Genomic DNA, 121,693 nt, shown 5'->3' with positions numbered 1-121,693 from the left:
CAGAGGTGTGTGTGTGTCTGTTTGTGCGTAGCACGCGTGTGTGAGAGCGTGTGTGTGTGCTGACGGGTGATGTAATGTATACGCGCCCTCGTCCAGATTGTCCAAACCTGATTTATTTTTTTATATATATATAAATATATATATAGTAGATATAAGAGAACGGTCCAATAGAGATATGTGATTTGCTAGGTCTGCCGCTTCATGTCCATCTACCGCCATTAACGTGTTTTACTTCCCCCCCGTTATGTTATCATGAAGTCACTGTGAGTTTGGACGATACTTTCTAATCTCTACCGCTGATTATCGTCACTTCTTAGCATCTTTTTTTTAAGGGTTATATCAGTGAAGCAACAGTTGGTCATCTTGAAAGCACACATTTATGAAAGCATGCTTGCATCCAACCAATCAACATAGAGAAGAAGAAAAAACACAAGTGGCTTGATCCTCATATCTAAAGAAATGATTATTATATCAATATAAATATATATATATATATATAAGGAAGTCCTTTAATCGTTTTTTTGCTCATTGACAGCAATCGGCGACATGAATGCAGCCAAAGAGATCACACGGTTTCTCTTAATAGCACTAAATATACACAAGAACCAGGTTAACGTCAGTGTGCGAGAACTGATGAAACTCACGCGTGAGCACAAGCCACAGGAGAGAGAGACACGTGCGCCGTTATCAGGATACAAACATATATTTACAGTATACACACACTTAGTTTCCATGGTGACAGCAGCTGATCTCAATGGCGGGCAGCTGCTCACCAACATTTTGTTAACTGGCGTTATACGGTCTGATTGCATGCTTGCGTGCATGCACACACACACACACACACACACACACACATTCTTGTATAGCATTCATAGTGAGGACATTCACAAGACACAATGCATTCATTAACCTTAAAGAGTAACTAAACCCCTAAACCAGGTGAAAACTAGCGTAAATATGGGTGTCTAGTCATGTTATTTGTTAATCCAGGTGCAAATCGTCACAGTTTAGTGTAAAGTATTTAACATTTTACATCGTCGTGATAAAGCCCATACGTGGAGGATAACAAGTCGTAGACAGTGAATGAATGTTATGATAAAAAATTATTATTTTTTTTTTTTAAATCAGCTCATCTTCTGCCTCTCTCTGATCAAAAAACAGCAACTGCGTTCAAATTGCGCCTTACATCACTGGTTCACCCTCCTCAGACTCCTCCCCCTCTTTTTAACCCTTCTGGCATGCGTATTTCGCATTAGCATAACTCCTAGACGGATGGATCCCGGACAGCAGAGAAATAGAGTTTTGCGCCCATATACTTGTCATTACGGTAGCCCTCGGGACTTCCGCGGAACGACTGTCCAATCGCAGACAAGATTCACTAGCGCGTCGCACGTTCGTGACGTCATCTTATTCCTAAACGTTTGAATAACTGCCAGATATCGAAAAAATGAAAGGGAAACGGGTCAAAAAAAAGAACTCACTCATTAAACACTTTTTTGACAACACTACAGCCATAAAATCAAAAATAAAATCCAGGCAGCCTCATTATCTGGGTTTAAACGCAGCAGCTGTCGCTCTGTTTTTCCGCCACGCGAAGCACACGCCAGATTTCACTCACTCGCTACTAGGCCACGCCCCCTCGATGCTCCCGCACTCAGGTCTCAGCCCACTTCTTTGGCATTTTCCTACAGTTAACTGCACAAGAGGGGCAAGGGGGTTTAGTTACACTTTAACCATCACCGACTAAATGTCAAAAAAAAATCTAAAAGTCTTAACCCTGAACAAAAAACCCTTTAAAGTTGTGAGGACCAGCCAAAATGTCCGCTCATGGACAAAAAAAAAAAAAAAAGTCCTCACAAACACAGGAGTATAACATGTTTGCAGAGCCTCTGTACACACTGTGCACATCCATGACTACTGTGCGACGTCTTATGTCTTATGTTGCCGTGTTCCATAAAGCGTTTTAATTCCAACGAATATAAATAAACTTTAGCTTTTAGTTTGTTTTTGTCTGTATTGACGCATACATCACACGTAAATGTCCCTAAACGAGCGGCAAACGTTGGTTTTCACATTGGTATTAGAAGAGACGATAGTGTTTTATTTCCTTAAGAAGAAGAAGAAGAGCAGTTTCCTGTAACGAGAGCATAGCGCAGGAAAAGCTCACTGCCAGCGAGACGCCTTCACAAACACACACCTGAGCCATTTCCTGACAAAACAGTGACGGATGCTGTTCAAGTCGAGTCGTTGCACTATTATAAACGTGGAGTGTTGACATGTTATTTCTGTTTTTTTGCTGTGGTTGAGACACAATCACCGGCCCTGATTTCATCCACTGTTTTAATCAGACTTCCGACCCAATTCATAACGCTTTCCCACAGCACGAGGAGCTGAGCTGTGAAGGGAATAACAATGAGAGAATGTGAGTGTGTGTGTGTGTGTGTGAGTGTCGCTGCTGTAAAGCCAGGGCATTAGAGAAGCACGGTTGCCACTTAATGGGAAAGAATAAGGTGTTTCTGATACAAATCTGTGGATGTCAGGGTAATCCTGCCTTTTCTTTTGCTTCTTCTTCTCTTTTCACAGCAAGAGCAACGTTTTAATACAACACGAGCTTTAAATCGTACAGTAAAAGAAACTCGGAGTACGTTTGCGCACGTTTATTATACAGATTTTTTTTTTATTTGCAGATGAAACGAAAGAGAATGAGAAGAGCGTTTAATTTATTCTATTTATTTAGCGGAAACTAAACTAAACACTTTCTTATCATTATGTAAAGGTGGTTGGTTTCTCTTGGTCATAAGAAAAAAAAATGATATGTAGCATCATGGTGCCAATACACATTTTCTTTTGTTGACGTTAAACTGCATTTTTAGACATTAACCTCTATAAAGACGTATTGCAAACAATTGTTGAATATTCCTACAAAAATACATATTTTGGAGGTTGGAGTGGCATGAGCTCGATTCCACAATGAAGACGTGGAAGACTTGCAAGACTGGTCCATTGTATTTAATTAATTAATTTATTTATTCAGTCATTAATGAATTTATAAAGAGGAAATGCCACTTTTGTTACAAGTCCGTTATATTCTGCTGCATCTGAAACATTTGAGGTTATTTCAGAAGGTTTTTATGGAGATATGAGACACACACAAAAAACATCCAGACGCATAATCTCATAATCTAGGATTTCTACATCACGGTAGTAAAAGGGACCATTTTTCAGCGAAGTTTAGCTCTCAAAAATGAAGACAATCAATGGCTCACAAACTCAGATTTCCTGTGTGCGTCCATGTGTATACGCTAAAGTATTGAAATCCTGTCACTAGTATTGATACTCCTGCACGCTTCTCCACAAGGTAGCGTGAAGAAACATCGGCCGTGATGTTTGAATTCGATACCTGGACTGAAAAACTGTGACAAGATGCCACCATTATTACAACAACAACAACAACAAAAAAGCTATTATTTTTCACAAGTTATCTCAATATTCTCATTTTTTTTAAGTAGGGCACTTTACACCATTCTACTCTTTCCAAGGGAATCACTCAAATCCACGGAGCGTATTAGCATAAAAGAGGTTTTAATTTCACTCGGATTCCATGAGGTAACATTTAAAAACGAAAGCGTCGCACGTGATGAAGTGGCTTTTTATTTCTGACTCGTTTGTTGATACAGATTAAGACGAAGAGCACATATTTTACAACATTTCCAGACTCCCGCCTGTAAAGTAACGTCATTTAGCTGAAGTCTAAAACAAGGTTTGGTTGTTGCGTTAGCTGCTTAATATGGAAGCACGTTTCTGCTGCATGGTGGAAAAAAAACTGCCAGAAAAAGTCTGAATTATGAGATTAAAAGTCATAATTTTGAGATTTGAAGTCATAGTTATGAGATTAAAAGTCATAATTTTGAGATTTGAATTGAAATTATGAGATTAAAAATCATAATTTTGAGAATTAAATTCGTTATTTTGAGATTTAAAGTCATAACTTTGAGATGTAAAGTCGTAATTCTGTGATTAAAAGTTTTAAAATTTTGAGATTTTAAATTGAAATAAAGTTATAATTATGAGAAATGAAGTTGTAATTTTGAGATTTTAAATCATAATTATGAGATTAAAAATCCTAATTTTGAGATTTTAAACCAAAATTATGAGATACTAACTCATAATTATGAGATAGAAATTCCTAATTATGAGAAATGAAGTTGTAATTTTGAGATTAAAAGTCGTAATTTTGAGATTTAAGTCAAAATTATGAGATTTGAAGTCATAATTATGAGATAAACAGTCATAATTATGAGAAATTAAGTCGTAATTTTGAGATTTAAAGTGATAATTTTGAGATTCTAAATCGTAATTATGAGATTAAGTTGTAATTTTAAACTTTAGACTTTTTAAATTTTTTAATTTTTTTTAAATTTTAGACTTTTTATCTCATAATTTCGACTTTTTATCTCATAATTTTGACTTTCGTAAGTCATAAATTCTACTTTTTATCTCATAATTTGAATCACATAATTGCGACTTTAAATCTCAACATTACGACTTTGTTTCTCATAATTACGACTTAGTATCTGCCAGTCCCCCCCCCCCCCCCCCCCCCCAAGTGGTAGAAACAGGCTTCCATAGCTTTAACTGTTAAGAGTCTCAAGTCTTTTTTTTCTTTTTTTGTTCTTTTTGTTTGTTTTTGTTGGAACCCTTTCAGGGACATGTGGTAGTTTTATTTCCAAAAACCCAGTGAGAACCACAGCTTTAGCTCGTAGCCTAAATCCACACAATCTTACACTGTATTACAGGGTTGGGGTCGATTCAAGACGCCTTGATTATGTACAAAAAAAAAACATAAAAACAATATAAAAGGAAACAGTATTAGAGCATGAGACAAATTTAAAAAAAAAACATAGACTCTATTTTTTCTACATTTTGAGCTCTCTGAAGAATTGACCCCAACCTTGCCTAAGCCATCAGTCTTTGTAAAGTACACTGTTTCCAGGGAACTGAAAAAAAAAAGAAGAAAAAAAAGAGAACTGAATGAAATGAAATTAGCCAGCTCTTATAATAAAATGTTGTTTGTAGGTCCTAAGCTGTCTGTTTTGTAAAAACAAGCAAACGGAGAGAGAAAAAAAAAAAAGAACCGAAACAAAACTAATAATTTTTACTTGTTGACTTTCTAATGCTGTCGTTTCTGTATCAACGTTCTATTGTTCTGTGCATGTCGTAACTTTGGCGTCGTGACTGGTTGTGATTCACACAGAGCCAGAGCCTTGTCATGTTTAAAACAAACAAAACAAAAAAAACAAAAAGTGTCTCATTGTCCTAAGATATTTCTATTTCTTAAGAAAAGCAACAATTCCCTTTGACTGAAGATGAAATAAATCAGATCACTTTACATTTTGACCAGGAATTGTTTTGACTCTCATTTCACGGAGAACGTGTTTTTTTTTTTAAAGGTTTTGTGCAGAAGTCAGTACGACTAAATTCCTCACTAAAATAGATTTACAGGTCAGTGTTTATTGTCCTCTTTCATTTTATTATAAATTCAAGGTATTAAAGTAGACTGGAGCGTGTATTTTTAAAGGTTTTGAGGAATAAAGTGCTGAAATTAGGACATTTGACCAATTTTATATGAAATTACAGATTACAAGTGGTCAATAGGACTAAAGGGCAATAGATTTACAGGTCAGTGTTTATTTGTGCACTTTATTTTTATCATAAATTTGAGGTATTAAAGTAGACTGGAGCGTGTATTTTTTTAAAGGTTTGGAGGAATAAAGTGCAGAAATGAGGACGTTTGACCAATTTTCATATGAAGTGACAGATTACACGTGGTCAATACGACTAAAAGGTTTTACTAAAATAGATTTACAGATCCGTGCTTGTTTGTTGACTTTAATTTTATGATAAATTCAAGGTGTTAAAGTAGACTGGAGCCTTTATTTATGAAGGTTTTGAGGAATAAAGTGCAGAAATGAGGACGTTTGACCAATTTTATATGAAATTACAGATTAGAAGTTCAATATAAATTCAAGGTGTTAATTTCTTTAAGGTTTTGTGGAATAAAGTGCGGAAATTACGACATCTGACCAATTTCTACATGAAGTGACGACAAAAAGGCTTCACTAAAATAGATTTACAGGTCAGTGTTTATTCATAAACGTTCCTTTTATTATAAGTTTGAGGTGTTAAAGTAGACTGGAGCGTGTATTTTTAAATATTTTGAGGAATAAAGTGCGGAACGCAAGACCTTTGAGAAATTTTTATATGAAATTACAGATTACACATGGTCAGTACGACTAAATTCCTCACTAAAATAGATTTACAGGTCAGTGTTTATTTGTCCTCTTTCATTTTATTAGAAATTTCAGATGTTAAAGTAGAAAGGAGTGTGTATTTCTAAAGGTTTTGAGGAATAAAGTACAGAAATGAGGACGTTTGAGCAATATTTACATGAAATTACAGATTACACGTGGTCAGTAAAACTAAAAGGCTTTACTAAAATGATTTATAGGTCAGTGTTTATTTGTCCACTTTCATTTTATTATAAATACCAGGTATTTAACGACTGGGGCATGTAGTTTTAAAGGTTTTGTGGAATAAAGTGCAGAAATGAGGACGTTTTACCAATTTTTACATGAAGTGACGACAAAAGGGCTTCACTAAAATATATTTACAGGCCATTTGTCAACTTTCATTTTATTATAAATTTGAGGTATTCAAGTAGACAGCTGGGTGTATTTAGAAATTAGGATGTTTGACCAGGTTTTTAGTAAAAAAAATAAATTATTTTACAAATCAGTCTTTGTTATAACACAGCGTTTAGTCGTCCTAACAGGAAGGCTCCCTGCTCCAACACACCTGATTCAAATGGTCAGCTCATCAGTAAGCACTGCAGACGCCTGGTAACAACCTATTTATTTGAATCAGGTGAGTTAGAGCAGGGAAATATCCCCACGAGCAGGATTTAAGCAACACACACAGCAGGAGGGAGGGAGGTGGTCAGATGAAGAGGAAGAGATGGGCTGTTGGGCAGATACAGGCCTACACACACACACACACACACACTCTTGTACTTGCTGCATACTGAGGACCAGCATTTCCACTTTATAAATCAACACAATTACAAATATCTACTTCATGAACGACATCTACAAAAAACTACTGGTTGCAGTACCATAAAATGTCTACAGGTGGAGCCCCAGAGCAGAAAGGGCTGGAAACGTCATACTATACTATGTCGACCAAATTTTTTAAAAACATTTGACCTTGGTCCAAAATTTGTCGTCCAAAATTTGACAAAACCATCATACTATACTGTCGTTCAAAATTTGAAAAAAAAAATTTGACCCAAAATTTTTGGTCCAAAATTTGACAAAACCGTCATACTATACTATGTCGACCGAAATTTAAAAAAAAAAATTTGACCAAAATTTATGTCGTTCAAAATTAAAAAAATAAAAATTGACAAAACCATCATACTATACTATGTCGTCCAAAATTAGATTTTTTTTTTTTGACATATTGAGTATAGCATGTTATAGCAACCTAAGGAAGTGATTTCAATGAAAACAAAGTGAGGACCGGCCAAAATGTCCTCACTTCGTAAAAATGACCTCACTTGTTGGTTAAAAACCCTCATTGGTCCTCAGTATGCAGCAAGTACAAGAACACACACACACACACACACATACACACACACACACACACACGCCTGCATCCAGGATTCCCCACCACCTGCTATTGGAGGAGGCTAATCACTGCAGGAAGGAGGAATAAAGCAGCAAAAAAAAGAGAAGCCAATGTTGCCATCTAGTGGTTGTTCAGCACTAGATGTGTCACACAGACTGTAGTAACTCCAAAATGGGAACAAACACACTAATCTTGTAAATGTGAGCCGTCACAAACTAACCTACATACTCTGTACTCCACCGCAGAGGACACACACACACACACACTCACACACACACACACACACTCAGAACAGGTAATGTGGGTCAAGTAAAAACAGAGCAGCTTACAGTATAATGTGTCCAAAGTTTAACAGACACCACAGGCTAGGAATAAAATGTCTCTTTCAACAACAGATGCATGGACCAACACCATGAAGTCACAACAATGACTTTACAGCCCAACAATTACACACGGTCGTTGTCATTCGCCTTTTCAGGATTGCTTTGCTCCCCGTTGAGCTGCACACACACACACACAGATAAGCTTTACGTTAGTGTTATTCCATTTGTAAACATAGACTATTCCTACAAAATCCAGATCTATCCACTATCAAGGCTGCAGCCCATTTCACTGTGGCATGAAAACACATAAATATAAATATATGTACACTACCGTGTGTTGGTGTTTGGGCTCACCTATACACATTTTTGTTGTGTGTTTTCCATGAAAAGTCACACTTTTATTCATCAAAAGAATTGCAAAACGAATAGAAAATATAGTCAAGACATTGACAAGATTAGAAATAATGATTTTTAGAACCAGAAAAACTGTTTTCAGTTGTGCTAACATCATTGCACAAGGGTTTTCAAGGGTTTTCTAATCATCCAATAGCCTTGTAACGCAATTAACACAATGTACCATTAGAACAGTGGAAATGGGCCTCTATACACCTATGTACATATTCCATTAAAAACCAGACATTTGCAGCTAGAATAGTCGTTTACCACATTAACAAAGTATAGAGTGTATTTCTGATTAATTTAACATAATATTCATTGAAATAAAAGCACCTTTCCTTCACAAATAAGGACATTTCTAAGTGAGCCCAAACTTTTGAACGCTAGTGTACTGTATATGCATTGAAATCTACAGTATCTGTAGGGAGAGAATCTCTGAAATGCTGTTAAAATGAAAAATTCACCAGTCTGGCTAATTTATCTCCACTGGACGTAAACAATGGCGGCTGTGTTCACCTCAAAAACACACACACACACACAACAAAAACGTGACACGCAGCAACAAGCAGCAGCCGTCTTTGGACTTAATGTAGAGGTTTACGGTCCATATGCATAATCTCCTGATAATCTCATTTCATACAGCAGCAGTGAAGTGGTACGGGAGCAAACTGTGACCACTTCTGTCCAGCGTGTCTTTTTGGAAAGTTAACGGGGTCGATCACAACCTCACTTTGGTGATTCTATTAAAGATTTGTTCGATTAAGCTGGACACTGTTCCTCACTGTCCTTATTATTTCACGTCATGGATAAAATGAATTATGAAAAATCTGATTGCTTTGAGACCTCCATAATAACTTATATGAAGCCTGATTTAGCTATTTTACATATAAATGTAGCAGACAATTGTGCCGTCAGTTGGGAGGTCTGTGGATACAGCGGTTGTCTTTCCTGGCAGCTGAGGCAGCAGCTTGTGTATAACAGATGTGTGATGGGGGGGGGAAATAAGTACTGCATCTGAATGCAAAAACATCACTTTGAATTATCATCAAGACCAGAGAACTTTATGGTCGTACATTTTCTGCGGCGGGATTGTCAATTAAAAAAAAAAAGTTATCCAGCTCTATCCAGCCATAATAAATCATCTGTGTTCTCCAACCATGTCGCTATCTGCCGTCTTTAAAAAAAAAAAAAATGTTGTTCTCTTCTGCTTCGGGACATTTTGTCCCCAAAAAACTAAGATCCATTGTTCTTCATCCTCCAAAAGCATCACTATCAGTTTGATTTGTATCGTCTCTGTACAAACGCACTCATCTTCTATCGCTTTATCCTCCACATGAAGGTAACGGACACTGAGTCTAAAACTAAAACTAGCAGTGAGAAAATAATTTAGTTAATGGAAACAAAAGAAAAACTTACAATGAACAAAGCAAAATGAACAAAAATTGAAGTGCACATATTTATTCTGCATTAGCATGCTACTGCTTTGAGGCTAACTTGGCGAACCCGTTGCCAAAGGTAAGCTAGCGAGGCTACGATTAGCAGTAGCGTAGGGCTAACATAATACAAACACTGTGCAATCTCTTTAGGCACAACGCACACGTTTTCATTTTCGGTTAGCATTAGCATAGCTAGCTGTTTTGTGACCGTCAGCCACATACTTCCTAAGGGCACTGCACTAGTAGCCGAAAACTAAATAAAAACTAAACTGAAACTACTAAATCATTTGTTGAATTAAAGGTGCATTATGTAATAAATCATAAAATCTTCCTAATATGTCACAGAGACTCAGGAATAATGTTCATATAACAAACTGAACTCACCAACAACAACAGTACAGACAAAATATTTGCATTAAAAAATATATTTTGCAGACTGCAAATCATGTTTATGTTTTGAAATCATGTTTTTAGCATGTGGCGCCAACTACCGCCGTCTACCAATCATTGCAGTCAGTAAAGTCTCAGCTGCCGAGCAACCACGGGTTGCCAGTTACGTTAGAAAACGAAACCTAAAAGACCTCGGTATTTTGAATTTGAATGTAGCAACCGTTTTTGTCCACATTCTTACATACGGCACCTTTGACTAAAACTAAACTGCAATAAAAAAGAAAATCGAAAAACTAAATAAAAATAAAAAGTAAATACAATTTCAACACTATATTATAACCTTGGTTGAACTATAGAGTAGAATTCCGTGAGCTTCAACACTCTCTGACTCGCTGTAACTCCACCCCGGGCACGTTATTTCAACGCATTCATTCACAGATTACAACAAACGTGGTTGTATTTTAGGAGCTCAAAGTATTTCCTCTAATCCAGGAGGAGAGTGAGAGTTTAAATAAACCCGAGGATTGGAGGCCCGAGCGTCAAAGAAGGAGGGAAAAACACCAGCTTGGCTGTCTGCAGAACCACCATCATCAGCAGCACGACTATATCAAAGATGATTTTTCTAATGGACCTCCAGATGATGCTGCTGGACGTGATTTACTTCGTCCTGCGTAACTCTTTGCGGGTCATCCTGCGCCCGCGCACCAAGCAAATCCAGGGCGAGCTGGTGCTGATCACCGGCGCGGGAGGAGGCCTGGGTCGCCTGTTCGCGCGGGAATTCAGCAAACACGGCGCAGACGTGGTGCTGTGGGACGTCGACAGCGCCTGCAACGAGCAGACGGCCAAGCTGGTGCGCGAGACGGGGGGCGAGGCGTACGCGTACACGGTGGACGTGACCGAGCGCGAGGACGTGTATCGCAGCGCAGAGCTCGTGAGGAAGGACCTGGGCCGCGACGTCACGATGCTGGTGAACAACGCCGGCGTGGTGGCCGGGGAGCGCATGTTAGAGTGTGCGGATGAGCTGATAGAGAGGACCATGAAGGTCAACAGTCACGCGCACTTCTGGGTGAGAGGTCGCAAATCTGTGTATTAGAATGACGTATGATGATGATTTTTTAGAAATCAGTGCAACTAATAACCGATGATTAATGCCGATTTTTTTGATATGATGGACCAGTAATACAAAAATAATGGGTAACACTTTATAATAAAAACACACTATTAGCATTAGTTAAAGGTGCCATATGTAAGAATGTGGCCAAAAACGGTTACTACACTCAAATTCAAAATTCCGAGGTCTTTTAGGTTTTCGTTTTCTGATGTAACTGGCAACCCGTGGTTGCTCGGCAGCTGGGACTCTACTGACTGCAATGACTGGTAGACGGCGGTAGGTGGCGCCGCATGCCAAAATATGATTTCAAAACATAAACATGATTTGCAGTCTGCAAAAGATTTTTATTTAATGCAAATATTTTGGCTGTTCAGTTTGTTATATGAACATTATTCCAGAGTCTCTGTGACATATTAGGACCAGTTGCTTTAGATTTATTACATAATGCACCTTTAAGCATTAATAAATATTGAATTCATCATTTATAACACATGAATACTAGTAGTAGTATGTAGTTTATCAACAGTTTAAAAGGATAGAAGTGTCCAAATAGCTGCTGCAGTCGCTCAGTACATGCCAACACTTCAGCACATGAGTAAAACATGTATAACTGTGCTTATAAACTACATACTAATGAGTATCCACGCGTTATAAATGATGAGTTCAATATTTATTAATGCTAATAGTGTGTACTTGTTATAAAGTGTTACCGAAATCGGTGCAGCCAATGCCGATAATTGATGCAGAAATACTTTTTTGTTCCGCCATCTGATAAACTAATATTTAAATGATAACAAGCGACACAGATATGCTGCTTAACGTCAGTAAGCAGTTAATGATCAACACTAACGGTCTGTCTCTCAACAAACGAAGGCTTGAAAAATGATCTCAATGCAATGCACAGCAAATATTATGGAATTCTTTCAGTTTTTGCCCCCGTTATAAGATCAAACAGTCAAAAAGTGTTCTGTTCAGTCCTGATACTCCCTGAGATCAAATCTCAACAAATGAACCCTACTGTAATCTGAATCAGTGAATCAGTTCAGTGAATAACGATAAAAAAATATCAGCTGCAGATTATTGTAACTCGTCAGTGTGACACATGACAAACACGAAAATGTACCGCGTTAATAACTTTATCCCCTTCACACTATGCTCTATAGGACTCCGATGTAAATCCTCTTAATGTGTAGCTGCTCGTGCAACGTAATCTTCCCTCACACGTTGAGCAATATTTAAGTCACGGCAGGTCATGTGAACACTTTACAGAATGTGTGTGTGTGTGTGTGTGTGTGTACCTCAGACAGTGAAGGCCTTCCTTCCCCAGATGAAGGCCCAGAATCACGGTCACATCGTGACCATCGCCAGCGTCCTCGGTCTCTTCAGCACAGCTGGTGTCGAGGTGAACCAAGACATGATAACGATTATTAAAGTTTATTATCAGATATCTATCATGCATGATGAAAAAAAAATCTAAAAAATCTAATATTTTGTTGGATTGGGTCAGGATTACTGCGCCAGTAAGTTTGCAGCAGTGGGATTTCACGAGTCTTTAGCCCACGAGCTGCTCACTGAGGACGTTAAAGGAGTGAAGACCACTCTGGTTTGTCCCTACATCGTGGACACGGGCATGTTCGAAGGCTGCAAGATACGGTCCGTCACAGATATAATTCAAGTCATTTGTAAATGAGCTATGGCCTCGCATTACATCCAACTAAATAAGGTCTTTTGTCGGCACCGTTAGGGAGGAAGTGGAGCTGATCTTCGCTCCCCTTCAGCCCCAGTACTGTGTGGAGCAGGCCATGAACGCCATCCTCATAGACCAGCCGCTGGTGTGCATCCCTCGTCTCACCTACCTCCCTTTCCTCGCCAGAGCGTGAGTATAAAAGCCTCACCTTTGTATGAACAAACACCCCCCCCCTCCCCAACACCCCCAACACCCCCCTACTTTTCAAGTAAAAGTGTGACTCACTTCCTTCCTCTTGCTCTCTTTCAGGCTGTTGCCATGGGAATCCAACGTGGTTATGTATCGTTTCATGGGCTCCGACAAGTGCATGTACCCCTTCATCGATCACAAGAGACAAGTGTCTAATGGATGCATTAAGGTCGAATAGTCAAATTTATCACAACTTTGGGATTACAAGCTCAATATTAACTTTAAATATCGTTTATTTGAACCAGGATAAGTGAGAATCGTGTGACTTTTGTATTTTATTTCCTGTTCTAATCGACGACTCTGCCAAGTGTTCAAGAGTACACAATAAAATAAAGTGTCAAGTCAACTGTGCAACAACAAGCCAGATTAAATCCTGGGCGGATCAAAATGGGAATGATGAGATTATTCTGGAATATCTGTGGCTAAACGATGTATAAACAAAATACAGCGCCGCGTTACGTTGACATACGATAAAGTGATTAAAGGTGTTATCACTGAGGAAAAATATTATCAATGACGAATGATGATGATTACTCTCCTGTTATACTCAAAATAAACGTTTTCGATATCAACTTTCAATTTTGACTGCTGATTTCAGCCGTGTATGAAAACCGAAAACAATAATTGTCAAAAGAATCAGAAGCCACACAGAATCCAAACGTAACGAGTAACAACGACTTCCCCCCCAACAGCGATGTTTCAAATAAACAAACCTATTTTAAATAATCAAATGATTTAAATGAGAAAAAACAGATGTTATTTATCATCCTATACATTTTCACACACGTGCATATCATTCATTACATCCCTCTGATTTAATAGCTCATCCTGTGAGTTTGACAAAACTTCACATCCAAAACATTCAGCTAATCTCCTCTCATTTTCCACCGCTGACAGACAAAGAAAAGGAAAAGACAGGGATTTTGTTTTGTGCACAGAAGCACTGAAGTTTAATTACCATGGAGAGTGGAGAGAGAGAGAGAAGGGAGGATGGCATAAGGGATGAAACAGGAGAAAGTGGAAGGGGGGGGGAAAACTGATGCCACACACACACACACACATCAGAGACAACGTCACATTACATCACACGCTAGTCACATTGAGTCACAAATTCTTCTTCAGTCCAGTCCTACATGGTAATGTCATGAACACACACTTGTGGTTGCTGATGTAAAGCACTCTAGGAAAATCAACAGAGGTTCGTGCGACGCTGCACCCTAGACAAAGAAAAAGGTCCAAACCTCTCGTTCGATCACCACTTAAAACATAAAACACTTAAAAACAAACAAAAAAAAAAAGAGTTAGCAGGTCTCACAAAGAGGAATCAAATTCTAGTCAAAACAAGAGTTCACAGGTCATCCGCCAACAAAGTTCAACTCCCAGCTCCTTGACTAGGATGCAGCTAATTCTTCTACCAAGCAAACGAAAGAATGCGTCCGATTAAACGACGGCGAAGGAAACTAGTTTTCCCTCGATGATAGCGAACAGTGACGAAAACACCAGAGCTTCCTGTAAGCCTTCTAAAAACGGACAAAGAACACAGTGTCTTGAGTTTTCTCTAGTGCTTTTTTACAGGCAACCAAACCTGATCAAACGGTGCCGTCCAGGGTCTGTGCCAATGTGCTTGAGTTAGCCTGTTTCAGGTGCATGTCACCTTCAATGTCCTGCTTGCCACACCTGTGGAGAACAAGTCAAGAGAACCCGATTATTGTTTATCGGCCATAAATGCTCCTGTGTGTCGAGTAGTCGTCAGAAAAAAGGGATGATTGCAAACACATCTATTCACAAAAAGCGTCAAATTCAATTTCTTTGTCTCGGAGCTAGAGCCTTTCCCTAACACGTAATACCAGGTCCTTTTTGTGTATTGTGTCTTGTATATTGTGTAATTAGCATGTCTAGACTGAACCGTCACTTTCCTACAACATCCGCAGGGAGTCAGCTCCCCGATACCTACAGTAGACAAAGAGGTGTGAAAACACTGCCTGGAAAGGCAGACTCCTTGTCTATTGGAGGAATGCGAAAGGGGAGTTGCTCAGGTATAAATGTGGAGGGCCCACTATCTTTCTCCAGCTGGGATCACTCGTGTGAAGATTGACCCTTTCCTTGCAAAGAAAGTAAAACCTTGTCGGCCGGCAGAAGTTTCTCTATTTCATTCTTCACCAGCAGCAGAGAATTTCAAACAGTAGCTGTGGATGTGTCATATCATCAGGGATGTAATTTATGAGTCAATGAGTGGTAATTCTACATATGCTGAAAATGTGTATTTATTCTTATTAGCTGCAAAGGTCGAAGCAGATTTTTCAACCGGATGTGGTGTCTTTAGGATGTGGGAATATGATTTATTTATTTATTTTTACTTTTTTGCGACTGCTTCATGATGTTTAGAGCTGAAACGATGAATCGATTATTAATCATCAACTATTTTGATAATGGATTAATCCGTTTGAAGCTTTTCTTTCATGATTGAACAAAGAAATCATTGAAACTGAATGATTTTGGTTTGTGGACGAAACAAGACATTCGAGAAAATCGTCATTTCCTCGTTTGACAAACACTGATCAACGTTTTATGACATTTTATGGTTATAGCAATACTATGGTGGGACTGTGGCGACTCATTTTCCTAAGTTTTCAAAGTTTGCAGCTAATCATCATTCAATAGCTTGCGATCACCAGTTGCTAAAGCATGAACTGCATCTGTTAATTCATCGCAGACCCCAATCTCATTTCTAGCATGATGAAAATATCATTAGAGTGGAAAAGTCAAGCCGCACCGGCCGAGCAGAGGCCTGACGACGGTGGGTTAACCCAGAGCAGGAATTACAAGAGTGGATCATCAGAGAGAGGAGAAAAAAGAGAAATACTATGAAAATAAAAGAGAACTCCAACAGCACCATCCTTTAGAGGTGAAACCAAAATAAATCAAGCCCAAGTCACTTATCACAACTGTTTTGGTTATACAGTGTGTGTGTGTATGTGTGTGTGACCTCCTTTTACCATTGTACTCGCATGACAGCAAGGCAAGTAGAGCAGGACGTACGATGATCCTATGACTCTGAACACTATTGTTTTGTACTAATGCTTTACTCACACGCACACACCACACACACACACTGTCACAGTCAGACTGGCTATTGAAATTCTGCCTCATTGGTAAACTGTGAAAACATCCTTAAGGGCTTTTACTGTTCCAGTAATGTAGTCCGGCAGGATTTGGTCCAAACTGATAAGACACTGCCTATGTCCTCGGCTGACAAACGTGTGTGTGTGACACAGCTTACCCAGAGACTGGTCCATTTCCTGCCCTTTCATTTAACTGCTGGTCCAACTCTGAGAGCATCTTCAGTATATTTAGTGCAGCCTGCAGAGGTGAAGAAACAGTTCAGTTACTTTAGTGAGCAGGTTTATCATCTCATCTGGAATTGATGCAAAGGGAGCACTCAGTGGTAGTAGCAGTAATAGTTATAGTAGTAGTAGTAGTAGTGGTAGTAGTAGTAATAGTAATAGTAATAGTAGTAGTAGTAGTAATAGTAGTAGTGATAGCAGTAATAATAGTTGTAGTAATAGTAGTAGTAGTAGTCGTAGTAGTCATAATAGTAGTAGTAGTAGTTATAGTAGTAGTCGTAGTATTAGCAGGAGTAGTAATAATACTAGTAGTAATAGTAGTAGTACTAGTAATAGTAGTATTAATGGTAGTAGTAATAGTAGTAGTAGTACTAGTAATATTAGTAGTAGTCGTCATAGAATTAGTAGTAGTATCAATAATAGTAGTGGTCGTAGTACTAGTAGTAGTAGTAGTAATGGTAATAGTTGTAGTAGCAGTAGCAGCAGTTATAGCAGAAGTAAAAGTACTACTAGTAGTAGTAGTAATAGTAGTAGCAGTAGCAGTAGTAGTAGTAGTAGTAGTAGTAGTAGTAGTAGTAGATGTCCTACTTTTGGAAACACAGATCCCTCTGATGTGACTCACATTAGTCAAAACATTGTGAGTAGTATAGAACAGAATTATAGAATCAGAAACAGAACTATGTTGGAAGAAAAATCTAACTAATCTGCCTGTGGACAAAACAGAAAGGACCTTGATAACAAAGTTTTTTTTTTGTTTTTTTTTACAATATTCCTCGATCATTTGTGAGATACACAAAACACTAGCACACCTCCAATAAGAGATGTTTTAGGGTTCAAATGTTTCTTATGACTTTTTTTTTTTTTTTTTTATAAACAATTGAAAGAATAGATTGTATTAAAGTATTAAAGCATAAAGACTAACCATATCATGACAGGATTCTACATCTTTCCCAATTCCATGACTGATGAGTGGCGGCTGGGCGGAGCAGTTAATCAGTGACACAAACTCGTTCTTATTGTTTTTGGGGAAATCTTTGTACTCCACCTGAAAGCAAAACAAAGACATTTGAGTGGAAATGGAACACACGCATAACAAATTACACCCACACGCACACACAGCTGCTTACCTGCAGGCTCTGCACCGATGCGAGATAGGCGAGCTGTTCTGAAGGCCTGGTGAGGGGTCCGTGGGGCAGTTGGTTTATATTGTTCTTGTTTTTTAGGATAGTGTCCGCGGTCAGGGACGCCCCTGCATAAAGCAGCTCGTTGGCGATCATGGCAGTGATTGTGGTTTTGCCCGGGTTGGGGATGTTTCGACTGAAATCCTTGGCCTGGGACAATTGGCAGGCCCCGACTGCTTGAGCCACCTCTGGCATCATGGGAAGGATCCCTGCAGGGAGCTGCTGATGGCTTAGGTAAGGCAGTCGGTAGTCGTCCTCTTTAGAACCTTAAAGGGAAAAGCACGTACGTAAAAATTAATTAGTGCTGGGCACTAGGTTAACGCACGTTAACACATGGCGCGTGTCCACGCGGAAAAAGACGCGTGTGACGTCGTGTTTACGTGTCGTGACACCGGAGTCCAGGCACCGCTTACCAGTTAGCTCCGTTAGCTGCATTAGCTTGATTAGCTCCGTTAGCGCGCGTAGAGTCAAACTGGAGCGGTCTGTTTATTAAACGAAAAGAGCAGCGGTACAAATAACCAGCGTACCTGTGTGCTGCGTATGTGTGCCTCTGTTTTTAAAGTTTAGCGTTACTTTAGAGCAGGGGTGTCAAACTCAAATACAGAGTGGGCCAAAATTTAAAACTGAACAAAGCCGCGGGCCAAGGTGGAACAAATTAACCTTTTAATAGGGACCCAAACAAGTTTTGCATTGAATATTGAACAAGCAAGGCTTATATAACTTTATAGTGACATGCAAAATCGAGTTTCAAATAATAATAATAATAATATTTAAAAAATATCAATGGCATATCAAATAAAATTTAAATAAAAACTGAATGCACCTTAAATACAGGATAAGCGGTAGATAATGGATGGATAAAAATTGAATGCCTCTTTTCTATTTGCAGCCTTCTGAGGTAAATATCAAAATAAACATATTACACAGGCTAATAATACATTTGAAAGTAAAATAACAATAATGAATGAATCAAACATTCAAGCCTTGAAGTAGCAAGAGAAAGTGCATGAATAAAACGTTAATTATTGCTCAGTTTGCTACACTGATTTGCTTTAACACTGAATATGGAACAAGCAACGCTTATATAACTTAAAAGTGCAAAATCAACTTTCAAAAAACAAACGAAAAAACATCAATGGCATGTTAAATAAAATTTAAATAAAAAATTGAATGCATCTTTTCTATTTGCAGCCTTCTGGGGTAAATATCAACATTAACTTTTTCCACAAGCTAATAAATTTGAAAATAAAATAACAATGAATACAAAACAACAGCAGAGCATTATGGGATTTGTAGTATTAGCGGTGAATGCGGTGTTACAGCGGCGGTGCCGCTGTATAATACCGGCGGGCCAGTTCTAATGTTAATTTGATATTGCCTCAAGGGCCAAATGAAATTACACGGCGGGCCAAATTTGGCCCGCGGGCCAGAGTTTGACACCCATGCTTTAGAGACTCGAGAGTCAAGTAAACATGACGTCACGCACGTCTTTTTCCGGTCAGTCATCATGGAAACGCGCCATGCGTTAACGTTGATGCCGTTAACCGACGCTATCGTGTTAACACTCCCAGCACTGAAATTAATAATATACAAAGAAGCAATAAATAAATAAACAAAGGCTAGAGGGAATACATCTCTTGATTATTATGTTAGTGTGACTGACAGGAATCAAACAGTCAGTAAGATCAGCTTTTAGAAATAGGATCAATAATACCCATAGTTGTATAGCATATAGTAGCAGAATAATGGTTGCTATTCCTCATTGTAACTCATTGGGTTCTTCCATTCTTCTCTTAAATATAATCATATCTTATTTTTATTTAACCAATCTATTAAAAAAAAAGAAAATCCTCACCCAATGCCACCTCCTCTACAGAGCCAGGCTCAAAGAAGGTCACTTTGCGCCCATCGCCAGGTTTTTTCACTGGGGTCTAAATATGACAAAAACAAGTTACCATCAGTATAGTAACGTGTATCACACTCTACCATTTTACCATTCAAGCCTTGCTCGTCACACATGTCTAGCTAGTACCTTTTCATCGTTTTTGAGTGCCGGTTTCGGGGGCTGGGGCTGAGGCACTTTATATCCTAAGAGGTCCAGCATCTTCTCTGCTGCGTTCCTCTTGGCCACCTTCTTGCTGGGTCCCAGTCCCTCTGCAGACTGGCCGCACACGCTCACCTGTAACACAACACACACCGCCACTTATGCAGATCAAATAACTGGACAGGAGGGAAATAAACAGAGACGTCATTTGCATAAGTCATGCTAACGAGATGACTCACTCACCTGCATGACAAACTCCCTGCGCCGTGGTAGACCTCGCTCTGTGACCATGCTGTAGTCTGGCTCCTTCTCCTTCTTGGCCTGCTGGATCTGAGCCAGGCGGCTGATGGGATTCATGCCCTGACCGTACTCTGGGCTGGTCTGTAGCTGCGGCGAGGAGACGAGGTCGTCACAAACCCGTGCACACGTGTGTGTACTGAAAGAACCTCACTCTCCGAAAAACTTACCTTGATAATGGATTTGGTTTTCTTTTTGATGCGTGGCAGCATCTTTTCCACGCTGGGTATGGGGGGCAGCCTCTTCAACTCTCTCAGCACAGCTGCTGCCGCCAGCTTCTTGGCGATCTTTTTACTTTTCCCCTCGCCCTCGCCAGTGAACTCCCCGACAAAAACACGCACCAGGAAACTCTTCATGTGTGGAGGGCCGTCTTCCTTTAAAACCTGTGAGAGAGTTTTCAAATTACTCTCAAAGTTGGGTGTAGAATAAAATATTGTTCAATACATGAAGTGGATAGGAGTCATGCTTATTATCTCGACAAAGACTATACTCATATCCGTACATGTGTACAAGTATTTGGCCAGTTAAGAATGTTTATTCTCTGGGAAGAATGATATTAAATGAGGATCCAACACTGACGACCTTGTCTTAACTTTAATTTCAGCAGCTTTGTTAATCATTAAGAACGGTTTGGGAGATATACTTCCGTTCAAAGGTTTGGGGTCACCTATACAATTTTCTTGTGTTTTCCATTAAAAGTCACACTTTTATTCATCAAAAGAGTTGCAAAATGAAGAGAAAAGATAGTCAAGACATTATTCCAAACAATAATTGTGCCCTTTCGTCAAAGAACCAGAAAAACTGTTTTCAGCTGTGCTAACATCATTGCACAAGGGTTTTCTAATCATCCAATAGTCTTCTAACGCCATTAGCAAACACAAAGTACCATTAGAACACTGGAAATGGGCCTCTATACACCTATGTACATATTCCATTAAAAACCAGAAGTTTGCAGCTAGAATAGTCGTTTACCACATTAACAATGTATAGAGTGTATTTTTCATTTATTTAATGTTATATTCATTGAAAAAAGTGCTTTTCCTTCAAAAATAAGGACATTTCTAAGTGACCCCAAACTTTTGAACGGCAGTGTAAATAAAGATCCAACACTCACGACCTTGTCTTCACTTTAATTTGAGCAGGATTGTTAATTATTAAGAACGGTGTGCAAGAAAAATCCTTCCAAACACACTTCAAGGATGCAAAACTAAACTCACACTCGGTTACTCACTGTTTCTTGTGTTTCCTGTGTGTTTTTTTTTCCCAGTGTAAAATCGTGCACAAAAGAGCCTTCACTGAAAAATATGTGTAAAGAAAAAATAAAATTACCTCAAAGTTGACAGGTAAGTTGCGTTTCAGTGCAATTTCAAACACTTGACTAATTTCTGATTTGTTGAGGTTCTCCTCCTCGGGCTCTCCGTTCATCTGCCAAGACCAGAATTCATATTAAACAACAACAAAAGCAGCAAATCAGTGTAGAACTACAAGGATGTGCTTGCGTGTGTGTGTGTGTGTCTTTACCCACCACTGGCAACTGTTGCAATATGGGCTCCTTATGCAGCACTTTTACGGCCTTGGCTGCAGCTTCCTGTTTAGCCAACTGCCGCGTACGTCCCTTTCCAATAAACTGCTGTCCTCCAATGGTCAGCTCCATTTGGTATAGCATCGGTCCCATTGGAGGAAATGGATAGTAGTACCTGAACACACACAAGACCGTCCATTTTTTACTCATAATCATGAAAAAGACACCTCATCTAATTTCCAAATACAGGAAACTCACTGTTGCATAGAGCGCTGATAAGGTCCTGGAGCCCGGACGTTGTAGTTGAAGTTTGGTGGTCTCACTCCCGGGTACGGGTCAATGGGTTTATACATAGGCTTCTTACCAAGCTTCATACATAGTGCATTCAACTCCATGGTGTGTGTCATGCCATCTACTGTACAGCCAACACACACACACAAAAGCAAAGTTAAATAACATGCAAGCACAATCTAGCAGTATAAAAAGCATAAGACAGAGACTGTGAGTGACAAAAATCAGTGGGAATTTCCCACCTGGGTTCTTGCCTGTGTGGCGCGGCGTTCTCATGGTGGGTTTGGGAAGTTTGGTCTCAACGAGTGCAGAGGAAGCAGCAGAGTGCTGGGCTTTCTTGATGCTGGTCCCTTCTGCCTCCCAGTGTTGATCTCCCAGTGTGAGCCTCACTGAGAAAATCTGACAAAAGGAAAAAAAAAAGGAGGAGGAAAATGGATCATTATGGTGAAATTATGAACCCACAGCATTTCCCAAATTGAACATAACAAACCATCATGGACCAATCTAGCAATTTTTTGCGTCACATCATGGTGTTTCTACCAATGTTAATTTCTTAAGTTACTGACTTAAATCATGTCACAGATCAACGAGTAAGAGTCGCAGTCTCAGTGTACCTTTGAGTGAGCAGGTCCTTGCTCACAAAGCAGCTTATACTCAGGTTGGATCTTATTGAAACGGGCTAACTCATTCACCAAACACATGGGGGTCTTCTCTTTAGGGTTTGCCATGTTAGATACTGTAAGAACAGAAAAATGTGCCCATTTTAAAATATATACATATTTACACGCATACATATATATACACGCGTACATATATACACAAACATATACATATTTGTATATATATGTACATATACATAAACATACATACATATATATACATACATACATATATGTACATATACATACATACATACATATACACATATATGTATATATATAAATATGTACATACATACATACATACATATATATGTATATATATACACATACATATACACATGTTTATATATATATATATACATACATATACACATGTTTATATATATATATATATATACATACATATACACATGTTTATATATATATAAACATGTGTATATGTATATATATACATACATATACACATGTTTATATATACATACATATACACGTTTATATATACATACATATACACATGTTTATATATACATATATACACACATATATATATACATATATACACACATATACATATACATATATACACACATATACATATACATATATATATATATATATATATATACACACATATATATATACACACATATATATATACACACATATATATATACACACATATATATATATACACACATACAGATATATATATATATATATATATATATACACACATATATATATACACACATACAGTACAGACCAAAAGTTTGGACACACCTTCTCATTCAATGAGTTTCCTTTCTTTTCATGAGTATTGACATTGTAGATTCACACTGAAGGCATCAAAACTATGAATTAACACATGTGGAAATATGTACTTAACAAAAAAGTGTGAAACAACTGAAAATACGCCTTATATTCTAGTTTCTTCAAAGTAGCCACCTTTTGCTCGGATTACTGCTTTGCACACACTCTGCATTCTCTTGATGAGCTTCAAGAGGTAGTCACCTGAAATGGTTTTCACTTCATAGGTGTGCCCTGTCAGGTTTAATAATTGGGATTTCTTGCCTTATAAATGGGGTTGGGACCATCAGTTGTGTTGTACAGAAGTCAGGTGGATACACAGCTGATAGTCCTACTGAATAGACTGTTAGAATGTGTATTATGGCAAGAAAAAAGCAGCTAAGTAAAGAAAAATGAGTGGCCATCATTACTTTAAGAAATTAAGGTCAGTCAGTCCGAAAAATTGGGAAAACTGTGTCCCAAGTCACAAAAACCATCAAGCGCTACAAAGAAACTGGCTCACATGAGGACCGCCCCAGGAAAGGAAGACCAAGAGTCACCTCAGGTGCGGAGGATAAGTTCATCCGAGTCACCAGCCTCAGAAATCACAGGTTAAAAGCAGCTCAGATTAGAGACCAGGTCAATGCCACACAGAGTTCTAGCAGCAGACACATCTCTAAAACAACTGTTAAGAGGAGACTGTGTGAATCAGGCCTTCATGGTAGAATAGCTGCTAGGAAACCACTGCTAAGGACAGGCAACAAGAAGAAGAGACTTGTTTGGGCTAAAGAACACAAGGAGTGGACATTAGACCAGTGGAAACCAGTCTGATGAATCCAAATTTGAGATCTTTGGTTCCAACCACCGTGTCTTTGTGTGACGCAGAAAAGGTTAACGGATGGACTCTACATGCCTGGTTCCCACCGTGAAGCATGGAGGAGGAGGTGTGATGGTGTGGGGTGCTTTGCTGGTGACACTGTTGGGGGATTTATTCAAAATTGAAGGCATACTGAACCAGCATGGCTACCACAGCATCTTGCAGCGGCATGCTATTCCATCCGGTTTGCGTTTACTTGGACCATTTTCAACAGGACAATGACCCCAAACACACCTCGAGGCTGTGTAAGGGCTATTTGACCAAGAAGGAGAGTGATGGGGTGCTGCGCCAGATGACCTGGCCTCCACAGTCACCGGACCTGAACTCAACTGAGATGGTTTGAGGTGAGCTGGACCGCAGAGTGAAGGCAAAAGGGCCAACAAGTGCTAAGCATCTCTGGGAACTCCTTCAAGAATGTTGGAAAACCATTTCAGGTGACTACCTCTTGAAGCTCATCAAGAGAATGCCAAGAGTGTGCGAAGCAGTAATCAAAGCAAAAGGTGGCTACTTTGAAGAACCTAGAATATAAGACATATTTTCAGTTGTTTCACACTCTTTTGTTAAGTATATATTTCCACATGTGTTAATTCATAGTTTTGATGCCTTCAGTGTGAATCTACAATTGTCATAGTCATGAAAATAAAGAAAACTCTTTGAATGAGAAGGTGTGTCCAAACTTTTGGTCTGTACTGTATATATATACACACATATATATATATATATATATATATATATATATATATATATATATATATATATATATATATATATATATATATATATATATATATATATATATATATATATATATATACACATGTAAAAGTTCACATTACAAGATATAAAATATGCAAGAATTTCTTCAGGACAAACAATCCAACCTGTTGTGGTATTGTAGGGAGTGGCAGAGCCCGCGGGGAGAGCAGAGCTCCTGATGGGCTGGCTGGCGCTCTCCGAGGGTAAGGTGCCTGATGCACACGGGATGCTGTAGCCAGGCTGCGGCTGCCCCAGCTGCAGTGGGGCAGGAGCAGCAGGCATGGGGCTAGATGGACACTGGAACTGGAGCTGGGACATTCTTGTAGGTATAGTTTAGTGGGCTGAGGTCAGGATAGGAATGACGAATGCCTTATGGGGGAGGGTACTGTTGATTGAGGAAGTGCGAATGTAAGCTCTGCGGAAAGAGAAAATAAAACATAAATTGGTACGCCACACATTGACAAATATGGGGGAGGACATGCTAAATCTACCCAGAAAAGCACAGCTCAAGTTTGTGAGTAGCACCTTATTTGCAGTGAGCTATCAGCACGAAGCTGCTGTGTTTTTGAACCTTCAAATTTCAACCTTGAAACGGACACATTTTGAGCCTGTAAATCATGATTTACAGGATGTCTAATAAAACATGAAGTGTTTTAATGATACATAACTGTCTTTTTTTCATACAAAAGGGGCTAATGTTAATCTCAAATACTGATTAATACTAAGATCATGGATATGTATGATTATTCATTACAACAAGGACAAAGTCATTTGATTGCAAAGTTATGTTACTTTGTGTACACAGTGTACTAAATGCATAGACCCAGTGATTTACACAGGATCCCAACAGAGTTCATCCAGCACGTCATCATTCAAGATGAAACTGGCTCTGGTTAACACTGAAGTCTAAAAATACTGCAAATTAATACCAGCTAAGAAAACACAAAAAACAGCAGTCAATATCCCCTCAGTGGCTCTTCTATATGTTCCCTTTGCAAACATAATGACAATATCATAGCGTTCCTATTGAGTAATGCTCAGGTCAGCACCAGTGACAACAACTTGATCTGTGCATATCCATTCCCTGCAACCAAAGGTATGCGTGGCATATATTTATCAAAATAATTTCCATATCAAGGAATCCAAAATATTCAGAGTCATTACCACAAAGCAAAAACAATGCATGTGTATACTGCAGGCTCCTTTGCGCTACTTTTGATTATTGGCAGCTCGACTGCCTCCCAATTAGGAGCCAGGAAATGTAGGAGCTTGGGAAGTATTGGGTTAATCTAGTTTTCATTTAAATGATTAATGCAGGACGACTTGTTAGAGTGTAATAGGTGAACAGTTAAAGTAGTTAACCGTTGGCCTTAAGCATTCTTATAAGGGAAGGAATGTGGCTTTGTGGGCCTGTGATGTTATTAAAACTTTTTTTTTTAATTAGATACCTTTGATAGATAGAATATCTAGCAATTGGTTTTTTGACCGTGATGTTACTGTTAAATCTAAAAATCGTACTTCACAACGTGAAACATCAAGATAACGTTTCTATGCTTTATTGAGGTATTGTTTCAAAAGAGTCAATGACGTTGGGTGGCTTTTGGAATTAAGTTAGCTAACACTAATTGGTGTGTGTGTGTGTGTGTGTGTGTGTGTGTGTGTGTGTGTGTGTGTGTGTGTGTGTGTGTGTGTGTGTGTGTGTAAAAGTAACAAATTCTATAAACACAGTACTGTGCAAAAGTATCAGGGCAATTGAATGTGTTTAACTAATAATTAATTAACATTAATTAGGGTTCCCACTGCAGATTAAAGAGAGCCAGGGCCGTCATGCTATTGATAAAGGGTAGGTCACACTAAATACCTGACTCTTTAAAGGTGCCATATGTAAGAATGTGGCCAAAAACGTTTACTACATTCAAATTCAAAATACAGAGGTCTTGCTCGGCAGCTGAGACTCTACTGACTGCAATGATTGGTAGGTGGCGCCACATGCCGAAACATGATTTCAAAACATAAACATGATTTGCAGTCTGCAAAATGTTTTTTTAATGCAAATATTTTGTACTTTACTGTTGTTGTTGGTGAGTTCAGTTTGTTATATGAACATTATTCCTGAGTCTCTGTGACATATTAGGAGGCCAGTTGCTTTATATTTATTACATAATGCACCTTTAACCCATAGAAGCTGTGTGTTTTTGTCTGAAAAGTATGTTGTTTTATTCACGAGCCGCAGTCAAATGTGTCACGAGCAATAATGCTGCACCGGCACAGGTCACACCTGCACAGAGGTGAACCCAAACAGTGGGAAAACACACACGCCCACTGTTAGCTTTGTCATAACGGACTCCTCATACACCACTTTAGTTGTCAGTGAGGATGCTACTGACACACAAACAGACTTGTTTTGATTCAACTCAATATAGCAGAGGTTGGGGAGTTTGTTGGGAGTTTTCCTCTCCAGTCTGTCTGCTGTGGAGGTTTAGAGACAATTAAAACTCGCATGAGCATGTACATGTACAAATACGCCCCTTTGTTGCTAAACGTTGGTTGCACTAAAACAACTTCACTGTCAAACTAATGCTAACTTAAACATTAGCTCACTGGATATACAAACACGAAGCGTTGACTGCTACACATATTTCACGAATACCAGTTATAGTTATAACTGGTTTTGATTTTTATTATAACCGTTTAAAGGTTTAAGACTCGTGTTATCACCACATAAGATAAAAAACAATTTGACATCATATGAAATCAGGCCAGGGAGTGATTTCCCTTCAGGAGAACGTTAGTTAAATGGCTTTGCTAGCTTCAGTGGCTGGAATGGATGAAAAAAAAAACAACAGTACATTTTTCTTAAACAAACGTGACCAAATATCACTGTAGTAAACGCGTTTCCGTGAAAATGTGCACCATCGTGACATGAACAGGATTATCTGACATACGTTTTTCTTTTAATTAATTCGACTCTCACTAGTCTGGAAACAGCCGGTGAAACTGCTAGCTAGCTAACCAGCGACAAGTCAGAGCACAAAGTAAACCTCACCTCGTCGCTCCTTTTGTTCGGTTTTTAGTTACTCCATAGGGCACGATGATTTGCGAACGTTCGCCTATAATACTGACCACTTTCAGAGGTCAGTCTTTGTTATTTTAGTAGCAAAATGCGGGCTGTGAGGAGATGGACATTGGGGCGACAGGGCAAACACTAAAGAGAATGGACCCAGTCTTGACTCCGTCTTCAGGAAATGACATCAGCCGACAGGAAGTACTTAAAAAATAAAGCAGGAGTAATCAATGATCGCCCCTTTTTTTTTTGTAACATATTAAAATAATTTTAAAACACTGTATTGACAGGATGTTATCACTTTTATTTTGTAGATAACAATGAGACACAGCACAAATAATTCATCTAAACGGTGTGGAAAAAAGAAAAGCAAAATGCGCACACAAATCACAATCCAGTTCATTATGTTAGCGAATAAATATAAAACGCGTCATGATTCACTATAAAATATTGCTTCTACAGCCTATGATCCTTTCTAAACACCAACGATCGAGGATAAGAGCAGTGAGAGCTGGTTATAGTGGTTCGAGTGTCCTACGGGTTACAGTTTGTACGCCTGACAGATGTTCAGAGAGTCTCTCAGCATCAGGTCGCGCAGGCGCCACAGTGCGTCCGCCATCGTGGTGTGGGCTCCTTTGCTCTTCAGCCAGTGAGACGGCAGTCGGCTCTCCTGCTCTTTAGTCAGGTGAGCATCTCGCCTTTGAGCTGGTGCGGAAACACAGGGTTCAATATCAAATGTATGCTTTTATACAATTAATGTATAGGACATTGAAGTCTAAACAACATTTGTACACAAATACAGTACAAAAGCAGATGGAACAACATCCCCAGGGGGCAGTATGTAAAAAAAACAAAAACAAAGAACATTTAATGTACACCACCTTTAAGCGTTTGATCCCACTTGCTGACAGTGGAAGACTCTGAATTCAAGCCCTCGATGTACTTGAGGTAGGCCTCCGAGTGAAGCACTCTTTGCGTCTTTGGTGGTGGAGCCACGAACATCGGAGTGGTGGGCTGCAGGTGCGAGGGTTGGCCTTGTCCTGGATATGGAGGAGGAGGAGGCGCATGTCCTGGGCTGAACATGCCAGGCTACAAACAAAGACAATATTCATGTGTTTATATAGGACATAATGAATATGTATGCTAACTAACTATATAATTTAAAAAAAGGCTGCATTAGTGAAAACCTATAAGTTACAACATGGCACACAATTATGTGTACATGATGAAATATTTCTGGAGAATGGGGCTCACCTGTTGCATAAAGTTCCCTGCTGCAGGACCTCCTGCCATGCCATTCATACCTGTTAATTGACAATATTTAGTTCCTTTGCATTTAAAAAAATGATTTGGGACACTCATGATTGTTCAGTTGATGTCAAGATAAGATCTAACAATGTGTTACAATCATTTTCAGACTTGTTTTTTTGGGGGGTTTTTCACGTTAGCTGGAATATCACTTGGCTGTTAGTTGTTTGCCGTCAGTTTTTAAACATGCATTCAACTGTGTGTTTGGAACGTGGTACATGAATCCTGAATCTTAATCCTGTGCGACCTGTGGACCAGGTAAACCCCTTCAGCAGGAGAGACACGACTGGATGTGACTGAGCAGGTGTGACGGGCGGGGGGACAGTGGCCCTTACCCTGATACGGCATGCCAGGGTACCCGGGCATACCTTGCTGGAGATGGTGAGGAGGCAGGTAGGGCCCCCCTGCAGGGTGAGGTGACATTGTTGCCACACTCAACAAGCCCTCGTGGGGGCCCTGCATGGACATGTAGGGTGGGCCATAAGCTCCCATCATGCCTTGGGAAAGAAGGTGAGGAGAGGACAACATATCCATGCATAAGTGACATGCAGGTGACTCTAAAACAACATGCACTACTACTGCACACTGTGGCCCCTTTCACACGTGGAATGTAAGACACGACTGCTTCGGGAATAATCAATGTCTGACTTCAAGCAGCAATAACCATGTATAGAACTAGCAAAAATGACAATGCTCAATCGTAGATTATTCTATACTAGTTCCTCTAAATGGAAGACCCTGCTTGAAGACATGAGGAGCTGCAGCTCTTTCAGCATTATAAGCATGAACTTAACTTTAAAAGTAATTACTTTATTTTGAAAAGCTTACATCTATGTAAGTTGTTGTGCACTTTATATTTTGTATTTAAATGTTATTGTTGCTGTACTATGTGTTGTTGCCTTTGAGATGTTCTGACCTGTCATGGGACTACAGATGCAATTAGCTCTTAGCTATAAAGTGGTGCAGTGCATTAAACGGTAGCACCGCAGATGTCTTACTGGACGTATGAATCGTAAAAGTCTTGTGACGTAAAAAAAGGTTCATGTGTGTGAAAGGGGCAGACGATACAAATGGGTCTCAAAAATGTTAGCAGGCAAAACGAGAATGAAAGTTAAATAAACATGCGGTCAATGTCATGCATTTTCAAATATGATGCTAGTAAAAAGAGTACTAGGAAACATCAAAACAAAAAAACAGCAGCTAGAGAAGAAGTGCTTTGTTTTTTCTCTTAAATGGTTAGAAAATGTGAGATTTGAAACGTCCTGCCTCGTTACTCTGCTGCCTTGTTGCCAAGCACTCGTGCTGTCTCTGAGAGGGGTTACCTGACACAGGTGTCATGGTCTGGTTTATCATTCCCATTGTGCTAGGCGAGGGCACCACTCCCATCATTGCCCCTACAGGGGTACCTGCTCTAGGGGACGCTTGCTTCTGTGGTGGCCTATCGCGATCTTGTTGCTCCACTATTTTGGCTGCACGTTCTGCAAAATACAAAAAAAGAATATGAAGTTTTGACCTATGCTCACACGAAGAGAACTTTAAACACCCACGTAGCATTTATTCTCACCTTCATAGTCAGCTTTCCTGGAAGCTTCAAGGTTCCTCCACTCGGTGCCCACAAGACGACTGAGCTCTCCAAAGGAGAAGTCTGGGTGCCGAGCTTTGATGACTGCTCGCATTTCACTGCTGAACAGGATGTAGCCGCTCATGTTGATCTTTCTCTTAGCTCCTTCCTTCTTTGATAAGCCCTTCACTTTAGGAGTGGACTAGAGAAAACGAAAAAATAATAATAATAATACATGTAAATATTGTGTTAATATTCATAGCAAGATTAAGTTTTCATGGTCTCTGGAGGTGGTGGGTTACCTGAGGAGTGTACGGCATGTTGTCCATATCACTAGCAAGCGGCGTTTGCATCTGAGGCATAGAAGGCGTCTGTGGAGTGTCCTCGTCGTCGTCCATATCGTCCAAGTCCTCTGCGTCCTCCAAGTCTGCCAGTTTAAGCTCAAGGTCCTCAATCTTCTTGTTCAAAAAGGGCGACGCTTCCTTCTGTGGCACAACCACTTTCCTAAACGATTCCATGACAAAAGAAAACACAAGTTCAGACTCAGAATATTCAAAAAATGTATTTAACCGACGATCGAGGCAGAAAACCGAAACAGAAATGGTCTCACCTGAAGTAGTAGTTCTCATCCTCGACTACTTTGGCAGTGTATGAAAAGCGTTTAAGACCCTTGAACTTTTTCATCTGCTTCTCCGTCTCAATGTAGCGGCTCTCGCACAGCAGGATATCGTCTTCTGAAATCTCAGTGGGTCTGCATGACAGGTAATCCTTAAAGGAGGAAACCATGCATTTCCCTAGAGACCAAAAAAAAGATTTAATAGGTATGTTAATAAAACTCTCCTGATAAAATATGTTATGTATTTCTACAAGTTTGTAATCAAAGCAGAACCTATGAAGCAGGTTATAGGCAAGGTCTCCTCGAGCTGGCTCAGGAAAACCTCTCGCTTGTAAAACATCTTCGTTGGCTCATGCTCAGTTTCCTCGGGATTAATGAAGATCGGTCCGAAGAAAAAAGTCGCTCCATTCTGAACCCACAGCTTCTCTATCCTGCAGGAGCCATAAAATCGAGAGTTAACGACTCTTTAATAATTATATTGCACCAATGTAAATCCGCTAATCTGATAAGAGGGCTTAGAGGGCTTCTCCCACCTGGCAACCCGAGGCTTTGACAGACCGTGAGACTGGATGTAAACACAGTCGCCCACTTTGAACCATGTGTTGTTGCAGAGTAACTGCTCATAGTACTGACAGCCAGGCTCAGCAGCATTCATCTCCATGGGGACGTTCTCTTTCTCCTACATAAATAAAGATACAAACACACACACACACACACAGACAGAGGACCCAGGTGGTTGTTTATACTGTGATAAACATACATTTACACTCGGTTTGGTTGAAGAGATATAGCCTGTATCAACAACTGACAGCAGCATCACAATAAATCAATCCTTTTCAAATCGAGCTATATTTGGTTAACAAAAAAAGACCATTCTAGCTGCAAACGTCTGGTTTTTTAATGGAATATGTACACTACAGGTCAAAAGTTTGGGTTCACTTGATGGAAATGTTCTTATTTTGGAAGGAAAAGCACCTTTTTTCAATGAATATAACATTAAATTAATCAGAAATACACGCTATACATTGTTAATGTGGTAAACGACTATTCTAGCTGCAAACGTCTGGGTTTTAATGGAACTATACACCTATGTGGAATGAACATAGGTGTATAGAGGCCCATTTCCAGTGTTCTCATGGTACATGGTGTTAGAAGGCTATTGGATGATTAGAAAACCCTTGAAAACCCTTGTGCAATGATGTTAGCACAGCTGAAAACAGTTTTGCTGGTTCTTTGACTAAAGGGCAAAATGATTATTTTGAATAAAATCATTATTTCTAATCTTGTCAATGTCTTGACTATATTTTCTATTACTCTCTATAACTCTTTTCATGAATAAGTAAGTAGGAGTTTTAAGGGAACACACAAAAAAATCATATAGGTGACCCCAAACTTTTGAATGGCAGTGTACATTCTTTGAAAACACAGCGTCTACACCTTACCTTGTCCACAAAACTGCCACCGTCTGCATATGAAACTGTGAGCTTGTCCAGGTCAGGCTTGGCGAACATGGAAGCGACGCGGACAACGGGCAAAGGCACCTCTCGCGGGACTAACTTCACAGAGCTCACGGGCATGGCCCACAGCTTGATCTTCTTGAAGAACTTGTTCCTGGCCGTGTAGCGGGACTCACAGATGTACACGTCCTCAGCTCTGAACCCTTCGGGCTGCATTTTGAAATAATCCTATGGGCACCAGAAATGGTACCGATTAGTTAAGGACCAGGAAGTACCTTGCTGGACGTGGTCGAGTTCCTGTGAAGGATCTTACCTTCACAAACATGACCACACATTTGCCGAGGACTTTGCTGATGGACGCTCTGTTGTAGTAATCGCCCTTGAAGACCTCTTTCTCCAAAAACTTGCGTGTGGCATGGTGGAAGGTTTCACTGGGTCTGTAGAACCAGCAACCATAGAGCCACTTTTCACCTGCAAAGGCGGAGTAAAAGTGAATAACATTTTGAATGAATGAATCAGGAGTGAATCATTCCTTCAATGAATGAACGGCGCAGTGATGAATACCTGCTTCATCCTCCCACAGGCGTTCAATACAGACGATGTGTGGCTTCAGGTTCGGCTCCGACGGCTCCACATAGACAAAGTCCCCCACATGGTAGGTGTTGTTTTCAAACTGGCACTGCTGGCTGTAAACAATGTCTTCTTCAGAGTCTGGCTGCCAGATTTCTGCCGGCAGGTCTGCTGCTTTCTCCTCATCTTTGAACGGAAATGATGTGAAATTAAATCTGCATTCAAGCGCTACAAAATCTCTGTGCGTTATGTTAACTGTTCACATACCTTTATTTTCCTCCTCTTCTTCGTTTTTTTCCTTGTCGTCATCAAGCTCTTTGGGAATTTTTTCCCTCTTTTCCTGCTCCACATCATTGTGCAGGTGTTTTAATGTGAAGTTCAGGGCAGTGGAGAGGAGGATTTCTCCGTTCTTGCATAGCTCATCCCTGATCTTAATGAAAAACTGTTGCAGCTCCACCGCATCCTCAAATATCTCTGAGTCAGTCCTGCAAATGTCAAAAAAGGAAATGATAAAGGATTGATTTTTTTTTTTTAGTGCTCATCAGAAAACAAAATTAGCTAAGGCTGAACAATGTTGAATAAATATCTAACTGTAATTATTTTGGAAATTCGATTGCCGTATGATTCGCGATATGAGAGGGAATGATCATTTTTACATCATTATTCTCATTTTCATTCAAAAAACACATTTATTAGGATTAATGTGGGATATTGTGCAGCTCTGTTGTGTAATAATTAGAGCTGAAGCAATTATTAATCGATTACAAAATTAATCGTCAACTATTTTGATAATCGATTCATCGGTATGAAAGCTTTTTTCGTGATTAAAACAAGATTTCCGGTTGTTTTAGCTTCTTAAATGTGAATATTTTCTTCACATAACAAAGAAAGCATTAAAACTGGATCATTTTGGTTTGTGGACAACACAAGACATTCGAGAACATCGTCATTTCCAGGTTTGACAAACACTGATGTTTTTAAACATTTTCTGACATTTTATGGACCAAATGATTAATCGGGAAAATAATCAACAGATTAATCAATTCATCTAAAATGATATTTTGACACACATTTTGTATTGAACAAATATTGCATCTCCTGCGATTTGAAAATTGCGGTAAGCTGTATTGCGATTCCGATTAATTCTTCAGCCCTAAACTAAGCACTGTAAAATACATGTCCATATCTACCTGTTTAACCTCCGTGCCTTCTCCAACACTTCAAACATGTGCTCCTGGAAAACATCCAGTCTCTTGTATCGCCCTCGCTCCACGTTTATCCGGATTATATCAAGGTTAAGTGGCGGCTTCTCAGGAGCGGCTGGATCCACAACAGGAACCTCGGCCAGCGAGTCACTGTAGCATCGGCCTTCTTCGTCCTGGTGTCCCAACACCGACACAAACAGGTTCCTGATCAGCTCCCGCACCAGAGGCCCCACGGCTGGAGGCCCCGAGTCCTCGGCTCCTTCCTGCTGCTTACGCGTCTCCAGCAGCACGCGGTGCAACACCAGAGCGTCCCGATAGATCAGGGACTCCGGCTCGTTGTAAATGCAGGCGTTGTTGAACATGACAGCAAAGTCTTCCACCAGCACTTCAACGTCTTGGTAACGACCAGCCACCATGTGACTCCGCAAGCGCTCCATGTCGATGGGCCTCTTAATGGTGGCGTAGTAGTCGGGCAGCTCGGAACGAGACGGCAGACGAAGGAATATGGTGCTCAGGCGTCGTCCTCGGCGGTCAGTGAAGTTCCGCACTGCATCGTAGAGCTCGTTCAACTTCTGCTGGAGGGGTGTGAGGTATTTGGACTTCTTTGGAGAAACACCAGTCTTTCCTATGAATTAAAGATCACACTCAGAAATGAAGCCAAAATATATTTCCCTACAGCAACAGACACAAAGCACAGGCCTCTGCAAAGACCTATTGAAACCATTACTTGCTTAATCGATTACTAAATGAAAAGTCAACTATTTTGATAATCCATGAGTTTGAGGCTTTTTTCATGATTAAAACAATATTTCTGATTGTTTCAGCTTCTTAAATGTGAATATTTTCTTCATGTCTTTGCTCCATATAAAACTAGAGAACCTCATTATTTCAACATCAGCTCAACATCTTCTGACACTTTCTGGACCAAACGATTACTCAATTAATCAAGAAAATGTCGTCCTTGACAGTACTCTCTCATTCCAAACCCACATCAATAACATTACTCGGTCACCCTATTACCATCTACGCGACATAAGCCGTCTCCACCCATCCCTTACTCCCAACTCCACTGTCATCCTGGATCTGGATCAGATCTTCCTCATCAACAGGAATGTAAAGTGGAATGTAAACAAACGACTATGATCCAACTCACTTAGTTTTAGTTTTGGAGAGCCCATGTCCTCTTCTCCTGGGGAAGGTCCCAAATCCTTGCGTTTGTCCAACAGCATCTTCTCCAGAATATTAGCATCATTGTAAACCTGTGTCATAAAAAAAAATAAAAATAAAAAAAAGGTAAATTAGAACAGATCTCACTGCAAGATAGAGTGTGACCACATACAGCCATAGATCCATGCCGTCTACCTGAGATCCCTCCTCGTTGTAATGCCTGGCGTTGCGGAACATCAGTTTCATGCCCTCCATCAGAGCATCCTCGGTGGCATAGCGCTCGTTGCGAATGTTGTACTCGATTGTCTTCAGGTCCATCGGCTCCAGGATGACCTTGTAGTAGTCGGGGTAATCCTTTTTGGAAGGTTTGACCATAAACAGATCACAGAGACGCCGACTGGTGCCGACCTCCTTGGCCTCTATCACTGCAGCGTACAGGGCTTTCATTCGGTTCTTTTTGACATTTTTCTTGTGGCTTGAAGAAAAAAAAAAAAGAAGTATAATGAGGATAAGTGTGGAGGACGATACAGTAAAGAACCGCAAAAGTTTTTGAACTGCTTTACCTTTTCTTCTTGACGCTCCCTGTATCAGAGGACAGAATGCTGTCCTCATCCGCATCATCTCTCCTTAGAAGGTCTCTTTTTTTGGACTGTACCAACAACAGAAGAGAGACTTATCCATCTATGCTTACAAAGAACACTGTAGTCTGCTTTAAAATCAATCCCTAAATCGTTAACAAATCTTTTTTGTGGCCTGTGAAGTGAAAACATCTTCCAAAATGACATAACACAGTTCAGAATTCAGTCATTACCTGCATGATCTGCTGAAGCCTGAAAGCCCGCTTGTAAATGCTGGAGTTAGGCATGTTGTAGCGCTTTGCATTCTCAAACATCAAATTGAGTTCTGTGTCTATCTGTTCCACACTTTCATACTCCCCATTCTTCATCTTTGCCCTATAAAAAGGAAACAATATATTAAAAATAATTCACCAAAATCAGTGGTTTCAGTTCTGTTTTTAAGCAAAGGTTTTGCAATCAAAGACATGGCTGTGGGTTACCTGATCTGCTGCAGGGAGACGGGCACTTTAATCTGCTGGTAATAATCAGGATATTCCCTGCGAGAAGGGAGCTGCTGGAAAGGTTCAGAGAAGATCTGGCCCTGGCTGTTCCTCGCGCCCCTGACCGCTTCATACAGCTGGAAGATCGGGTTGCTCATCTCCATACAGGAACTCTGACTCTCGGCCTCCGACTCTCCCTCATCATAGCACACAGAGCCTGCAAGCATTTGCAGATTCAGCGGTTACACAAGGTACATACAACACAAGGTTATTTTTTTTTACTTTACCTAGAGCAATCCTACTTACCAGAGAGAACAGGGTCATCCTCACTCTCTGAGCCGTATTGAAGAGCTACACTGACACCAGAAAGCCGCTCACCATGGCCAGACCTGCGATTTCTGAACAGTGGCAGTAAAAACACAAATTGTCAGTCTTAAAACAATAGCATTTGTATCAGGAAATAATTTGTTCTGATTTAATATAAATACCTGATGCGTAGACTGGATTTAGTGGGTTCGGCATGTTCGAGTTCAGTCTTTCGCTGGATGAAGACTTTCTTTATGGTGTTGGCATCCTTCACAGAATAAAAAACATATTTTGTGAGGTTTTTAAGACTTTAAATGTTAGAAAATAGTAAATAAAGAAAAAAAGGAGTTTACCTTAAAAACCTGAGATCCTGGTTCATTGTAAGTTTTGGCATTTTTGGCCATAAGGTCAACGTCCTTGGCCATAGCATTGATACTTTTATAGTATCCAATCTATGAACATATAAAAACAAGTTAGCAGTTTGTTGGAATAAAATGTCATGATGTTCTGTAATTGGTGAATTCAAAAGGTGAGGTCAGGTGACTACCTGTATTCTTTGAGCAATCGCTCTCAAATCGATTGGCTCCTTTATGATGGCATAGTAGTCTGGGTAATGCTAGAAAAGAAAAGAAAATACACAAATTGATGACATACAAATGACTAGATTTACCCCATGATAATAAACAAATCATAACATTGAATATATTGTTGTTGGACAATGCATAATAGGTTTAGGGAGCTGATTTTAAGTCCATACATTCTAAAATAACTTACCACTTTGGAAGGGAGTTTCTGGAACAGTTCGCTGACCAGATGCCCTGAGGGATCAGTGTGTGAAACTATAGCCTCCAAGAGTTGCTCCAACACCTCCTTCAAACTACCAGTTGAGGTCTAAATGGTAATAAAGCAGAAATAAGGCTGTGTGTAAAATGGCAGTGTACTCACTATACTTAAACACAGAAGTTAAGCAAGTGATACATCGCATCATAACGCTCACCTCTTCCTCAGCTGACATTCCTGGTGTATCCATCATATCGTCACCATCTTCATCATCCTCATCTCCGTCACCAGGCTGCACAAACTCACTCCTTGTTTGTAGATACACCTCCCACAGCTTGCTTGCGGCTTGATACACCTCACTGTCACTCTGAATGATTCAACATGAACTCATATTAAAAAAAAACATAGACAGTGTCGGTGACCTGATACTAATCAGAGCCAAAACATGAAAAGAAAATTTGAATATTTAGACATGTTAATGTTTAATTAAAAACAACTTAGTAAGGATGTGAAGCAGATATAAATATATGCATACAATACATGAGTAAATGCTTTAAAATAGACATATTTTTTCCCCCTCTCTCTGTACCTTATAGAACGACCTGGCATTGTTGAACATGAGCTGGAAGTCTGCAGTAAGCTGCTCCACATCACTGTAATCTTCTGACTTGAGTTTATGCTGAATTTTTGTCATATCGATCGGCTGAGCCACGGCATCATAATAATCAGGCTGATTCCTGAACAAAAGCACAAAAGAGCACACAATTATTTGCATATCAACCACAAACCAATAAACTGAATATTTTTAGCAGACAAAATATCACATTTATGTCAGCAATTCTGGGTAAAACAGAAAAAGCTAATCATTTATCACACAATAATTGTTATTTGCAACCCTAATATGTAACAGGAGGATGCGTTCTATTCATGGTAACTGCATTGTTTCTCGATTTGTAATACCTTCTCTTTGGTACCCTTAGAAAAACATCACTGAGTTGTCTTCCATGATCATCCTTGTGGTCCCTGACAGCATTAAACAGCTCGTGGCATACAGCGATCTGAAAGAGCAAGATAAAACATTGATATATAAAAAAAATCACTGGATCGGATATCAGACAGATCAGATACAACCCAAAAATCCTATATATTGCACAGACTGTAGAAATGTAAATAAAGATAAAGAGCCATGTTAGGGCTGTTTATTTCTTGTTTTGGGGAGAACAATATTTGTTACACAGTTGGAGAAGTGTGTATTTGAAGTGACTCATAATAGATGTGTTGTTGACAGCTTCATAGCTCATAAATGTTCTAAAATTACGGTATAAAAGTGGTAGATACTCGAGTTTGTGATATCAGTATCAGACTGTATCACAAAAATGTCCCATCTCCATCACTAACACAATGTTTACAAACGCACTCATAAAGTAATACATTGCGAACCCATGTAGGTGCATTTACCATGTCTACAGGAGGAACATTGGAGACTTTTCTTCTTTTTCTGCCACTTCCAGGAGTAGAGGAGGTGTCGTCGAGGTCTGCCCCTCCGCTCACACTGCTGGAGGGTGAAGTGGCTCTTCTCCTCTTGGAGCTCGACATCGCTTATCGGCAAGCTAGCCCGCTAGCTGCGAAAACAATACATAGATGTTAATACACCGCGGATCTCAATCTGCACCGGATTAACTTAAAGTTAAAGTTAAAAGGCAAATCGATCGTCCCGTAGCTCAATCTTAACTACAACACAACTGTGCGTGAAGCGTTATCATTAGCATTAGCGCCGCTTCAATGTATGGAAACAAAGCGATTAAGACGTGCGGCAGTTAGCATGTTTTCCTGACTGGCTAGTCGCTTTCTTGTTAAAACAGACGAGCTAAATTTTTAGAAAGTTATTTCAAAAGCACATGCGAGCTTAGATGAATGTAGAAAGAACACAACTTTAAAATAAATCGTACCCAAAACTGCAGTAAATCCGCCGAAGTTCCCTGAGCAAAAATATTCAACGAGTAGATGGAGAAGATGGCTAGCTAGCTACAGTTGTTTGAAAACTCCTGCCCGGAAGTGAAGTAAAGCGCCACATTAGGAAGGGGCTGCCTCCTAGAGTCTCGGAGAAGTAATGCACCTAGAGTAAAAGCACAAAGCCCACGTGAAATAGTATACATAATGTTTTAGCAAGTAAAATAATGACAATATTGTGGATTTACAAGATTATTTGTGTCTGATTATGATATATATAATTGATAAATTATGAATTGATGATTATGTTTGTTTGTATTGACACTTTGTGGCCTTTCTCTTTAGATTACCAGTCACTAAATTCTAAGTGTACAATACATAATATGCATAAAACCAGAGCATGACTCTTCATAAAAACACATAACATTTAGTGTTTACATACAGCCTGGTTTATTTAATAAGGTTTGAAAGCTGACAGTCTCGCGCAACGCATTGATTATTATCACTGATTATTGGCTGTAATAACATCCAGGTCCACACATGAAGTGTGTTACATTTTTTTATACTACTGAACATTTCCATAAAACACATTTAGTCACATGAGCTTGTTTTGATCTATCTAACCTATGAAAGCATACGCTAAAGATCAAATGTATTATTTATGAAAACATGGTCCCAGTAAAAATAGACTGAATAGAGTATTCATTACCTTGCGTTCTTGTTGACGACAGTTTGTGATATAGACATAATGGAACATGATATGTACGTACAGGTCTGAGCGTTATCTGTTGAGCATAAACATTTGGCTTCTGACCACATTTGTATGCTGTAATCTAATTATTTACATCTTTGGGGAAAGCAGGTGGAAACCAGCATTTGGCTATATATATAATCTGGTTATGTTGCACTGTCCCTTCCAAATAAACTATAAATTAAATGATTATTACAGTTTGCATACTTCTGTCCCTGCATGCTTATCTATCTTAGACCTAATCAACCCAAAAAACATCCATGAAAAGATTTATGAAATATTAGTCACAGTAAAAAATAGACATCCTATTTGATGACAATGTGTTATATTATAACATACAGTTAGGGCTGCAACTAACAATTATATTATATGTTATATAATCAAGTAATCTGTCAATTATTTTCTCGAGTAATTGTTTGGTCCAGAAAATGTCAGAAAATGTCGATCAGTGTTTCTTAAACCTGGAAATGATGATATTCTCAGTTTTTAATGATTTCTTTGTTATATGGAGCAAAAAAAGAGGAAATGTTCACATTTAATAAGCTTTAAAGAGTCAGAAAACTTGTTTTAATCCCTTAAAAACACTGAAACTGATTAATCGATTATCAAAATTGTTGACGATTAAAGGTGCATTATGTAATAAATCTAAATCAACTGGCCATAAAATCCTCCTAATATGTCACAGAGACTCAGGAATAATGTTCATATAACAATCTGAACTCACCAACAACAACAGTACAGACAAAATATTTGCATTAAAAAAAAAAATTTTCAGACTGCAAATCATGTCTATGTTTTGAAATCATGTTTTGGCATGTGGCGCCACCTACCGCCATCTACCAACCATTGCAGTCAGTAGAGTCTCAGCTGCCGAGCAACCACGGATTGCCAGTTACGTCAGAAAACAAAACCTAAAAGACCTCGGTATTTTGAATTTGAGTGTAGTAACCGTTTTTGGCCACATTCTTACATATGGCGCCTTTAATTGAATTACCGATGAATAAATAGCACAGTTTATTGTCCATTGGTGTTGATTGTAAAACTTACAGAGAGTCACTGAATCCAATTTTTTTTGGTGCATACATATTGATTTTGTTTGTGTTATTATTAGTTCCAATTATTTTTTCAGTGAAACAGGGCGTCTCTCAAGGCCTGTACACCCTTAGAAATAAAAGTGCTAAGTAGAACCATATAAGGTTGTTTGGCTTGTCCTCATAGGAGAACCCTTTTTTTATAAAGGTTCCACCAAGAACCCTTTGGAAACCCTTTATTCAGGGAAGGGGTTTTAAAGGGTTCTCTGGATCAAAATGGTTCTCACTGGAACCATTAGTGTTACCAACAACCTTTTTTCAGGAAAGCAAATGGTTCCAGGTAGAACCTCAGCCCTTGTAGAAGAACCCTTTTGGAACCCTTATTTCTAAGAGTGTACTGTACAGGCTTAATTGACCAGAAGTCCACTTTTATTCTAGGACACATTTCAGTACAGGCACAAATAAAAGACTGCTTTAATTTGACAGTGTAGCCACAGCCTCGTGCTTCTGTAGTCCTTAATAAAAGGTCTGAATATTCTCCTGTGCACATGCACATGCACACACACACACACACACACACACGCACACACACGCACACACACGCACACACACGCACACGCACGCACGCACACACACGCACACACACGCACACAGCAGCAGATGTACATCATTCCAGCCTGCGCTACCATGTGGTGAGTCTCGGATCACGTCGTCAGGAAGAACACAGAGTGATTTTTTCTGCTGCACTTCGTCCACAGACGCCCCACTCGCTTTTCCTTTCCCCTTTTTTTTTCTTGACGTCAGGAGAAAAGCGGAACGAGCGCTGCGCACAAGCAGCACAGCAACCACATCGCTCCCAGAGGGAAGGAGAAACACATCACCACAACTACTGAGCATCACTGAGGTAGGTTTTTTCTCTCCTCCTCCTCCTCCACCACCACCTTTATACACTGATAAACACTGTAACGCGTGTATTTTTTTGGGTGGGAACTTGGTGCGCCTTTTGGTGCGCCTTTTGGATGCGCCTTCCATAATGTGTGCAGCCTCCTCTTTTAAAGGGTGCTGTCTTTATTCCGTTTGACTGCCATACACACACACATATACACACATACCCTTGAGCGCTGCAGCAGCAGCAGCTCCTCACACACACACACACACACACACATATTTTATTCCCTACACATGCATGATGATGAAAATCGGACACGTTTCATCAATGCAGATGCATTTTTTTTGTTTTTAATGTTAATAATTCCCATTCATCCTGCTGCCTCCCTGTCATCACTCACGCCCTGCCTGACTTAATGCAGGCACAGCAGGTTGTGGTGGAACGTTTCCACTTGACCAGACCTCAGAGAAGTGTTTCCACATTGATTTCTGTCTTCAGAGAGAGCCACCTCCAATGTTTCAAGCTCCGGACGATAAATATAGCACACAGTCAGCCCCCCCCAGCCCCCCCCCCCAGGTGGAATCTGGCACTACTGACCATGCGTTTGTTTGTGCCTCTGCTGCACCGTCAGTGTCTGTACCCTACTTTCAAGTTGTTGTCATGTATCTGTGCAGGACTGGTTTGTCCGTGTCAGCAAAGAAACACTGAGAGTAATCGTTCATCTGTGGAGAAGCTTTATTGTCTTTTAAATGTAATGTGTTCAATGATCTTTCTCTGTAATATTGTGATAGTTAACAATCAGTCTTAAATGATCTGGCACTTACACAGACACTTATCCATACTGGCTTTGATCACCATTATAAGAAGGAACATAAGTCATCTTCATGTCATTTAGTGAGATCAGACTCACAGTGGTTTTCCCTGACCACAGCATTTCATCAGTAAACAGAATAATGGTTAATTCAATAGAGCAATCCGCTGGACTGTATTGAATCTACTGATATGATGCAGAGGCACAATATTGCTTGCACTTTATTCATTTTTTTTTTCTTAAATCTCTTTTGCCCCTTAGCTGTAGTGTGGCAAACTCGATTAGCGTTGTAGGATGCCTCTTGGAGAGGATGGAAACGGATGGAAAAAGAAGACGTCCGACATCAAAGAACACTACGATTTCAAAGAAGTGCTGGGAACGTAAGTTGCATACGAGTTTAAATTGTAAAAAAAAAAGTATATATATATCTACAGTGCTGGTATCGACGTATCATGTTTATCCTCCACATGAGGGTCGCTGGTGCTAATCCCAGCTGTTGTAGGGCGGAAGACGGGGTGCAACCATCCACTCTCACACTCACGAGTGTCAATATGGAGCAGGGGTCTCAAAACTCAAATGACCTGGGGGCCAATGCGCATCTATTGTGGTCAAGAGGGGGGCGGCCAAGAGAATAAAAAGTGGGGTGAAAAAACCAACTGTTCACAATATTGCATCATAATCCATCCGTCCATCCATTATCTACCACTTTATCCTCCACCAGAGGGTCGCGGGGGGTGCTGTGCCTATCTCAGCTGACATTGGGCGATAGGCGGGGTTCACCCTGGACAGTTCACCAGTCCATCACAGGGCCACATATAGAGACAAACAACCATTCACTCACACTCTCACACCTACGGTCAAATTCAGAGTGACCTATTCACCTAACCCCCATATCGTATGTTTTTGGACTGTGGGAATGAAGCCGGAGAACCCGGAGAAAAACCCACGCACACACGGGGGAGAACATGCACACTCCTTCCAGAAAGGCCCTTGTTCCGAAGTTGTTCGAAAACCCAGGAACCCGGGTCTTCTTGCTGCAAAGTCAAGGGTGCTAACCACTACTCCAACCGTGGGCCCCTTGCATCATGATATCACACTTAATAATACTATTTATGATGCAAAAATTAACATATTAACATCAAAAACATGCATTTGTTTTAAATTACGTAAATAATAGTGAGGACAACTCCAATTAAAGTTCGTACCAGGAGTCGTTTCGGCCGTTGCCATTCGTGGCTCGGGCCCGAACAAGTGTATTTAGGGACCTCGTACGCAACAGTGACGAGGAACCTATTGTTATTCAAGGAATTATTATTATTATTATCTTTAGCCCTGGTAAATCTTGAATTTGACCCCCTAAACGTGCGTGAATTCGGAGGAAAACTTCCACGCACATAAGAACTGCCGAAAAATTCAATAAAATAATGGACTTGTGACAAACCTATGTAAAATGGCTCAGTAGCGCCCCCCACAGGTCAAGTGCCTATGGAGCTGGAAAAAGTTTAGTTGCGCCGAAGTTCTTGTTATATATGTAATTGAATGTTGTATTAAGATACATTTAATAATGGGATAACTATGACCAAATGTCTTATTATTACTGTTATAAAAAAACATTGCTAGCAAAAAATTATATTCTATCACCTCGCTGGCAACTGTGCCTCAGCTACACACTGTGTTTAAAAGATGGTGAGGTCGTGGGCCATGTTTTCATTATAACATGATATTGAGTGGGGGGGGGAGGGCGCCAGTTTGAGACCCATGATTTAGAGGATCCAATCTGCCTAATCCCCAAATTTACCCCTCAATGGTTCTGGAGGAACTGTAAGGAATCCCAGCTGACATTGGACCTCAGGCAGACAGAGCACAGCGGGGAATAGGTCGCCCCCATCTATCACAGAGCCAATTAACAATAATTAACACTCTTATTCACATACCTGTAAGCAAAAACAAAGGAATCTCAGGTTAACTTGAGCAGCACGTCTTTGGACTCTTTGGTAGCATGGAAGTCTAAGTACATGGAGAGAACCTTCACAGACATGGAGAGAATATGGAGGTTTTACGGAGTCATTTTAGAGGGTGTGGATTGTGAAATTGGTTCCTTATTATCAGAGATCTAGTTTCCCCTTGTGGATTACCACCAAAAATGAGACAAAAGTAGAGTTCCCATACGCCAAGAGAATGCTTAGTTTGTGAAGTTTGAGGCCAAATTTAGGCTGAATTCCAATTCCTCGCTTAACCCTCAATCTTATCCCTCAATCTCAAAACTGTGCGCTCCCTCTAGTGCAAGTGCTGTCCTGATTCTCAGAAAAATTAAGTTGAGGGGCGAGTTTAAGGGCTGTATCGCCCTCAATATTGAGATTTTCCAAGACCCCCCTTGGGAGCAAGGGATACCCAGAATGCATTGCCTTGTTTTGACATAACAAAGATGGCGGCGAAAGCAGCAAAACGAGTACGCTACAAATGAAGTATTTTCTTTGTTAATAGAGATATAAAAATGATGAAAACCATCGTATTATCTTAGTTTAGGCCCATATTATGGATTACTGACGTCATTGTTGCGTAACATTTATTTTTATTTTACGATCTTTTGTCAATAGCCGGCCGGTGCGGACAATCGATCGTTCGCTATCGTTAACTTTTCAATAAGTCGTGGTGTGTGGTAACTGTCAGCTGAATATTTGTATGAGTATCATCTTATAACTAACTGACAACCTAATAACTTGACTGACAAACGGATCAGAATAAATAATTGTGACGTAAATGCATTCTTCTTCTTCTTCTTTTTTTGAGTTGACAGACTGGACGCAGCTTTCGCGTTATTCTGCCCCCTACAGTCTGAAGACGTATCTGCATTTAAGGGGTGTCCCATTTCTAAGTGACAAAATAACCCTCAACACTTGGTTTTGAGGGGCCAGTTAAGATTAAGGGTTGAGCTTGAGGGCTAAGATAGGAATTGGAATTGGCCCATAGTGGAGCCGCCATGCAGAAACCAAGAGGTCAAAGGGTCAGTTAGGTAAGGGGACATTACTCATTTGCATCCACGCTGCCAGGAATGTAGAATTTGAGTCAGTGCAATGGTGTTTAACCGTTTGTGTAAGTGCCCTCGTCAGCTCCACTCCACACACACACTCGCTTTCCAATTTGACTCGGATTCACCTCTGTGAAATGTGTTTAATTACATTTGGACATGGCGAGGCAGTTTGTGTAATTCACAAAATGAATAATCAAGGTCGGCTTCTGGACAGTAATGGTGTGAGGGCTGGACTCACACACGGGGGAAGGTGTGACTGCCAACTCCAGGAGGGGCAGGATTGAGCCCAGATGGTCGGCGGGGGGAGGGAGGGGTGTGCACCTTTTTCCACTCACCCAGACTAAGTACAAGTGACCCAGCACATGTCCACCTGTGAGGGCACAAGTGTCACCATATGGGGGGGGTGGGTGGTTGTTTTGGAATCTCACCCGCTGACCGAGAGAAGCCGCGCACAATCAGACGGATCGTTCTGGTCCACGTCCAAGAAAAAGTAAAAATCCCAGCGGGTCGACGATCGAGCTGACCGTTTACGTCGAGCGTTGGGGGCGAGGATGTCAAACGAACTCTGGCACTCTCGCGCCCTTTTTTAAACCATATGTTCAGAATCTTGGGGTAACATTTGACAGCGGGCTTAGATTTGACAGACAGATTAGGTCTGTTGTCAGCACAAGCTTTTTTCAACTGCGCCTCCTGGTCAAAGTGAAGCCTTTTTTAAGTCGGCAGCACCTCGAGAAGGCTATCCACGCTTTTATTAGCTCAAGACTGGACTATTGTAACGCGCTCTATGTTGGCCTTAGCCAGTCTTTAATCTCGCGTCTCCAACTTGTGCAGAACGCAGCGGCCCGATTTTTAACAGGCACGTCCAGGCGTGAACACATTACCCCGGTGCTGTCGTCACTCCACTGGCTTCCAGTTTGTTTTAGAATTGATTTTAAACTCTTATTGTTTGTTTTTTATGCCATTAACGGCCAGGCTCCCTCCTAGATTTTAACTGTTCGCGATCATGGCAGAGCCCTCCGTTCTTCTGGCCAGCTCCTGTTAAGGCCACATTATACTTCTCCGACTGCGTATGCGTTGTCCGTCTGCGTCACCACGGAGACGCCTCGAGCATTTATACTTCTGCGTCGTGGTGACGGACACTCGCTGCAATTTCCCGCCCGATCAGTAGGGGTCGCCGCGCAAGGTTGTTGTGCTTCTGGCTACAGTGAGCAATGGCGTCCGAGAAAGAAAGAGAGAGAAAGACTGTTGTTGTTGAAAAAGTGGCCGTTTCTCACTTTTCTGTGTGACGGAACGCAGTTTTAAGATAATTTGAGGCGAGAAATTGGCCATTTAGAGTCTAAACATGTGCTGTGTGTGTTAAGATATGACGTATTTATAGTTCGGCAGCGGCGTTATCGGCGGGGATCTGCTCCGCCTCTGTCAGGACGCCCGGAGCGCACTGAGAGCCGGCACAGAGCAGCTTAGCTCGGCCTGTCCTGAGGACCAATCGCAGCTCTTGCCGTCTCCGTTGTCCCTTGACGGAGTGACGGACACTTAAAAATATTTCGTGCAGACGGAGACGACGCAGAGGCTCTTCGACAGTCTCTGCGTCGACGCAGAGTCTCTACGTAGCCTACGCAGAGCACTTTACGCAGAAGTATAAATTGGGCTTTAGAGGTCCCGAGGTCCAGGCGTAAACAGTGGGGCGATCGCTCTCTTGCTGTCGCAGCTCCCAGGCTGTGGAACAGACTCTGCCCTCTGAGATTCGCATCACTACTGACCTCAACCTTTTTAAATCGAAGCTGAAGACACACTTTTTTAGATTGGCTTTTTACTCTCTGACTAGGGTAGTCCTTCTCTCAGGTGTACTTATTTTACCTGTTTTCTACTTTATGCACTTTTAGAAGGCCTCTAACACCCTGCAGCACTAGTAGCACTTTCTGTTTTTATGTATTGTTTTTACATATTGTTTTTATGTAAAGCACTTTGGGTACCGTCTGGCTATTGTAAAGTGCTATACAAATAAAACTTGATTGATTGATTGATTGCAACGAGAAGCTGCCAGTCCTTGTCTCGCGGCTGGACGCGATGTTATATCTGTTCTGATTCTCACAGATCTCGCCGTGTCGCTGCAATCTAAACGGATGATATCAAGAGTTATGTAAGGAGGATTGTGAGGGTCAATTGCCAGGATAGGAGGCTGTGTTCTCATTTCAGAAGGAACTGGCTGCAGTAATGTTCTCCTCCCTCCTCGTCACAGAAGCTGGACCTGACAGAATTAATGTGTTGACGCAAAGCTCCTTATGCTCGGAGAGACGATTACAGTGGAGCTTTATCCAGGAGCTCAGTGTGAGTGAAGTTAATTGATAAATGTTGAAAATATTATATTCAGATCGGCCCGAGTTAAGCCTCTGTTTGAAGTCCACTTGTTTGGGACAAGTTCACATAGGAAACATCCCCCAAACTGTTCACTTATGATGCACTCTTAGAAATAAAAGTGCTAAGTAGAACCTTATAAGGTTCTTCAGCTTGTCCTCGTAGGAGAACCCTAGGTTCCACCTGGAACCCTTTTGGAGGGTTCCACGAAGAACCCTTTTAAAACCCTTTATTCAGGAAAGGGGTTTCAAAGGGTTCTCTGGATCAAAATGGTTCTTACTGGAACCCTTAGTGTTACCAAGAACCCTTGAAAAACCCTGTCTTCAGGTAGAACCTCAGCCCTTGTAGAAGGACCCTTTTGGAACCCTTATTTCTAAGAGTGTACGAGGAAAAGCCAAAGAACCTTATATGGTTCTACTTAGCACTTTTATTTCTAAGAGTGTACCTAAGACATGCCAAAATGCCTTTAAACCCTTTAAAATGACATGATCTGTTACAGGACCCAGTGGTTGGAAACCCCCCCTAACTCAAACAAATCTGCTTTCAGAGTTCTGTATCACAAAAGTGTCCGTATACAAACACATATTAGACCTTAGGGTGCCAAAAAAAATTAACCCGAAAAGGCAAGAAAGACATAACAACGTAACGCACCATAGAGCGTAGGCCGGTTTTAAGACCGTCTTGGGTCCAGGTGGACGGCGTAAACACTGTGACTGCGTAGCACTAACACTGTTTGAAGGCACTTGTGTAGGTCGGCTTGTTTATAGAGAAAGGCTGAGCAGTTAAGAGTGTTGACCTCATGTCAGTAGAGTGGATGCAGGACATTATATCACAGCACATTTGCACAAGCGTTAGTGAAAGTTCCAGTCGCTATTTTTGAGATGTGAATTTCCTCGAATTTCAAGGTGCATTAGGTAATAAATCTAAAGCAAATGGCCATAAAATGCTCCTAATATGTCACAGAGACTCAGGAATAATGTTCATATAACAAACTGAACTCACCAACAACAACAGTACAGACAAAATATTTGCATTCATTTTTTTTTTTGCAGACTGCAAATCATGTTTATGTTTTGAAATCATGTTTTGGCATGTGGCGCCACCTACCGCCGTCTACCAATCATTGCAGTCAGTAGCGTCTCAGCTACTGGTTGCCAGTTACGTCAGAAAACGAAACCTAAAAGACCTCGGAATTTTGAATTTGAATGTAGTAACCGCTTTTGGCCACATTCTTACATACGGCACCTTTAAGAATTGATCTGATATGGGTTGGATGGGGATTATACAGCATGAGCACACATACCCACTCTTTTGTTCCTCTCTCACACACACTATAACACACATAATGGCTCGGGCTAAAAGGAGAAAGCTTTTCCAATCGATAGAGAGATGGATGACCCGCAACAGGTCCGAGACGCCCCGGCTCGGCTTGATTAATGGTGCATTCCTCTAAATCTTATAAAAAGAACACTATGGATGATATTTGCCACATCCATCACTGTGAGTGAGATGCGGCGGGTTGTACATTTACAACACACACCCTGTGATTGTGTGTGTGTGTTGTGCAGCAGGTATCCTGTATTATACTGTATAGGTCGCACCATCTGTTCATAAGATTAATCTCAGCCTAGTCATGTGATGTCAGACTGGGAAGATTTAAAACAACGTACCTCAAATTAAAAAAAAAAAAAGCATTATGTTAGTAAAATGTCAAAGATGAAGGTTATTATAATCCGCCTGAACTCCAAAATCCACAGAGCACATAAATAAGAAAAGAAAAGACGTACCGGCGTTTAAAAATGACAGGCAGTACATTTTTAAACATATCTGCCCCTTGAAACAACCTCCTTAAAAAGAAGTGATAGTACATTCCTGTTTACACAGCTGACTGCATTTCATTTACACATTAGTATCGCTGTGCTATTACAGTATTAGACATTTGTTATGTTTTATGTTGCAGCATAAATCACCAGCTAAAGCTAGTGTTACTAAGTGAGGAGGACACACGCTGCATAAATGAAAGTAGGTGGATTTACAGCTCAGTCCAGTTCCTCCAGCCTCAGAGTGTCTGTTACGTGTGGTTTATGCAGCCCATTATATAATAGTTCATAGTAATAAAGTGTCAGGAGAAGAAGCCTCGAAGACACGAGCGACTGAAATAAGAACACGGTGATGATAGTGAAAGTGATGGTGATACGGACATGACACAACGTGTGAATCAATATTTGCCCAAACAGACAGATGGGATTACAGCGTTTTCAACAACGTCTCACTCTCTGTCTGGTTTGTGTCTATTTACAATTTCTCTCTCCGTGTCTGTCTGTCTATCGCGCTAGTTAGTAGTAATAGTTTTTAATTAAACCTTAATTAACCATTACAAATAACCTATACACATCTATCTATCTATCTATCTATCTATCTATCTATCTATCTATCTATCTATCTATCTATCTATCTATCTATCTATCTATCTATCTATCTATCTATCTATCTATCTATCTATCTATCTATCTATCTATCTTCCTGGTTAATGTGCTAGTTAGCTTGTGAGCGTACAAGCTAGAATCAATCTATCTTGCTAGTCAGTGTGCTAGTTAGCTTATGAGCTTACAATCTATCTATCTATCTATCTATCTATCTATCTATCTATCTATCTATCTATCTATCTATCTATCTGTCTGTCTGTCTGTCTGTCTGTCTGTCTGTCTGTCTGTCTGTCTGTCTGTCTATCTATCTTGCTAGTTAGTGTGCTAGTTAGCGTGTGAGCTTACAAGCTAGAATCTATCTATCTTGCTAGTCAGTGTGCTAGTTAGCGTGTGAGCTTACAAGCTAGAATCTATCTATCTTGCTAGTTAGTGTGCTAGTTAGCTTGCAAGCTTACATGCTGATATATAATCTATCTATCTATCTATCTATCTATCTATCTATCTATCTATCTATCTAGCTAGTTAGTGTGCTAGTTAGCGTGTGAGCTTACAAGCTAGAATCTATCTATCTTGCTAGTTAATGTGCTAGTTAGCTTGCAAGCTTACATGCTAAAATATAATCTATCTATCTATCTATCTATCTATCTATCTATCTATCTATCTATCTATCTATCTATCTATCTATCTATCTATCTATCTATCTATCTATCTATCTATCTATCTATCTTCCTGGTTAATGTGCTAGTTAGCTTGTGAGCGTACAAGCTAGAATCAATCTATCTTGCTAGTCAGTGTGCTAGTTAGCTTATGAGCTTACAATCTATCTATCTATCTATCTATCTATCTATCTATCTATCTATCTATCTATCTATCTATCTATCTATCTATCTATCTATCTATCTATCTATCTATCTATCTACAGTCGTGCTCGTGGACACAAAAACAGCAGTGATGACAGAAGCCTCAGTTATCTTCCTGCACACTGAGGCCAGTGACTCATGTAAAGCTTATTTATTTTAATTTGTTAGCAGCATGTTATCGCGTGTTCGTGCCAGAATGATGTTCTGGTATAAAACTGATAAAATAACGTGCGTCAGGACATCGACAGTTGCTGTTGCTGTACATTTTCATGTGAATAGAAGGACGGACGTCCATAAGGCTTGGACAGTGGCACATAAAGCAGTTTAACTCAGGTGTGTGTGATGTAAACATTAGCACTTCAGCAAATCTAACAGATGCGTTTGCCGCCTCCGTTTGTCTCTGTCAAACCCTCAGAGCTCAACCCTACTACGTCTCCTAGGAGAAATGAGCAACTTGATGGTTAATTACAATGTGTCTCGCAGCAACAGTAGAAAACTGTGAGCCTGTGTGTGTGTGTGTGTGTGTGTGTGTGTGTGTTTGTCAGCGTGAGTGTGTGTCTTCTCGCGCTCTCATTTGCTCTCTGTCACTCTGTGACTAACATATTGGGTGAAATGATGCAGACACTGCTGCAACTATGATTCTAGCTCATTCTAGTAGCGATAAAATCGTTGTTACTATTACTATTATAATATTTATTTATACCTTAGTTGTTGCAGAAGTATTGATAAAAGTCTGCTTTAAGCACAGAGGCGCAGCTTGTGAACAGGCAAGGCAGGCAACTGCTCGGGGCCCCCGAGCCGATAGTGGGCCCCCCCGACACTCGGAGCCTGAGGGCTGTTTTTACTGAAATGTGCAGTGAGCAGCCGCCGCCTCCCCGTCCCCCTTAAACAACAATGGCCGTTTTGCAATGACATCTCAGTAGGAACAGAGGCGATTCTAGAGTCTGTAGGGGCCCTAGGCAAAAATTCCCAGGGGGCCCTTCCTTCCAACCAGTGTTCATTACCATTATGTTATAAATAATCTGACACCAACGAAAAATGTATGAGTTCAAAATATTTTTTTTTTTGCAAAATGAATGAAATAACATGGAAAAACCTTGTAATTAAAAAGTATGTGAAAATATAAATGTAAAGAACAATAAAATACTGTAAATAGCTTTTAAAAAACTATATAAACTTAGTAAAAAAAATACATTACACTGTAAAGAACCCAAATTATAAAACAATATAAATGTACAGAACAATACAATACTGTAAATAACTGAAAGAAAAACATATATCTGAGTAAAAAAGATATGCATTACACTGTAAATAAATATAAATACCTCCCTAAAGGGGCCCCACCTCAGTTTAACCTCTGTGAAGTTATGTTGTATATATTTATATTGTTTTATAATGTGGGTATAAAGTTTATATAGTTTTTTAAAAGCTATTTACAGTATTATATTGTTCTATACATTTATATTTTCACATACTTTTTAATTACAAGGATTTTCCATGTTATTTCCTTCATTTTGAAAAAATATATATTTTGTCAGATCATTTGTAACATAACGGTGATGAAAACTGGTTGGAAGGAAGGGCCCCCTGAGAATTTTTGCTTAGGGCCCCTACAGACTCTAGTATCGCCTCTGTTTGAGCAGCATTCGGATGGAGGTCAGATTTCATGTAAATTGTCAACATTTGTAAACAACCATAACGTCCCAACATTGCCATTTAGAAGAAGAGGCTTGAAAACAACAGTACATCATATCTCACAGTTTGTCTTATTCTTACCCCAAATATGTACATTTCGAAAGCTAACAAACACATTTCAACCAACAAAAACAAACATGTTGTCTTTTTTAGTGAGGAAACACAACAGTTGTCACCTTTAACTGTCTCGACCAACTCCCATTTTAGACTGTGTGTGGTGAAATCCTGGCTGCAGAAGCTGCCGACTTAAATACATTAAAATGCTTTTATGTGTTGAAGGAAACTGGAGCTTTATTTGATTATGCTCGGAGAGTGTTTATTTTAAGGGCTTTAAAAAAATAAATAAAAATAAAACATGAAACAGGAGATCTCTTGTGCGTCAGAATCGCTGTTCAGAAGTTTCTGCTCCACTGGTTTGTTTTTCGCACAAGGTTCGCTGTGATGATGCAAAGCTACGACTAAGATTACCACAGACGGACACTGCTGAGCATTTACTGGAATATTGTGTAATGGTAGAAAACAACCACAGACTCAAGGAGGTCGACTTAAAGATGGTCAGGACGCACATTAAGTCTAAAGCTCTGGGTCCAAATTCCAGACACAACATTTGTTTCAGAGAACCAGAAATATTCTACTGAAAGTAAAAGTACCACTATTTTGATAACTGTTTAAGTACTGGTCTAAAATGTATTAAAGTTAAAGTAAAAAGTAGCTTAGTATTTTAAAATGTACTCAGAGTAAAAGTTACTTTTTTGACAAGGTTGGTGTTCTTTCTTTTCACTTGAATAGTTTTTAATTAAACCTTAATTAACGTTTACATATTAGTGCTGACAAAATAGAATATGAAAAAAGGTCAAAGGTCACAAACGCTTTGACTATCTATCTATCTATCTATCTATCTATCTATCTATCTATCTATCTATCTATCTATCTATCTATCTATCTATCTATCTATCTATCTATCTATCTTGCTAGTAAGCTAACAAGCTTACAAGCTAGAATCTATCTGGCTAGTTGGTGTGCTAGTTAGCTTGAATCTATCTATCTGTCTTGCTAGTTGCAATACTTAGCTTGCGAGCTTACAAGCTAGAATCTATCTATCTACCTATCAAAAAAAAGTAAAATTACACATTTTTGTACACAAGTACACAAAGAACCCTACTCGTTTCATTTACTTTCCACCTCTGATAATTCCCGAAAACCTGTGTGACGTCTCGCTTTACTTTAACATTGTGCTTCCGCTGAGTCGTGACGTTAAAATAACCTCACACCGTGTCACCGCAGACACAGTGAAAACAAAACAAAACTGAGAAACACACACAGAGAGAGTTTATGTCTACATATACGTTAAGTATCAATAACTGATGACACGGTTGCCTCCTGTCAACAGCAGGAAACCGTAAAAAGTTTTGCACGATGTTATGTAGGTTTGCAGCGTGACATCGAACAGCTGCTCTTTCATATAATACGTGTAAAGACAGAGCGCCTGCATGTGGCTGCTCACATTGTTTGTACGCTGCGGCCTCCTCCTGAGCTCACTCCCACGCTCCTGTGGGGAGACTGTGCAAATGCACGCTATTCTCGCTCTCATCATCATCATCATCATCATCATCATCATCACCAGACCATAATCCATAATGCAGTCTGGTCTCAAAAAAGAAGCCGCGTTGCACGATTTGAAACGGATGAAAAAGTTGTTGTTTTTCGGTGACCGTTCGCCTCTCACTCAGGTCACCGCGTTGAATTATTCATCCAAACATCATCGCTAACCTTTTCTTTGACGCTTTTTTCACCTTCTGCCTGTGTTCCTCAGCGGCGCGTTCTCCGAGGTGGTTCTAGCCGAGGAGAAGAGGACGCAGAGGCTGGTGGCCATCAAGTGCATCCCCAAGAAAGCCCTGGAAGGCAAAGAGAACAACATCGAGAATGAGATCGCCGTACTACACAGGTGACGCCCACCGAAGTCCTGCACATGCACAGAGGCATAATGTGTGGGTGTGTGTGTGTGTGTGTGTGTGTGTGTGTGTGCATATATGCAAGGGGGTCAATTGCGCCGGTGACTAAATGCACGGTGTCAGTAGAAACAGTTGGACTGTGCGCCCGGAAATGTCAGGCATAAAGAAGATAGACCTATTTTTAGTGTCCCTGTTGCCAGGGCAACAGCACACAGAGGCGGGGATGGTGTGGAATTCCCCGCAGCAGTGTACTGAAGAAAGAGAAAGAGACATGGAGTGTGGAGAGGAGGAGGAGGAGGAGGAGGAGGAGGAGGAGGAGGAGAAAGGATGAGGGGGGGGGGAAAGAACGGTAGGAACAGGGTTTGTCCAAACACTTTAAGGCATCGTGAAATAAACGATGAGAGAGAGACGCGAGGACGACTTAAAAACACACACATCTCCGTCTCACTGGAGTCACTCTGGCCTCTCTGAGCTGAAGTGACGGCACATTCATAATATGCTCTCAGCTCGACTCGAGAGCCAAAGAGCCGTTTGACTGCCGACGAGCTGCAAATCATCCAAATCTGTCCTCTTTGTGTGAGAGTAGTCATTTTCACAGTCATGTCCTGTCTCAGCGACGGAATCATATCATCATCAACCACAGCTGCTGCTGAAGCTGCTGCTGCTGAAGCTGCTGCTGCTGCTGCTGCTGCTGCTGCTGAAGCTGCTGCTGCTGAAGCTGCTGAAGCTGCTGCTGAAGCTGCTGCTGCTGCTGGTTAACAGTTCTCAGGGTCAGATCAAGGCGTTCTAGTATTTTTGGGGGAATGAGGTAAACTCGCAGGTTTGAAGAACAAAACGTTCCTAACCTGAATTATGCAACAATCTGCAAACCATCTGGTGACCATTTGACTACAAGCGTTATAGAGAGATGTGCGTGTGTGTGTGTTCTTGTACTTGTGGCATACTGAGGACCAATGAGGGTTTTTAACCAACAAAGAGAGGTCATTTTTATGGAGTGAGGACATTTTGGCCGGTCCTCACTTTGTTTTCATTGAAATCACTTCCTCAGGTTTCTATAACATGCTATACTCAATTTGTCCAAAAAAATAATAATAAAAAAAATAAAAAATTTGGACGTCATAGTATAGTATGACGTTTTTGTCAAATTTTGGAGCAAAATTTTTTGGTCACATTTTTTTTTCAAATCTTGGTCGACAGTATAGTATGACGTTTTTGTCAAATTTTGGACCAAAATTTGTGGGTCTTTTTTTTTTTCAAATTTTGGACGACAGTATATCATGACGTTTTTGTCCAACTTTGGACCAAAAATTTTTGGTCAAATATTTTTTTCAAATTTTCGTCGACAGTATAGTATGACGTTTTTGTCAAATTTTTGGTCAAATTTTTGGTTACATTTTTTTTTCAAATTTTCGTCGACAGTATAGTATGACGTTTTTGTCAATTTTTTTGTCAATTTTTTTGTCAATTTTTTTGTCAATTTTTTTTTTCAAATTTTCGTCGACAGTATAGTATGACGTTTTTGTCAAATTTTGGACCAACATTTTTGGGTCTTTTTTTTTTTCAAATTTTGGACGACAGTATAGTATGACGTTTTTGTCAAATTTTTGGTCAACTTTTTTTTGTCAAAGATTTTTTCACATTTTGGACGGCATAGTATATTATGAAGTTATTGTCAAATTTTGGACCAAAAATTAAAAATTCTTTGTAGATGTCATTCATGAAGTAGATATTTGTAATTGTGTTGATTTATAAAGTGGAAATGTTGGTCCTCACTTTGTCAGCAACCCAGTCCTCAGTATGCAGCACAAGAATGTGTGTGTGTGTGTGTGTGTGTCACAATGAAAAATGCAGTGGCTTTTGACTCCAATGTTCTTCCTCCAGAATCAAGCATCCCAATATCGTTACACTGGAGGACATCTTCGAAAGCACCTCTCACCTATATCTGGTCATGCAGCTGTGAGTTCTGCTTTCTTCTTTATGTTAAATGGAAATTGCCACGAATCAACCCTCAAACACCGAGCTCAACTTTGCATTATCGTAATTAGGCGACAGTTTGTGCTACTTTTCTGAGAGCTGAGATGTGGTTATTACGGTAATTTCACACACGCTGTTGCAGGAAGTCGGCGAATCAGCGTCTCTTTGGCCCTGTTTTTGGACACTGAGACAAAAACAACGTTATTTTACACTGTTCAAATTGAACATGCAAAAACAGGGGTTTGTGCACAACTGCAGTGTTTGGTTTTGTTTTTCTATTGTTTTAAATTGTTAATACACCATACACACAATTTAACATGCAGTAAATTGTTAAATAATGGCCAGATATTGGAAGTTATTCTGGAAAAATGGGCAACAACATCTACTGCAAAAAATGCAATAAATTATAACCACTATTAAAGGAAAATAACTTGTTTCAAGCAAGAAAAATGAGAAAAAATACTTTCAACCAATTAGTATCTTCAGCCAAAAAATGGTGTGATTAGACAAATACACTGAATTCAAGTCACTTACACTAGTACATATTTTAATTTTTTTTTTTGACCATTTCTGGTTAAAATAAGCAAAACAAAGACATTTTGAGGCTTAGGTGTTAAAGGGTTAAAGAGTTTTTTCAGTATTTCTTGATCAAGTGATATAATCCTGTTTTTCAGTGTGTCTGGAGGTGAGCTGTTTGACAGGATTGTGGAGAAAGGTTTTTACACAGAGAGAGACGCCAGTCAACTCATACACCAGATCCTGGACGCAGTCAAATACCTCCATGACATGGGCATCGTCCACAGAGACCTGAAGGTATCACAGAGACAGAAGACATCTTATCCTATCATATCTTATTGTATCGTATCGTATCTTACCGTATCGCATCGCATCGCATCGCATCGCATCGTATCTTACCTTACCGTATTGTATCGCATCGCATCGTATCGTACCGTACGTATCGTATCGTATCGTATCTTACCTTATGGTATGGTATGATATGGTATTGTATAGTATCGTATCGTATTGTATCGTATCGTATCGTATCGCATCGTATCGCATCGTATCTTACCTTACCGTATCGTATCATATCGCATCGTTTCGTATCGTTTAGTATCTTACCTTATCGTATCGTACCGTATCATATCGTGCCATATCTTATCGTATCTTATCGCATCGTGTCGTATCGTATCGTACCGTACCGTATCTTACCTTATGGTATCGTATCTTACCTTATGGTATGGTATGGTATGGTATGGTATGGTATGGTATGGTATAGTATCGTATCGTATCGTATCGCATCGTATCTTACCTTACCGTATCGTATCATATCGCATCGTTTAGTATCGTTTAGTATCTTACCTTATCGTATCGTACCGTATCATATCGTGCCATATCTTATCGTATCTTATCGCATCGTGTCGTATCGTATCGTACCGTACCGTATCTTACCTTATCGTATCGTATCTTACCTTATGGTATCGTATCTTACCTTATGGTATGGTATGGTATGGTATAGTATCGTATCGTATCGTATCGCATCGTATCTTACCTTACCGTATCGTATCATATCGCATCGTTTAGTATCGTTTAGTATCTTACCTTATCGTATCGTACCGTATCATATCGTGCCATATCTTATCGTATCTTATCGCATCGTGTCGTATCGTATCGTACCGTACCGTATCTTACCTTATCGTATCGTATCTTACCTTATGGTATCGTATCTTACCTTATGGTATGGTATGGTATGGTATGGTATAGTATCGTATCGTATCGTATCGCATCGTATCTTACCTTACCGTATCGTATCATATCGCATCGTTTAGTATCGTTTAGTATCTTACCTTATCGTATCGTACCGTATCATATCGTGCCATATCTTATCGTATCTTATCGCATCGTGTCGTATCGTACCGTACCGTATCTTACCTTATCGTATCGTATCTTACCTTATGGTATCGTATCTTACCTTATGGTATGGTATGGTATGGTATGGTATAGTATCGTATCGTATCGTATCGCATCGTATCTTACCTTACCGTATCGTATCATATCGCATCGTTTAGTATCGTTTAGTATCTTACCTTACCGTATCGTATCATATCGCATCGTTTAGTATCGTTTAGTATCTTACCTTATCGTATCGTACCGTATCATATCGTGCCATATCTTATCGTATCTTATCGCATCGTGTCGTATCGTATCGTACCGTACCGTATCTTACCTTATCGTATCGTATCTTACCTTATGGTATCGTATCTTACCTTATGGTATGGTATGGTATGGTATGGTATAGTATCGTATCGTATCGCATCGTATCTTACCTTACCGTATCGTATCATATCGCATCGTTTAGTATTGTTTAGTATCTTACCTTATCGTATCGTACCGTATCGTATCGTGCCATATCTTATCATATCTTATCTTATACTATACTATAATAATAATGCATTATATTTAAGGCGCCTTTCAAGACACTGAAGGTCGCCTATGGTATTGTATCATATCATATATTATCGTCTTGTATCTTATATTACCGTATCGTTTCGTATCGTATCGTATCGTATCGTATCATATCGTGCCATATCGTCTCGTATCTTACCTTATCATATCGTATCTTATCCTATGGTATTGTATCATATCATATCATATATTATCGTCTCGTATCTTACCTTATTGTTTTGTAGCTTACCTTATCTTATCATATTGCATCTTATCGTATGGTCTCGTATCTTACCTTATGTTATAGTATCTTATATTATCGTATAGTCTCTTACCTTATTGTATCGTATCTTATATTATCGTATCTTATCTTATCTTATTGTATCTTATCGTGTTTCCTGTGTTTGCAGCCAGAGAACCTGCTCTATTACAGTATGGACGAAGACTCCAAGATCATGATCAGTGACTTTGGTCTGTCAAAGATCGAGGGATCGGGCAGCGTCATGTCCACGGCCTGCGGCACGCCCGGTTATGTGGGTAGGTGCTTTTTTTTTTTTTCTCTGCCGTTTGTGTTCATATCACTGTCTTTATTCACTGTCGTTGTGAGCTAGAGGCTCGTTCATCCGTGACCGAGTCAACTGCGAGTGTTTCAGAAGAGCTCTCTCTACCTGGTTAATGTGGCCCGAACGACTGAAAGGTCAAGATTACTTGAATTCACTCTCACTGTCTGCTGCTCGTGTGTGTGTGTGTGTGTGTGTGTGTTTTCCCGCTCTCACAGCTCCGGAGGTTCTCGCCCAGAAGCCGTACAGCAAAGCAGTGGACTGCTGGTCCATAGGCGTTATTTCCTATATTCTGTAAGTCTCAGCTTCTTGTGAACAGAGTGAAATGTCCGTTACATTTTCCTTTGAATAATCTTTCAATATCACACGCCCTGACAGATTATGCGGTTATCCTCCGTTTTATGACGAAAACGACGCAAAGTTGTTTGAGCAGATTCTGAAAGCAGAGTACGAGTTTGACTCTCCGTACTGGGACGACATCTCAGACTCGGGTACGTTCAGCTTCTGAAATATCTTTGGTTCACGGTGGACCGTTACTGTTATAACGTGGTCTTGTGTTTTTCCACAGCCAAAGACTTCATCTGTCACCTGATGGAGAAAGACTCTCTGAAGAGATACACGTGTGAACAGGCACTTCAACATCCATGGTGAGGAAGACGTTATTGTATTATATCAATTGAGACATTGGTTCTCAAAGTGCGGCCCGGGGGCCAATGGCGGCCCGCAGAAACATTTCTGTCGGCCCCGCAATGAATTACAGTTGATAGTTTTAATCCAGGAGCTACTAAGCTTGTTAAATGTTTATTGGACATTACTGGATACAGACCAATAAGTGTAAACAAAAATACTGGGTATTTACCTGGTTTCTATATGGTGAATTTTAGTGTATTATTGTGTTATAAGCTGGTAATAAGCAGGTAGCTACAGCCCCCAATTACTAGCTATTTACTCAGTAAATATAAGGTAACAGAAATGTGTTACTTGGTATTAACCTGTAATTAGAAGGTAAGAACAATGGCCAAAATACTGTGTAATTACACAGTAAATTATAAAGCGTTATTATATTAATGCTTATATAACTTAACGATAAACTGTAGAACTGCAATCTGGTCATTAAAATTATTACAAATGGGATTTCGGCCCTCATTCCAATGTTGGGTTCCTAAATTGGCCCTCAGGTATGAAAAATGTAGATTAGATCATTTCTTTGAGCCAAAGGCGAGATGTTATTTGTAGTTTTATTGAAACGAGAGTAGAAAATATGAAACTTCTGATCATTTCTGATCAAATTATATATATATGTTATAAATATATTTTGTTGGAAAATTGGAACAATGCAATTAGATTAGATTAGACTTTATTCACCTTACACTCTTAGAAATAAGGGTTCCAAAAGGGTTCTTCTACAAGGGCTGGGGAAAAACCCTTTCCCGAAGAAAGGGTTTTTCAACGGTTCTTGGTAATGGTTCTAGTAAGAACCATTTTGATCCAGAGAACCCTTTAAAACCCCTTTCCTGAATAAAGGGTTTTATAAAGGGTTCTTGGTGGAACCCTCCAAAAGGGTTCCAGATGGAACCTTTATTAAAAAGGGTCCCTTGTTGCAGCAGTTAAAGGACAGAGAATAGAACTAGAATAAAATAGAAGAAACATTGTCGTGCACTCATTTTCAAAATAGCTGCACAAAATGACTGCAGATGATGATTTGAATATATTATTATTATTATGTCGACATATTGTGAATTTCAAACATACTTCTTTGTTTTCTTCTTCTGGCTCTTCTGTCACTCATCACCTGACTTATGTCCTATGTGTGTGTGTGTGCTGTAGGATCTGTGGAGACACGGCTCTGGACAAGAACATCCACGAATCTGTCAGCGCTCAAATCAAGAAGAACTTCGCCAAAAGTAAATGGAAGGTGAGTCAGAGCGAGTCACAGCCTCAGTCTGCTGCTGAACGAGCTGCATCACTGAAAAGACTGGCAAGACCGGTTTGTTGAGCAGCTGTCAGACACAGAAAGGTCCTCATGTGTTGGGTCTTTTTTTTTTTCTCTCTCTCTTCCTCTTCCTCTGCTTCTCTGGCTGCACAGCAAGCGTTTAACGCCACAGCGGTGGTGCGACACATGCGGAGGCTGCAGCTGGGCACGAGTCTGGAGGGAACCAGTCAGATCACTCCCACCAGTCCCTGCCATGGACATCTGCTCCCAGAGGAGGAGGAGGAGGAGGAAGAGGAGGAGGAGGAGGAGGATTTGGGCAACGGGGAAGAGGAGAGCTGTAAGTTATCTGTGTGTGGATGATGTAAGTCTGTAAGTGTTTCCATCATGTCACCATCACTTTCTCATATAAGATATAAGCATTTACATCAACAGACAAGTCCATTTTCACTCAATCTATTCATGGTCGAGACAAATACAATCCTCGTGTCTGGGTTTATTTGAATAGGTTTTTGCACGTGAATAACATTAAATTGCTTTATTCATTTGCTACACTCTTAGAAATAAGGGTTCCAAAAGGGTTCTTCTACAAGGGCTGAGGTTCTACCTGGAACCATTTGCTTCTGAAAAACCCTTTCCCTGAAGAAAGGGTTCTTGGTAACACTAATGGTTCCAGTAAGAACCATTTGATCCAGAGAACCCTTGAAAACCCATTCCCTAAATAAAGGGTTTTAAAAGGGTTCTTGGTGGAACCTTTATAAAAAGGTTCTACCTGGAGCCAAAAAAGGGTTCTCCTACACTTGTAGAAATAAAAGTGCTAAGAAGAACCATATATGGTTCTTTGGCTTGTACTCATAGGAGAACCCCTTTTGGCTCCAGGGAGAACCATTCATTCAGAAAGGGGTTTTAAAGGGTTCTCTGGATCAAATAGGTTCTTACTGGAACCATAAGTGTTACCAAGAACCCTTGAAAAAGCAAATGGGTCCAGGTAGAACCTCAGCCCTTGTAGAAGGACCCTTTTGGAACCCTTATTTCTAAGAGTGTATGAGGACAAGCCGAAGAACCTACTTAGCACTTTTATTTCTAAGAGTGTACCTAAGACATCTCAAATGGCACAGATTCCAAAATGGTTCTTCTACAAGGGCTGAGGTTCTACCTGGAACCATTTGCTTCTGCTTTTTCAAGGGTTCTTGGTAACACTAATGGTTCCAGTAAGAACCATTTTGATCCAGAGAACCCTTTAAAACCCCTTTCCTGAATAAAGGGTTTTAATTAAAAGGTTTCTTGGTGGAACTCTCCAAAAGGGAGCCAAAAAGGGTTCTCCTATGAGGACAAGCCGAAAGAACCTTATATGGTTCTACTTAGCACTTTTATTTCTAAGAGCGTATAGAGACAACAAACCATCCACTCTCACACCTATGGTTAATCTAAAGTGTCTAATTGACCTAATCCCCATATGTCCTGTCCATGCAAATTAACCCTTACACCAAATAGTATTGATTATTTCTCATGTATCAAACATGTCATGAACTCCTCTGTTTCCCTCTAACATCCAGTGTCTCACTACGAGGACGGTCGCCGCGGGAGCAACGAGGGCAGCGCTGATCGGGACAGTCTGAGGAGCTGCACCTACTGCTGCAGGCCAGCCAGTCGTGTCTGAGCACAAAAAACAAACCCCTCCTATATCGTCATGGTGATGACACTGTATCCAACACAACCCACACCCCCCCCCCCTCCCCCCCCGGAGCGCCCAGAGATCCACGCGCCCAGTCTGGCCAGGAATACAGAGTTTAGCTACGAGGCAGCATCGATGTCAGAGTCCGTTCCAGGAAGAACAGGTATGCAACGCTGCTGCTGATGGACGGAGGAGCGTCCTGAGATACCACGTAGTTGTCACTCATCGCGACGCGTTTCGATTTGAACGTTACCATCAGGACGGGTCAAAACAACCGTAATCCAACCTGAAGATGAGGGAAGTTCTCCACATTTTTTTTTTGTTCTCGCATTATCCGTCACGTCGACCTCTGCGATTACTTTTACCCACAAACGACGCTACCGTTCAGAAGTGTTTGGGCTCAACTATACACATTTTTTGTTGTGTTTTTTTCCATTAAAAGTCTCACTTTTATTCACCAAAAGAGTTGCAAGATGAATAGAAAATATAGTCGAGACATTGATAAGATTAGAAATAATGATTTTGTTTTTGTCGAAGAACCAACAAAACTGTGCTAACATCATTGCACAAGGGTTCTCTAATCATCCAATAGCCTTGTTACGCTATTAGCAAACACAATGTACCATTAGAACACACTCGCACACTAGAAATAAGGGTTCCTAAAGGGTTCTTCTACAAGGGCTGAGGTTCTACCTGGAACCATTTGCTTCCAAATTAGGGTTCTTGGTAACACTAATGGTTCCAGTAAGAACCATTTTGATCCAGAGAACCCTTTAAAACCCCTTTCCTGAATAAAGGGTTTAAAAGGGTTCTTGGTGGAACCCTCCAAAAGGGTTCCAGGTGAAACATTTATAAAAAAAAAAGGTTCTACCTGTAGCCAAAAATGGTTCTCCTATGAGGACAAGCCGAAGAACCTTATATGGTATATACTTAGCACTTTTATTGCACGTTTGCAGCTAGAATAGTCGTTTACCACATTAACAATGTATAGGGTGTATTTCTCATTTATTTAATGTTATATTCATTGAAAAAAGTGCTTCTCCTTCAAAAATAAGGACATTTCTAAGTGAGCCCAAACTTTTGAACGGTGGTGTCAAAAAATCTGTCCAGATAAAGAACAAAGAGGGAAAATATTGTTTCAGATTACTCCTTAAACCTCCAAATACGACTCATTCCAGCTCTCGCTAAGTCACTATTTAAACAAATCTCCTCTCGTCTTTATTCCCTCGCGACGAAGTGTTTCAGTGTTTATTTTGTGTGTGGGGAGATACTTACAGAAAGTGGTTGCAGTGTTGTTGTTGTTGTTGTTGTTGTTGTTGTTGTTGGGGCGATGATGATGATGAGACTCCGTCTACCGTGTATATTCTGTCTCAGACTGGGTTTGTGAAGCGCCTGCATGCTGGAAAAACACAAAGTGTATGAATATGAAAAAGGAGACTTTGTTTTTGGGTTACCAGAGGCTCAAACTGAGATCCCTGTTTTGTTGGTTTGGAGCACACACACACACACACACACACACACACATTCTTGTACTTGCTGCATACTGAGGACTGGGTTGCTGACAAAGTGAGGACCAGCATTTCCACTTTATAAATCAACACAATTACAAATATCTACTTCATGAATGACATCTACAAAGAACTACTGGTTGCAGTACCATAAAATGTCTGCAGGTGGAGCCTCAGAGCAAAAAGGGCTTGAAAACTTTTTCGATTTTTTTTTTAAATTCTTTTTGGTCCAAAATTTGACAAAAACGTCATACTTTTGGTCCAAAATTTGAAAAAAAAAATGGACTCAAAATTTTTGGTCCACAATTTGACAAAAACGTCATACTTTTGGTCCAAAATTTGAAAAAAAAAATGGACTCAAACTTTTTGGTCCAAAATTTGACAAAAACGTCATACTTTTGGTCCAAAATTTGAAAAAAAAAATGGACTCAAAATTTTTGGTCCACAATTTGACAAAAACGGCATACTATACTATGTCGTCCAAAATTAGAAAAAAAAAATTTGTCTCAAAATTTTTGGTCCACAATTTGACAAAAACGGCATACTATACAATGTTGTCCAAAATTTTGAAAAAAAAATGGACTCAAAATTTTTGGTCCAAAATTTGACAAAAACGGCATACTATACTATGTTGTCCAATTAGGAAAAAAAATTGACCCAAAATTTATTTTTTTGACAAATTGAGTGATTTCAATGAAAACAAAGTGAGGACCGGCCAAAATGTCCTCACTCCGTAAAAATGACCTCACTTTGTTGGTTAAAAACCCTCACTGGTCCTCAGTATGCCGCAAGTACAAGAACACACACACACACACACACACACACACACACACACACACACACACACACACACACACACACACACACACACCGCCTGGACAACGAGAGTTATTTTGCAGTCGAAAGCCCTCGAAAATATCAGTGTCAGTTGTGGGTCAGCTCACCTGACGTCACTGAGTGTGGGAAGCTCCGCCTCCTCTGTGCCGTGCACCTCTTTAAGTGGTCTACTGTTTGCATGATCTGGTTAAATATGTTTACATGAATGATGATGATCAATTAGTATAAACGCATATGATTATAATTATTATTCTCATTATTATTATTATTATTATTATTATCGTTGTATTGAAGAAAAAAAAAAAAAATAACATGATGTAATACTGTAATATTGAGCTATTATAATGTGAAGTGAATTTCACCAGAAATGTAAGTACAACACAGCACAGTGGACTTTTTTTTTTAAGTTCTTAGACGCAACTAACGATTATTCTCTCGATTAATCGATTAATCTGTGTTTGTCAAACCTGGAAATGAGTTGTAATGATTTCTTTGTTACGTGGAGCAAAGAAACGAAGAATATATTCACGTTTAAGAAGCTGAAATGGTCAGAAATCGTGTTTTAATCGTGAAAAAAAATGCTTCAAACTGATAAATCGATGATGAAAATAGTTGACGATCAATTGAGTAATCGATTAATAATCGTTTCAGCTCTGGAACTTTTTTTTTCTTATTGAGTTTGACTGTGACGGTCGAGTCTCTTCATGTCAGTGACATGTCTCCTGTACTATGTGCATTTATAACTCTTTCTTTTTGTATTTTTAAATCCACACATTCCCGTCACACGTAGTTAAAAGAAAGAAAAAATGGAAAAAAATAGACATTTAATCCCAGTTAATCCAATACCAGTAAAAGCACTATAGTACTAAAGCCATACGAGACAAGACGAGAGACGGGGGGACAGACAGACATGTGGGGACATGTCTTTCTGTCCCCTAATATCAAATCTCACCATCGCTGATGAAAGCATGTCACATGATAACACTGTATTATTATGACGTAGCGCTATAGAGAATCGATGCATGGTGTTTTTTTTTTTTTGTGAAATTCGAATTACGAACTGGTCCAATATTGCGGGAAAAGAGGGCAAATCATCACTCGGGATTTACACGACCGTCGTGGAAAATATGCAAAACTGCGCGTGAAGGGCTTCATGTTCACCGTTAGCTTTGATTAAAAAAAAACAACAACAAAAAAATCGGTTCGGTAAATGATTTCCACAAATGAGTGTTGTTGTTTTTTTTTGGTTTGTTTTCTATTTGACCCGTGACAAACACACATCTAAATGCATTAAGAAAACACGTGTATATTATATATATATATAAATATATATAAATATAAATATAAGTATATATTGTATATCCTTTTTTGTAAAAGCTGTTTTGAGCTACAAACGTATGGATGCAATGCATCATGGGTAACTGGACACGACGTGAGAAAAAATACAATGATTTGTACCCACAGAGATATGATTGCAGGAACTTAAATAAAACTTCCTTGTCTATGCATTGTGTGTTCGGTCATTTTTACCCCAGGTGGAGACGTGAGAATGACACAAAACTCCTTATATGGACATCCTGTGTGTGTGTGTGTGTGTGTTTGTAGGTCACATATTTAGGCTTTAAAAAATGAAGCGTTTTTCCTTCTAATGTGTTGTTGAGTCAAAGTTATGATTCATTTTACATCACATTTTCAGTCGTGACATAAAGTAGCAATAATTGTGCAGAAGTCGCAAAATAATACATTTGTGTATATATATATACACATATGTATATATATGTACATATATGTACATATATAGGTGTATATGTATATATATATACACATGTATATATGTATATATGCATATACGTACAAATGCACGTAACTATGTATATATGTGTATATAAACACACATATATACATATACATACATATATACATAAACACATATATATGTATGTATATATATATATGTATAATTTATAGCAGACGTATAGTTTTACAACAAATTAGCTGAATCCTATTTAGTCATTCTTATAGCAGTATGTATGGATTTATGTAATGTTGTGGTGTCACTCATGCTATATCTAAACTGGTCTGCACTGCCCTCTGCTGGCTGACTGTAGAACAACATCCACAAACAGATATTTCTTATTATGACATTTTCTGTGCTGTTTAGATCACCGTATAGTTTACACACATTTTCTAGTGTGTGATGATTTTTTCCAACAGCTCTTTCTGGAAACGCACCTGACAAAAACACACAACCAGAGATACTTCGTACATCCTGGGATTTAAATTTGTTTTTTCTCTAGCCAATAAAAAAAAAAAATACAGAATTGGTCCTAAATGTTATTCTATTCCTTTTGGGTATGTAGCATAAAATATTGTGACTGACTGCTCATTTTAATGCATAATATAGCACAAAACGTAAGGAAGGCACAATATGTGGGTTGTTCCCATTTAAAACTTACCAACTCTTCTTTTGTCATCACTGGAGGAAACGTCAACGCGGAGAGATATCAAGATGAGATTCTGCAACCAGTGGTGATCCCACATCTCCACAGTCTGGGGACAGAACGCTGTCCTCCATGATGATGACACCTCTGCTCCAACACAGAGTGGGATTAATCAGAGATTATACCTATACAGAATTTGTGGAAGCGTAGAGGATGGAATGACCTGACCTCAACTCCAGTGACCGTGCTGTTCATGGCAGAGTGACCAACAACTACCACACTGGCTGAAGAATGGGCTGTTTATGGCTGTGTATGGTTCTTCCACATGCTACTGAAGCCCCTGTTTGTTCAATGAATACATTAAAGGTGCATTATGTAATAAATCTAAATCAACTGGCCATAAAATCCTCCTAATATGTCACAGAGACTCAGGAATAATGTTCATATAACAAACTGAACTCACCAACAACAACAGTACAGACAAAATATTTGCATAAAAAAAACATATTTTGCAGACTGCAAATCATGTTTTGGCATGTGGCGCCACCTACCGCCGTCTACCAATCATTGCAGTCAGTAGAGTCTCAGCTGCAGAGCAACCACGGGTTGCCAGTTGTGTGAAAAAAAAACCCCGAAACCTAAAAAGATATAAGATATATATATATACACACATATACATATTTACGTATACACATATATGTATATATACACACATATATACATATTTACGTATACAAATATTTATATATACACACATATACATATTTACGTATACACATATATGTATATATACACACACATATATACATACATATATACATATTTACGTATACACATATATTTATATATACATACATATTTACGTATACATATGTATATATACATACATATATATATAAATATACACATATATATGTATGCATATATGTACGTACATACATATTTACGTATACACATATATGTATACATACACACATATATACATATTTAGGTATACATATATGTATATATACACACATATATGCATATTTATGTATACACATATATGTACATATACATACATATATATAGATATACACATATATATAATTAATAGCAGACATATAGTTTTACAACAAATAAGCTGAATCACAGTCATTCTTATCGCTTCTACTTTTTGTGCTAACTTTATTAAAAATGCAGAATAAGAATGGGATGAAAGTGAAAACTAAGACGATCATAAATGAAGGCACAGTGTGTTGACAGGGTTGAATAAGGAAGGGACGACTTTACTGATGCATGAGGGAGGAATTGTGAAGACTAATCTATAACTAACACAGTGTGAAATAAATGTGCAGTGAAAAACATGGTGACACAGAAACACAGGACAGATCGTAATCCCTCTCTCCTCAGTCCCAGTCAACAACAAAGCAGCTGTGAGCAAACATAAAGCTGCATTGTTACGCCGTCAGACCAACGAAGAGTCACTCTCTGTTCCACCAGTGAAGCGCTAGAGCCTTTCAAAGAAGAGCCACAGTTACAAGACAATTATTAAATGTGCCCGTTCATAATAAAGTGCTGATGAAGCTGAGGGTTCAGCCTCAAACGCTATCAACAAAATGACGTCTGCCGGAAGAGGAATCTCATGAATAAACAAAGCCAGGAATCTTTCTCACACACACACACACACCCACCCACACACACACACACACACACACACACACACACACACACACACACACACACACACACACAGACACACACACACACACACACACACACACACACACACACACACACACACACACATTCCAGCATTTCCACTTTATGAATCAACACAATTACAAATATCTACTTCATGAATGACATCTATAAAGAACTACTGGTTGCAGTACCATAACATGTCCAAAAAAAACAAAAATTTAAAAAAAAAATTTGACCAAAAGTTTTTGGTCCAAAATTTGACAAAAACATCATACTATGTCGACCAAAATGTTAACAAATCTTTGACAAAAAAATGTTGGTCCAAAATTTGACAAAAAAAATGTTGGTCCAAAATTTGACAAGAAAAATGTTGGTCCAAAATTTGACCAAAAAAATGTTAGTCCAATATTTGACCAAAAAAAATGTTGGTCCAAAATTTGACCAAAAACTGTTTGGTCCAAAACTTGACAAAAAAAAATTTGGTCCAAAATTTGACAAAAAAAACATTTTGGTCCAAAATTTGACAAAAAAAATGTTGGTCCAAAATTTGACAAAAAAAATGTTGGTCCAAAATTTGACAAAAAAAAATGTTGGTCCAAAATTTGACAAAAAAAATGTTGGTCCAAAATTTGACAAAAAGAAATGTTGGTCCAAAATTTGACCAAAAACATTTTGGTCCAAAATTTGACCCAAAAAATTGGTCCAAAATTTGACCCCAAAAAAATTGGTCCAAAATGTGACAAAAAAAAAAATGGTCCAAAATTTGACAAAAAAAATGTTGGTCCAAAATTTGACAAAAGAAATGTTGGTCCAAAATTTGACAAAAAGAAATGTTGGTCCAAAATTTGACCAAAAACATTTTGGTCCAAAATTTGACCCAAAAAATTGGTCCAAAATTTGACCCCAAAAAAATTGGTCCAAAATGTGACAAAAAAAAAAATGGTCCAAAATTTGACAAAAAAAATGTTGGTCCAAAATTTGACAAAACGTCATACTATACTATGTCGTCCAAAATGTGGGAAAAAAAATTGGACAAATTGAGTATAGCATGTTATAGCAACCTAGGGAAGTGATTTCAATGACATCAAAGTGAGGACCGGCCAAAATGTCCTCACTCCGTAAAAATGACCTCACTTTGTTGGTTAAAAACCCTCACTGGTCCTCAGTATGCCACAAGTACAAGAACACACACACACACACACACACACACACACACACACACACACACACACACACACACACACACACACACACACACACACACACACACACACACACACACACACACACACACACACACACACACACACACACACACACACACACACACACACAGCACATGTTTATACTAATATCAAATAAAGGCCTGACTGAACATCACACTTTGGATACAGTGTGTGTGTGTGTGTGTGTGTGTGTGTGTGTGTGTGTGTGGAGATGAACTGAAAGGACGTGGTATAATAAACAGTGTCGAGGGCGGAAATCACTCCTCAGCAACGACAAAGACATTGAGCACATGAGAGTCATACTCTGCTGCTTTTTTAACCCGTTTAGAGGGTTCCATCAAGAACCCTTTTAAAACCCTTTATTCAGGAAAGGGGTTTTCAAAGGTTCTCTGGATCAAAATGGTTCTTACTGGAACCATTAGTGTTACCAAGAACCCTTGAAAAACCCTTTCTTCTGGAAAAGGGTTTTTCAGAAGCAAATGGTTCCAGGTAGAACCTCAGCCCTTGTAGAAGAACCCTTTTGGAACCCTTATTTCTAAGAGTGGCAGAGTGAACAACATGACCTCACTGGCTGAAGAACGGGATGTCCCGCATTAGGAGGAGGTAACAGGCTGTTTATGGCTGTGTGTGGTTCTTCCACATGCTACACTCTTAGAATTAAAAGTGCCAAGTAGAACCATATAAGGTTCTCTGGCTTGTCCTCATAGGAGAACCCTTTTGGATGGTTCCATCAAGAACCCCTTTAAAACCCTTTATTTAAGCAAAGGGGTTTTTAAGGGTTCTCTGGATCAAAATGGTTCTTACTGGAACCATTAGTGTTACCAAGAACTCTTGAAAAACATTTTCTTCCAGAAAGGTTTTTTCAGAAGCAAATGGTTCCAGGTAGAACCTCAGCCCTTGTAGAAGGACCGTTTTGGAACCCTTATTTCTAAGAGTGTAGGCAAAAATTCACAAAATGTTTAAAATCGGGTTTGAATTTGTGAGATTTTTTTATGAACAAAAAGCAAAGAAACACCTGTCTATTTTGTGACTTCAGCACAATTACCGCTACATTATATCATATATTATGCGATATAAAATGAATCATAACTTTGACACAACACATGAGAGGCTATAGAAATACATTTTTTTAAAGCTCCCATAGAATGGAAGTACCAGAAATTTCAGTCTGAAACAACGTGGCTGATGAGAGCTTCAGCGAGGAGAGATTTCTATCGGCACATTTACAGCAACTCAGAGGTTTTTGGACCATAAAAACAAGTTAATGTATGTACGTAGACCTCCATAACTCACATATATGTGCGATAGGACCACTCTATGGCAGCTTTAAAGCCTGAATATGTGACCTATAAACACACACAGGATGTCCATATAAGGAGTTGTTGTATTATTCCCACGGCTACATAAACACACACACAGCCCCAGGATGTCCATATAAGGAGTTAAGGAGTATTATTCCCACGGCCACATTTGCTGTACCGTCTTTAACGCCAACTCACAGGTCCTCAGTGTGAGTCCAGGTTTCTGCACATCTCGGCCTCAGAGAGCTTTGAGTTTGAAACAAACCAGTGATGACTAACTCCTTTAAAATCAAAGTCAACCATCAAGTGTTCAAATTCTAAAGAACATCAAAGTAGTAACAAAGAGAAAGTATTGAATTTGAACTGTCAAAGCACATTTTTGTCTTTGTTTTTCAACGTGACAACATTTCAGAGGGGAATAAAGAGATTTCTTTTACTTTACACTTATTTATTAAATGCAGCTAATGCAATGCAACACTCATATACTTGAATAGAATGGAAATATTTAACAAAAAAAAAGTTTTTGCTCAAAATAAATACGATGAAGGCGTAAAATAAGGATGTGACGACACAAAAGGATCGCTCTTTCATCGACGGGTAATAAAACAAACTTCACGTCCTCCACCAGAGTCAGAGCAAATACACTTCATTACTCCCTGAATGTAAACACCCACCAGTTAATTATCTCAGTAATTCATTTCTATAACGCACAACGCAGGAGGTAGAGTCGAACCAAAACACGAGCCACAGAAACGCAGCAGTGTCACCAGCAGGTAAATGATGGTATAATCCTATAATGTAAAGTAAACATGAAGCCCAGTGTGTTAAACCTCTGAGGAGGAGGAGGAGGAGGAGGAGGAGGAGGGAGAAGGTCCTTCAGGGTTGATCCACATCAGTCACGATTCTTGGGTAGCAGCTAGCAAGCTGGACTTCCTGTGGCCATCCCTCGTACTTGTTGGCGTTTTCATCATTCGCGCAAATCTGACGGTTGGACAGAGAAGACGTGCGTTTACCGTCAGTCGTCACGCGATATATCACTAGAGCGGTCGACAACGATCAAATTGCAGTAAAAGAAAAAAGGTATCCCTGACCTTCTCGAAGGCCGTTGTCCTCTCAGAGTCCGTGCTTCCCACAAACACCCAGCTGTCTCGACTTTTCAACGACTTGAGTAAATTGCTGCCGAATTGGGCAAACAAATCCCGGGCGGCGTCTGGCATTCTTTCACCGGGGAGAAAAAAAAAAGAGGGAACACGACTGGATTATTTATCACGAAAAACCACGAGGACAGCGGAGTCGTCGCGAGTTTTAAACACTTACTTTGAATCCAGATCGTCAAAGGAGGCGGCCATAACGATCCTTAGAGGTTGAATATCCGTCAGGTATTCGATGAGTTCTTCTGCTTTGTGGTTTCTATTAAAATTCATACAGTCTTCTACATCTCCAGTTACACCTGACATGGAGAGGACGACATTAGACATTTCAAGGAATATGTGATCTCTGTTCTTGAGCATCTGCTAAACCCTAACCCTAAACCCTAAGAGATTGTAATTCATTCATTTGAACTAGAGCTGAAAAAATTAATTGGTTTGATGCTTTTTTTTCATGATTAAAACAAGATTTCTGATTGTTTTAGCTTCTTAAACGTGAACATTTTCTTCATTTCTTTGAAGAGATTGATTGATTGATTGGTTTTTCAGTTATTTACAAAATTTTATTGTTCTATATATTTATATCGTTTTATAATGTGGGTTCTTTACAGTGTAATGTATTTTTTTTTTACTACGTGTATATCGTTTTTAAAAAGCTATTTACAGTGTTTTATTGTTCTTTACATTTATAGTTTCACATATTTTTTTAATTACAAGGATTTCATTCATTTCGAAAAAAAATAAAAATATTTTAAACTCATACTCATAATGGTGATGAACACTGGTCGGAAGGAAGGGCCCCCTGGGAATTTTTGCTTAGGGCCCCGCCCCCTACAGACTCCAGAATCACCCCTGTAAGTGCCTATCCCTAATCTCAATCTTGTGATATTAGTAGTTCCTCAGAAACTAGGTTTTGTCTGATTAGGACCAGGTTTTTGGTCTCCAAGGCCAGTGTTTATGACCAGAAAAGATCCTAAAGAGTTCTTTAGAGTATTTTACTCACCATTGATCAGCACAATGTTCAGTCCCGGCCCCACGTTATTCAGCACATGGCTCATGATGCTGTTGAGACACCGTAGAGGTTAAGTTTCCCCGTCAGAAGAATCACCTTTAACTGAGAGGCGTTTACTACACACACGTCGTACATTTTACCGTCAAAACAGATCGATGGGCCCACAATATTTGCAGCTCCACTCCTGATGTTGAAAGGAAAACTGTCGACCGGACACTCTGTGGGGAGGTTGCACTTTTTCCCGGCATGCGCATCTGAAAGATTTAAAAAAAAAACGTGTTTTATATATGAAAGTGTATTATTGCCACTCAGATTTATTGAGTTTGTTGTACAGACCATGTACTCTGGCTTTCAACATACCGAGTCTGGATGCCGAGTCGGACTCATTTTTAATTGTGTGCAGCCCTTTAAAGAAAAAGAAAAACAGTTCAGTATCTGCATACTTATCACTGTCGTACACAGAATTGATCATTAAAGCACTTTTTAAGATTAAGATCACAGTGAGGTGAAGAACAAGCTAAACCGGAGCAGTGAGCTACCTGCATTCAGCGGCGCTCGGGGAGCGATGAGGGGGATAGGTGCCGCGGACTGGTCGGGGATCGAACCGGCTACCCTACAGTTTCAAGCTCGAAAGCCCTAACCACTAGGCCACAGCTGCTTTAGCTGCTTCAACTCTTATTAATTAAGTGCTGGAGCCATAATATCATTTTTGTTTTTCCGTTTTCCCTTTCTTTGATGCAGGTGACTACAAGGTTTTTGTGTTTGATCACTGGGTGGAGCAACAGTTCAGGGAGTGTTTATTTATAGCAATTCTCCAGGTTAAAGAAGTATTTGGAATTAGATTAGATTAGATTAGACTGAACTGTCTATGTGACAAAAAAATGAGTCACCGCAATCGAACGAAGTGCTGAAAATCCAAAATGTGTGTCCAGAAATAGGTTCCCCACCTGTTCCCCACACCTCAGTACGTCAGAAAGTCACCCCGTCTCAACCCAGACATGAAGCAGAACTTTATCAAATCCTGTAAATGAGTCATATTTATGAATTAAATACTTAATACTTATCTTCTTCTATCCGTTTTATTTTTTATTTTTTTCAAATAAACTACTATTATGTCGTAACGTGACACATTTCACGTATTAAAACATTATACTCATCCATGTGTACATTTAAGTCAAACATAGAAAAAACTTGGAAACATTCACAGATTCAAACTATGTTGAGTCAACTTGAACTTCTAAAAAGTTTCACTACACTACACCGGCCGGCCCACTAGAGGGCCCCCAAGCGCAATTAACTAAAAAAAAAAAAAAAAGTTTGGATTGCTGTAGTTTACTTATTTTTTCTCCCCATTTTTACCAAAGCTTTTCACAGTTTTTACATAGTTGTGATACCAGATGTGATTATTTAACTTTATATTTTTATTTATAAACCATTTTTATTACCTTGTTCCGGTTGCCTCTGTTGATTAACATTATTAATGAAGTATTTGTTTGACATGTATTTTTTTTAATTTTATTTAAGGCTGTGTTTTTTACATATAAAAGTCAAATCTTTGTATTACAGGAGTGTATTTTGAATCCCCCCCCAAAGATTGTGCACATTTTTAGATTTTCAGACCTGAATATCTTAATATTTTATTTCTAAACCGTTTGGTTTTATGTATTGATCCTCTGTGTTCGCCAGTTGCTGAGTTTGCAAAATATTAATTGAAAGATTTTTCTGCAAGTTTGCAAATGTGGCGTCTGCTTCCATGCATTTAATCACTGTGGATTACAATTGAACTACGACAACAAAAAGTTCTCACATTTTAGTTTTACAAGGGTATTCGTGACAGAGCAGAATAAGTAGAATACCTTTAGTGTAGTAGGTGTGTGAATGATCAATAATCATTATTATTTGGCAGTAACAGAGGGCCCCAAAAGCACATTTTGCTTAGGGCCGGCCCTGATTACTGTAAAGGTGTTTTTCGGGTGTTGCACTTTTTAGACGGTCCCTGCGCTGACCCGACTGCACGGACGGTGAAATCAGCGTTAGCAGCTTCTCCAGCTCCACAGACGCAGGCTCGATTTTCTGACGAAAACGAGGTCGTAGCGTGTTAAAATACGTCACGCACGTATTTCACGTATTTCAACAACGTCCCGTTTGAACGTTATCGACCGCGGAAGTTCGAATATGCTTCTAAAACTTTGACATACGCAGTTATTGTTGTGATGCTACTATTTACCCGCGTGTCTGCGTTCATCTGCGACTGGATTTAAGCTAACTGAAACGAAGGTAAGACAAAAGTGAATGAAAAGAAGAGGCAGCTTAGGATATAATAATAATAATAATAATAATAATAATAATAAAAATATCTTACTTTCAATGGGTCTGACACTCCAAAGTCTATTAAAGGTGTTGACTTGCCATATTACTATGAGGACAATGATTACAGCCACTAAGTACCAATGAACTGTGTAACACAAAGAGGTAATTGGGTGTTAAACAGTATAATAACAACACATAAGACACTTAAAAAAAAGAATGTGACAATAAAATGACAAAGTCTCACCTTGATATTTCATATCTGCGCTGAAGCCTCACACCCTCTTCCTGCTGCTAACTGTCATAAAGTAATAACGTGGGCAAAGCACAGGTCTGACATCAGCAGACACTCCTGAATAAATATTAACTTTGTTGACACAAAAGCGAGTCCTAGTCCTCGTCCTCGTCCTCTTCCTGTATCTTCTGTCCTCTTAAAGCCCTGGATCGTACGACAGTTGTTCTTTGGACAAACATGCAATTCTGTGCAAGTGGACGATATCTTATTACTTACTATTACCCAATGTCAAAAAGAAAACAGGGAGGCATTCCTGTAGTAACAGATACCGTCTACCGTGGGGAACAATGGAAACAACTTACTGTGGCTTTTTAGTCGGTGTGGCTGCTCGCTTCAGTTCAATAATAGACAACAAAGCGCACGATCAGATAACAGTTAAAAGGTTCATATAAAAGCAAAACAAAGCTTTCGTCTTAGCAGATGTGGAAAGAAACATTCCACTCAATTAAAGTGCCACTATTTTGGTACAATTTGACTTCAGTACAAGTAAAAGTACTTAAGTTAAAGTAAAAAAAAGCACCGTGTTTAAAATGTACTTCTTTTGTCACATTATTATTAAATAATAACGTAATTGTAAAAGGTTTGCCTTTTATCTATTGTTATTCTTTTTTTAAATAAAAGGAAAACCTTTTATTCATTCTTAATTCAGGCTAACATTTTTTAAACTAATTTAAAATGTAGTAGTAGTACAATACTTACAAAAAATACTTACGGAAACTTGGTGGGAGGATGTTAGAGACCAAGACGGACAAATAAGTCGTCCATAACCATGGCCTCAACGCAACAGGAAGTCGGCCATTTTGACAATTTTCACCCTACGTAAATGAGCGAACTCGTCCGAGCGCGTTTGTCGTACCAAAAAACAATGTGCCAATTGGTACCAGACATCAAAGTCGAAAGGTTGTCGAAAGGGTTTTGCAGAATAAAAAGGGGCCGTGATCAGATGAAAAACACAATATTTATGAGTGTTTTAAGTTGTAAATCGGTCAGATTTGACCCGAACAATAACGTAATTGTAACGGTTTGCCTTTTAATTATTATTATAATTTTTTTTATTAAAAGGCAAACCTTTACAAATTCAAGTGCCGAATTTTTTTTTTTTTTTTTTTTTTTTTTTTTATTCAGGCCAACATTTTTTGAACTCGAGTTAAAACGTAGAGTACAATACTTTCAAAAAACAAGCAAAAGTAAAATTTTAAAAATGAGTAACACAAAAAAAAGTACATGCAAATACAACAACTCAATTATAGTAACATGAATTGATAGCGTACAGCAACAGGATGCTGAGTTTTAGGTGAAATTCTGACGGCGTCCTTGTGGATTTGTGAAAGATCCGAAAGGTGTTTGCAGCCGTCCTATAATACCGTGTACAATAACATCCCACTTATATGACGATTCAAGTGAATCAAACTGGAGCCACACAGACACAAAACAATTCAGAATTTTACAGAAAAAAAACCCCTAGCTTTAAAACACTAGCTTACATAAAAATCTTCTTAAAGAACAGGGAAACACTGTCGGCAGCAATTGGTCATTACATGTGTTAAAATTGAGAAAATAAGACGTATATCCTAAAGACAACATTTATTCCTGCGTTAGCAAACACCCGCCCTGCTGAGCACTGTACCGTAACTGAGCCTGAGACAGCTTTAAGCTATGAGATATAGATAAGTTATATTTAAGGCGCCTTTCAAGACACTCAAGGTCGCCATATATATATATATACATATACATATATATATATATATACATATATTTTTTTTTTTACCTGTAATATTAGATACATTGTATCTAAGTAGTGTACGTTGATCATAAAAAAGCGTCCACACGTATCCAGGAACAAACAGGCCAAACAAGCTAATTATCGAAAACATCTTAATCAAACACAAGCTGATACAACATCAATTAAAGTGCACATACGCAAGTGTTTAAACAAACCTCCCGTATGGCAGCTCTGTTGTTGTTCATTGACGGTGTATTGTCCTAACGTGACACATTTCACTTATTATCATGATCAAATCCAGTATCTGGCTCAACTGTGCTGTGTACGTCACCCTCCAGAATGTAATAATTTAACCCTCACACCTATAACCTGCATCCCTGGAAAACGTGTTATGCTCAGACAAACAAAGTAATTAGCTTAAAGCTTTAATACACAACAGCGTATGCGAGGTGTAATTTTGATCAATGTCCTACACAAAGAAGGATGCAAAGAAGGATGTGGTGGAAAGAAATTTTTCAGGGAGGTGTTGTCACTTTTATTTTTTTTTAAATATATAAATAAGGGTGTGGTGGAGAGCACTGTTTGACATGTCAGTTCAAAAAGTCTCCCAGGTGCTGCATGATTCACATCATGATCACGCTCAGTCCCCCCCCCCCAACAATGATGATTTGCTTCGTTCATCCAGGTTTATTTTGAAATTCCTGTCGAGTTAAAGCAAAACAGGGATCAGTGGACTAACCCTAACCCTATGAACTGAAAATTAATGAACAAAAATCATGTTAAAAAGACAGATCAATCCCCTTTTTGCATTTCAGTTTATAGTCAATCATTGGTTCTCAAACTGTGGTGGTACGCAAGCTTCCTCTGGGAGGAAAAACCAGGGTATGTGATGGAAGTGAAGCTGAGGAATTTTGACCAAGAAAAAACAATAATAAACTAGGATTTCATACAGTCATGATAGGGCCATCGTGTCAAAACATTTCCTGTTTTGTGGCCAAATGGCAGCTAAATTTAAAACAGCCGACTTCCTATTGGGTCAAATTTGTGTCCGTAGACGTGTTCCGGGTTGGTTTCTTGTGTCACGTATAAAGGCGATCGGTCAATGTTTGTTATATAAAGTTATAGGGCACTTCCTGTTTCGTGGCGAATGGTCAAAATTCAGCAAAAAGCTGATGGTTGCTGTGGCCACGCCCCTTTTGAATCAGCAACAACCTTTCGCCTTTGATGTGTCTAGTACATTGTTTTTAAACTCGGTACGACAAACATGATCGGACGAGTTAGCTCATTTACGCAGGGTGAAAATCAGCAAAATTAAAAATGGCCGATTTGCTGTTGGATCAAATTTGTGTCCGTAGACGTGTTCGGGGTCGGTCTCTTGTGTCACGTATAAAGTTTGGAGGTGATCAGTCGATGTATGTTATATAAAGTTATATAAAGGGCACTTCCTGTTTCGTGGCAAATGGTCGAAATTCGCCAAACGCAGATGGTTTCTGTGGCCACGCCCCCTTTGAATCCGCAAAAACCTTTAGCTTTTGATGCATCTATTACCAATTGTTTTTAAAGTCGGTACAACAAATGCACTCGGACGAGCTCGCACTTATGTAGGGTGAAAATCGTCAAAATGGCCGTCTTCCTGTTGCGTTGAGGCCATAGTCACGGTCGACTTTTTTTGTCCGTCTTGTTTCCAGAAAAACTCTTGAAACTTTGCATGGAGGTCAGGTCTGGCCAAAACACGATATCGGTTCCTTGGACGAATTTGTGCTAGGAGCTGGTTCGGACCCTGCCATTCATGCCCGGGTCCCCGATCCGACGACTTTTGTCTGACCGTGACCCGACCTCTGGGGGCGCTATAGAGCCCTGAGGCTATCGCGTTTTCCGCCGACCTGACCTCCATGCCAAAGTTTCAAGAGTTTTTATGCACTTGACCCTCCTCAAAAATGACTGCAAAGCCACGGATGAAATAATAAAAATGATCTGAAGGATAACACCTTATCTCTCAGTTCATCTTAATCTAATATCTCTACACAAGTGTGTGGAAGAGCAGGAGGATGATAATAGAGCAAGTTATCTTATTGGGAATAAATCTGCCTCCTGTGGTAATGACGGTGTCACTTGCGAGAGTTCAATATTTCCTCAGGTGGTATTTGGCAGAAACAGCTTGAAAACCACTGTATTCAATGATCAAATGACTGTAGCCGTGTGTAATCATTTAATCAAACATTTGCTCTGATGCACTCGTCTGCTTTATCTGGCTGGTAAATGCAGCTTTGAATAGAACCCACAGGAACCTTAGACAGTAGATCTTACTTTATGCAATAAATGCCAAAACAACACAATAAAATGTTGAAAATCTGTGTTTTTTAGCTCTCGTGTGGTGAGATGATGTAATTATTTCTGTAAACATCCATCACTCACTTTATGTTTTCAGTCTAATCACAATTGGAACATTTTAGACTCACTAATTCAACATCGTGGCTATTTTCGTGTCGCTGCTGAACTGTATTATTATGTTTTATGGACGTGTTTTGACAAGTTAATACAAGTAGATTCAATTTATGACAGTGTGTGGCTTTAAAAAAACGAAATAGTGACGACAGGGTGTAATACTAAAGAGAACCAGCAGAGGGTCTTAACGTACCATGTGCTAATCCATTGACCATGCGTTCAGTGAATCAAAGGGCTGAATAACACACACACACACACACACACACACACACACACACACACACACACACACACACAAAGTAGTAACATTTCAATCTTTCATTCCTTTTTCTTTGGTAAATAATACTACAAAGAATAGCTTTGAGAGGCTTTTGAATTGTAGCCTGTCAAACAAGAACCATTTACTTTTCTAACACACTCTTTCTTAAGATATGAGAGAGGAAGAAAAGTAAATGTTCAAGGCCAATAAAAACACTCGAGTCAGTCCATTATCAGCATATTCAATAACCATCAAACATGTTTCCAAAATGTACCGTAACACACACGGTAAGTTCACACCGTCATCAGTAACTTGAGAAGCAGCACTGAGAGAAGAACTGGTTTGATCAAAGTGGTTTCACTTTTCCACGTGTCCATGAACGTACACAGAATTATTCACACAAACATACATTACAGAATGCTTAAAGGGACTTGAAGTGAATCAGGAACCTGTACTTTTTTGCACCATCAACACAACTGATGATCACCTGCATGCACTCTGGTTCTGTCCACTACGGAAGCATATTGCATTCACTTGAAAAAAAAAAAAACAGTTTTTCTCAGTAATTAATTTTCGGTTTGATTTTTTAAATATTTTTTTTTCTTTTTTTCTGACTTATATTTTTTCCCTGTTTTTCAAATTTTTTTTTCTGTTTTTCTGAGTAATTTTTTTTTCTGTTTTTCAGAGTAATTTTTTTTCTGTTTTTCGTGCAAATATTTTTTCCCCCTTTTTTTTCTGTTTTTCAGAGTAATTTTTTTCTGTTTTTCGTGCACATTTTTATTCCCCTGTTTTTCAGAGTAATTTTTTTCAGAATTATCGAGAACTCTTGCTATGGTACACACGCCGCCGAAGGCGATACCGGCGCCGCAGCTGCACACCGTGTGCATCCAATATTTTCAGCAGTCTCATGATTGTCTCTTGAGCCTGAATGCATTTCAAATGCATCATCTTGTATCCATGGAGCATGCCATATCTGTCCAACTGATCCTGGAGAAAGATAGCTATGTCTAGCAGATCTGAAAGTCCTCAGGTGCCTGCGTTAAGTTGACAAACTAATGATAATACCACCTATCTGACTTAAAGACAGGACTATCTTCCAGTGTCTTAAACCCAGATCATTGTAAAACTTGATTAAACTAAACAAGCCGTCCATGTTGTTATAAAAAAAATTACTCTGAAAAACAGAAAAAAAATTACTCCGAAAAACAGAAAAAAAATTTCTCCGAAAAACAGAAAAAGATTTTCTCCGGAAAACAGAAAAACATTTACTCTGAAAAACAGAAAAAAAAATTACTCCGAAAAACAGAAAAAAAAATTCTCCGAAAAACAGAAAAAAAATTTCTCCGAAAAACTGAAAAAAATTTACTCTGAGAAACAGAAAAAAAAAATTTTGCATGAAAAAGAGAAAAAAAATTACTCAGAAAAACAGAAAAACATTTTTTGACAGAAAGACAAGGAAAAAATAATTCAAAAAATCAAACCGAAAATTAATTACTGAGAAAAACAGGAGTTTTTTTTTTTTTTTTCAAGTGAATGCAATATGCTTCCGTAGTCCACCCATCCAAAACCTTCTGGGCAAGATATAAAACCACAACACATCCCACTACCCACTGCAGGATCTCGCTATGCTAACCCCTAGTGCTCACGCAGCACGCAGGTGCACCCATGGTCATTTGCAGTGGGAATAATGCACAACTCCTTATATGGACATCCTGGGGGTGTGTGTTTGTAGGTCACATATTCAGGCTTTAAAAATGGGTTCTTCTTATGTATTGTTGAGCCAAATGCTAGTAGCCTCTGTGGCTGATGTCATTTCCTGTCCCTTAAGTTTTGTTTTACTTTACTGTCATCTTATGTGTTGTTGAGTCAAAGTTATGGTTCATTTTATGTCGCATTTTTAGTCGTGATATGAAGCAGCAATAATTGTGCAGAAGTCACAAAATCGTGATTTGGTAAAAATTATTTCTTTGTTGTCTGGAATAATAGTTGCGCAGAATATTTTAATATCGGTACTGTACATATTTTCCCTCTTAACAATATCGATAATTATAAACCTTAAATAACGTATGAATTAACGCCGTAGTTAACCTGAATAGCACGATTAAATGTTTGGCTAACAAATGTTAGCATTTATTAATGCTAATTAATGTGCCCTTATTCTTAAAGTGTTCATCAAATTATTTCACTTTGAGTTCGTCCTGTGAGAGTTTTTATTTCATTTTGCTGCCATAAAGGTAAGCTGTTAAATATCAAAGAGTCAGTGGAGCGTGTTTATTTAAGGTGGAGAAATTAGCGAAGAAGTGGGCATGATAATGGAAATAGATCTCGAAATTAAACAGATTTAAACTTATTTATACCTTGTTTCCGCAACATTAATACTCGTTTTTATCTATAGCAAAGTGTTTCTGACACGACGTTGAAGTACAATGAAACAAATGATAAAAATCAAATGGACTCATTATAAAAGATGCTTTCTGGTGATTTCGATTTCCACATTTTTAAAAACCATTTCCCACAATGCCACCCTGTATTCACAGAGTTAACAAAGCTCCTTAAAAAGAGGAGCCAAAGAAATTAAACAACTCTTTTCATGGGGCTGTGTTAAGACCTTGATATGTAATTAGCGAGTGTTCCTTTAAAGTAGTCCGTGACAAAACACACTCGGCACACTCACGATGCGCACAAAGAGACAAACGCGGCTAAGAATCCAAATCAGACGGTAAATAAAGACAATCACACATTCGCTTGTTCCACCTCCTCCAAATGTGAGGATTGCTGTTGCTTTTCAAAAACAAATCACACCCATTTTGGGCGAAGCTGTGTGGATGAAAACGACAAATCAAAAGATTCTTTCAGGCCCTAAACAAGAAAATTCATCAATTTTCTCTCTTGTTGGTTTGAGATTTACTCCAGAAGATGCTGGCAAAAATAAAAAGTTAGTGATGACGTGATGCCGCCATGGTGAAACCTGAGCTGCTGAACTCTGACCCCTACACCTGCTTCAGCTAGTACCTAGCTACTACGTGACAGATGAACTTCCCCTACACTGAGGATCTCAAATAAAAGGCTTGTTAATTAAGTTTGCCGTCTCCACTGATAAGCACCACTTTTGGCATACGCGGACGGAGATTACCGGCGCAATAATCCCACCAGGGTGAAGCCTTAACCTGGCCTAAAAAGACAAATGAATCCAATATGAGCTAACAGTGCGGTAGTTAAAGAGGCCATAAACCTAACAGCTCGGTTCATGATGTGTGGCTTCGATAAAGAGGAAATACGAGCAGAAGATATGGCAGCCGAAACAGCAGCAGGATATGGATCAGAGCAAATCAGTGTGCAAACCAAAAAAAAAAGCTCAACAACAGGGGCATGAATCTCCGGGCCAAGCAGGAGCATTTCTGACACTCACTATCACTCACTTGTAAATTGTTAACGCCCCACCTACGCCGAACCTATTATCTCCAACGCTAAGGTCTGAGTTAAACACCACACACTCCGTGCCGTAATGCCACGAGTGTGAAATCTTATGTCTTTGAAGTGATAATTAGGATCCACGTGGCGCGTGGTCAAAAAGTAATAATCGCGACATCCATCACACTGAGGAGGAGGTGATATGAAACACGATGAAACAGCAGATGAGCTACGACTGCACAGACGCAGGCTTTTATCACCACGTCGGGCAAGAGCCGCGATTCTGTTCCCCGAGTTTTCAACTGGTGTATTCTGTGAAACGCATTTAAGAAACTTAGAGCTGCAGCAGGAGGGATCACGACAAGAAACTGACCGAGTATTTGATCTATTTTTATTGTTAGTCTATTGTAAACGAGGTTAACAACTCAACAACTAAAATACTCACACTAACACTGTTTACACTCCTGCCCTCAGGACGGAGGTACAGGAGTGCCAAATGCAGGTCAACCCGTCTAAAGAACTCGTTCTACCCCACTGCCATCAGAATCCTGAACAGCTGAGCAGGACTACAATTGTCACTTTAAACCTGACACATGTCACTTTAAATCTGTTGCACAAAATCTTGCACAACCAGTGTGCACTTTATGTACAGTTCTTCTTACTCATGCAGATGTTTATACTTATTTCATGCATATATATTATTTTTGTTTTTTGGTAATATTTTTTCTTATGTATATTATACTTTTTAAAACATTTATTTCTACTTTATGCTGGTATTTTTGAGTGGACAGCAAAGTAAGAATTTCATTGTACAGGGAAACGTGTTTCTTTACTGTGCATATGACAATGAACACTTTGAATCTTTGAATCTTGAATCTAACACACCTACGCACAAAAATGTGCTCATTGAAACTCAAATCACTACTTTTTGATGAATTATTACAAAAACGTGGCAATTTAAGGGTTAAAAACGTTCATTAATTCATTCAGTAATGTGTGATGTGTATGAGGAATGATAAAATAATTTGAAGATGCATCTAAAGGTTAAATTTACTCTTATGTAACCAGGTACAGGGCTGCAACAATTAGTTGATTATTAATCAAGTACTATTTTGATTATTAATCAATCAGTTTGACTGGTTTTTTTGTTTGTTTGTTTTTTCAATAATTAAACCTTTAACTGCGAGCGTATCCCTGACTCATTCTAAAACACATGGTTTTAAAGCTCCCATAGAGTGGTCCTGTTGCACATATATGTTAGTTATGGAGGTCTACTTACATACATTAACTTGTTTTTATGGTCAAAAACCTCCTAGTTGCTGTAAACGAGCCGATTGAAATCCTCTTTTCTGACGCTGTTCCCCAACCGCGATATTTCAGACATAAATCTCACTCCCAGAAGACAGTCTTGTGATTGGCCAATACCCGGAAGTGACATATTCACCACATCTGCTCTCAGAAGCGCAGCTCCCCCCTCTGGAACGATGGATGCACTGCTACTCATTATCAAAACATTGTTTTAACAGTGTTTAAAAATAGCTTCTTCACGACTCCCCGCCGCAGTCCCTTTGACGACCTTTGACCCGGAGTCAGACCCAGAGTCAGAAGACACTGTCGCTCGTGAAACACCTCCACAACGGACGTTATTCTTCTTCTGCGGTTCAATGTACACAACCGGATGTGCCCGGACTAGTGCCCGGAGCAGGAGGATCTGCTGTTCAGGAGAACCCGCTGTTTACGTAACCGGACCGGGTTTTTTCAGAGATCTCGCTGAGCCCGAGATTATAATAAAACACAGCGTTCTCAGCAGTGGCTGAACTGTTTGTTTTGAACCTTCAGGGCTTCGTAAACAAGGTAATGACGCAGATACACACTAAAAAACAGCGTTAATTGGAACTTCCGGTCTCGGTCCTCTTTAAATTTGTAAATGATGTTCCCAATTGGAAGGAAAAAAGGCAATAAAGCATGGCACATATGAGTGGACACAGCGTGACTGACAGCTGGAATCGTCCAATAAGAAGTAGCCTGTCGCAGCTGTGAATATCCGATTTCAATAACTGGTCAAACCACAAATCGTCAAGCTTCCACAAGGGGGAGAATCCGTCTAAATATGTCATACGTGTGTCACTATGTTAGGTACAAAAGAAGTTCATCAAAACTTCAGTTTGCTCTCCAGCAGTGGACAGTAATCATAACTGAACATTGAGTCCCTGGACACTTATGAAAGTCGTTGATATTTCGGCCCTGAAAGTGAAGGGGTCTGCTAACTTGAAGGGCGAGACAATGCAAGCAGAGGGTTGACAGATCCTTGTGATGTTTACATTTCTTAAAGGAAGCGTGTGGCGCTTTCCTGCTGCGTTGAACAAAAATATGTATTTGTTGAGGTGGCATTATGTAAACAGGTTCCGACTGCGACACGTTTGTCGTCTACTAGGATTTCTCCATATTTCATAAATTCAGTAAGTTTGCGAACCACGGATAATTACAGCAGGAACATTGAAGGCCAAATATGCCATTTTGCCTCGCAGACATAAAGAAGTACAGTGTTTACCTGTTGTGCTGACATCTTCTTCAACCTCGCTGCCATCTGTGGTTAGACTATGTTTACATCTGGATACGCACAAAAAGAACACAGCATATTAATTAGGCCTCAAAATGGTGGAGGACATTTAAAACTTACTAATATAAAAACAACATTTCTATCAAAAAGGCACCAGGCTAAATGTGTTTACCTCCCCGTCTTCCTGTTTGTGTTCACCTGCTGTGACTGCAAAGTGTTTTTCACACATATTACTACACATACTATTCATTTTCTACAGCTTATTTTTTTTACAGCATAAATATATACATATATATGCATATACATGCATGTATATATGCATATACATATATATGCATATACATGAATGTATATATGCATATGCATATACACACATATGCCTATATATACGTAGATACGTGTATATATGTATGCACATATACATATATACGTATAGATATACACATATATGCGTATATATGACACCCTGTCATAAAAACGAGACAACATAAATGTTTTCTAAATCTTTTTTTGAGAAAAAGAACTTGTTGGACACTAAAAATATCAGTTATTTCTTTGGCACATGACAAAACTCAATTCACCTTTTTATAGCCACATTTGTATTATAGCTCACTGGGCAAAGTCAGAAATTAATCAAGCATAACATTCAACCACTAAACACATTTTATTTTCCTGTTCAGGCATGTAAGTAAATCACTATAATTTGACATCTTAATCAAGAAATAATAATGTGCTTTACTATATTTAAAAAAAAAAAATGTAGCATTAAAAATATCATTTTGGTTAAAGAGCTTCTACATACTGCTGGATTAGCCATCGCAGAAACATAAAACAGCTATTTTGATAATTACCGATGCTAATTATACATATATAGCACACAAAAATGAAGGGATTAAGGACCTGAATGAAGACATCAACGTTTCATTTGTTTGCTTTGATCTGAGGCAACAACTCCTCACTGTTAATGACGAGACGGTCGTGTATCAGCTGCTCATCAGGTGTGATCGTTAAAAAAAACATTTAAAATGTGATACAGATACTACTACTATACAATTATCTTCTTTCACACTTTCAGTGTTAATAAATACACGGGAAGTGAGAGCAGTGTTCAACAGCTGGAGATTAAATTGTAAAGTAAACTCGATAAAAACCACGCGGAGCCACAGTGGTTTCAATTTAAATTTAATTAAAATCATGTTTACACAAATTAATATATGTTCCATTTTGAATGTGATGAAAAGAATAACTGGTATTAAAGTGGGACATTTAGCCAGAAGAAAAAGTTATATATAAGACATCTTGGAGCTAAAAAGAAGCTCAAGGATGTTCCTGCATTCATTCAATAGGCCAAGACTTGAAAAAAAGACTCCTTTTATCATGAGATGTGCGAGTGCGACAACTCCACTTCTCACAAAAAAAAAGTTTGTAGTTTTGTCTCCCGATTCGTTCGCTCAGCAGCGTGACACGACACGAAAAAAAGAAGCTCTTGTTAGTTTGCCAAAAACAAAAGCGGCGACATGAAAAAGGTTTCTTAGTGCGGCGGATATCCATTCATCCGCAGTCAATGACAAGTGAATTATTAATCCAGAGTCTCTTGGTTAAGCTAGTTCATAGTACTTCCCCGTCTTTGGATCAAAATAACAGTTGAGGCACGGATCATAGAGCAGATTCAGATACTCGTCCTCCAGCTCCTCTCCATTCACAGACTCATCCCCTCCTGAAATATAACACCCAAGAAAACCACTTGGCATAGAACGCAGTGCAACAGTATTTCACACGAATGCAGTTTACACAGATCGAGATCTATGCGTGTAATCGACGTACTGTACTTTTTTTTTTTGTTAATGTACGCGCGGCACATGCTGACGAGAATTCAAAAATGTGAAGTGCAGCCACTGAGGTGACCTTCAGGGACAGGTGGATTTAAAAGTTTTCCGTCACTGCCATTTTTTTCCCCTCATCAATCAACACCTACGACATGCCCCGCTACCGCGTTACGAAGCTGTAAAGAGATTCTCTGTAATCCACTTCTTTAAGGCATGCGAATCTGGCTGTTAAGCTGACAGGCAGTTAAATGCTAAAAAGGTTATGGAACGCTCCGAGAGGAACATTTTATCTCATCAGAACTTGGGCAATGATAATGAAAACTAATTAGAAGACACATTGTGCAAGAGGTTTTTAAAACGATGCTGTAAACTGGAAAGGTTTCATCAATTAACCTTGTCGATGTGTCTAGGGGGTACGGACCTGTAATGAGCCCGTCTCTTTTGACCTATGGAGTTATGTGGAGGACAGAGCGCTCCGCTCTCCTGGTTTTTTTTTTACTCTTTAATTAGACACCGTTTCACACACTTTACCGTCTTGCTTTGTACAGTCTCGGGGAAGGAAAACGTACCGTTTCTCTGACACCGATGACCGTCTCCGTTACATGTGTGCGTTCGCGCAATTACAGTGGTTGATGTTGGAGCGGAGGATTGTTTGCCGTCCTCGTCGTCTTCAAAGTGGAGGTGTGTGTGAATGCAAACGGACTAAAATTAAAGCCACTGTACCTTCAACGAGATTCCCCCAGTTGTTCGGCGTGTTCCCTGACCTTCTTGGCTGGTTGGGAGGCATAATCGGAGGGCTAAGCACATCCATCCACTCCCTAAGGAAGAGACCATCAAGGTACACGGTTATGACAACACATACCATTACACTCACCCTGCACATCAAATTGCTTCTATGTGACATTCTAACAATGGAGTCTCATCACTGACTGCTCTTCCAAGCCCATCTAAGCTTCCATTGTCCTTGAGCCACTTGTCCTCCTCTCAGTTTTACCTAAAAGGATCATTTATTAGGAGCCAATTCAAGCTGTGACTTCCAAGTGTCCACATTCTGGCCAGGTGTCTTCACCTCGTCTGCGTCAGAGGGCGCCGGACATCTTCTCTCGCTCTCTCTAAATTAGTTTATGGTCTCGTCTGAGGTGCACACAGGCTGCAACATCAGTCTTTTTCTGAGGAAATGAAGGCACTGCTATTTTAGAGATTGAAGCTGGGGGAAGGCAAAAACGCCACAAGATGAATTACTGCTGAGAGATCTCTGTGAGATTCCTTGGTTAAACAGAACATGTGTAGTCACTTCAGACTATACATTAGACACACAATTATCCATTTAACGTATTTTGCCTCCGGACTTGACATCTCAGAGCACACTGACGCATACTTATCGAGGACCTTAAATGTACAGTATTCAGCCGAGAGCAGACGATTCAGACGTGTGTATCCAGTGCTGTCGCTCTTTCTTAAAACAAAGTATGTTCACAAAGCTGTATAGTACATTCACTGAGCCCTATAGATAGACATTTTGCCTTAGAGCAGAGCATTTAGGCTGCTTTTTCCCCATGACTATTCTTTAAACGTACAGTATATACAGAGGATATAAGAATGTGCTGCATAGAGTGTCTTATTTTCTTGGAATGCTGTGTTCTTTTTCTACCATGCATAACACCCCTTGTTTTGCCCAAATAACTCTATTTTAGTTTCATCAGTCCACAGCACCTTGTTCCAAAATGAAGCTGGCTTGTCCAAATGTGCTTTAGCATACGTCAAGCGACTCCGTTTGTGGCGGGTGCAGAGAAAAGGCTTTTTCTGCATTACTCTTCCATACAGCATCTCCTTGTGTAAAGTGCGCTGAATAGTTGAACGATGAACAGTGACACCATCTGCAGCGAGATGATGTTGTAGGTCTTTGGAGCTGGTCTGTGGGTTGACTGTGACTGTTCTCACCACCCTTCACCTCTGCTTATCTGAGATATTTCTTGGTCTGCCACTTCGGGCCTTAACTAGAACTGTTCTCCTGTGGTCTTCCAGTTCCTCACAATGTTCCTCACAGTTGAAACTGAGAGCTTAAATCTCTGAGATAGCTTTCTGTATCCTTCCCCTAAACCATGATGTTGAACAATCATTGTTTTCAGGTCATTTAGTTCCCTGGTGTCCTAATGAACATGTCTGTGACATGCTTTGGTCAAAATACCATAAGGATGAAGCACCACAGCAGTTCAATCACTCTGCCAAAACAGCCCTGTTCAGAACGCTCCGTTTAGTAGTATCTCTTTAAAAGAAAAGAAAAGTAAAACGAAACGGACAGGAAATGACATCAGCCACAGAGGCTACTGGGAGCTAACAGCAGTTAGCATTTGGAAAAGTGATCATTTGCAGGCTCTAGCGGGCACACTGCCGTCATATATAAAATGTATCCACTGGACAGATAAATCCTCTGAAGGTGGAAGTTTGTGTAGAACTCTGTGCTGCATTGTTGAGCCAAGAACAGAACACTTTGCGGACTTCCCGTTTTCAGATACCGTTGCCCTCGCCTGCACTCTCGCCTTTTTTAGGGACAAAGCGACTAATAGGGCCTGCAGAGTCCCACATATAAGGATTTAAATGATTAAAAAGTTGATTTTGCATAATATGGGACCTTTAAAAGCCTGAATATGTGACCTATAAATACACATCCAGAGGATGTCCATATAAGGAGTACAGATCTGTGCTACATGAGCACTAAGGGTTAAATAAAAATAATAATGTTCATACAGCAAATGACAAAATATTTACATTGATCACTTATAAACGTTGCAGATTTAATGGGAAATGGCTTTTAATGGTATTCTATCGTTCTTTAATCTACTTTTAGTGATCTAGCTCGCTGCTACAGTGACACAAAAATACCAACAAGAGTATATTAAATAATTTTGTATGAAAAAGCTATCAGGCTTCATTTTCTTTTCATCAAATCTTTAGCTTTACTTAAAAAACTAAATTCCTCATTTTGTATTTGTAAGCCTTCACAGTAATTTGGTGACTTATCTCTCTTGAGGCGCTGACTTTTACTATTATTATTATTTCTGACAAAAGCATTCACCCATACACTCTCACACCACTTTGACTGTAATAGGCAAGAACATCCTACAAAAGTTAATAGATGTAATTTTCAAGGATAAGGGTCTTTGCAAAAATCCCTCTGCAAAGAGGCACTTGATGTGAATGATTAAATTGTTCTATTTTGAAGGGAGATATTTATAATGCAGATGTGGAAGAGGCCGCCATAGACGGATGGAATGAGTTTGTTTTAATGTGACTAAGAGCAGTAAGTGTTTCTGCTCAGCAATGAAATACAATGAATCTAAAGTTACTATTGCACGTCCCCCAGGTGAACAGCATTCAGGCGGTCCTGGCGCTCGCAACAGTCGTCATTGTAACAACTCGAAATGTTACTCAAGGTCTCCTTGATAACCTTATTCATGCCCAATTCTTTCGGTACGTCAGCCAAAGGCAAGGCACGAGCACTAAATGGAACATGTAAAATGGTTGAGGAAAAAGCCCTGGCATCATTAAGCACAGCATTAGGAGCTGTTGTAGCTGCTCGACAGTGAGGAGGCTGTGCAGCGGTTGCCAGGATGCTGCCAAAAACACCACGACACAATTCACTGTAAGGGTTTTCTCAGAATGCAATGCCTAAAAGAAAAGGAGAGGGGAAAAACACAAGGACAAATCCTGTGCAGCTGCTCTTCAATATGTAAATGTGGCTTTGCTTCGAAGTCTAATTTCAGAGGTACAGCTGCGGAGGGAGAGAAAAGCCGGAGACTGTGTTTGAGGTGTCAATAATAGCAATATTCATTTCAGCAGACGCTAAATCGTGGAACATAAGCTAACTGAATATTTATTAAAAAAAAAAAAATCCCAAGACATTTTACACTTCTACGTTTACCTGAAATAATAATAATAATAATAATAAAAAATTGTGCGAGTCTACACACTCGCAGCACGCCACATTGCTTTTCATCTATAAATCATATCATTTGAGGAGCGGAGCTATGATGCAACGCCTTTGTCTTCTTTTGTAACCTTGCGCTTGGTCGTGTGGAAGCACAAAGAGATGGAGATGAGCAGAGGGTTCTGCATTAGTGATCCAGCCTTAAACACTAGACTCATTTCACTAAATTAGATAAACAAATATGCTCCTGATGTTAATATGGTCTTATTAATGACGGTATTGGTGGTATTTGAACACAGCTTTTCTTTGACTTCATGCTCTCAGCTCCAGTATATGGTACAAAGAATGATATGGTACAATATAATTTTTTGCATTTTATCATGAAGAAAAAAAAAAAATCAAGATCACAAAGTTTCTGTCGTTTCGTCTGAAGAGGAAGATCTTTGTAGGCCGGTGAATTCCACACACATTGCATATTTCACACATTTTTGTCACATTTCATCGAGTCTTGATTCAGATATTGCACTACTGCGTATAGGAATTTACTCTCTGTGTAATTATCAGACATGAAATGTGCCTCTAAAAGATGTTTGACACAAGCCTTAACTCAGATATTCTCCTCTTCAGCCAACACTGGTGAAGACTGCACTATTTCATTACCTTTTAAAGAGTTTTCAGCTGCGTTTTTCCCCCTCAAATGAAAGGATTGATGAAAGAGATTGATTTTGATTCAACTTTCGGAGGATGTAGTTTACTGTGCAAGGAGGAAGTTAAGTTGGGGATTATCTGGAGAACACACAGACTCAGATTCACGTCTGAATTTTTGAAACAAATTTACTGAGCAGCCATGGTGGAGGTTTGATCTCTCACTATGTCGCCAACTTAACAAAAGTCATCTTGTTAACTTAGGTTCAGGACCGGGCCACAACTACTTTATTGGTTTCATGTTGGTTTTTCCGCTGCAGTCAACCGTCTGTGTTGTTCTCAGCATTTTATCAGCCTGCAGTGTGTTTTGAAAACACTCCACCACCGAGCAATTGCAAATTCCTCCTGCAGTAATGTAACTCATTTATCCACGTGTTTTCTTTCAGAGGACAAGAAACTTTTCTCTTGTTATAACCAGTAGGGAGCTCAAACAAGGTGGAACCTGACTTGTGGCTGTTTGGTAAAAGCAGAATAGAAATGCCGAGGCTCCTACTGGGCAGAAAGTGCCCTCTGCCTCATCAATGATGGATTTATCCCTGAAATGCAGTCGGTCTAAAGTCTAAACCTTGATTTTTGTGTCTTTTACAGAGCCGAACAAAGACCTTGATAATTAAAATGAAAAACAACACGACTACTGCCTCGCACCAAGACGAAAAAAAGGTGTCATAAAAAAGTTATAGTGATAAATCCAGCGTGCACAATAATAAATAAAACATAATTAGCACTTTTGAAACTGACAACAGCAGTTAAGGGAGAAGCAGAGTAAGCCTGGAACACAATTTATTCATACTCATCTGTGAGAGATAAGCCCCATCTGCAGATCTAGCCGACAGTTGACATTTAGCCTTTTTATACAGTAGGCTATGGGTACCATCTGATTATGAATCTCACAGGATGTTAAGGAACCAAATACTAATGCAGGTTACAAGAAGGCATTTTCTTTGTAAAGTTAAAGTACGTGAAATAAATCAGATTTTCATGCAAAGGCAATTTTAAATACAGTGCATATGAAGTACAGTACAAAGGGAAGAGTTTCTACTCTCAACACTGCACGTTATTCTTTGACTGAACAAAACTGGGCATTTGTAAAGGACGGAACTATGCAGAGATGAGAGGAGGTCACACAAGTCACAAGTCTTAACCTTCAAGTGACAAAGCAAGTCCAAAATCATTCTTGCGAGAATCAAGCAAGTCACAAATCAAGTCGTACGAATTTAGAAGATGAAGACGACTTCCCCACATGTTCCAGCATTTAAGTTTTGAGTTTTATCAGTAACAGAAACACTGTATTATTCGTGAAGTGTAAGGACTGCTTCATGTTATAACTGAAAAAATCAATAAAACAAGAAAAGCACTCGGAGAGCGCAGACCTCCACCAAGGCAGCTCATCCCCACACAAAATAGCGAAAAAAATTGTATATCTACGGATCAAAATGTTATCACTTTAAACCCCCCCCCACCCCACGGATCATGCTTAAAATTCATTCACTTGTTCCAGGTCCCATTGCGGACATTTCCTGAAAATTTCTTCCAAATCCATGCATGACTTTTCGAGTCATGTTGCTAACAGACAGACAAACAAACAAACAAACTCTGGCGAAATATTGTCATGAGGGCTATAGACTTATTTTTGTTACCAACGCCAAGCTGGCAGACCTCCGAACCGTGGTAAGGAGAGCCCCGAAGACCGATAGCTCCTATAGCTTGCATTAGCTCGTACGGTAACCACACATTAGCTTACGGGACTCCGCCCGCCTTTGTGGGATTTGAATGTAGTGGTGACGCTCGGTTGCCAGGTTTGGAGGCAAGGCCGTGAACGCAGACACCCAATGAATTCCACGTTTCAAAAACAAATTGTCACATTAACGCCTCCATATTTGAGAAACTGTAATAAGTCAAGTCATTTCGAGTCATTTTACGCGAGTCTGAAGTCCTCAGTGTTAAGTCTTTTACCAACGTTAGTCAAGCAAGTCTCAACTCAAATTTGCTACTCCAGTCAGATGTCAAAGACTGCGATCGCTGACATTTGGATTGGAATGATGAGACTGAAAGCTGCAAGCGGTTAATGACTTGAACTCATACATAACACGTGTTTGTAATGTTTCAGGCACGTCTTGAATAAACCTGGTGCTTTTTCACAGCAGACATTTCTTGATGTGCAATAGTCGGACAAAAACAGGTTTTCATCATTAACCTTAATTAGTGTTCTACTCCAGTTCTAAGAGAGCCAGGGTCTCGCTATTGCATGCGTGTTTCCCACATGTGATTGAGACATAATTATACTGGATGGTCATTATAGCATTTCTACAACAAAAAGTGTAATCATGATGTTCCTCGGACTTGTGACACATGCTCGCTCACCTGGGGTTTGAGTGAAGGAGGGGGTTCATTTCATTCTGATAGTGGTGACCTTGATTAGACGGCTGGAAGAAATAAAAAGGACATGTTAAAATGTGAGTGAATAAAAAAAATGCATTATTTATTTATTTAGTGTGTTTTTTTTCTGGTTGAAAATGAGCTGCTTCATTCAGTACAGCCCTCTGTCACACTGCTATTTATGTTTGACTGTTTGGTGACATTAGTTTCACAAGGAATTCTATCACTGTCGCGCAAAAGAAGGTTTATTTTTAATTCTTATGAGGATCAATTGCTCCTTTGTATTTCACTGTGGGAATAAATCTCCTGCCGTGCAGCTACATATGTCAATTATGCCTTTCTTTCCAATTATCACTTATAAATATGGGGTGAGAAGAATATACGTTTCTTTGTGCAGAAACCCATTTGCAGCGCGCTGAAACAAACAGCGCTGCACAACCAAGCTAATACCAGACAAGAAAAATGCAAAACCTTGAGCACAACCCACCACCAAGATTTTTTGTGAGACCTTTAGCTGGGGAATAATTGCAGGTAGAAGATAAGAATGGTTTCACTTTCAATGCATAATGACAATCGACTACAAGAAAACACAAGTGCATCACCCACCTCCATCTTGTCAAAGCTAAAAACCACATTACAGCCTCAGGAGACCGTTTAAGCGCAGAGTCCCGTTTAAACACTACTACGCTGCGTGGCGTTGATGAAGAAGCAGCGTTGTCCAAACACTGCTGTTCAAGCATCGCCTAAGTAAATTTTAGCTATCCGTGCGCCGCTGTGTCTACCTCAGGTAATCGTCGTCTAAAAATAAGTCGAGACTTAAAATTGTACCCTGTGGAATTCTGCGGGTAATATGCACTGATGATGATGATGATGGAGGAAATTCTTCTAGGAAGAGTGGATGTGAACCAATTCTGTACCATCTGTAATACTGCGCCCCAGCACCACACATGGCTATTTAAACCTGCTTTGCATACTGCTGCTTATATCGCTTATTGCATCAATTGTTTTGAACAGACACCACCTCATGATCCTGGAGCAGAACAGTTAGGAGTGTGAAGGTAAGGCAGCAACGTTGGGTGCCTGTAGCTACACGGGGAGCTAACTCTCTAGCTAACTGCTCTACAGTTTACCTAAAATAAGCCTTGATGTGTGATGGCTGAGAGTTGGTTATGCATCAGGAATGGTTCAGTCTGCTCATTGGTTTAAGAACCATAAAACATCTGTTGTTTCTGATGGACATCGTCTCAGAGCCTGTAACACCTGGACCTTTACCTGCTGTCTTTATGGAAACTCTCAGCAGAAACCTTTGATTCAAAGCATCGGGCTATATAATAATGTTACACTAGACTGCACTCACCTATTTGGTGATGTGAAACCAAACGCTGCTGGACCTGTCTTTAAAACATCCTTTAAAACATATTACTATCCCCATCTCCAGACTTCCTACCTCTGCTCTAGTACCTGTTTTTTTGTCTTCATTGTAGGTATTTCCTGTTGTTTTCTGCCATGGTAGAATTACAGGCTGAGCAGTATTACATTATTAAGTCTTTTTTCAAACTACTCTCCCTCCCAAATGTATTATTTCTCATCGAACACAGCATCCAGTATCGTTAATTCAAAAAATGTCCACCATAAATATAAAAAGCTTGCTTCTAAAATGTACTTGTTATTAATTAGGACTGTAGCATACCCTTCTTAGGGTCAGTGTTCAAATTAAGATATAACTTTTGCTTCACATATGTCATTTAGAAGTGACAAGAAAAGTAAAAAAAGACTCGTTGATTTATCTATAAAGCCGTTTCCCAGCAAATAATTGCACCCAAGGATATTGACTATGCTGGTCTAAATGTAAATACCAGTGGAAATTCATGATTGATAACTGTACTTGGGGGGGAAATAGCTTTTTTTGGTCTTCAAGGATAAGTTATCAGCCCAGTTTCACATTCAGCATTTCTCATGCTCTTTTCAAAACATGAGAATAAAATTAGATCAAATCCTTGGATTCCTCCGCAGCCGTTCACAAACAAACAGTACCTTACTTCAATCTTTAAACAATTTGACCGACGCCCTCAAACATGGTAAAAATTGAGGTTAAAACCATTTCAGTGTTCCCTGTGTCCAGGTAATTATGTTTGTATTCAGTAAAATCTACACCAGCTCATCGTCACCCATGACTCTCTTAATGTGCATCAAAATTAACCTACAAATTACCAATCATGTGCCGTGTATTCACATCACTGCTGATGTGCAAACGACCCAACTATGTCATCATCTTTATACTGTACATATATATGTATTCCTGAGCTTTCTACTGCTAATACAAGGTCAGGTCACAGTGGTGGTGTCTTAGTATAGAGAATCATATGTGACAATTATATGCCGTATGCTGCACGCTTCTTGAATGTAGTGTCCTTTTTTTAAAAATAAAACAAGATTTATACTCCACGCTGATCTCTTAATAAAGACGGCCATATGGTTTAAGTGTTTAAAGCCTATTCTTTATAGTGTGATCAGATTGTGGTCCGCATGAAAAAACATGATATGAGGGGTTCAGAAAAGATGCATCTTTTAAAAATCAGAATTCATGACCACAAATCAAAGTGTCTGGAATCTTATTTTCATACAACCGCACAACACCAGCAAGATGATTCTCCCGTGTTTGACCCAGACCCTCAATTTTCGCATGCAACTGCCTGAGGGTTAACTTACAACTAGGCTAGCACGGCAGCAGCAGCAGCAGCAGCAGCAGCGTGGCTGGCAACATGGGGCATTAAAATTTCAACATCCAGATTCAAAAATTCTCACTTCCAGTGGAGGAGACCCAGGAACAGACAGCAACTAATGTCTTCTCTTTTACTTCTTTTCTTTTTTCTTAGGCTTCATTTGTTTCAATGGCACTATATTATATATGTATACAATTGCTTTATTCTTCTTTAATCATTTTCCTACTATGCTGTTGGTGGTGCTGTTGCCATATTTTAAACTGTATACAGGAATTACAGCTCATTAAAAAAAAAGAAAAGAAACATCACCTCTGGGTTTAATGAAGTCATATAGAAGTGTCATGCTGTCCCTGTGGAAAATGTAAAGTTTTTACTGGTGACCACAACACTGTGTCCTGAAATGTTTAATCCCTGTGGTACCAACACCACCGTTGTCTTCTTGAATTCCAGTACATTTATGTGCATGTGTTCAGAAACAGGAAACAGAACTATCATAATTCAAGCATCTGTACTGTTTGCATTCACTGGGGAAACCATAGTGGACCCAGTAGGGCCAGGCCAGGGCAGTGTTCTCTCTCCACAAGAGCAATATGCTTATGCTAATGGAGACAAAGATCTAAATGACCTTCAAACGCCAAGAGCAAAGCGTACCATCTTTGAATTCTAAAAGACTTATGGGGATCATTTCAAATGACCAAATCATTTTCAGTCTCGTGGGGCAACTGTGGATATTGTGCCGGCCGTTAAGAGGCCAATTAATGTGTTTCTATCCACATAATCTTTTATCACGCAGAAAACACACAACAAAGTGGGTGCATTAGCACATCGCGGTGGCATACGTTTGAGGCTTAAAATGGAAATCAGCAGGTCAGGATCAAGGTGAAAGACATTATTCCACACAGCAGAGAGAGAGAGAGAGAGAAAGCAGCTCATCCAACTAATGATAATATCCTCGTAAATAAGCTGCCTGCATGTTGACTGTTAATGAAGCATCGGCGATAGCAGAACACAGGCGGCAGAGTGTGATGTCACAAACCTTGGCTACGTGGGTCCAAGTGGACGCGTCGTCGCTGCTCATGCTGATGCTGACGTTACACTGGTGAATCTGAGATGCACTGAGGCCCGAGGCTCTACACTCATCTTCCTCCTGCTCCCTTTTCAGGCTTGCCAGCATTCGGAGCTCCTCATCATCATCATCATCGTCATCATCATCACCCCCATGCATCCTCAGACTGCCAAGCAGGTGTAAGTCGTAACGACTGGAATCGACGGTCTCGTCTTCCTCCTTTCAAAAGAAATCACAGATAAAACAAAGATTACTTATCTGGAAGGCATCCAAAAGACAATACTTTGCACTTGGTCACGGGCACGCGTACACAGACTAAATCCACAAAATTGACAGAATGTTTTGTGTAGCCAACAAAGTCGCTTAAATCTTTAAACAACAGACTGTCATCCCAGACGGACCTCAAGGCAGTGCTGGACGTGAGCCATTTCTCCGACTGTCTGTGGATTTGTCTTTAAACAGAGAAACTATTGGTTGAAGGACTACGCTCACTTGATTTGCCTGACAAAGTGCAAGCACTGGTGTTGCCATGGTGTTGAATCAGTGGCAGTAGGTAAAAAGGGGGGGGGGGGGGGTTGGTTTGCAGGGAATGAAACAAACTCCATGTCATTTTTCACTGACAACCCCTCAGTCAAAGCTTTCACTGCATGCTGCTTGCTAGGGTTGGCATGAATCAGCAGTCAGGAGCCGCACTGATGATGGATGCTGTGATATTTCTCAGCAGTGAGTTGTGTAAATGCAGAAAGCAACAGCCAAGTGACAGATCTCCCTTCAGGCCTTCTGATCACTGCAGTTGAAATATCCTCTGATCCTGAATCTTTTTAACTGGAGCAGGGGCCTACATCAATTTGCAACAGACCACAGTCTCATCTTTTTTTCAGCGAGGCAGTACAGACCTTTTTAGCTGTACAAATCAGCGGTGATCACACGTTACACCAAACGCGGAAAGACAACTAGACAGAAAAACGATCGGGGCTTTCAATAAGCTTCACATTAACAACCCAGCGTGCATATTCCAATTAAAAATGAATAGAATGTGTCCTGTGCATTATCGACATCTATTTAATATGTAAGGCTACTGTGACAATTACCATGTTTCTACTGAAGTATATTCTTATTTGACAAAGTCGCGTGGATCAGTGTTTGAACAGAAGCGAACGTTCACTCACTTTGTTGTCGTGTTTTGTGTATCTGTTGTTGGGTGTGGGTCAAATAGTGTACAGGAAACGTATCAAAGCTTCGGTAACTTTGGTTGTGAAGGCAGTGATGAAAGCAAAACGTCAGATTTTAAAAAAGGGCCACAACCTCTGAGGAAAGTTATTTCCACCAGATTTTCCTTCAACTACAAGTAACACCTTTCATTTTAGTTTGCTTTATTTTTTTTTAAAATCATAAATGACATGAAGCTTACAGATAACAACACGGCAAAGTCCTTGTGACATTAACACCCTGCTCATGCACAGATAAAAAAAAAACATACACTATGGATAAATATAATATTATTATATATAAAAACTGCTTGCTATTGCAAATAATGTGTAGTGAGAGGTCAAACTTGTTAACTTTTATAATGAGGCAATGAACAGCTCTTTAATTAAGTTAAAGGTGCAGTGGTTTTGGCGTGTTTCCACCAAGTGAAACAGTCCATAAATTATTTTTTGCATTTACATTACGAACAGAACTAAAATAACCATCCCCAACTGTTCCATTTCTCGGTACCCTTCCTTCCCTCGTTTAACCTTTTTGCAGCCGTCTCACTTTACTAGCGCAATGTTGCGGTTGCCTTGGTGTAAACAAAGCACCTCCAGTATGCAGTGTGGGTATGTTGAGTCTTATGGAGCTGATACAGTAGGCATAATCAGAACTATTGAACACATTACACCTACAGTTTCAATTAAAGCTAACGAGGAGGTGGAAAATCGTAATTGTCTAATTTCACAAAATAGTATTAAGCTAACGTACAGTGGATAAGGGCTGATGTTGGATGAAATAGTGAGCAGTACCTGGTGCTGTGAGGACGCATCCAATTTGACTTCATGCAGAAGACTCCTGGAGAGTGTTACTCTGCTTTTCGCGTCCTCCATCTGGTTCACCCCCTCTGGTCCACATGGTACGCACTTGTGTTCCTGCCTGCTGCTTGTTACACTGGGTGAGAGGCAGCGTGTGGGGGCCATAGCTGATTCTGACCTCCCACTGAGTGGAGACTCAGTGTGACCAGTGGTGATGGCTGAGAAAAGGTCTTCTGGAGATGCTGTGTCAATACTGTGAGATGCAGCGTGGACTTCTAGTTTCCCATTCAAAGCACGACCAGGAGGAGGACTAGGATTGGACTCGCTGTTTATTTGCTGCAGTGCAACGAAGCTCTTCTCCTGCAAGACACAAAAGGACTAAGTGATTTATGATTGTATATAATTACTGTAAGATACACTGTTAAAGGGATGAGTACTCGTGGCCATGGAAAATATGTTTCTTATGTATGTGATGTTAACCTTCAACGTTAATTGATGTACGCTTAATGAAATTTGATGACGAGAGGGCAAACGGTCCTCGTGATTCACTGAGATTTGGTGGCTTGTTTCTAAATGAACAAGCTAATCACATTCTCTTAAATCAGTTAATCTGTTTCACATTCAGATTCCAAACCCGACGCTCATTCAGTCATTTAACTTTAATCCCACACCAATAATATACCGACACAATTATGGTGAGAATCAGCTATGAGAGAGAAACTGGTTAAGCAGAGGATTGGAACATGTCGCACAGCAAAGTGGACGGAGCACAAGTGATGTAGCCGAGGACTGATGATGGAAATGGGACACAGCTGGAATCTATTGGGACAATTTGTGAATCCAATCAGCAGTTGTCTGTGAAGAAGCGTGCTACAGCATTGTGAGGTGGTGATGTTCACATTTGTTTTTTTCTGCACTGTATAAACTGGTATATTATTATTAAAATGTAACTTGCAAAGACCAATTTATAAATCAATCTTCATACTCAATCTTGTTTTTTATCAAACTGTACATGTTAAAGGTCCGTAAGAATAAGTGAGGTCTAATGGTGAGACTACTGTTCACCCCGACATTTCCCAAGTGTGCCAGAGAACTACAGGGGTCTCTCGCATACCAACACAACTCTCTCGTTCTCTCTTAACAAAACATGGAATGCAAGTTCTGCCTGGTTGGTCTGTTTGGAATGTTGTAGAATTGTATTCCTCATTTTCTTCCTGAGAGTTATTTTAATTCTGAAGGAGCAAATTTCCCCACCACAGGATAAAATCCAACCTCGCTGCAGAAGGTCTTGACCCATAGGACGCCAGCTCCTTCAACTGAGCTAAGTGATTATACACTTATAAACACATATGCAACATTTCTGCCAATAAACCCTCCTTAATGTTATACACTGTACCTTTACAAATTTCAGATTGGAAAACACAACATATTGTAATTAAAAAGCTGCATCTTCAAGTTTCCAAGGACCGTTTCCCCATGAAGACGATGAAGGACAAATATTATGAAGGTTGTTGTGTTGTTATTGTAAATACTTTCAATCAAACTTGCCATTTTCCATAATACTCTCCTCCTTTTGTTGTCTTTTCTCGAGTGCTGTGCGGAGATTTATTTTGGGATGGAAATGTTACCATAAAACCTTGTTGTTGTCCCATCTGCTATAAGTGTTTATTTTCCACTTTCATAAAAGTAGGCGAATAAACAATGGACTTGACACAATGTATTATTGAACGACCGCATATACACTCATAGAAATAAGGGTTCCAAAAGGGTCTTTCTACAAGGGCTGAGGTTCTACCTGCTTCTGCGATCAGTGCAATAACTACATAACAATATTTGTATTTTTATATACTTTACATCCATGGTATAGCATGTATGTCCTTGCTTTGTTTTGCTGTTTAATATTTCTCTATCTTTAAGACCAAATGCAGCTCAAAAGAATTGTATAAACCTGATGCAACACCTTGAAAGCTTACATTTCCCCAAGTGGAGAACTGAGCAACCGTGAATGAATAAAAATCAAAATCAGGCCAATCTTCGTCGGCTTAGTAAGGCTTACAGAACTGCAGAGATAAGGTCACATATCACAACAGATATCTCAGGACCTGTGTTGAATGTTTGCCAAACACCTAGATTTTCAATCACAGTCTCAAAGCAAACACGGCTTGATCCACAATGTAATACTTGTTGTTAATATCAGGACACTTGTGATTGAACGCTGGTGTATTTACTTTTGAAGGTCAGTCTTAGAAATCAACATTTGAAAAGGCAGGGTGACCTGTTAGAAAACCTGTGTGTGTGTGTGTGTGTGTGTGTGTGTGTGTGTGTGTGTGTGTGTGTGTGTGTGTGTGCGCGTGCGTGCGTAACTACTTGTATTTATCAGGACCAGTACTCCTCATGGAGACCAAAACATGAGGCCAAATGTCATTCCTGAGGAACTGGTTAAGTTTAAGGCTAAGATTTGAAGTGTGATCAGGTTAAAATTAAGGTTAGATACTAACTGGTCATGGTTAAGGGTAAGGATAATGCTTTATCTGACCAAATGAATGGAAGTCAATGCAGTGGCCATAAAAATAATAGCCATGCAAGAAAGAGAGAGAGCAACTGTATTAGTCCTAACTGATAAACAATGCAAAAAAAAGGGAAAGTAACAAACAAAACCAACAAAAAAATGCAAAATATAGATAAATGTTCCCTGGGTAGAGTGTTGCAGGAAAAAAAACAATTCCTGCAGTTTAAGCAGCTCATCAGAAAAACAATATACTACTGAATAAACTACTGGTGCTGCATCTTTAAACCTCACTATTCCCCGTTTAAAGATTTAGAGAAGGCATTCGCCTTCTTGAACACAAGAAAATAAGATATCAGGGTTCATGTTTAGTACAGGCATCAATAATGATCTTATCTGTGTGATTATGCCCATGTTTTTATTAGGGATGGATGGATAATGGACTTTTGGCCAATATACGGATATATTGGGAGTGGTTGGGCAGCTAACCAATACTGATATACTGTATATGAACAACTACAGAGGTCATTTAGTATCCTCTGTTAACATAATATTTTGCATACTCTGGGTTAGGGTTAAATAAACATAAAAAAGTAGCAATCTATTGAGAATATGGCTAATGACTAAAACATAGGCTGATGCACAATATCATGCATCCCTAGTTTTTATACTTATGTCTCAGAGTACATTTCTAGTTGAATTGTATTTAGGCTAAACTAATCAGCAGTGCACGAAAAAAATGGGGCTCTTAAATCTGACTTATCAATTAGCAATTAGCATTTCTTTGAAGATAGTCATCTTTGCAATTCAACAGTTTAATTTCCCTATTCAGCATAAAGAAACATAATATTTTATGAGCGGCATTAATAAATGATTCCATTATGAATAATCTTACTGACCTTTGAAGTTAACGTATACCGCGGAATGTACGACATGAAACGCGGCGCTCCGCAAGACAAGCTTCCGTTTAGATTTCATCACGTTTCAGTAAGGGAAAGCCAACTGTGTGCTAAATGGCGCGCTGAACATTTGCTCATCGAGTGGGATTAAAACAGACCTCGCTGTTCTAAAACGAACAAATCTCTTCAAATGTCAACCCGTGTATGTGATGAAATGCAGCTTAATTGCTCACTTAAGTCCGCTAGTCTTTAGTGTCAGATCAACATAACATGCACTTCAAATGTGCGTGCATTGTAAGTGTACAGTGTACTTGGAATAAAAGTACCTCATCACTTTCACTGCCCATAAAGTCATCTTCAGGCTGGGCCTCATGCCGCTGTCCACGCCCGCTTTGTGCCCGGTCCTCTCTCATCTCCATCTTCTCCTGGTCGCCGTGGCCTTGCGCTCGCTTGGGTGAGCGAGGCTGGGACGAGAAGACGAACACCTCGTTTTGCAGAGTGAGCTGGGGCTCGGACCCATCAATGCTCTCCCAGCTCTTCCAGACGTGCAGGTCTGAGGACAAAACAGGTGGGGTTGGGCGGGGAAGAGACTCTGACGGGGAGGGAGCCAATCTGAGACCATCCTTTGCAGGACTGATGCTGCACTCATCTAAAAACGAGAGGTGGGAAGTAACAAAAAAAAGGGAGATGTGCAGGAGTAAATGTTCTCTTTGAAAAGGATGCACATGCACACCAGTGTCATAAAACAATGTTTAAGCCTTTGAATATATCGCTAGGCAAAAATGAGCATTCATTTCCCTCGCTCTGACATTTGCGTGGGTGTCGTTAACAGCCCTGCTATGCAAATGCTTTAATGAGAATACAACAATACAAACACAACCATGACTAAGAACAGCAGCTTATGAAACCACAGCTCTGTCCACACAAGACAACAAACACCGTCTCACGTAGCTTTGGTTTTTATGTTTTTGTTCATGGAAAAAAAAAAACAGAATCTTATGGGAGCGTTCCGGGTATATACTGTGTATATTCAGGGGATGTTAAAAGCTTTTCCAACCTTACGTGAAAGTTATCAGTGATTCAAATGTGCGAGGACGGAGCACAGGATTCTATAAGTCGAGGAAAGAGCCACAATTGAGCCACTTGACAGTATAATCACTTTCTCTAATTGCCCACTGTGAAGCAAACCCTGGGCCTGGGAGATGTCCCTCTGACTTTTATTTAATGTGCCACATTAGCTTTAAAGAACTAACTGCTTGCCGTCTGCAGGCATGGCGGCGGCTCACTGCTATGGAGAAATAAGCTTTCAGAGCATATGCACTCATTTTTAAAACACACTTGTGTATGTGGAAGTGTGTGTGTGTGTGTGTTGTGTGGCAGTGGAGGGGAGACTGTTTGTGGGTCGGGGTAGGGTGCCACTTTGACAAAAAAAAAAGTTGTCAAATGGTCTCGACGTGGGTCATGTAAAATTAAAAAAGGGCGAACAAAGACGATGGTGCAGCACAGAGGGAAGCTCATTAAAATGCATGCAATATTTTCAAGTGATCTAATTCATAAATTAAAAGCAGGAATACATTTATTACACAATTACGGTAAAGCTAGTTGGTGAAATCGGAACATGCAAAGTTGGCATCACTATCACTCAGCATGCACATTATTCTCTTTGGTCTCATACTCCCATTGCTTGCTTGTCTTTTCACACTTTTCGAGCCATCACTCAGGGTGATAGTGTACATGTCCTGCTGCTGCCTCCTGCTGTCCTGAACCCTGTCCATTCTCAGCAGATCTAAGCCTCACCTGTCGTTTGGTGCTCCGTCTTATTTGTTACGGTCAGAGGTTGCCGTCTGCTCTCTTGTCCGTCGGATGAAAGAAGGCACTTCTCACTGTTTTTACCCCCGTTTCTGTGGCGACCAGGCCCAGCATCTGAATGAGCTGTAGATGAGAATCATCCACTGTGATGCACAGAACTAAAACCGTGATATAGTCAACACAGCTGACACTAACACAGAGCTCACCTGACAATGTTTGCCCGTCCCATATCTTCTTTGATCCCTGTTTGTCTGCTGGAGGATGGGGCTGTAGTTTGCCAGGTGTTCCTAAATATAAAACTTTTAACATCAGCAAAGCTCTACACAAAAAAAAAAAAAAATAGCCAGACAAAAGTGCAGTTAAAGATTGCTCGAGGCAACTAAATATACTCTTTTATCAAGCCCTATTTATCAAGCTATTCAAGCCATCCAGGCATGATGTGTACTTTATTTTATTTTATACATTCATTCAGACTCAATTGAATTACAAGCTGTAAAAAATTGTTATTAATGAGGTTAGAGCTAAGCCCATTTTGACTTTCCTGTATGTTGGACAACATACAAAGACAAAAACAACCATTTGCATGTCATTGAACTGTAGGAAAAAGCCAGAGGACCTGGAGAAAACATATGCAAACATGGAGTGAACATGGAAATTCAAGAAAAAGAGAGAAAGGCCCATAGCTGCTTTCACCTAAGTGTTTCACAGTTGTGTCATTGACCCATTTACATCTACATTAAAACAGCACAAAATGCCCATAAATACTTCAGCATGCAGACTAGAGGAGCCAGGGTTCAAACTGACCCCGTGAAGAGAACCTGCTCTACACCTCCTGAGCCAAAGCCACACAGATTTTTTCAGTGTAGAACTTTTAAGCGTATGTACGTGTAGGAAAATATACAATTACATTACTTAAAGGTGACATAGAGTGGTCCTGTTGCACATAAATGTTAGTTATGGAGGTCTACTTACATATATTAACTTGTTTTTATGGTCAAAAACCTCCTAGTTTCTGCAAATGAGCCGATAGAAATCTCTCTTTTCTGACAGTGTTTTTCTGCTGCGAGATTTCAGAGTGAACTTTCACCCCCAGAAGACAGAGTCTTGTGATTGGCCAGTACTATCCAGCACATCCGTTCTCAGAAGCGCAGCGCCCCCCTCTGGAACGGTGGATGCACTGCTACTCATTATCAAAACATTGTTTTAACAGTGTTTAAAAATAGCTTCTTCACGACTCCCCGCTGCATTCCCTTTGACGACCTTTGACCCGGAGTCAGACCCAGAGTCAGAAGACACTGTCGCTCGTGAAACACCTCCACAACGGACGTTATTCTTCTTCTGCGGTTCAATGTACGCAACCGGATGTGCCCGGACTAGTGCCCGGAGCAGGAGGATCTGCTGTTCAGGAGAACCGCTGCTTACGTAACTATTACGGGATTTTCAGTGATCTCGTTGAGCCCCGAGATTACAATAAAACACAGCGTTCTCAGCAATGGCTGAACTGTTTGTTTCTAACCGTCAGGGCTTCATAAACAAGGTAATGACGCAGATACACACCAAAAAACAGCGTTAATAGGAACTTCCAGTCTAGTTCCGCTTTAATAAATAATATAATACTCCTACAAATTGTTGTGCTTTATTGTACCACAAACCCTCTCAGCTTTTGTTTGGATTTGTTTTTTTTTTCTTCCGATTGCTCACAAATGACCTATTCTGTTTTGGAAGAAAGAAAGAAATCAGAGTAAATTGTATTTTCCTAAAGATGCTCCGTCTCCTATTTCTAGGTCAGCGTAAATCGAACAATAAATCTATATATGCCCTTCTATCTTTCATTAGCTGCCTTCACATTAGCTGTTGTTCATGAATAATGGCTAGCAACTTTAACCAGATTACGAGACGGCTAGCGTAGCAAACCCCCTTTACAACCGCTGACACCAATTTATATGCGGCATATTTTTCAATTGTATTCTCTGTCCCTTTTCTTTAGATTTTTCAATACAATTACAAAATCATGCTTGGACGTAGAAAGATAAGAAATAAAACAACACTTTACCAAATGTACCCTTGTGTTCTCCATGTGAAGAGTTCTCACTCGAACTGCTAATGCTCTCAGCGTCAGAGAAATCCGTTTGGTTCGTTCCACTGATCAGGGATTCCTAACAGCAACAGAAGACAAAGGCAACGTAATTCTACCTCGTGTTTACAGAAATTCTGAAAATGGTGGCCCAAATCATTAAGTGAGATATATATTACTATGAGATTCATGCAATTACCGTATTTGAGATTTGGGTTTCACTTCTATTCATTCTGCCTGAGGCTACACTGCTTTTTCTTCCAGTTTGTGGTGGTGCTGCTGAAGCTTTGGAGCCCGAGGCTGTGTGTAAAACGCCCTGGAGCCTGGTCTGTTGGTTACTGGTTGATCTGACAGTGCCCGACGGATCAGGAACTGAAAAGGAATTCCTGTTATTCATAGACTATTATCAAAATGTGTTATTTGTATATGATTCGAGTGTTTGATTGCGACTTTGATTTTTGGCGCAATATCAGGAATCTTATGAAAGTCAATCATACTCAAAAGTAGGCTTTAAGCAACGCTCCATCATCTATATAGTCAGACACACTAATGATCGAGTAACCAGAGCAACGTGCAAAAGTTATGTTAAGTTTACATGAGAAGCCTCCCTCACACAAACCAAAGCCTTTTCAGAGTCAGTCTTTTCATTTATGTGAAAATAATCTTTAAAGATTTTCATACATAATGTACCGAAGAAAGAATTTCAGAACCAGTAGTCACCAAGCTTTTTGAGGCCAAGATCCCTGACCTCAGGCCTGAACAAAGGCAAGATCTACCCAGTGAAAAAACGCCAAAACACTTCCAACTCGCTGTGTCTGGAGCACGTTGGGCATACTTGTGTTAAGTCAGAGGTAGGTGGGCCTGTGGGTGGAAACAAACGCCTAGACTCCAAGAGTCCAAGAGAATTGGAGTTGGCCGCTACAGCTCCAGCAGCTTTTCCACCACAGTCTAACCCTGGATTTCCACGGAATGGCGGCGGAAACGGCAGCGGCGCGGCCGCCGTTGCAAATCGCTTCCATTCTAATCAATGAGAGCATTCCCACCGGCCGCGTTGCGGCGCGTCTCAGCAGCGTCCCAGAAGCGGCGCCAGCGCTATCGATAGGAATCAGTTCTATTTTTTCCGTTGCCTCTGCTGAACCTCGTAAATTTCAACGAAGCAGATCGCACAAGACAGGAAGTCCGACACAGAATCAAAGTAAAACATTTCCGCCCCCCTTTCAAAATAAAACACAATACGCAGGTCTTATAGCCTGTCACAACTTCACATCAACATTACGTCGTGACCGCTGCTGCCAGGTAAACAGTCAAATAACCAGAGCGTCTCTGAGAGTCATAATGTACGACGAGAGACTGATTGTTGAAGTGAAGAAACATAAAATCATTTATGACACCAGATCAACAGTTCTTCCACGTCGGAGAATGAGAAGAAGCTGTGTTGTTGTTGTTTACTTTATACACACAGTCTATCGCTGGATCTCGCGAACTCGCGTCCGTTCGAGATTATCGCGCGATCTTCCGTAAAATCCGCCGACTCCCAAGGTTCCGCGCCGCTGGCATAACGCACCAGGTGGGGATTGCCACCGGGCAGAGGACGAAGCAGAACCGCGCCGCTGCCGTTCCGCGGCCGTTCCGCGTCCAGTGGAAATCCGGGGTAAGGCTAAACAGGAACATTAACGCACCATTTTGGTGGTATGACATACTGTACATAAAAAATAAATTTGTCCTTCCATTCACACACTAGGCTCCGATCTGATCTCGAGTCCAGTTGGCAAATGGCTGAGCCAAGTCACCCGCATGTGTCAATTCAGTGTAAAGTCCATCCATCCATCACCTACTGCTTTATCCTCCACATGTGGGTCGTGGGGGAACCTGTGCCAATCTCAGCTGGGGCGGGGTCACACCCTGGACAGATTGCCAGTCCATCACAGGGCCACATAGAGACAAACAACCACCCTCTCTCCCACCTAGGGTCAATTTACCTAATCCCTACATTGCATGCTTTTGGGCTGTGGGAGGAAGCCGGAGAACCTGGAGAAAACCCACGCACACACGGGGAGAACATGCAAACTCTTCTTGCTGCAAAGGCAAGAGTGCTAACCACTACACCAACCGTGTGGCCTCTCAGTGTAAAGTCATTCAACAAAAATCTGTAACATTACTGCATTAGAGCCAATTCGTCAAAACATGCTTTTTAAAACAAACAATACAACACAAATAGTTGAATATGGAGTACATGTGGTTTTTTTTCCCCCTCCCCGCTATAATTTAACCATGTGTTCCACATCATCAAGTGAAAATAATGGGCTGCAACGGGAGCCGTGACATAGCCATGAACTGACCCTGCTGCATCTGTGCCAGGACTCATTAGGACAACTCCGCTCATGCTATCAGCAAAACACACCGTCTGTGTGTGTGTGTGTGTGTGTGTGTGTGTGTGTGTGTGTGTGTGTGTGTGTGTGTGTGTGTGTGTGTGTGTGTGTGTGTGTGTGTGTGTGTGTGTGTGTGAGACCGAACACAGCAGAAAGCCCAGACTTGTGGTCCACACAACACACCAAATAACAAGACGACACAGACAAAGCTGAATCTTGGGGCAAAGAGTAAAGACGAAGAAATCTCACACATTCAACAATGAACACTGAACTGAAAGTGACCCAGGTTTAGGAGTGTGTAAATCAGCGTAAGCTTTCAAAGACCATAAAAGACTAATGATAATAAAATAAGATTTCCAAAAAATATAAGAACAAGAGCACAGAGTTGTACAAATATGCCGACCTTGAGAATCACAGAATGCCTCTAATGTATGGGGGTGATTTTTTTTTGGATGACAAACATCGCTATAGCTGACTTCTAACAGCTTCTGACAGTCTGGGTTCTGAAGAAACTATTCACAAAGCAACTTTTGTCACAGCTAAATTGGATGTCTGTTTAAATAGCAATCATTTTAATTATGATTAGGAATGTTATGCTAATAATGCACATTCTAATTAAGAAAAGCCATTTTTGCTTGTGGTTATTGCTCTCCATGGACATTGCCCATTATCTCAACATGACTTAGACAGCTGTCAGAACAAATAAATAAGCACTGATACAAAAGGCCACGGAGGCAGGCGGAACTAGATTAGTAGTGCATGCCTTTTTATACGAGGGGATAATTGCAGCTCTCCGAGAACAGGTGAGGTGCAAATGAACACAAGAATGAGAGCCACAAGGAGAAAAACAAATCGATTATCATCTCAGTCTCTATGGAGATAACATCCCATCTCTGCCACCATGATGTCTCTCCGTCATGGGTGGATGTATAAAATAAAAATGTGCACCTCAAAAAAAAAAACAAAGGTTATTCCCAGATACTCTGAACTTGCTATGATGCATTTCAGAAGATGCACGGAGGAACAAGAAGTATGTGGACCCTACACATGCTACACTAGACGGAGATTTCCCATGCGTGTCGTCCATAGAGATTGGTTTGTACAGTCTGGGTGAGTCTCAATTCATTCTAAATGCATTGATTGAGGTCCGGGCTCTGCGGGCTATGTGGGGCACTTTTTCCCACATTTGTTTCCTCACATTTATTACAGACTTTGCTTTATGTATGAGGGCTTTTGTTTCGTTGAAACACAAGCGTTCTCCATTCAGGCAGCACAGCATCAAAGCTAACTAAAAAAATAACTGAAACGAGGGCCTACATCAGTGAACCATAACCCCCTTGACAAAAGAATGTTTTGTTCCCACAAGCACGATGTTGGATGTAACATGAAATGCATGTTTTTTTTTTTTGCCTACCACAGTCAGAGCTCCCAAGAACTGCCTTACGCAAATTCATCATGTTCATCATCTGCGTTACATGGTTTACACCCGATGGGAACTGGCAGCTGCGTGGAATGTCGTCCATGAGAACAGGTCCACTAAGAAACACAGCTACGGAGTGAAAACAAGCTCATATTAGTCATAATAAGTCACTCAAAAAGTACCACTTAAGTGATACTGATTAAGTGACAGGTGGAAAACTCTCAAAGCTGTCAGGCTGCCAGCAAGCTGATGAGGTCGTACACTACCGTTCAAAGGTTTGGGGTCACTTAGAAATATCCTTAGTGTTGAAGGAAAAGCACTTTTTTATTAAAAAAATTAATCAGAATATGTACATAGGTGTATAGAGGCCCATTTCCAGTGTTCTAATGGTACATTGTGTTTGCTTATCGTGTTAGAAGACTATTGGATGATTAGAAAGTCCTTGAAAAACCTTGTGCAATGATGTTAGCACAGCTGAAAACGGTTTTATTGGTTCTTTGACGAAAGGGCAAAATGATTATTTCTAATCTTGTCAATGTCTTATTTTCTATTCATTTTGTAACTCGATTTTGATGAATACGAGTGTGACTTTTGATGGAAAACATTTGAACAGTAGTGTATATCTCTTAAAAAAACCATACTAATGAAGGAGACTTCAAGTTAAGCTGATAAAAATGTATTTCTCTATGTGTTTAAATGAATTACCATCGTCTTCCATCCACGGGGGCACAGTCTTCATGGTGAAGATTCTGCGGACTTTACAGGTGGCAAACACAGCGATGCCGTCCAGTGACAGAAAGCCCTTGAACAGTTCAGCAGTGAAGGACACGAGGTCGATGCACAACGTGGACCACTGAGGCAAAACAGAAACAATACGATTTCACAGTTCACAAGATGAACAAGATCACCGTTGAAATATCTAATAGAAACGGATCAAAACTAAAAGTACATCTAAAAATTCTATTAAAAAAAGAATAAAATGATGTGAAGGATAAGTGAGATACTCACAATATCCCTTTTCAACCCCACAAAGGGTACCCTCGCATGTAAAAGCGTGACAGACAACTCTTTATGCACGGTTGATAAGTGAAGTCTTCTTTTCAGGTGCTCCGAGTCAGTTATTCTGTGAATATGGAAAAACAGATGAGAACATTAATTATCACCATCAGTTGTTTGGCTTAAAAATTCAGATGCAAAAAAAAGCCGATGCCGAAGTAACCGTTTAAAAGTCTGTTCTCATTCAATTAGGGCTGTGTCAAGATATGCTCTAACGGAAAGACTTCACGATTTAAGGATGATTTCATAATGACATTGAGCTTAAGCATCTTTGTAAGAGCCATAAAGAGGAGGTTTTTCCCACATTAACTTTTTTCAAAACCTCTGCAGCCAGTTTGATTTATCGCAAAAACATTCCCTTCTCACAAAGAGATGGTTTCTTTTTTTCCTCTGGTGAATTGACTCAATGCAGGCGTATCAACAAAAGCCCAGTGAAGTGGTTTACACAATCATCACAGGTAAATACGAAGAAGAACCAAGTACAAACAACACTTTACATCCACACATTCTACTGCACATTTTGCAAATGTGCTTTTTGCATTGATATATAGCCTTGTAGAAACCTTGTTGGAAAAAAACAACAACAAAAACATTCTTTGTGGCAAATAGTTCAACAATTATCCTAGTGCGTAATGGCTATTACATAGGTGTCCTTTCTAAATTGGTGCATATTAAATTGCAGGTGGTTCAGAGGGTTTCCTCCATAATGCAAATACGTTTTTGGGGTTTGTTTTAGGAAACAGAGGGGGAATCCATGTGATTCATTATTGCAATCACCATTATCTGCATCTAATTATTGAAATACTTTCATTCACCACAAAGGTAAAGATAAAAAAAAAACACAAACATATACATTCCTACGAATGCTAAATGCTGCAATGCATACAGTATATTGGTGAGTTAGACGGACAGACAAGGTGGGTAGGTGGGTAGAAGACTGCTGTACTTACACCAGCTCAAGAGAAAAGTCTTTGCCCTGGGGAATATTTACTTGAAAAACTAAGAATCTTTGCAGAAGCCCAACTATGAAGAAAAACAAACAAAGCAGTAAATTACTGTAAGGTCAAAATAAGCAAAACAGACTTTATAAAACGAGTGCAGGACTGGAAGTGACTTACGAGACATCTTCATATTCTCTGGCACCTGCATCTTGACAGTCTGGCTGCTTCCCTCGAGACGGTAAATAAACCCCTTTAGTTCTTTATTATAGTCCTGAGGGTGGAAATTGCGGAGAAGGCCGTGTTAGGTCTATGTCCGTGTTATTTTGCACCTGTGGAACGACTTAATGCACGACACAAAAATCAGCAAGAGGTTTTAAACCAAGTCATGTTCAAGGGCGACGACGGTAAAACATTTACTTCTAACCTCTGCAAGAGAGCAATTCGAACACGGCATCATTTACTCAAATTTTCATCATGATCCGACACCAACATGATAATGATTCACATTTGCAGAGCTTTTTTCCAGACTTTTACTTTTACTGACAATATACCAGATACCACATATCCTCTTCCCTAATAAAGCATTATCTTATATTTTAACTGACTTAAAATCATTATGATGCTGCTGTGTTTGTTTAATTCACATTCTAATACAGTTAGATTATATTTGACCAGTTTTTAATTTAAGAATTTACTCACAATACATGTTATAATTGACAAAATCACGGAACCGTATCTATGTTCCCCGGGTCCTATCTTTCCCCGCTTTGTATGTGACCTGGGAACATAGGACCCTTTCTCTAACCCTAATCCTAACCCAGGAGTCTGCAACCTGTGGCTCTTCAGCCACTCTGCAGTGGCTCCATGTAGCTTTAGAGATCAAGGCGACAAATAAAAGTGTTTTAATATCTTGTGCAACATCCAAAGTCGACGTAAAATGCAATATTCAGTACATGTTTGGATGTGTCCTGTCCATCTTTGGATCCACATACTGTTTTTCTTGAGCACGAACAACATACAATCCAAATATTTGCTTCATTTATTTCAAAGTGGGTTCATTTTAATTTCTTTAATTTGCCACAAACAATGAAACAATGGAAGGGGGTAGTACCTATGTTCCCCGGGTCCTATGTTCCCCGTTTTCCCAAAAAAAGGTCCTATGTTCCCCACTTTGTATGTGACAGGGGAACATGGGACCCTTTTTTTGAAAAAGGGTAGGGTTAGGGTTAGGGTTAGGGTTAGAGAAAGGGTAACCCGGGGAACATAGATACGGTCCCAATGGAAGAACCAGGTCTACGGGGTCTAGAGGTTGGGTATAAACTGAACATGTTGTAGTTCTTAAATGTCATAAATGAAAGAGACTATAACTATTGTATATAGTTTGTCTGTATAAAAACCTTTATATGTGTTATTATCTTCATCTTGTGGGTTTTTTTGCGGCTCCAAATGAATTTTTGGGTGGAGAGACGATAAAAATTGCTCTTTTCATCCTAAAGGTTGCAGACCCCTGTCCTAACCCTAACCTTTTTCAAAAAAAGGGTCCCATGTTCCCCTGTCGCATACAAAGTGGACCTTTTTTGGGAAAAACGGGGAACATAGGACGCGGGGAACATAGGTACGACCCCCAAAAACACCATGAAGTGACTTTAACGTCGACTTTTTGTAAATGTTACTTTAAAAAAAAATGTAAATCCCAACTTCCTCTGTTGTGGACCCATAATATAATGATGGAATAACACGTTTGTGTCTATGACAATTAGTAAAACAAACAAAAAACTATATCTTTTATGGGTGAAGTGGCCTTTTAAACCCACACACTTGATTTTGTGTGATGTTGCGTAATGTTATGTTTAATTAAAAGTTAATTAACTGGCTCTTTCTTACGCTCAGCTCATGTTCATGTTAGCTAACAGGACAGGACTGCAGTGTTTACGTGCTGCTAGCTTAACTTACAGGACACTTGAAGCGGTTTAATATGATGTTACACTGATAATTAATCAAGATATTTTTTTTTTTGTGACTCACCTTGTGTATGGCGGACTGTCCTCCGCTTAGTTTCCATTTAGCTACAGGGTTTTTCCCCTGTGCGCTAAAGATCTCCACCACAGCGCCACCCTTAAGATAGAGAGCACGCGCACACACACACACACGCGCAGGTGTCTTTAACAACCAACTGTTAGCCAGGCTAAAGCTAACGTACACACTTCAGAAAACACACTAAAGTCACCGGGGAACCTGCGTTTAAACGGAGTAAACTCACCTGATAATTACGGCTGAACATCTTGCGCGACTTCACGTCAACGACAAAGCGTTTTTAAAATAAAACAGAGGTGCGCGTTTGTTTTGACAACTTTACGCAGAGACGGAACACGTCTCATAATTGACCGAGTGACGGATGAAAGGCGGAAGATAATAAACGCGGACACACGTCTCCATGGTTACGCGACGCTTCCGTGGCAACCAAACCGAGTCGAAGTGCTGAAAAGCACTCGGTGTTATAGTGGCTTTGTGGCGTTTATATTATCATTGATATGATTACGCTTAATAAGTTGACTCCATATAAGAAAGAACGGGAACAGAACGTATAAAAAAAAAACTAAATATCTATATACGTGATACATCTTTTATTATGATTAAAACGCTAATGCATTTACAACACAATCCACTGTTCAGGCCTTAGGAGCCTTTTGCATTTTCTAAACATAAAAGGCAAACGTGCAGCAGCATCACACAATGTAAGCAGTGCTGTGTCAGAGGTCAGAGGTCGTCTCCATGACAACTACAGTGACAGAACAGTGTGAAAGAGAAAATTATTTATATGCAGCAGTGGTAAGTCAACTTTTTCAAGGTTTAGTTAGCTACATATTCACAGTAAGAGCTAATTTATTGACTTTTTAAAGCTAATTTATTTCCGCCATCAATAAAAAAAAACAATGCCGATGACATCGGTGCTTGAGACTGAGAGTGAAAGTTCTATATTCCTGATGCGAGTGATGAATAAAATGTGATGTTTATGGTCTCGGGAATTTTATGGAGCCACATTTATTTGAAATTTGCCAACTACGTGTACTATTTGCTGGTGAATCATCCTCGTCTCGATTTGTTATTAAATATTTTTGTCTCTGAATTAGTTATTGAATCGACTGTTTTCCCTTTACTTCTTTAGGTAAAAGTAGGTGTCTTAAAAACCTGTTAAAATACACCAGAATCTACTTTATACATATAAAACATAAACTCATGAATATTAAGTAAAAGGCTAGAGGGCAATTAATTTGGTGGACAATAACTGACAAGAGGATTATTTTTCTGTCTATCTTACTCTGTCTCGTCCACATCACAAAAGTTTGGCATTGATAAAGGTATAGATCCAGATTCAGGATTTTTTTTAAAAAATCAAATGAAAAATAATAAAACAACTTAACCTCGCAAGACAGGGGAATGTATTGACTCAGTGAGGAACTGACTGACCTTGGCAGAGAGTGCTTTCTCTCGCGATCATCATTATTTACCTCACATCACATGAAATTCTCCATACAGAACACAATTCTCGACGTCAATTTCACTGCACTGTGGTTTCATTGTTAGAGAAGAGTAATTCAAAGCATGTGTGTGTGTGTGTGTGTATACGTGTATCGTTGTTGTGTTGGTGTCCTGCTGGTTTTTAGCATCAGCAAAGACACAGATACAACAACAACACCATAGCAGAAGAAACAGTGCGAATGCAGGAGGCAGAGAGTAAAGGTCAATGATTTATTATAAATAATCAAACATCTCTGAGCTGCCTTCGTGTGGATGCAGTGGAATCTAAAAAAAAAAAAAAAAAAAAAAAAAGTGAAGGTAAACCTGAGCGTGGCTTAGCGGGGGGAAGGGGTGAACAGCAGAACGAGAGGTAAGGAATAGAAACAGGTTTCAGTCAGGGATCAAGGGAAGAAAAAAATAAAACATCAATAAAGGTTTTAAAGAAAAAAGTGGGCCAAGGCATTTACCTCTGGAGCATCGACTACAAACTGTTGACGACTGGTCGGGAGAACAGTGATTGACTGATAATCGACATGGTGAATGAGTGACAGGTGTGCGTTTGGAGGAAAATGGGTCGGCCACGCCCACCTGAACACTGACGATATGCAGACAGACGAGGGAGACAAAACAACACACGGCCCCTAACGCTCTGTATTTTACTGTCAGTTTTAAGATAAGATAAGATGGTCCTTTATTAGTCCCGCGGTGGGGAAATGTACACTGTCACAGCAGCAAAGACAGTAAAGATAAAGAAAATAAGAAAGTACAAAATGGAAAAATATTAACAATAAGACTATAAAAAGTTAAAGGTGCATTATGTAATAAATCATAAAATCCTCCTAATATGTCACACGAGACTCAGTAAATTATGTTCATATAACAAACTGAACTCACCAACAACAACAGTACAGACAAATAAAATAAATATTTTGCAGACTGCAAATCATGTTTATGTTTTGAAATCATGTTTTTAGCATGTGGCGCCACCTACCGCCGTCTACCAATCATTGCAGTCAGTAGAGCCTCAGCTGCCGTGCAACCACGGGTTGCCAGATCTGAGCTACAATGGCGGAGAAAACTAAACCTTAAAGACCTGGGTATTTTGAATTTGAGTGTAGTAACCGTTTTTGGCCACATTCTTACATATGGCGCCTTTAAAATAGAATGTACGTTATAGACGGTTTACAGAATATATATTGTTTGGAAAACTCTATTTCAGGATCCAAATCTTCCCCCAAAGCTTTATTTTGTTACTTCGCTATCTCCTACACTCTTAGAAATAAGGGTTCCAAAAGGGTTCTTCTACAAGGGCTGAGGTTCTACCCTTTCTGACCATTTTGAGCCAGCGATCCGTTTAAAACCCCTTTCCTGAATAAAGGGTTTTAAAAGGGTTCTTTTGGTGGAACCTTCAGAAAAAGGTTCTACCTGGAGCCAAAAAGGGTTCTCCTATGAACACAAGCCGAAGAACCTTATATGATTCTACTTAGCACTTTTATTTCTAAGAGTGTAAACAGCCTAGATGTTGAGTGCAGCCTGTGGGACTGTTTCTACAGCACAGTATATCTTTGCATTTCACTGGTGATGAAACACACAGAAACGCACACGAAAACACAACTAACAGCTAAGTTTAGGATATAGGACGCTTTGTTATTAGCGTCACGGACTGTAAATAAACATCACAGGTTACTATGTCGCTCAACAGAGCACACAAAAATAGATGTGAAATGAAAGTTGTTGTTTTTTTTTTGTTCATATCGTTCCCTTGAAATGCAAAAAAAAATCCATTATTGTGTCATTGTCGCTTGGTTTGTTTACCAGGACTATTATGAGATCAAAAAGATGCCTTTTAA

The 121,693-nt window shown here is 39.7% G+C and overlaps 5 protein-coding genes across 7 annotated transcripts; 2 read left to right on the top strand and 3 right to left on the bottom strand.

The window, feature by feature from the left end:
• Nucleotides 1-10,844: 10,844 nt before the first annotated feature.
• On the top strand, nucleotides 10,845-13,456 carry rdh20 (retinol dehydrogenase 20; the record flags this gene model as incomplete). Its single annotated transcript, XM_083892554.1, has 5 exons — nucleotides 10,845-11,297; nucleotides 12,646-12,744; nucleotides 12,850-12,995; nucleotides 13,087-13,218; nucleotides 13,339-13,456. 5 exons carry the CDS (start codon nucleotides 10,845-10,847, stop codon nucleotides 13,454-13,456), a joined length of 948 nt encoding a protein of 315 aa, XP_083748680.1.
• Nucleotides 13,457-14,258: 802 nt separating this feature from the next.
• stau1 (staufen double-stranded RNA binding protein 1) lies at nucleotides 14,259-28,248 on the bottom strand. Of its 2 annotated transcripts, none has more exons than XM_083891894.1 (15): nucleotides 28,085-28,248; nucleotides 25,164-25,453; nucleotides 22,572-22,693; nucleotides 22,200-22,356; nucleotides 21,925-22,081; nucleotides 21,670-21,841; nucleotides 21,474-21,569; nucleotides 20,315-20,527; nucleotides 20,091-20,234; nucleotides 19,836-19,982; nucleotides 19,659-19,734; nucleotides 17,750-18,069; nucleotides 17,545-17,667; nucleotides 16,559-16,638; nucleotides 14,259-14,955 (listed from the first exon to the last, which is right to left on the bottom strand). In XM_083891894.1, exons 2-15 carry the CDS (start codon nucleotides 25,354-25,356, stop codon nucleotides 14,868-14,870), a joined length of 2,088 nt encoding a protein of 695 aa, XP_083748020.1. In that variant the 5' UTR covers nucleotides 25,357-25,453; nucleotides 28,085-28,248; the 3' UTR covers nucleotides 14,259-14,867. The 2 variants fall into 2 exon arrangements, with proteins under 2 accessions (XP_083748020.1, XP_083748021.1); XM_083891895.1 differs by having other exon boundaries at nucleotides 22,212-22,356.
• Nucleotides 28,249-28,459: 211 nt separating this feature from the next.
• pbrm1l (polybromo 1, like) lies at nucleotides 28,460-40,118 on the bottom strand. Its single transcript, XM_083892061.1, has 30 exons — nucleotides 40,079-40,118; nucleotides 39,588-39,751; nucleotides 39,090-39,187; nucleotides 38,719-38,866; nucleotides 38,347-38,496; nucleotides 38,124-38,240; nucleotides 37,897-37,965; nucleotides 37,703-37,801; nucleotides 37,532-37,617; nucleotides 37,350-37,441; nucleotides 37,044-37,260; nucleotides 36,798-36,939; nucleotides 36,550-36,635; nucleotides 36,182-36,461; nucleotides 35,973-36,078; nucleotides 34,805-35,444; nucleotides 33,882-34,099; nucleotides 33,609-33,800; nucleotides 33,358-33,515; nucleotides 33,030-33,272; nucleotides 32,121-32,266; nucleotides 31,861-32,018; nucleotides 31,582-31,765; nucleotides 31,274-31,475; nucleotides 30,975-31,173; nucleotides 30,733-30,888; nucleotides 29,746-29,907; nucleotides 29,357-29,406; nucleotides 28,984-29,191; nucleotides 28,460-28,807 (listed from the first exon to the last, which is right to left on the bottom strand). The coding sequence occupies exons 2-30, from the start codon at nucleotides 39,723-39,725 to the stop codon at nucleotides 28,644-28,646; spliced, it is 4,908 nt and encodes a 1,635-aa protein (XP_083748187.1). The 5' UTR covers nucleotides 39,726-39,751; nucleotides 40,079-40,118; the 3' UTR covers nucleotides 28,460-28,643.
• A 3,737-nt stretch (nucleotides 40,119-43,855) lies between these two features.
• On the top strand, nucleotides 43,856-64,446 carry camk1a (calcium/calmodulin-dependent protein kinase Ia; the record flags this gene model as incomplete). 2 transcript variants are annotated; one of them, XM_083892785.1, is made up of 11 exons in its annotated part: nucleotides 43,856-43,941; nucleotides 55,742-55,873; nucleotides 57,762-57,836; nucleotides 58,529-58,667; nucleotides 60,707-60,833; nucleotides 61,075-61,150; nucleotides 61,235-61,347; nucleotides 61,425-61,503; nucleotides 62,684-62,771; nucleotides 62,943-63,126; nucleotides 64,343-64,446. In XM_083892785.1, the coding sequence occupies 11 exons, from the start codon at nucleotides 43,856-43,858 to the stop codon at nucleotides 64,444-64,446; spliced, it is 1,203 nt and encodes a 400-aa protein (XP_083748911.1). The 2 variants fall into 2 exon arrangements, with proteins under 2 accessions (XP_083748911.1, XP_083748912.1); XM_083892786.1 differs by having other exon boundaries at nucleotides 62,943-63,130; nucleotides 64,386-64,446.
• Nucleotides 64,447-90,215: 25,769 nt separating this feature from the next.
• Nucleotides 90,216-118,605, bottom strand: cfap20dc (CFAP20 domain containing; the record flags this gene model as incomplete). The annotated part of the gene is made up of 18 exons (XM_083892580.1): nucleotides 90,216-90,334; nucleotides 91,167-91,261; nucleotides 97,438-97,499; nucleotides 101,212-101,460; nucleotides 103,245-103,610; nucleotides 106,982-107,304; nucleotides 108,453-108,587; nucleotides 108,671-108,783; nucleotides 109,269-109,296; nucleotides 110,527-110,620; nucleotides 110,738-110,910; nucleotides 114,322-114,456; nucleotides 115,033-115,180; nucleotides 115,336-115,450; nucleotides 116,334-116,406; nucleotides 116,502-116,595; nucleotides 118,350-118,439; nucleotides 118,585-118,605. The coding sequence occupies 18 exons, from the start codon at nucleotides 118,603-118,605 to the stop codon at nucleotides 90,216-90,218; spliced, it is 2,433 nt and encodes an 810-aa protein (XP_083748706.1).
• Nucleotides 118,606-121,693: the final 3,088 nt, after the last annotated feature.

This window comes from Microchirus variegatus (genome assembly GCF_963457635.1).
Source record: "Microchirus variegatus genome assembly, chromosome: 7".
NCBI lineage: Eukaryota > Metazoa > Chordata > Actinopteri > Pleuronectiformes > Soleidae > Microchirus > Microchirus variegatus.
Note: the sequence above shows the minus strand (reverse complement) of the source record. Positions and strands in the feature narration are given on the sequence as shown.

Bases quoted from the DNA above. Each gene is read 5' to 3' on its own strand.
- stau1 (XM_083891894.1), bottom strand. From the start codon at position 25,356: ATGTCCCAGCTCCAGTTCCAGTGTCCATCTAGCCCCATGCCTGCTGCT. The intron at 21,570-21,669 runs GTGGGTAAAGAC...TGGTCTTGGCAG, and splicing joins TATTGCAACAGTTGCCAGTG to ATGAACGGAGAGCCCGAGGA. The intron at 14,956-16,558 runs GTAAGCTGTGTC...TGTTCTCCACAG, and splicing joins GGAAATGGACCAGTCTCTGG to GTGTGGCAAGCAGGACATTG.
- pbrm1l (XM_083892061.1), bottom strand. From the start codon at position 39,725: ATGTCGAGCTCCAAGAGGAGAAGAGCCACTTCACCCTCCAGCAGTGTG. The intron at 35,445-35,972 runs GTGAGTTGGATC...TTTAATTCATAG, and splicing joins CTCTCCAAAACTAAAACTAA to GAAAGACTGGTGTTTCTCCA. The intron at 28,808-28,983 runs GTGGTGTACATT...TTTCCGCACCAG, and splicing joins GTGGGATCAAACGCTTAAAG to CTCAAAGGCGAGATGCTCAC.